This window comes from Lethenteron reissneri, chromosome 33 (assembly GCF_015708825.2).
Source record: "Lethenteron reissneri isolate LAM-NWPU_2019-01 chromosome 33, ASM1570882v1, whole genome shotgun sequence".
Taxonomy (NCBI): Eukaryota; Metazoa; Chordata; class Hyperoartia; order Petromyzontiformes; family Petromyzontidae; genus Lethenteron; species Lethenteron reissneri.
In genome coordinates, this window is record NC_083811.1 from 733,343 (window position 1) to 875,404 (window position 142,062).

Here is a 142,062-nt window from a genome sequence, read left to right on the forward strand (position 1 = left end):
GTGAAGCGAAATGTGCCTCAGTTTCCCCTCACTAATCATTGGAAAACGAGGGAAATTATGACTTTAGGTATTGTGTGCTCACATTTAAACGTCCATAATTTAATTTGCGGACCGTGTCCCAGGCTGCGCTAGCATTAAGAAATGTGACCTGCATGATGATGAATGAGAAATACGATTTTAATTCATTATAACAGTGCAATAACCTCTCATATACTCAATGTAATGGGAACGCAGCGTGATGCCCCCGAGTGTGGAGGGAGCGGTGGCGCAATGGTCAGCGCACTGCGCTACGAACCCGGCCACCCGAGTTCGATACCCGCCCATGACCAATAATAGTGGCGGTCCTGGACCTCCCCTAGGTCGATTCAGCCTCCAATGAGTACCTTGCTTCGGTGTGTAAACATCGCCACCAGGGAGACAAAGGCGGCCGGGCGTGGTGCTGGCACTTGCCCCAACACTCTGTGAAGGCTACACGGGGGTTCTTTGGCGTGGGGAGGGGGAGGGGCTTCCCCCGCATTGCCCCGCCCCCCTCCTACGCGTTCCCTATGGCAACAGCGCCCCCTGGCGCGCGCCCCGCGTTTTGGCGCGAACGGCTGACGTCACACCGCGCGGCGTGACGTCACCAGCCCGGACGCGCTTCGACTCTGTTCGGGCGCGTCCGCCGCGCTTCGGGCGCCGCGCCGATGAATGCCGAAGCGCCTCGCAAATTCTCGAGAGGGATTTTTTTTCGCGACGCGAATCGCAGAGAGGGTAGCCGCGTGCCACGCGAAGAAATAATCCGGCGGCGTGGGTAATTTTTTGCGGCCGTCAAGGGTTCGGCGAATCCAGCGCCCATGGACTCGGACGGAGATGGCGATGGCGGCGTCATGGCGGACGAGCACGCGCATGCGCACTCGACGCATTTCCCAGGTGGGAGGGTTGGAGGGAAAGGTGGGGGACGAGGGGGGAGGGAGACGAGGGGGGAGGGAGACGTGGGGGAGGGAGACGTGGGGGAGGGAGACGAGGGGGGAGGGAGACGTGGGGGAGGGAGACGAGGGGGAGGGAGACGTGGGGGAGGGAGACGAGGGGGGAGGGAGACGTGGGGGGAGGGAGACGAGGGGGAGGGAGACGAGGGGGGAGGGAGACGTGGGGGGAGGGAGACGTGGGGGAGGGAGACGAGGGGGGAGGGAGACGTGGGGGAGGGAGACGGGGGGAGGGAGACGAGGGGGGGGGAGACGGGGGGGTGGGAGACGTGGGGGGAGGGAGACGAGGGGGGAGGGAGACGGGGGGGAGGGAGACGGGGGGTGGGAGACGTGGGGGGAGGGAGACGAGGGGGGGGGGGGAGACGAGGGGGGAGGGAGACGGGGGGGAGGGAGACGAGGGGGAGGGAGACGGGGGGTGGGAGACGTGGGGGAGGGAGACGTGGGGGAGGGAGACGAGGGGGGAGGGAGACGAGGGGGGAGGGAGACGTGGGGGAGGGAGACGTGGGGGAGGGAGACGAGGGGGGAGGGAGACGTGGGGGAGGGAGACGAGGGGGGAGGGAGACGTGGGGGAGGGAGACGAGGGGGGAGGGAGACGGGGGGAGGGAGACGAGGGGGAGGGAGACGAGGGGGGAGGGAGACGTGGGGGGAGGGAGACGTGGGGGAGGGAGACGAGGGGGGAGGGAGACGTGGGGGGAGGGAGAGGGGGGAGACGAGGGGGAGGGAGACGGGGGGAGGGAGACGGGGGCGGGTGGGAGACGTGGGGGGAGGGAGACGAGGGGGGAGGGAGACGAGGGGGGAGGGAGACGAGGGGGAGGGAGACGAGGGCGGGAGGAGCGGGGGAGGGAAACGTGGGGGGAGGGAGACGAGGGGGGAGGGAGACGTGGGGGGAGGGAGACGAGGGGGAGGAGACGTGGGGGGAGGGAGACGTGGGGGGAGGGAAACGTGGGGGGAGGGAGACGAGGGGGGAGGGAGACGTGGGGGGAAGGAGACGATGGGGAGGGAGACGTGGGGGGGAGGGAGACGTGGGGGAGGGAGACGGGGGAGAGGGGGAAGGGGGTTCTGGGAGGACGGGGAGGGGCGTGGGTTCACAGTGAGTCACAAGTGCCATAAATGTAACTGCAGGGAGTTTTGAACGATGAGTTATCCCAGCTCAGAGCATTCTGACAAGTTCAGTAGTTTTCTTCTGTACCTATAATGTTTTTTCCTTGTAAGGGGCGGTCCATAAATGACGTCACACACCTAGGGGGGGGGGGGGAGGGGGGTCAGACATTTGGGACGATGTGTGACGAGAGGGGGGAGGGGGTTTGAGAAATGTGATGTCACATCAAAATGCGCAACTTTAAATAAATATAAACAATAGAATTGCTATTATTCTTGGTTCTTTCGGTAAAGTTACGTAGAAAGAACCAAGAATATGAATCCCTGCAGTCACGAAAGTATTAAATCGAAATATAATTGTTATAACAACACTAATTGTGATTAATTTGCATTATTAACTATTTTTGTTATTTAAATGTACTGAGGTCACCTTTTATTATGGAGAAGCAAAATACTTCTTCATGGAAGAATGGAGAAGCATACATTTTGTACGTTTTTTGAATGATTGTTAGACATTTTGATTTTAATGATACTACCAGGGCTTTTCATTCTGTGGAATGAATATATGATTGTTATCATTGTACTCTCCATTTTGCTTCGTTCTACTACAATGTTTCAAGTATTTGTTTTATAGTTATAATAGCTTTTAATATTTTATAATTAAAAGAGAATTTCAATATAATATTCTGAACATCTGCAGTTTTAGTTAGACGTTGAATATTTTCAAGTGAATTTTATGCTAAATTTCATCTTTCCAACGCCTTTTTAATAAATGTTTTCTTCTACAACATCAGAGTGCAGCGCCACATTAAATACGCACTACAATGACAATAGTTTAAAGTGATTTGAAGCATGTTTCATTTTCAAAATAGAAATATCGTTTGGGGGGGGGGCAGAGCTTTGACAAGGGGGGTCAAAAATCCGTCAAAATCGCGTGACGTCATTTTTGGACGGCCCCCAACGCAGCAGCATCACCAACTAATTTGATTTTAAATGATCATCATTGGCCCCTTTTACCTTTCCCAATGACATGAAGTTACCCGATTGGGCGCACCTCAACTGCGCGAGGTTATATAGACGGTGAAGACGTTGAAGAAGGATAAGTAAACGCCAATGATAAATCTATTCTTAGTTGCAAAGCGCAGTCGTCAGGCTTCCACAACCCTCATCACTGTACCCTGAAAGAGGCGGGGCTTAAATAATAATGGCGGGGCACAACATTAGGGGCGTGGCCTAAATCAGAAGAGGGCGTGGCCTGAAAAGGAAAGGTGCACAGATCCTTTTGAGGAAGAAACTGGCTGTAAGTGGCCTCAATTCCAGAAATCTATTTCCCTAGTAAAGTCCATTGAGCTAAGAATCTGATTTTCAAGGGTGACTTGGCCAGCAGACAACATAAAAGCATTCCACAATAACAGATTAAAACAACCCTTAATGATAACAGGTTCCAAAACTCTGGGACAGCTATATAATATAATTTTGATTCAGGAATGCGGGCCTATAGAGAAAGGGTGGGACTCTGTAAGCAGCAGGCAGCATACTTGCAATACTGCCAGACGTGGCCACAGGCCAACTAGTTTAACTGCAGTGATTTAAGCAGCACCGTTGACATGAGTGCAAACAGTTCAAAAGGTGAATTCGGATGATATAATGTGGGTTCTCCAGAGCCATAATAATGTCCCCCAGCTGGTGTTGAAAGAGGTTTTGAGAGATTTATCCTTGATGTTACAGTAATTGTACTTGTCCATTGCTGGATGATGGCCTCATGTTGAGCGTCGTGGGGGGTGTTTGACCACAAAGTACCTAAGCAATGCCGCTGGTCAGTATGGTTTGGTGAAGGCGGAGAGTATACAATGACAGCAATATGAATTATTTTGCTGCACTCTGCCATCACAACCTACTGTCATTTATCTGTTATGAAATTCCATTGAATTTTGACTTAAAACTTTCGTGACTGCAGTAATTAATATTCTTGGTTCTTTCGGTAAAGTCACGTAGATAGAAAATAAAAATAAAAAAGAATAACATTTATTAACAATACAATTTATAAATAGAAATAATAAAAGCTAAATAAATTATTATACATGTTTTTTTTAATTTTCTATCTACGTGACTTTATCGAAATAACCAAGAATATGAAATGCCACTGGTTGCTGAAGCTTCTATGCCTGAGAAATTACACCTTTGTACCGAGGTGGCCACGCTTAAAAGTGGGTCGAAATGGGATGCGAGGTGGGAGATACTGGGAAGATTGCTTTGGACTGTCGTCGTTGAGCGTTAAGGTGGGCTACATTTATGTCGTCAGCAGGTGGCATCCAAAACTACCACAAGACAGTTATGACAAGGCGGGTTGAAAACCTTATAGCATGGCCATTGTATTTTTACTTCAGACCATGTATTATTCAAAATAAAAAAAATGGGTTATGGCTATAATGGGTCCTAACTTGGCTATCACAGTTTGATTCATGATTGTGAATAATATCAGTGGCACGCGATATCTGAACCTGTCCTGAGTGTCCCCTTCACCAAACAGCTTTGACCAGCGTGATGAAGTACATAACACAAAACCCCGTGACCCACAGTGTGGGGAGGGCTTCACCCTGAAGTAGATTGACAAAGGGCGGATAGTTATGGCTTCTATGCGGGTGAGGGGTAGTTCCAACAAAGGTAACACAAACCTGAAAGCAGGTCAGTGCTGGTTCCCATTTATTATTATTACGTTGAAGGGTTGCTGTGATATCATTTTTTTGGCAATAAGTGATATGGAATTTAATGATATGATGATTATAGTGATATTGTGTTAATTTGGGTTTGTGTGCTTTGCTGTACTTTTTATACAAATAAAGATTACTTGAAAACATCTTCAACTGCAGTTCACTCAAGAAGAGCCTTCCATAGGTCTTCTGATCATTTCAACATTACAATCAATAATGCATATTCTGTCAGCTGCACAAAAGTTATTGAACAAATAAATGAGCTACAAAAATGATGACATTGTATATTTTCGATGCCATAAATTACCCCAAAAAATGTGAGCAAAGAACTAATTTAATTGATAATTTAATCATTCATATTCAACTTTAATTTTCGAGTTTGGTGTTAAAAAAATGTGACGTCAGGAAATTAAACATACCAGTCAACCCATACGGTTTAGCCATATTCTCGTACAGGAAAATTTCCAGGTCCATATGGCGTATAGCCGTTTCAATACAGGCAAAAAAACAATGCGTGTATTTGTTTCTCCCTTTGTAGGATGAACGTTGAGATTTATAAGGGCACAGGGTGACCAATAAGGTCTGAATTGGTCTGTAATAAGGTAGGCACTGATAAGGGGTTGACAGGTATGATCAAATATCTCATACAAATAAAACGACCAGAATTAATTGCAATGTAACGATATTTTGGATAATGGGCAGTGCAATTATCATGCTTCTTACAGTTCATCGCACGATACATCATGGCATTGCCACATTGCGGGAAGCTTACTAAGTTCCTACCTATATAACCTCTTGCCACGGCACTCTCTCGCCTACTTCAGCATTTTTCTTGCTGTGGTTGTTCCACCTGATGAAGATTGCTTGTGTTGCGATCGAAACGTCATGATTTATTTTATTTTATTTCTACCTACGTGACTTTACCGAAAGAAGCAAAGAGTATGGATTCCCGCAGTCACGAAAGCTTCAAATCAAGATTAAGCTTACTAAGTTGTCGCACTAACGAGCACTGCTTTCTCCCGCTTGCACAGAGGGCTCAGTGAGCGTGGCCAGTGTCGCGATGCCTTCGGACCACGTCTTCACTTCGGCCGTGTCGGCGGTGTCTGACCACATCCTGGTGGGTATTAAACTATTTACGTCAGCGCTGACCCACGCCCCACTTCGGCATCAATGACGCGTACATGTTCGACGCGTACATGTTTGGTCCCCGTTGTCAATAAATGGGATGTCCTACACAAACTATATTGTTGTTCATGAGGATAAAAGGACATTCAAGGTTCTGTCAAACACGCCACCACAGCGCTTGATAATTAATTTACCTCCGTTGACGAGCACCTTTCGGGAACAAAAGTGGGGTATTACCGTACCGTGGAATGAAACTCGGCACACGATTACGCAACCCGCGACGCAGCGCACGTTTGACCCTGGCGCTTGATAGGCGCAGCCTTGGTGAGCTGCGGTATACAACGATAGAACGCAGCAGGTCATGTCACAGACTTTAACTAAATTTAAGACGAGATTGTTAAAACTTATTTCATAACCTCAAGCATCAACACAAAGGGAATATAGTGTATTGTTTGACTTGCAGTGTTTATATTTGCTGAACAATGGTGAATAGTAATAGAAATACAGACACGTTGGGCACTTGCATACGATATGGAAATTGGTCTCCCAAATACAATACTTTTGACATGCAGTAGTTACATGCTTGTACTGTATATCATAATCATCATCATCCATAATTATATATCTGCTGCTGGATGATGGTCTCTCCAAGCCAGCACCGACCCTCATGGTTTCGCGATGCAACAATCCTTCTGGCTCCTGGTACGCGTGCTCATTTCATCACTCAGTCTCTGCGGGGGATGATTTCTCAGGCGCGCTCCACTTACTTTACGTAACAGTCAGTACGATGTCGCTACAATGCCTCTCTAATCCGTGTGTTCCCAAATTATTTTATTTAAGTGGCCGCCACTCTTTGCTTCTGCGTGTGGTTTTCACAAACGTTGTAATACGCAAAGACGGGAAGACTTAGAGGCAGAAGGAGTGACAAGGAAACAGAGTGAAATAGGACAAAAGGAGAGAGAGACATAGGGTGATGGAGAGAAGCAGACATATATACAGTGAGACACAAAGAGACAGAGAGAGACAGGGGAAGACAGAAGGGCAGAGGCACATTCACAGACATGGATACAGAGAGATAGACAGATGGAGACAGGGAGGCTGATGTTCATGATATGGAAAGAGACTTTCCAATTTCTGGAAAAAATACGTAAAAATACATACTGCTCGGCTTCCATTTTTGAGTGTTATGTGGTGCATCCTGTTTAAAAGACATTTTCAATGAATCAAGTGCTTCGTTTTCATAATCAGACATGGCTCTCGAATTATAGTCAAGAACGCTAACAATGTTCTATTTAAGAGAATGCAGCGAGGGGATAATGAAAAGTGATTACTTAATTGTTCTTGTGTCGCCACTGCATTAATGACCTTTTAGTTAATTGGAACACATACTTGACAAATGCATTGCTCTTTAAAATTTAAACAAGACTGATATGCAGAAAATGTAACTCTGCAATGCTCAGGTCGGGGCTCAGTGGGTCAGCAGGCAGGGTCAGCAGGTTAATCTGATGCTGTGGCCGCTGGTCACACGCAGCAGCAACGGCGCCGTAAACACTCACAAGTTACTCACTCTAACGCCGCGTGCGCAGCAGTTAATTCCAAGTTATTTCCGCTGTCACTTTCCCCCTGCGACCCTAATGGACGTTGGGTCTGGCTGTAAACGGCCGTGCACTGTGAGCGGCTTGTGGTGGGTGCCCTCAGGTGCTCGGACTAATGGGGGTAGAAACTGCAGCGCATGGACTTTCTGGCGACAATATGGAGGGTGCTTACACGTTTGACCTTTGTACAGGCTTTTAAGTGTGTTTGTGTGTGCTGGGTGTATAACGGAATGTAATTTAAAAATGGTAAGGGCCAACACACAGTCCCGTGCTATCGCGCTGGCCAGAATGCCCAGGACAGAATGAAGTGTTTGCCATTACTCACACTTTGCCTCACCACGACACGTACGTTACGCTAATTGACTTGCTGCAGCATGACTTACTGTCACCGCGAGTCAACAGTTGGTGTGCAACGTGGGGAGACTTGACTGACACTTTAGCTCGGGTTGTTAAACAAGAACCACTAACCGGTTTTAGTATTTGTTACCTGGTGCCAATAAGGTACCGATATCCGATCGCAGTGGAATTTGAGTCACAAACGCGCCGAGTGGCCTGCACGAACGTGCAAACGGCATCGCGGCCTTGGTCACTCCATGGTGCATTTGATCCGTTTCTCAGAAGGGCATCCACTAGGCAGGTTATGTGGTCTACTCTTCCACACATACTAGACATCTTGGAATAGGTGGGTGTACCCACACTTTGCCCCACCATACGCGACCTGCCAGTCGTAGACTAACTGTGGTGTACTTAGCTACATTGCTGGGTGGACAAATATTCAACTGACGCACCAGGAGGTGGAATGGAGTTATAAAAGGTTAATAGGTTGTGTTTGTTGATAAACGTTTATATATTTGCAGCAAACCAGCACTTTACTTGCTTCTTATGCGGGATCTCGGAAATACATTTTAAAAAATCAGTTAATTATAGCAGCTTGACCACTGATGACACCCAATACTTCAGGTCCGTGCTGTAATAAAATTTGGCCACCCACATAAACGACAAGATGTTATTGTGGTCCAGAAACTAACAAATACAAACCGAAACGATTCCTGTATTTACCACGAAGTTTGGTTAGGCCACTCCATGCAACACCAAGCAAGGGCCTCCACCCTGTTTGGTATTGAATCAACGAGTGGACGGGAGACAGGTTCCCCTCCTGTATTTGTCAGCATAGCCTTTAACCCCAAAACATTTCCTTGACGCTTGGCACATTACAGTACTCTGCTCATGGTCCACATCAGGAATGCATTTGTCACTGAATATTTTGTAGGTGGCTGGTAATAATACTGGGGTAGGCACATGCCTAGTAGTAGCCACAGCAATAAGCGAGAGGTATTCTGGATGTTCGAGGTGTGGAAATTAATCCCTGATCCAGATGTGCACGATAGGATTTATGTAACAGGCTTTTTGTGCCACTCCAAATCCGTGGTCTATTGCATGAAACTCACACCTCCATACTTGACCGTGGGCACAATACATTGGGGTTGGAGGTACTCGTTTGGTCTTCACACCCAGTTGCAACCTCCTTGCGTGAAGTACTGAAACCTGGACTCATCAGAGAAGAGTACAAGCTGATAGTATTGAAGGGTCTCGACAGACCGTGTCCTATGACCAAACATTTTAAAACCGTTAATTTATGTCATCAATAAATAATTCCCTGCTTGAGACACACTCCTTGTAGTCAAGTCAGTGGACATGACATTATAGCATTTATAGGCTCAAAGGCATTGCATGGGTGATGTTAACAAGTAACATTTCGAAGGTGCATGTGGACCTGCAGCGGAAGGCCCTCCAGATCGCTTTGTCGCAGCAGTGGCATTCTCCTGTGTGAACTTCGCGATGATTGTTGGCCACATAAGCACGAGAAATGCCACGATGTCTATCTGTGGTTAACTCGGGTCCACACTCGGAAAGTCCCGTGGCATGTTTTGAGATTAACAGTGAGAATATCACGAGCGCTGCCTTTTTTTCGGCGCGGTGATTGCGCCCGCTGGTTATCTGGCCATCCAGACGTGCGCGATGTGAGTGATAACACCTAAATATGAAAATTGCTGTCTGATACATTTATGTGGGTGGCCAAATTATTATGGCAGAGACCCGTATACATACACACGTGGAATATAAATACACAGCAACGTCCATTGTATTGTGAAGTGCACGGTTTGAAGGTCGGGGTTTGTAAAGGATGTTAATGTAATGGCAATGGTAGCTTATGAGTAAATAACCCTGAATTCGACGCATCTTCTTAGACCTCGAGAGCCAGGCAGGGTTTGGGCCTTGACGGTGTTTAGAATGGGCCACGGGTATAGATCTAAAACAGGTGTTGTTGTCTACCCGCCTTCGCAATTCCACATTAACCACCGTGATTATGGTCAAACAACGGCCACATCTTCCTTGCTCTGGCCATCCACATGGCCACCTACATCCCCTTGCTCGAATCCAGGATTTAAGACATCCACTTCTCTTCAGCCTATGCAGCACCGATTACAATGGTCCTCTTGTCTTATTACATAATTCATTTTCCCCATTGCCATGCTCCCTACCTAACTTTCCTCTTCATCTCAAAAATAATATCCCTCCTCTTCCACTCAATCTCATTTAGTGGCAGTATATGTCCGTATGCAGCTTCTTGAGATGCGGTCGCATTTAGATGCTGTATAAATTCAAAGTTCCATGCATTATGAGAGCACACCGTATCTCGGAAACCAATTGACTGATGCGAGCCATTCAACGTCTATCTGGCCTCTGGCGTGCCATCAGGCTGACGCGACATTACCATAACATATTCCACTTTAAGTGCACTTTAACAGAATCCATGTTGGTGGGGCCTAGCAGTGCCACGGAGAGGTTACTGCACGTCGATGTTGCGTATGCGTGTAATTAGTAAAGAGCCAGTTAAAATGTGTCACTCCTTTGCTGCTGGTAGAATGACGGTAGAAATTCAGTGCGGTTGGAATGCTTCTGAAGGCACCCACGCAATGCTCTATAACACGGCCTCCACTTGAATAACCACATATTGTATTTGTATAACGTGCACGTTGTATGTAGCTCATTTATATTGCATTGCAGACAAAATAATAAAAAATATGCATCACCCTTCGTTAAACCACACATTTTTAAGGCTTCTCCGTGCTGTGTCGGCCATAGGGGTTGTTTGACCATACTTCACCACGCTGGTTGGTGCGGGTTGGTGAAGGGGGCACCCAGAAAACCGGTTCAGATGTCACCACTGACGTTTGCCGTCGCCGGAAATCGCCGCTCCACTCCCCATTTTGTTTGATACAAATCCAAATATTTGTTTTGTCATTGTTCAGCAGGTGGTAGATTTACAGTGTCGCAGAACTTGCAGTCATGAGGCTCAGTGGATGGGGCTACGGGTGAATTAATCAGATCACCTTCAGGGTTCAATCAGCAGTCCCAACCAAAACTGCAGGGAGGACGTAGCGAATCTCCTCTGCAGAGAAGTAAGCAAACCTCAAAGTGTTGTGTGGGCAGTAACTGGATTCGTACGAATAAAAATCAACCTCATCACTTACGCCCACCCTTCAGGAACACTCCGCGCCTATAAAGAGACTTGAAGGCACGGTTCCGACTCTTAAAGTACAAAACAATTGGCGGGTCAGCTTTTATCTGTTCACTTCATCAATTGCCCGAGAGTATTTCATTTGATGTGGCCTTCATTGCTCCGCTTGTTAATTGTGTTCTTGAATTCGAATGCCCTCTCCATAACCGCAAGGCCACTGCCATTTGCAGTAGACCTTCAGCCATCGGTGGCATTTTAAAAACGCTGATGAATTTAAATATATCATCTGGAGTAAGTGAACGAATGTCCTCTTCGTCAGCCATTAGGCACTTTAAATGCAATTAGCTTCAGTGTAGTGATTAATTATTATTTTTACACGACTCGTGTGTGGGTTATTTATTTATTTACATAATTCTTAACTCGTTTTTGTTCTCTCTCCTGCACAGTCGTACCCGTGCAGAAATTGTCACTTTGTTCACATCCAAAGTCCCCACCGTCCTCCCCCCCCACCGGTAAAATCAATGCGGGAAATCTATCGCTACAATCATCGCATGCCACCACCCACCGAGCGCTCATCACGCCTCCCTCCCTCCGGTGGAGCACGAGCCCTCGGCACTGTCTCTGCGCTATCGCGGCGGTGCCAATCGCACGAGCAGTGGAGCCAATGGGTTAGTCGGTAAAACTAAAAAAAAAATTAGATGTGGGAATTCAAACCTGTCCGGATGAAACTTCGTGATGAAATTCGTGCCTTCCAACGATAGCCCCACGTGCTCACGGACGGCCGCACAGCGGATGTGTGGCGTGTCGGGGTGTGTGGCGTGTCGGGGTGTGTGGCGTGTCGGGGTGTGTGTGTATGTATGTATGTTGAACTTCTTTCGCACTGTACATAGCCAGCCATGCTAATCGGGGCAGCGCTGAGCTGGCTAAGATCTGGGAGTAAATCCAGGTTCCAGCCACCTGCGACGAAACCGGGGTTCCAAGTGCAGTGAGTTGATGGTCACGGACCAGTCACCAGTGACTAATGCACAGAACAAAACATCGTGCAAACTTTGGCTCTGCAATTTCATGGACCAAATACTAGCTCTTGAGAATTTAAAATATCTATTTGACTGCCATGCATTGAACATTCCTCTCGGTGGCCGAGTGCCTGGAAAAGTGCTTCCCCCGGCGGTAGCTCTGTGATATCTGCTTCCGTCGGCCGTTCTATGCCACTGGGGATTCCATAGCTCTGCGAGAGATCGTGACTTGACGCAGACCAGGATAAAATTGAGGGAAGAGGTTTGTAAAATGTTAAATATAACTAAATTAAATCAACAAATAATCTGTGCCCTGAGGAGGGCTGTGTTGATCTGTGCTTGCGGGTCTGGGTGCAGAACGGCCGCACCACCCTGCAGCTCGGAGACTCGCTGCCCCAGCAGAAGACGAGGCTGATAGTGGTGCACGCGGACGGCACCCTGGTGGAGACCACGAGCCTCAAGCCGCCCACCTCCGCCCTCGTCTCGGGTGGGTTCCCCGCCTCCAGCTCGCCACGGTGGCTAGGAGATGTTAACTACCTCGTCTGGTATGCAGGAGGTCGTCGGTTCGATTCCGACCCTGACACCTGTTTATTTGGGGTTTGCACGTCTCTCTCTCTCCCTGTGGTGGCGTGGATTTTTGTCCGGGTCCTCCACATTTATAAACATGCGTTTAGAGTATTCGGCTGCTATACATTTACACGTGATAAACCACTTTGTTGGGCTATCATTTGTGATAGCCAAGTCGCTTCTGAAAAAGAGCTACATAGGTCAGTGGACCTTACCTGGTAAAATAAACGATAGTTTACTTTAGTTTAACACCGCCGCGTCATCACACATCCTCCGCTGCCCACACAGTCTGAGCTCCTTTCCAAGCCACCCATTTTGTCGTCTTTCTACCCTTATTCGAGTCTAGGCTCGAGAAGGACCTGCACCATTCGTTTGTGTGTTATAATAATAACTATTTACCCCAAGAGAGCCACATTGAGTCTGAAGACTCTTTTTAAAGAAGGTCTTGCATTGTGATGTTTGGCCAACACAAGTTACACCATGATTGTGTGTTTTCACTATGGGAGGAAGCCGGGGAACCTGGAGGAACCCACGCAGACTAAAGAGAGAACGTATAAACTCCACACAGATCGACGCCCGGGTCGGGAGTTTAATTTATGCCGTTGTTGCTGTGACACACAAGTGTTATCACTGCACCATTGATGGAAAACAAATCATCTTAGTCGCTTAAATCCAGACCACAGACCGCAGAACGTAAACAGTCCCCGTCGGTCTGCGTCTCGCCAGGCTCCCAGCCCACCTCGGCCCCGCTGTCCCCCGAGCCCGAGAAGGATGGCACCAAGTACAGCTGGGACACGTCGGCCTACGAGAACGAGCTGCCCGTGCGCTGCCGTAACACCAGCGGCGTGCTTTACAAGAACCGCCTAGGCTCCGGTAACTATCGCCGTCATCACTTGCGATGCACGCCCGCGCCACAGCCCTTTCTGTCAATCCGCTGTTGCATGAGGATGACCTCCTTGTGCCGCGTGGGTCAAGGAGGTTATATTCTTAGGTTTTTTCGGTAAAGTCACGTGACTTTACCGAAAAAACCTAAGAATATGAATCCTTGCAGTCAGGAAAGCTTCAAATCTAGAATCAAGGAGGTTATTTTGACCGCACTTCGGCGTTGAACAAATGTTTGCGAGACTACCTTCGCAGCTGAGCGCATGGGTATATAACAAAAACGCGACGCATCCGTCAATAACGCCGCCCTATGTAAGAGGCGATATTCCGGTTAGTGGCCCTTGTTCGGAGCAGATGGATAGAGGGGCCAGAGAAATTGAGTGAATAATTATACACCATGGGGCTCTCATATAAATTAAGTTTCAAGAGTGTGAAGTCTTAAATCGCCACAAAGGATAATACAATTTGGTAAAGGTGTGGGGCGTAGATGCAGGAGCAAAGAAGTACAGTCTGACGCGACATTGTTACAACATCGCCACTGATCATCATCACCGTTAAAGCAGTCACCGTCCTCCTCCTGCTCTTGGTATCGATCTCACACCCTGTCCTGGCAGGCGGGCGAGGGAAATGCATCAAGCACGGCACCATGTGGTACACTCCCAGCGAGTTTGAGGCCATGTCTGGTCGCGCCAGCAGCAAGGACTGGAAGCGCAGCATCCGCTACGCCGGGCGTCCCCTACAATGCCTCATCCAGGTGGGTACGACTCGCTAGGCAAGGAGCCAGGCTGAGGCCTTCAGTTCCGTTCAGTTTTATTTGGACACAGGTAAGTAGCGTTCAGTAAAGAGGCTGCTTTGCAAAGGATATGTGTATAATACCTGAGGGGAGATTGTACCTCGTTAATAGCAAATAATAATACAGAACAATAATCATGAATAAACCGTGTTCAACATAAGGTTGGTGCTTCAACATTTGAAGGTATACAATCACGGGCAACGCTTTACAGAACATGTGGAACAATAAATAAATAAAATGCTGAGTTTGGCAGAGCATGGTAGACACACGTGCAAGTAAATGGGTATTTAAAATCAAGTATAAAATGCGAATAGGCCGGCGAGGGGAGCAATTTTGTCTGGAAACACGAAACGAGCTCGTTTCAATGAAAGGGAGCAGCAACAAAAAATGTTCTTTAACCCAAGAGTGATTTCACTCTTGGCACGTAGAGAAGCACGGGAGAGCAGCTTCTAAGGCAGCGCGAGGGTGGCTGGGGGTGAGACGCTCACGTTGGTAACTCACCGATTTTCTCTTGAGCACTGAGGATGACCGATGCCCAGCTGTCTCCGGATGTCGAGGGGAGATAAGTTGGTATTTACATACGAGTCGCAGTGGTGCGTTATTTCGGGGGCATCCAGTGGACAACGGAGAGCTGAGTGATACAAGGGGACCGGGCATTGAGGACCGTGTCCAAGGCTGATCTGTAGGTGACATCATGGTCGCACAAAATGGGGAGTGCGGTGGCCTTGACTGTGTCTCACGTTAGGGGAGGCGGGATGCAATGTTTGCTTCTTTGAGGAAGCCAATCTTATTTTTTTACACATTTTTGCGACTTATTCAATATGTGCTTGAAAATACATTTTAAAGTAAAAAATGACAACTATTTAAATTTGCTGCGAGTCTAGGGACATGATTTGCAATGGGGTGGAGATGGGTTTATATTTACTGGAAAACACCATCAATGTTGTTTTCTTACCGTGGAGTAGGAGCTTAGGGGCAGCTGGGTGATGTTGAACGCCATCGAAATCCTGCTGCAATTTGGAGTTGAGATCATCCAGAGATTTACTGGAGACAATGAGGGCCATTTCCTCCAGAAATAGGTTTATGTCCGAATGGGATAATGATTTGCCCAGGTTGTTTATATGAAGTGAGAACAAGATTAGACCTAGGACTGAGCCCCTGTGGATGTAGGAATATGCCATCTGCTGTGAAGTAGAGACACTCCAGGAATTGTCATCTTGTACTGTGAACGCTGAAATAGACAAGTGAACGAAACGTGAAAAGGGGTCTTGCTAGGGTTGCCACCTCTTAGGATCGTCTCATTTTGGAGGTAGCTGTCCTGAGAAATCTGGAAGTCTGCACTTGATGTGAAAAGGCACAGGTTGTGTCAGAATTTTGAAACCACACCTCTCAAGTTATTCCATTTACATGTAGTTATCGCCACTTATCTAGAATTGTGAGGTATTCTTCTTCCCATGATATGACCTGGTGTTTGGACTGGTGTCTGATTGTCTGTTTGGTTAGGGCTAGGGGTAAAGATAGTGTTTGGTTGGCTGATGTTGTTATGGTTAGCGTCATTGGGAAGGCTGACACTGGACAGCTGGAACATAGTTGTTTCCTGGCCTATAATTCCCGAAAATACCGCGGCACACCGGCAGCGAATCACTGTGTTTGAGGCTTTGAATTCGCGATTGAGACCAATTTTGCACCACCATGTACCATAACAAATGGGATAAATAATTTCAACACACTGCACGTATTAGCGATGAGGCAGGCACACCTGTGTCTGAGCACATGCGCTGGTATCTGGAGTCGCGTCACCGGTACAAATTATGACCAAGAGAGTGGGTGCAGTTAATCTTGTCCGGGGAAGGAAATTGCAACTGTTGCTTGCTCAGATATGGCTCGATGCACCGCTATCAGAAATTTAATAATAAAAGAAAACTCGCCTGCCTGAAAATAGGCTTGCGTTCGTCACCACTGCAGTCATTTTGCGGTGCGCCTGTTGCTGAACCGAGTTGGATCGAGTGGCGGGGAGATTGTGGCACTGCGCGGGTGCTTCACAAGGGCATGCACAGGGCAAGACCTGACACAGCTGGGCATCGAGGAAACGTCATGCTCCGGTGTCAACTGTGCTGCACAATAACTGTCTCTTAGACATTCAGTTGGCCTGCTACCTATCCACATAAAAATGGTGTTCCACAGCCCTTTGTCAACACACTGCTGGACGATGGTGTCCACACGCCGTGTCGATGGTGGGGACTGTTTGACCGAATTTCACTTTACTAGTTACTGCTGCCTGGTGAAGTGGGGCAGATCAACACTGGTTCTGATATCACTTGCCACTAATGCTAGCCGTGGGTTCATGGCTTACTGCACTAACCACTATGCCACCACTCCACCCACAAATCCAAATACCTGCCTACACGCTTGCTTGTGATCCAGAATACATACCAGCTCACATGGCTAATAATGATGATGATACCAGCCTCTATACCGCTTCCGCTTAAAATGTTAGCTTATGGCCTTTGCTGCATGGGTGCAAGAATTCTCCACACATCGTGGCCTCATAGCTCCGAAAAGTATTTGTGAGTATCCACTAGCAACCGTTTACATGAATTTGCCATTGGATTGCGAGATATTGAAACAGGATCAGCTGGCATTGGGCCGCTGCCCTCGATGCGCGTACGGCCGCTGATTTCTTGCACATAGCTGCAATGTCTGTTCCTTCGTCGCGCGTGGCTGGAACACGACGGGCGGTCGTGATGTGTGCGATGTCGTTATTTCGTGGGGTAGCGCTTGATGTGGTTTGCCTTGACATGCTTTGTCAGGGCTTTCAAGGCCAGTAAAACCATTATTCTTGGAGCAATTTAAAAATATTGCCAAAAAGACAGCGGCATATCGCGGAGTACGGCGTTTAGTGCTGGCTGTGCGATCACTGCCCATTAGCAAGCTTTGCAACTGCTCTGTGTGTGTTGGACCGGATTGGCCCTGACTCACAAATTGGACTAACCATGCTTAATTGTGAAGCTACCGATGGGCGTAGCCAATTATGAATGGCAATTACACGGAGCGATGATGGGGCCACCTGTGTTGATTTCAGCACTCTCACTCTGTTGCGATGATTGTGGGGTTATTGGCAGAGGAAGTGGCTTCACGTGTGCTCCTGCACACTGCTGCATGCATGCTAAGGTTTGTGTTACTTGAGGGATGTGGGCCATTTGAAGAATCGGTTGTTATTTTTCTTCTTGTTTTTACTGCCACGTGCATCGTTTTTCATTTGTACAGTCTCGTTTGTATTGTCTTGTTCGCCCCATGAGCATAAATGTGTAACGGGTTCCGGAGACACTTGTAGATGTAACTTCTTTATTACAATACAACACTCCAACAGTCCTGATACTCTGTTACAGCCTAGGTACACAGCCTAGCTACACAGCCTATATACTCTAGATACTCTACTCTGGCTACGCTCGCCCTCACAAGGTCGTAGAGTCGGGAGTTCCAGAGTCCCACCACTGGCTCTCACAGCAACCCAGGGTCTTCAGATGGCTGGTCGTGGGTCTTGGGTCTTGAGTTACAACTGGGCCCCGATCGTCCAGGGAGCTCCGCTTATATGCCCAGTCCCCAACGAGGGGTGGGGCCGTGTGCGCCCCCAGATATCCCACAGAGCACACACAGCCCTCCCCCCTTTGGTGGCGCCAAGGGGATTAAGCGCCTGGGAACTCAACGCCTGACGCCAAGGGGCTTAAGCGTCTGACCCGCCTGAGAACCCACGCCTGACGCCAAGGGGATTAAGCGTCTGGACTCGCCTGGGATCCCAGAGCCCCCAGCAGCCCCTCCCTTCTTATGTCACTACAAATGTAACATCCACACGTCATTTACACATGGTTTACATCCATTGCAAATGATCAACTCTTAGAATCTAGGTTCGATGCATGTGTAGTGACTGACTCAGAGACACTAAAAGTGGGAGGCACTCTGTTTATTAACGGCCTTAACAGTTCACACTTGGTAACTACAGTTCCCAGTCAGGACAGCTGGTAGACTGCCTGACTGGCGACGCCGAGATGGTGAAGACTCCAGCAACAACGCGACGGGGACCCCCCCACTCCACACGGCAGCCCCGAGGTCCCCTCCCGGGGACCCTCTTACACTGTCAGCGTGGCCTGGCTTCGTCCCGGCCACGGAAGGGGCACATCAAGTGGGTTCTCGGTGTGCCCCTTCCGTGACCTTTCCCCTACATCCCTCTCTGGTCTATCACGTGACCTGCTGTCAGTCAGGGCTGCTGTAGCTGCAGATCCTCTTCCCTGCCACCAACCAGTGCTATGCTGCTAAGTGACCGATTCTATGTCACTACACATGTATCATGAGAGTTATAATTCCTATTCATTGAAGGATTTGCGAATTTCCACGTGCCGAGTGAAGTGTCAGTTTCGTTGGTGACCTCTTACCGTCATCAAAAAGTTCAAGAGGTTCCGTGCTCACATCACTGCTGAGGCAATGGTGCTCATCTCCTGTTAACAGCCCTCAGCCTGTGATGGAAATTACACATTCCTATGCCGGGCATGGGGAGGGGGGGGGGGTATTCTCTCCAAAGGATATCGACCCTGCAAGGATGTGAACTCGCAACCTTCCCATTGCGAGCCTCTCGCTCTACTGCTGAACCACCCTTCCTGGGAAGTTGCTGTTGAAGAGGAGTCCGTTCTGTTGGTCCTCACTCCGCTTCCCAGTGGGTCCTTTACAACCTTGATGGCGTCTTATCCGAGCCGCCCATCGAGTGAATTTTCTCCTGATTGCCCGATCATCCAGGCAGCCTCCCGCATAGTTAATCGGTAGATCGCTCTGTCTCTTATTTCCCTCTTGGCCAACAATACATCAGGCTGCCTGCGATAACCACACCCTTGAGATGCAGATTAACCTAATTTGTGTGTAAAGAGCCATCCCGCTCGCGTGTAATACATTATGCTGCTGGGGAAACACGGCCGTGCACGTTGTGGTCGCTCATTTTAACACCGCGGTTGTGATGAATGCGGCTGTCTTTTCAGGATTTTTTTTGCTTTTATTTTCTCTTATCGAAGAACAGGCTTCTGCATTTCTTCCTTTAAACCAGTGTGTCAACTGTGCGAGTATTTATGCAGTGCGCTGTAGGCAGCCAATGATTCATGGGCTCGTCGATTAACACCGATTCTAACGCTCACTGATACACGTGTGGAATACTGTATTGTGCGTGCGAGAATCAAATATTTTATGATTTATAGAGATGTTATACAAATAATGCTGCATTTTGGCTTCTTGAGCGTACATTATTGTGCGAGATTATAACATTAACAATACAAAAAATACCTTAAAACAAGATAGAAATCAATCATGTCGTTGATTTGCAACCCGGACACTTGACAATGAATGGAACCCGTGGGGACTGGGACGGTGTAAAGAGAGTTCCATGCCGCAGGTTAAACTTTATTGTTTGCGATAGAGCGTCGGCAGTGGCGCACAAACACAAATAACAAGAACTCAACGCGTTCGTCTACAGCTCTGTGGCCGTGAAAGGCAAATGAGTAGAGTAGGACAAACTTGATTTGAAGCTTTCGTGACTGCAGGAATTACTCTTTGGTTCTTTCGGTAAAGTCACGTAGAAAGAAAATAAATGAAATAATGGAAGACGACGTTTCGATTGTAACACAAGCAATCGTCATCAGGTATAAATCAAACCTAGTAAACTTAGAAATACAATGCAATACAACACAGAGAGTTGGCTAACACAACAGTCAACACCCTACCTGGTTGATTACGTTCTTCCAAAGATTGCTAAATTTGAGAGAGAGACAAAACACAGACACGAAGACACACAGACAGACACACAAGCAGAGAGAGACACACACATAGACACACAGAGACACAACACCTCTATGTCGAGGCCTTAAATAGAGAGAGATTGGGCCAGAGAGAGAGGTGGGGGTAGGACAGGCGACGTTTTGGGCAACGTCCCTTCGTTGAGCAGGGCCTTTGCCCGAAGCGTCCCCCGTTGCATGTTTCCCCTTTGAGGGTCGTAGTGTCATCGACGATTGCGTTGCGCGTATGTTTTCCATTGCGTGCTGTGGGTAGTCGGATACTGTTCGTACCTCACGAATCCTCGGCTCGTTGCTGTTTTCCTGCCGGCACGGTTGAGGTTGAGGCGGCCTCCCACCCGCGGCTGTCCAGCCAGTTCCTGCGGCAATTGCAGGAGTCGTGTCCGCCAATCAAATCCGGCGCCTAGCTCACGGCGCGCCGGCGCCAGGGTCAAGCCGGAATTCCTCCGCCGCTGTAAAATCTTGCCGGACGGACCCCCCCTGCCGCTGCGGCCGTCGGTACCGCACGGGCAGCAAGCGTTGCCCCCCGCGCACGCCGCTCGTCGTTGTTGCTTCACGGGAGCGGCGGCGAGCGGGGTGACCGGGCACACACGAAGCTGCCCGCTTGGCCAGCGTACCAAGGAAGCAAAACAGTGAAAAGGCCAAACAGATTTTCATCCCTTTTATGAAATTATGGTTTAAGAAAGTGTTGGCGCTTGGGATTTTCCATTTGGGCCCGGTAATCCGATTGGTGCCAACATGCTTCGTTACCCCCAAAGCTGTTTTTGGAAATGTTGCTCTGATGAGATTGCCGGAATTTAGCTTTCGTGTTTAATTCCACACTACCACGAAAGCAGAGAGTGCTAAGCTCCACCACAGTAGCGTGCTGTCACGTGCAATCGGGTGCAATCGGGTGTGATGAGCAGGGTGGGCAAGGAGCCCACTCCAACCCCCATACCCCTGCCCCCAGACACTGCGGTCCAATCGGTGGCCAGGGCCATATTTACCAACACAAGGGATACTGTGTTGGTATTAGCGACGGCGTAGGGGCACGTGTGAGTCTGTGGCACGCTATCACGGTGGATTTGTTTGCCTTGTTCTCAACTTCGTGCCGTTTCTGATGCATTGAAGCAAGTCGGAGCTTTTCGGTGCCGTCCGTTAGTAGATGACTTTCGAGGTATGGCCGGTGAACTCCCATGACGTGCCTGCCCAATTGTGAAAATATATCAAAACCACATCTGTAGCAAGATGTGAAAGTGGGTTTTTAATGAACTAAAATATATTTGAAACTAGACGTTGGAAAAGAAATAATGTTCTTTTTAAACCGAGTTCTCAAACCAAAACTGTGAACCAGAATATTTGAAGTCTCTGTATTGTTACCACCTGGACGTATCGCGACACAGCGGAGACGTTTGGATTTTCTCGAGGAGAATGAGCGAGCTCCTGCCTAGCACAGGCTGACCAGGAGCTTCGATAGAAAGCCGTTTAAGCGCTGCGCTGCCCTCGGAAGGAAGGGGGGCCCCTTGGGATCTCGCCGCACGTCTCCGTAATTGACCCATCAGGAGAACGTGCCCGGTGCAGCCGTTTGCTCGTTTTTGACCAGCGCGTGTCCTTATAGATTTTGTGCTCAACCCGTTTTTGAAAAGATTAGCTTTTGAATATAGTGCACCTCCATTTTTATTTTCACCCGAAATGCATTCTTCACACTGTTGAAATGTTATTCTGTTTTTAAAAAAAGATTCTCCACCACAGTTTTGTCCCAATTGTGGAATGGATGCCATTCTCAAAGGCAACATCTATTAGAAACTCTGGCAGAGCAGTGCGGCCTTCGAGTTATAGAACAGCCCACAGAAGCAAATATCACAGAGCCACCGCTGAGATCCACATAGCAGGGGCAGCACTTTCCCACTCACCCTGCCGCTGAGAGCTGCTTGGATTCAAACCCAGGAGCTCAGCGGCACCGGCTCAGAGCTCTTGATTTCTGAGCCACACAGCCACCTCGTTGTGACGTTTTCAATTAATATGGCCGATTAAAATCGGTTCTAGCTAAATGATTGCATTTTGCAGTCACCCATAAACACATCCCAGTTGATGACATCATTTCCCAGGTTGACGTAGCCCTCAAAGGATTGGGACAGATTACTGCAGACGTGGCAAGATCGGAAATCGCTACAATCCTAAAAAACTCTAAGGCACCTATTAGCAACATCATTAAGTTTTGATTTAAAGCTTTCGTGACTGCAGGGATTCATACCGAAAGAACCAAGAAGATGAACATCATTAAGGATGAGCACTTTGAGCTTTCTCAATTAAAAAAGAGAGATGACATCGTCATCCTCTCAGCTAACAAGGGCAATGCTACAGTCATCATGGACAAAACCACGTACAATAACAAAATTCAGGACCTACTTAATGATGGTAGCTATACTAAAATTAAAAGAGATCCCACCAACAGCCTCGTTATGAAAACCAACAATATCATCACCGATTCGACATCTTTAATCGAACCAACCAAGCGGTTTTCATTAAAACCCTCTGCTGCTCGATCACCCAGATTGTATGGCTTACCAAAAATCCATAAAGAAGGTACACCACTCCGTCCTATCGTCTCCACCATTGAGTCACCCACCTACAAACTGGCCCGATTTCTGTCTGAGACCACCTCAGCTGTACTTAACTCAGCTCACTTGGTATCGTTAATTAAGGACATCTCACTATCTCCAGGTAATTTGCTCGTTAGTTTCGATGTAGTTTCTTTGTTTAGCAAAGTTCCTGTGCCTGACACCATTGCAATCATTGAAGATTTGGTCCAACAAAGACTGAATGCTGATGTACCGGCCCTGGTTAGACACTGCCTCACCAACACTTACTTCACCTGGAATGGAACTTTCTACAAACAAGTTTAAGGTACCCAATGGGTTCTCCCTAATCTCCGGTTGTAGTCAATGTTTTAATGGAAAATTTTGAGACAGATGCCATCCAGGCATCCACTCTACGTCCGTCCCTTTGGAAGAGGCACACCCAGCCATTTACCGAAAGACCCAAAGAATATGGCCATTTACTTGACATTTTCAGAGACGTCACAATACATCTGTGACGGTGTGCGGAGATGGAATGTTTTGTTTTTCGCCTTCCATAGCGCCAGATTTACAGTTGACGGGGACCCATCAAATATTTCGAGCTTACTGAAGCGTGCATCAAGTCCGGCGAATACAAAATCGTATAGAAAATGGACTGTTCATTCAAATCAAACAGTCTTGGAAAGGAGAGACACGGCCATTCTACAAAATGCAGGCTGGCTGCTTTTCGTTCCATGTAAAGCAGACAAAATGACAACAATTTTGTACGTGCATCATGCGACGAGGCTCGAGCATGCGCGCGTCTGCTGGCAGATATCCGCGCACGGGTGGCAGCTTAGCGTGGCGCACGCATGTGCGTACAGCACAGTGGGACGTTAAATCTCCAAAGCGAGCTCTCGCGGAACCCGGCGTCATAATTAATTTCGAGAAGCATTCAGAAAAACGATCCAAGCTTGGCAATGGAGCGTTGTTCACGACCGCAGCGCACGAGCGGAGCTGAGTGAGGGAAATCTCTCGACGCAGTCGGTGAGCGATCACAGTCAGCACCACGTGTTTGTTAGGATCGCTCGCTGCGAATGTTGTGAACGTGGCAGTGGCTGAGAGGTGACGCGGGTCAAAGCCTCCCGCGCGGAGACGGTATTCCGGAAACACGGCGACAGAAGAGATCTTGGTTTTCTGCTTGACAACATGGCTCTCGGCAGGAGAAAAAAAGCTTTTCCAAGCGGTGTGCGCGTGTACGTTCGTGTGTGGGGAGCGGAAGTGTAGTGGTTAGCATGCTGCGCTATGAACCTGCCGACCCGGGTTCGATTCCTGCTCTATTCCGGTCCTGGGCCTCCCCTAGATCGACTCAGCCTCAAATGAGTACCGGGTGTGGTGTGTAAACATCGTCAATAGGGTGACAAAAGTGGCCGGGCATGGTGTTGGCTACCCACCCCCTCGTGTGCTCGCTCACAGCACCTGCCCGAGAAGTCTGTTAAGGCTATACGGAGGATCTTTGTCTTTGTGGTGCACTGTCCAGTCCGTGGCATTGCCACTTGTGTTGGCCGTTCAGCCCTTTTCAACCGGGCGGCGGTGGTGGTGAGTATGCACGTGGCTGCCTGTCGTCCTGTGGGCGTGGAGGAGGTGTTATACACTGGCTAGCCAGCAGAACATAGTACAACAAAGTGTGGACTAATATCATCTGTCTCCACTGTAGAGTGTTGCCCCCTCACATTCGTGGGTGTTCTCAGGGTGCTCCGGTTTCCTCCCGGCTCTGTAATTAAACACTCACAAAAACGTTAAGACGTTTTCAGCCAACTGCAGAACAAGTTTGCAGAACAATTTTTGGCGCCGGCTCACCGCCTGGCAGCCTTCCAGCTTCTCTGTGCTTCCTCAGCGATTGTGAGATTGCAATTTGGATGAGGTACAGAAATATATAAAACTAATCACGTGATTATTTTTTTTGACAGTTGCCCCGAGGTCCAGAGACAATCCGCGCCTTCGTGGAAGCAATTCCGGTGTTTGATGATGGCGGCAATGTTTTGAGCTTGGGATGCCCTGAGAGTGCTTTATTCTTTCATTTCGTATTCTGTGCATGCGGTATTCGTGTCTGCTCTCGTGTCCCGCGACACTGCACCTCCCGGGCTGTTTCCGCGATGATTTTATCACCAGTCACAACGAGTGAACGTGGTTCACACCCGTCGGAAAAGTTAATTTTGGAGTGCTCATAGCTTTACACAAAATATAATAACTCGACAACAGGTTTCAGCCTTTTCGTCAATGCAATGCGGTGTTGGGGGTCGTTTTACCATGCTTCACCCACGCTTGTCACTGTGGGCTCTTGAAGATGGGATGGCCCATCACCGGTTCAGACACCGCTCGCTGCTGATTTTAGCCACCGGGAAAATTCGAACTCGCTTTGCCAGGCTCACAGCGCAGTGCACCAACCACCGCGCCACCGCTCTCCCATTTTTAACTAAAACTGCACTTTAAAATAACACTTTAAAGTGCAAATTATTTCAGCGCAGTACAGCGCATGCCTTCCATCAAAGCAGAGTCGCTTTTGTTCAGCCTGTGAGTGACCAAGCAACGATCGGCTAACCGCCCCTCTTTGATGTGGCCCTGTCATTGTTGTGCAGGATGGGCTGCTCACCCCTCACGCTGCCTCCTGCACTTGTGCCTCCTGCTGCGATGACATGTCCCTGGTGAGTGTGTGTGTGTGCGCGCGTGCATGTATGTGTGTGTGCGCGCGCGCGTGCGTCTGTGCATGTGTGTGTATTTGTATGTATGTATGTGTTTGCATCCCTGCGTGTATGCATGAATGTGTGTGTATGCATGCATGTGCGTGCGTGCGCGCGCGCGTGCGTGCGTGTGGTGCAAGTGCATTCCCCACTTTGTCTCACTTTGTCCCGTTTATCGGGCCATGGCGTGTGCGTGTCTGTCGACACTTATTCACACACTCAGCCAAGCCACCACACTGCATCCATTTTGCTTCTTGCTGGCTGCTACTGGTTTTATTCACCGTACAATTTTTATTGCCCCCCTCGCCCACGGCCCCTCGCCCCCGGTTTTACCATTGGTGTCGCGTCATAAAACACAAGCCATTTGGATTTCTCGCACAGCACTTCAACCCTCGAGAACAGCCCACAGAAGTGGATATCCCAGTGCTACCTCTGAGATCCAGAGAGTAGGGGCAATACCTTCTCACTTGCCCTGCCGCTGAGAGGAATGTTCGTTATATGACAGTCAAACCAGTAATTATTGAAGAGCTAGAATCTATCTTGATTAAGTGCAGAAGCAAATTTAATGTGATGAGATTTTTTTCGTGCAGTCATTGATGACGGTGCTGGAACTATCAATTCCATTACACTTGATATCCCGGTTTAAGCACAAGCAACGACCTGATTTGTAACACAGGATCTCAGCGGTGCCGGCCATGCTCTTTGTCCTTTAAGGCACTTGTTAAAAACGAACACGAGCCTGGCGCACCGGCTTATGGAAAAGAAAAGCACTTAAAGAGTTTCATTGTAATCCCAAAAACCCCTACGGCGCGGCATTGAGGGCTTATGCCGTGGCCCTCTCTCGCCCGGCGCCTCCTGATCCACGCTGCCTTCCTGCTGGTGGTCAGCGAGGCCGATGCCACTGCTGTCCACACCGCCACCGCCGCCGCGCGATTGGCTGTTTATTTCCACAAGGCCGGGCCGAGTGGGGGATGCCGGGGGATCCCGGTGAAACGGAGCGCATTGTCGTCGCACGGACATGATCGGATACAGTGAGGAAAAAAAGTATTTGATCCCCTGCTGATTTTGTACGTTTGCCCACTGACAAAGAAATGATCAGTCTATAATTTTAATGGTAGGTTTATTTGAATAGTGAGAGACAGAATAACAACAAAAAAATCCAGAAAAACGCATGTCAAAATGTTATAAGTTGATTTGCATTTTAATGAGGGAAATAAGTATTTGACCCCCTCTCAATCAGAAAGATTTCTGGCTCCCAGGTGTATTTTATACAGGTAACGAGCTGAGATTAGGAGCACACTCTTAAAGGGAGTGCTCCTAATCTCAGCTTGTTACCTGTATAAAAGACACCTGTTCACAGAAGCAATTAATCAATCAGATTCCAAACTCTCCACCATGGCCAAGCCCAAAGAGCTCTCCAAGGATGTCAGGGACAAGATTGTAGACCTACACAAGGCTGGAATGGGCTACAAGACCATCGCCAAGCAGCTTGGTGAGAAGGTGACAATATTTCGATTTAAAGCTTTCGTGACTGCAGGGATTCATCTTCTTGGTTCTTTCGGTAAAGTCACGTAGAAGGGAAATAATAAAATAATAAAAATAAAACATAATAAAATAAAATAATTCTCACGATGTTTCGGCTACAACGCAAGCAGCCGTCTTCAGGTGAAGAATGAGACACTACCAAACTAGGAGCTTATATATAAGCTGCGTTGGAGGTGGAAGAGCGCCTTAACAAAAAGAATGTGCATATGAAGAGGAATTTAGCATATTCATGGAAAATGCGTAGGCGTTGGGCGGGGGGGTTTCAAAGTCATATTATGCCCATGCATTATGCAGGATCAGCAGCACCAAGGGGGGGTGCAGGGATTAGCAGTAACAAAGGAAAGGAATGTTAATGATATGTAGCTGCAGTTACTCAACAACCACGTAGAAAACTAAAGTATAAACTACATAAAAAACTAAAGTATAAACTGCATAGCACCATCAGTATACTTACTATACTCTACAATAAGCTGAGTTACTAACAGCAAGTAATACATTACAATTCTACGTCGTAAAAATTCTATAATATGCTTCCATCTAAACTTTATTCTCTTACATCACAAGAGCATATACCGTACTATATACTGCCATAGATAAACCCAACATTAAATTATATACTGTATTGCTGTAAACCAACCTATACCTTATACATTTTAATATAATACTATGTATTATTCTACACACCCTAATGTGTATCGAAATGGTTTGCAGAGAAAGCCATCTGGCTATCATGAGAGATTCGTTCATGAGGCGATCCACATATATAAACACAGAGACAATTTTAACCGAGAAGATGGATTCTGGCTTAGCAATCATTGGAAGGACGTAATAAACCATTTCGATACACATTAGGGTGTGTAGAATAATACATAGTATTATATTAAAATGTATAAGGTATAGGTTGGTTTACAGCAATACAGTATATAATTTAATGTTGGGTTTATCTATGGCAGTATATAGTACGGTATATGCTCTTGTGATGTAAGAGAATAAAGTTTAGATGGAAGCATATTATAGCATTTTTACGACGTAGAATTGTAATGTATTACTTGCTGTTAGTAACTCAGCTTATTGTAGAGTATAGTAAGTATACTGATGGTGCTATGCAGTTTATACTTTAGTTTTTTATGTAGTTTATACTTTAGTTTTCTACGTGGTTGTTGAGTAACTGCAGCTACATATCATTAACATTCCTTTCCTTTGTTACTCCTAATCCCTGCACCCCCCCTTGGTGCTGCTGATCCTGCATAATGCATGGGCATAATATGACTTTGAAACCCCCCCGCCCAACGCCTACGCATTTTCCATGAATATGCTAAATTCCTCTTCATATGCACATTCTTTTTGTTAAGGCGCTCTTCCACCTCCAACGCAGCTTATATATAAGCTCCTAGTTTGGTAGTGTCTCATTCTTCACCTGAAGCCGGCTGCTTGCGTTGTAGCCGAAACATCGTGAGAATTATTTTATTTTATTATGTTTTATTTTTATTATTTTATTACTTCCCTTCTACGTGACTTTACCGAAAGAACCAAGAAGAAGGTGACAATAGTTGGTCCGATTATTCGCAAATGGGAGAAACACAAAAGAACTGTCAATCTCCCTCGGCCTGGGGCTCCATGCAAGATCTCACCTCGTGGAGTTCAATGATCATGAGAACGGTGAGGAATCAGCCCAGAACTACATGGGAGGATCTTGTCAATGATCTCAAGGCAGCTGGGACCATAGTCACCAAGGAAACAGTTGGTAACACATTACGCCGTGAAGGACTGAAATCCTGCAGCGCCCACAAGGTCCCCCTGCTCAAGAAAGCACATATACATGCCCATCTGAAGTTTGCCAATGAACATCTGAACGATTCAGAGGACAACTGGGTAAAAGTGTTGTGGTCAGATGAGACCAAAATGGAGCTCTTTGGCATCAACTCAACTCGCCGTGTTTGGAGGAGGAGGAATGCTGCCTATGACCTCAAGAACACCATCCCCACTGTCAAACATGGAGGTGGAAACATTATGCTTTGGGGGTGTTTTTCTGCTAAGGGGACAGGACAACTTCACCGCATCAAAGGGACGATGGATGGGGCCATGTACCGTCAAATCTTGGGTGAGAACGTCCTGCCCTCAGCCAGGGCATTGAAAATGGGTCGTGGATGGGTATTCCAGCATGACAATGACCCAAAACACACGGCCAAGGCAACAAAGGAGTGGCTCAAGAAGAAGCACATTAAGGTCCTGGAGTGGCCTAGCCAGTTTCCAGACCTTAATCCCATAGAAAATCTGTGGAGGGAGCTAAAGGTTCGGCCTCGAAACCTTAATGACATGGAGAAGATCTACAAAGAGGAGTGGGACAAAATCCCTCCTGAGATGTGTGCAAACCTGGTGGCCAACTACAAGAAACGTCTGAACTCTGTGATTGCCAACAAGGGTTTTGCCACCAAGTACTAAGTCATGTTTTGCAGAGGGGTCAAATACTTATTTCCCTCATTAAAATGCAAATCAATTTATAACATTTTTGACATGCGTTTTTCTGGATTTTTGTTGTTATTCTGTCTCTCACTGTTCAAATATACCTACCATTAAAATTATAGACTGATCATTTTTTTGTCAGTGGGCAAACGTACAAAATCAGCAGGGGATCAAATACTTTTTTTCCTCACTGTACATCTGAACTGGCCGTTTGCTTGTTTGTGATTTGGACATTGATTCATTGACATGTTTTACCATCGATGCGAGAAGTCTCTTTTCCAAGAGTGACTTGGGTCAACAAGTAACAAGAACCACGCTTATATTTCAGACCTGGGATGCAGAGCTAAGAGGCCCACAAATGGAGTTCGATTATTACTCCTTTGCATTGAACCAGCTGAATCAAATTCCCATCCTGCTCACGTTCACTCAAAGTAAAAATTAAATAGATTTTCTGCTCATGAAAGCACTGAGGCTGTATTCAACACCTGTTGAAATTACACATTTCTCTGGCGGTGGTGAGTCTATCCATCGAATGACCACTGTTGATTCTGAAAAACAAGGGTTACTCATATGTATTAATCCCGTGATACTCATTTTGTCAACCCTGCAAGGACGATGGGCTGAGTTTCCCCCCCCCCTCCCGCGACCAGGGTTTGAACTCACATCCTTCTGCTTGCGAGCCGCTCGCTCTCCCGCTTAGCCTCCTGGCCACTGCTCCTTGTTATCGCCACTCGCCAGCATTTGGCATCTTTCGGCTGCGATATGAATGGGCGTTGACATTTGAATTCCGAATGTCACATTCCATGCCTGGCGGTAGAAATAAATAAATATAAACCTACAACTAGTGGATGCACCATAAGGGCATGTACAAATTAATAACCGTGGGAACGTGATAGAAAGAATGAACGTTGATTTTACGAGTTGCGGTAATTAGCGTGGCAATGTGCACAGGGGTTCAATGTGAGCGTGTCTGTAGCGGCATTTAGTGTGCACCACGTCGGTGATTGGGGCACCTGAAGAGGAGCGCAATCAGGGGGTCTTTCATCGCCACGGGGGTCGTGGCCCCCACCGCATGCCGCGACGATCGCGTTTCGCTCGGTGGAATTTTGCGCCCTCGATTCGTGTGCGTTTTCCGACTGCGGTTTCTCTGCCCGCGTTCGGCGTTGCCGTGGGAACGCCGCATTGGCCGTTCGTAAACGTTCGCGGATTGCGCGGTTACCCCTCCACCAACGTAATCGCACGGACGTACGGACACACGCTGTAAACCCGACGGCGTTTACCTCTGCGCCAGTTTTCCGCGGTCGTGCCATAGAGCTCTTAGGTGCACTTTCGGGTTGCTCCGCGTGTCGCTCGCAACAATGTCTTCGGTTTCTGCAGAAGTTCGCTGCAGCGTGGCGAGAAATGTTGGACAACGACACGCGGTGCAACCTGAAAATGCAATCAATCGCTGGAGGGTATTTCAATGCGAAGGCTTCGTCAGCCATTGTTATTATTCACCATTGTTTTTTGAGTTAGCCATGCAACGATGATCCGACAAAATCAGTGTCGTGAAGGTCCTCACCCACCCGACACAGCCAAACAGATGAATTGCCACGTGGCATACAAGCGTTTCACGTGCCAGTCACCATTGATTCAGCTCACCTACCGGTAGGTTATAGGAGAATCCTCGCATCCAAATGTGCCAATTGGATGCGACGTGTCGTTTAAACATCGCGCGGCTTAACCCCGAAATCAATCGTGCGTGGTATTTCTCTTCTCACCCCAACCCTGGGCTCCCTCGGAGGTGCAGTCGGGCCCTGTGCGGCTCTTCGTGCCGTACAAGCGCCGAAAGAAGGACATGGAGCTCTCCCACCACAAAAAGGACGGCTCCAAGAACATCACCCTCTTCCCCGCCACCCCCACCTGTAGGGTCCCTCGGCGCCCCCCCCCCCCCCCCCCCCCAATCAACACTGCCGCTGCGTTTCCACTCTCGGTTTCTCGTTCATTTCCATCCCAGAAGGGATTTCCTGCTCAAATGAGCCCAGATCCCTTTTATGCCCATGAGCCGGTGCCGTAAAAATTCCACAACCCTATCCAGAGGACAACCAATGTCGACTTTCCCACAAAGTGACGTCTATTTTATCGAGTCCAGAGGGATGATGGGCCAAGTTGACCCCCCAACCAGGATTTGAACTCTCAATCTTGCGATTGTGAGCCACTCGCCGTGCCACTGAGCCACCTGTATTTAGTCACGGACGTTTCCGTTAATCGTCCTTGCAGGGACGTTTTTCCTAAATACTTTACTTGAATCGCGAGGCATGCCTAGGGATTGATTTGGTAATTATACGCGTGTGTTGCATTCTTTTACACAAATTAGTCTGTGCGCTAATCCTTTAATCATGAAAGGACCTTTGGATGTTCCAACAAACAGTGCTTACGCACGGTTAGACACAGTTCAGAATTGTTCTCGTGACTCTAATATGCACAAAGCAAACAAATCAAGGTAATAGTGCAGATCGTATAAGATTATTGCTGATGCCGTGGGTGTGTGTGTTTGCTTTAACATTTCCGTGGGGAGCCGTAGTGCAGCGGTTAGCGTGCTGTGCTACGATCTCAGTGACCGGAGGTAGATTCCCGCTCATGGACAGCATCGGTGACGAATATCTGAAATGGTCTTGGGCCTCCCCGAGGTCGACTCAACCTCAATTGAGTACCTGGGGCGATGTGTAGTAAACATCGCCACTAGGGCACAAAGGCGGCCGAGCGTGGTGCTGGCCACCCACCGCTAACAGCACTTGCCCCGACAGTTTGTTGAGCTATAGGGGGGATCTTTATCACTTTAGTTCTAGGTTTAAAAGACGGTCAGAGGGAAAACACGATGATTCATCGTCATATTTGTACCGTCAGAAATTGAACGTAACATTTAAAAGCGCGTACACTTTGTGAATATTTCCTGAATGTTAATATATTGAAAGGGGTTTCATGGGAAATGTTAATGATGCGCCTACCGACGACCGAGACACGCGAGGTAAGAAGGCGGGCTGCGTCAGTCGCTCCGTAATTCTCTCGTTACGCAATTAAGAGCCCTCAGCTCCCGGGTTTGGAATGTCGCACATCGAGTGCTGCCGATTTAACGAGGCCGCAAACTTTTTACTTTTATATCATGGTTGCTGAGCTGAGCACAGGTCCGAAGGCATGACACGTCAAGTGGCAAGCAACAAACGGCATGATTGAGAGTGCCACATAGATCAGAGTTGTTGTTGGGATTCCTTGCATCGAGCAAGGTTATAAGAACTAGGGGAAAAGCGACGATGGGAGGGAATCGAAAGGCATTCCAAAGTGGAGCGGTGTGAGGGTAGAATCAGAAAGGAAAGTTGTGACCTGCAGTGTGGTGGGTGAGCGAGTGGGTGAGTGTGTTGTTGTGACCTGTAGTGTGGTGGGTGAGCGAGTGGGTGAGTGTGTTGTTGTCATCTGCGGTGTGGTGGGTGAGCGAGTGGGTGAGTGTGTTGTTGTGACCTGCAGTGTGGTGGGTGAGTGAGTGGGTGAGTGTGTTGTTGTGACCTGTAGTGTGGTGGGTGAGCGAGTGGGTGAGTGTGTTGTTGTGACCTGCAGTGTGGTGGGTGAGCGAGTGGGTGAGTGTGTTGTTGTGACCTGTAGTGTGGTGGGTGAGCGAGTGGGTGAGTGTGTTGTTGTGACCTGCAGTGTGGTGGGTGAGCGAGTGGGTGAGTGTGTTGTTGTGACCTGCAGTGTGGTGGGTGAGCGAGTGGGTGAGTGTGTTGTTGTGACCTGTAGTGTGGTGGGTGAGCGAGTGGGTGAGTGTGTTGTTGTGACCTGCAGTGTGGTGGGTGAGTGAGTGGGTGAGTGTGTTGTTGTGACCTGTAGTGTGGTGGGTGAGCGAGTGGGTGAGTGTGTTGTTGTGACCTGCAGTGTGGTGGGTGAGCGAGTGGGTGAGTGTGTTGTTGTGACCTGCAGTGTGGTGGGTGAGCGAGTGGGTGAGTGTGTTGTTGTGACCTGTAGTGTGGTGGGTGAGCGAGTGGGTGAGTGTGTTGTTGTGACCTGCAGTGTGGTGGGTGAGTGAGTGGGTGAGTGTGTTGTTGTGACCTGTAGTGTGGTGGGTGAGCGAGTGGGTGAGTGTGTTGTTGTGACCTGCAGTGTGGTGGGTGAGTGAGTGGGTGAGTGTGTTGTTGTGACCTGTAGTGTGGTGGGTGAGCGAGTGGGTGAGTGTGTTGTTGTGACCTGCAGTGTGGTGGGTGAGCGAGTGGGTGAGTGTGTTGTTGTGACCTGCAGTGTGGTGGGTGAGTGAGTGGGTGAGTGTGTTGTTGTGACCTGTAGTGTGGTGGGTGAGCGAGTGGGTGAGTGTGTTGTTGTGACCTGCAGTGTGGTGGGTGAGTGAGTGGGTGAGTGTGTTGTTGTGACCTGTAGTGTGGTGGGTAGGCGAGTGGGTGAGTGTGTTGTTGTGACCTGCAGTGTGGTGGGTGAGCGAGTGGGTGAGTGTGTTGTTGTGACCTGTAGTGTGGTGGGTGAGTGAGTGGGTGAGTGTGTTGTTGTGACCTGTAGTGTGGTGGGTAGGCGAGTGGGTGAGTGTGTTGTTGTGACCTGCAGTGTGGTGGGTGAGCGAGTGGGTGAGTGTGTTGTTGTGACCTGTAGTGTGGTGGGTAGGCGAGTGGGTGAGTGTGTTGTTGTGACCTGTAGTGTGGTGGGTAGGCGAGTGGGTGAGTGTGTTGTTGTGACCTGCAGTGTGGTGGGTGAGCGAGTGGGTGAGTGTGTTGTTGTGACCTGTAGTGTGGTGGGTAGGCGAGTGGGTGAGTGTGTTGTTGTGACCTGTAGTGTGGTGGGTAGGCGAGTGGGTGAGTGTGTTGTTGTGACCTGTAGTGTGGTGGGTGAGCGAGTGGGTGAGTGTGTTGTTGTGACCTGCAGTGTGATGGGCAGGCTTCTCCAGCCCCTCCTGAGCCAGAGTGGCGGTGCGGTGATGCCACCACGAGACTGGAGGAAACAGACCGGTGAACCCGACCGCTCTCCCCAACCCCTGTGCGTGAACGTGTGCACGTGGTTCTGTGCGCGTGCCCAGACGGCGTGGCGTCGACGGGCGTGCTCGACGGCTCTCCCCCCGAGCTGCTGCCCTTCGAGCGCGCTGGCGGCGGCGTCGGGGATCACCTCGCCGCGGGCCCCGCGCTCCTCGCCGACCCCGCCGGCCCCGCCGCGGACGTGTACGGCACCTCGGCCGGTGAGCGTCGCGGGCGGCGTGCATCGTCGTCCTCATCGTTTGTTCTAAATATTGATAATAACGCTGATGACGATACCTGCGTTTATGTTGAACCTGCAAGGGTGCGAATCGTATCGGAGCCGAGGGGACCACCTAATGGCAGCTTGTCCTTTGTGTGGCACGAGGTGGCGGGGCACTGATCTGCAAAGTGGGTTGGATTCCGCCCCTAGGGGGCGATGGTTGTGATGCGTAATCCCAATTGATATCGCACGTCACGTGAGTGCGAAGCAAGTCCCGAAGAGCCAGCGGAGTCAAAGGAGCTGGATTGAGCAGAGTTCTGCAGGCAGGTAGCAACCGATAACATTCTGCACACTGGAGTGTACGATAAAGCAACACAAAGGACAACTCATGTTTAGGGACATCATTGTGTGCTTAGGATCCACTACATTCCATGCACGGTTTTAAAGCGTGAGTGATCGGACGTGCTCTTAACTGGCATTACACTTCCAGAGGGAATCGTATGGTCAGGGCAGTCGTGCGGGTAGCATCAGTGCGTGTCGTTGGGCGCGATGTCCGCGTGTTTTTCACACACAACGCGAAAACACTTGTTGGAGCGCCGCGCAGCACAACCACGGTGACCGACGCAACAGCACTCAGTTTATCCACCTGGCGTGATGATGGACCGAGACGACCCCCGACCTGTCGCCCTCCGCATATTTGTCGCGGTACCCTTCCATGAAGCAAGACACCTCTGTCTTGCTTCGTGCCCCATTGTTCCTCTACATTTAGCCAAGCAAGTATTTTGTTACTGTGCAGACAATTATAGTAATTGGCTCTTTCTCCGCGTCCAATTTGCTTACCAATTGATTCACCCCAAAGTCTGCCGTCGGCTTTGTGATCCCGAGGGTCGGTGTCTGCAGTGGGAGATTGCGCCGATCACTACCTGGATGTGGCTTCGGTGGAGGCTGCCTTGTTGTTTTTTTCCCTACGGATAAATTCACGGCATATCTTGGAGATCTGCGATATGTCCCTGTGGTTTACGTGAGCAGTGGGTGCCACAACCCTTACCGACTCACAGGGCATCGTCGGCCGTCGACAAATTTTCGCGGACCACCCTGCACCATTAGCATATTTGTATAACTTAAAACGACTCTAATCGCCGTGCGAAGTGTTCATTAAAAAGCCATAAAAATCAGTAGATTCAGTCAATAGCCAGCTGGGTTGATGAGTCGTGAATAAAATAACCACGGTAATGATGATGACGATTTGTGTTTAACGCAGCGCGATAGGGCCTCCTTTGCCAGTACCAAAATATGAGAATAGGTTTTCCCCTTTTTTCTGGCAACAAAACAGGTGTTAAGATGTTTAAACACCAAGCTGAAACCTTTTACAAGAAATCATGTCTGCATTAACCACAATACTTGTGTTTGCATTCTGACCACAAGTATTGTGGTTAATGCAGACATGATTCCTTCCTTGTAAAAGGTTTCAGTTTGGTGTTTAAACATCTTAACACCTGTTTTGTTTCCAGAAAAAATGGGAAAACCTATTCTCGTAGCGCGATAGGTGACTTACATCGCATCTCATTCAAAACATTTTAAAGGGCACCCACAGTGCCAGCTGTCCCTGTGTGAACAAGGCAATCGGGCATTAGTGTGGCAGTAGGGGGAGATGATTGCTCCTGTTTGCATCAACCCAATTGAGTCATTTGAGTGCAATCTAAATAGCTATGGAATTGGCAGTAAAAATTAGATGGTGTTTTTTGAGAAAAATTGTTCCCACGGCAATGTGGGCCTCAGCTGGGAACCGCTGGGCTGGAGTACCGAGGATGATATGTCAATAAAAGCCACTGTGCCCGACTGTTAACCATAATTTAAAGCTCTTTGACATAAATTACTTTTTATGACCTCGTAATACCTTTCTACGTTGCATTAATCATATAGAGATGCAGTAGAAGATATGCAGGCAGAGACCCTGCATAATGGGCTTACTTCACAGAGTACATATTATTATGAAAGCAGTGAACTCGACCGCATTGTACGCAGGAGGTGCCCTGCCCCCGGGCACCTTGGCGCTCATTCGGGGCCGACGAGCACCGTCGCCCCTGTAATCGTCGCGGTCATCGTCGGTGCGGTGATTAGACAGCGCCACGAGGCGAGACGCGACCTCGATGGCGAGGCGGTGCCTCCCGCGGCGGGGACGTCGCTCCAGCGGCAAGGCCCGTCGAGATTCACCCAGCGCGGAGGCCGATTGTACTGTGACGACGATCGTTGTGCGGCCACGTTGACGTGACGCTCGTGACGCCCGGCCCCGAAGTGGAACTCGAGCCTCTTGCTGACGGAGGCTGTCAGGGACGTGTGACGGCGTGAGCCCCGCGCCACGGCCCGCAGGGTGTTTTATTATTTTTCCGGCTGGGTAGCTAAGGCCTTGATGTTTGTCACGGAGCTCGCGCCATTTCCAGCCACGAGGTTGCTAATTGCCGATAGGCTTGGCGCAGCTGCCGACATCTCGCGTTCGATCACAGACACGGCAGGCGGTGTGCGTGGGATGTTCACCCCGTGGTTAGCGCGCTGCCATTAAAATGTAAAGGCGTGAAACTTGCTGACGCCACTGCTGGCGGAAGGGGCCTCCACGAGTGGAAGCTTTGTCGAGCCCCTCTTACAGATACTTGGGTCTACTCGATCACACTGGCCAGACGTCTTGGAATACCAAGGAGTGCCCACATTTTACCCCACCACACGTCACACGCCGATCGTAGGCTAACCGTGGCGTACCCATTGATGCCGCTGGGTGAAGAGAAGCTCAGAGGGGAACTGGAACCGTTGTTTCAAACCGGAGCGCCGGGAGGATGACGGACCGAACCGGCGAGCCCTGCATTGCACATTCGGTGTGCCGCTTAATATTGCGCCGTGGTAGCGGCGCCGCGCTCCGGTGCGCGCATGTCGCCCGAGCTCCGACGAGCGCGGCCTACAGGGGAAATTTTCGTGGGTGAAACGCCGGCAGGCCGTCAGATGCGCAGCATGGCGAGGGCACCTTTTGGCATTGGAATTTTTGTGTCGTGCTGAAGGCGACGGCGTCGAGGTCCGGGCAGACAGGACCAGAAGCGGAGACTCCGTCGCACCTGTCGCTAAAATGATTCGGCCGAGGAGAGGTCGGCACGGCGGCTCGTAAACTCGTGGTTCGCAACCCTGAGTCACGCGGATATATCAGGTGGTAAGATGTTCAGACACCAAATAGACACCTATCACAAGGCATCAAAGTCTGCATTTAACCACACATTCTTGTGGTAAAACTTGCAAACAAACGTGGTTTGATACTAATGTGTGTATCGTCCTTGAAACTGATTGGCCTTGTCTTACCTGTGTTAGATCAAAGAACGCCAAAAGGCAAACAGAGCAAACACAATGCAAATATCAGATCACGTGTGGTTAATGCAGACTTGATGCCTTGTGATATGTGTCTATTTGGTGTTTGAACATCTTAACACCTCCTGTATTCTTGCAGGAAAGGGTAAAGCCGATTCACTTTTTTTTTTATTGTCGTGTGTTGAGTTTGGAGAAACCGTTCGATGGTGTCTGGGCTCACCGGATGGATTCCGCGAAGTGTGTGCGGGGCAATGATTGGGTGATGCAATGGGAAGATAAAGCAGGAGGCACGCAGGCACCACACACGCAGGAAGGTTTGGAGTTAAAAAGATGCAATGGGTAAATAGTGAACCCTCGTCTCTCCTTGCGGGGAGATGAGCTTATGCGGGTTAGGGTTAGGGCAAACACGTCCGCAAGTAAACCGATTGCTTTAAGAAGCAATTAAAACAGCCTCACTGCACTGTACTCTTCACGTCCATTCCACAGAGGTACAAATTCGTACAGTGCATGTTTTCATAGCTTCATTTACATACCTTTTATAATTATCCGTGTTGGTTTTATTTGTGTCCTGGGCCACCCCTCTCCCCATTACCCGGGATAAATTGAGAGTTGATTTAACCCAGATTAGAAATCCACATTCATTTGCATTTCGTAATGAAGCGAGCTCGTTTGTTTGAGCCACGGTGTAACGGGTTAGCGGCAGAGTGTGAGGGCTACGGACTCGGTGTGATGTCTTTGCCGGTCTCCAGAGAGAAACTGTGTTGAGTAATGTTTTGATTCGACCTTCGCTTGACTTTGTGATTTCACATTTACTTCTACTCAATTTCATTCACACGGCACGCGTTTACAATTTTATTTTTCACGAAAAAAAATGATTCAATGACTGTGGCGACGGCATTCTGCGGCCGGCGGCAGCGGTGCTGGCTTCGTGTTCGTGGATTATTACCCTGCTAGGACGCCAATGCTCGTGGATTATTAACCTGCTTGGACGCCAATAACGCCGTCGCGAAGCTAGCGCGCGGCCGGACGGTCGTAATGAAATGTGTGAGCATGGCACGGGGGACGTCGCCTATTATTACCACAAACCGTTAAAGGTGAACGCAAATTGCGTTGTATCTCATACCGTTGATTTTTATACAGACATGTTGAAAACTACAAATTATGTTCGGACTGCATTCTTGACAGTGGTGCGCAAACACAAATTCCAAAAACTCAACAGATTCATCAATAATGCTGCCCTAAAAGAACATGGATATATATGTATATTTGAATAGATAAAAGGTGACTTTCAGGCAATGGCCCTTTCTAGGTTTAGGGTGACCCACCAACCCTGGCTGCTGCCTCCACAGTGCCAGACTACAGCCACGTGCAGCAGTTGCACAGCCACCGCGTGCGCAGTGGCAGGATTGCCAGCAAATCCGTGCCACCTCCCTCACCACTCGGACCGGTTTCTTGGCTGGCGAGAGACCTTTGTGGCAGCGATATTTTATGTTGTCACTCGGTACGAGGTGTGTGTTAGGTGGACTGTCCCCAACGCCACACCGTCGAGTCCCCACCAACCTCCCCGTAACGCAGCGTGGGTCTCACGGTCCTCGTGTTCCCATGATTCAAGGCCCCCGTGGGTGACCCCCGTAGGAAACTTGAAGAGAAATGTAATGGATTCTGCTGTGAAGGAGAGGAATGTTTCATTCTCTACTCATTCTGATTGATGTGTCAGCGTGTGGCCAGAGTTGTTGACATTTGTTTTCGCGTTACAAAATTTAAAAATAATGTCAAGAACCGAACTGAACGAGGTCACGAAATAAACAAGGTTAAAAAAAATAAAATATAATTCACTTCGTTTTGAGGTGTAGACGTTTTCTTTGGAATTCCCTGCATGCAATTTTCCTGGCTTGCCGATGAGGTGCTGGTTTTTAACTGCTGAGCACGTGGATTCCTGAAATTTAAACGGCCTCACAGCATATTTAATATCGGAAGCTGTGGCCTCACTATTGGAAAAAACGTATTCGCGAAGCACATCCGCCGTCCGCATCAGCAGGGCCGATGACCGGAGACGAGCCGCAACATTGCGAGGCTACGAGCCGACCGTGCCCCTGCAGCCTCGCGATCCGGTCGCGTGCACTCGGGGTCACCCACCGTTATTAGCTGGTTAAGATCTTACCCGTGAAGTTCAAACCAAATTCCAAACGCGACTGAAGGCTGCGGTGTTTGCCATCAAAATTCTTCTTTTGCCAAGGAGAGTGCGACGACTGGATAAGGTCTGCGTGTTCATAATTATAAAGGGCGTGGAACCGGCCATGGGAGATTATCAACCGCAGCGCAGCAATTGTCTCGCGAGGGACGTGCCGTGCGTTTCCCGCAGTCTAAATTACGGGCTACGAGGCCCCCTCTGTGCCATCGTGTGCCACGCAACGGGCTCGTCATGGACCGTGCCTCTGCGCTGGCGCGCTGGGGAGATGCGTGCTCTGGGAGGGAGCGGGAATGCCCCCCCGCCACAGGAGAGCCACGCCGGAGAGAGGGATTTAAATCGACCGGCGTAGAAACCTGGCAGAGGCGGCGCTGTCTTTACCAAGACTCACAGAACTGTCTTGATCCTGAAGGGAGAACAGCACAGCCATATGTTCCCTGCATGAGAATGGCACTGGTAATTAATTTAAACCACGGAAACATACTAATCAGTAATCACTGCCACCTTCATTTACAAAAGAGTCATGGAAGAGATTTGAAAAATCACGTGGTGGCTTTTAATTTGAAAGCGAAGTCTGCCTTGTTTAATATTCTGCACAAGCTAAAATTATCCTTGTGAGAGCATTTTGCTTTGCTCACGACTTGTCTGTCACGCTGGTTTCGGGCCGTTCCGTAGGGCACCCGCGGTCACGCTGTGCGTGGAGGTGGTCCCGAGCCGACAGCTCCGGGGGTGAAAGTGCACGGCGAGCGCCAATCGTCTCCAGCGGCCGCCACTTATTGGTCGTCGTGGCAGAACGTCGTGGCGCGACCGCGGCTCGGCGAGGATGCTCGCGGCTTGAGTGCCCGTGTGAAGGTTGCAGCGCCACCGAGCCAGAATTGTGTCGCTTCGGTGACACGGGACGTGCTGCTGCCGTTTCACAGTCAACTGGAATTATCTCGGCTCGTTGCAGCCTTAGTGCAGAAGCGTCACTTCGGTGCTCTGGCTCCCGAGCACCGTTGCAGCGAGCCAGCACGTGCATTTCACCGAGTGAGTCAAATAGAAAACAAGTAGTGCCTCCTTTATTGTTCAAATTCATGTTTTTATTATTGCTAAAATAATTAATATGGCTCTCAATTGACCGTCAGCTCCTGAACTCTTCAACTCAAACTGATCATCGGCGACACTCGCCAGCCACCTCTGAAGCGAATGGCGAGAGTGGCCCAGCTGCAGGCCATGGAGCTGCCAGCAGCTGCCAAACATTTAACGCTTTAAACGTTGACACGAGCTACGGACATCGGTACCGTTTCTCGCGAAGCAAAGTAATGAAGACGTGCCGCATCTCGCCAGCTAGAGGACGCCATCAACGTGTGGCGCAAGGCGCGGGATGGACATTGAGCACGCGCGTGGCTAACAGCACGCGGGAGCAACGGACGCCGGCAAACCGAACGGACGTGGCCACACTCCGTGGTGCGAACGCTCGCAGCGTCGCCTCGGCTTTCGTGGGCCCCCCCCCCCCCCCCAGGGGCGTCTCTATGGAGCCGCCCGGGGGCCGCGCTCGCTCGATCGTGCGGCGCGTCGGCGCTACGAGCCACGGTGTGTTTGGCAAAACCCGACAAAGCGACAGCCGAGGCAATTGCCTCGGCCCCGGTCACGGCCTGCTTGTTCGTGCCTGGTTAATGGTCTGTGAGGTCTTGGGTGAGAAAACTATATCGTCATTAATATATAAAAGATTACTTCTAAGTAACTGCACCAGAAAGGTTACAGCACGAATCTTGGTAATTGGATTTTGTGTGCGCTGGACAATTGGTTTTAAAAGGGCTTGAAAACATGAAATCAGTCGAAGAGCCAGTGCGTTGATAATTGGGACCCGAAATGTTCACGGTTTTGGAGCGAGTACACGCACGCGCACTTGCGTACACGCGCACACGTGTGCACGCGTATGATACGTACACGCATACGTGCATACACGGCGCGTGCCCGCAGAGAGATCTCCCCGCGGTTTTCCCTCTGTAAGCAGCTGGACATCTCTCCCCACCGGCTGCCCGCGCTTTGGAAATCGTCGTTCATCTCGGTTTGAGGCCGACGCAAGGTGTGCAGAGCGGGTGCGCTGCCTGTCGCGCGTTTGGGCTGTCATGTGGCTGGGTAAGAAGATGACGCGCGTTAATTAAGAGCCCGTGCCGTGACCGCACTTTTGCTGCGGCCTAATCCCCGTAGCATCCGTAGAGGTGGAGACGGGGATGGAGAGAGAGCGAGAGAGAGCGAGAGAGAGCGAGAAAGAGCGAGAAAATGGCTGAATTGATGGCTCTTGGGAAATTTCATTATGTGCTTGCACTGCCTGCGTTCGTGCACGGACGTCCAACTATGGGTTTGTCGTGTTACTTGTTAAAACGCGCCCTTCTTTCCCCATTACACAAAACAAGTCAAATCGCATTGCCTAATAATGTCCGCACCAGAATGTAAAGGTTGAAACATCTTGAACGAAGGAGTTTGAGTGTTTTATATTGTAAAAAAATCTTCACGGTCATCAATGCCGTGTTGACGATCGATCTTTAAAGCAGCTTTGATCACGGTGCATTGAATTTTTTTTAGTTATCGTGTTTTCAGTCTCAGTTAAAATCAACGCGAGACCAAACGGAGCCTCGGGCCAGCGTGATTGACAAACGTGTTGAGTTTAAGCTAGTTGTGCTTATACACCACCGCCAGCGTGCCGTCGCAGAACAATTATTTTAGAAAACAAAGGTCGTTGCCTTTCGCCGGCAATCGCCGTGGCTCCGCGCCAGCAGCGTGACCGAGCGTCCGAGTTCCCGGCGCTCGGCTTGGGAGAGACGGGAAGCCTTCCGTGACCTGTGACCCCTGGCCTGCACAATCTCAGCGCAGCCCTGGAGATTTGCGACGGCCCCCAGGGATCCATTTCTGGCTGAAACCCCGCCGTCGATGATTTATGTTTTGTGCACTTCGCACCGAAGAATTGCAGTGTAGAGAGAGAGAGTGGGGAAGGATGGAGGCAGAAGGGCTCTCGTGCCCATGCTTAGATTGCGCGTATATTTTTCACATCGCTCGCATACTTGTTCTGCCGTCTTGCTCATCGCTGCGATGTTAAAATCGGTGGCCAGGGCAGAGGACTCCGCACATGGAACATCGATCGGGTTTCCACGCCGCTTGCTCACAGCGGGCGATCTGTCCGCTGTTGGCAAGCGAAGCTGCACGTGTAGCGGTGAGCTCGTGCTGTTGGCAAGCGAAGCTGCACGTGTAGCGGTGAGCTCGTGCTGTTGGCAAGCGAAGCTGCACGTGTAGCGGTGAGCTCGTGCTGTTGGCAAGCGAAGCTGCACGTGTAGCGATGAGCTCGTGCTGTTGGCAAGCGAAGCTGCACGTGTAGCGGTGAGCTCGTGCTGTTGGCAAGCGAAGCTGCACGTGTAGCGGTGAGCTCGTGCTGTTGGCAAGCGAAGCTGCACGTGTAGCGGTGAGCTCGTGCTGTTGGCAAGCGAAGCTGCACGTGTAGCGGTGAGCTCGTGCTGTTGGCAAGCGAAGCTGCACGTGTAGCGGTGAGCTCGTGCTGTTGGCAAGCGAAGCTGCACGTGTAGCGGTGAGCTCGTGCTGTTGGCAAGCGAAGCTGCACGTGTAGCGGTGAGCTCGTGCTGTTGGCAAGCGAAGCTGCACGTGTAGCGGTGAGCTCGTGCTGTTGGCAAGCGAAGCTGCACGTGTAGCGGTGAGCTCGTGCTGTTGGCAAGCGAAGCTGCACGTGTAGCGGTGAGCTCGTGCTGTTGGCAAGCGAAGCTGCACGTGTAGCGGTGAGCTCGTGCTGTTGGCAAGCGAAGCTGCACGTGTAGCGGTGAGCTCGTGCTGTTGGCAAGCGAAGCTGCACGTGTAGCGGTGAGCTCGTGCTGTTGGCAAGCGAAGCTGCACGTGTAGCGGTGAGCTCGTGCTGTTGGCAAGCGAAGCTGCACGTGTAGCGGTGAGCTCGTGCTGTTGGCAAGCGAAGCTGCACGTGTAGCGGTGAGCTCGTGCTGTTGGCAAGCGAAGCTGCACGTGTAGCGGTGAGCTCGTGCTGTTGGCAAGCGAAGCTGCACGTGTAGCGGTGAGCTCGTGCTGTTGGCAAGCGAAGCTGCACGTGTAGCGGTGAGCTCGTGCTGTTGGCAAGCGAAGCTGCACGTGTAGCGGTGAGCTCGTGCTGTTGGCAAGCGAAGCTGCACGTGTAGCGGTGAGCTCGTGCTGTTGGCAAGCGAAGCTGCACGTGTAGCGGTGAGCTCGTGCTGTTGGCAAGCGAAGCTGCACGTGTAGCGGTGAGCTCGTGCTGTTGGCAAGCGAAGCTGCACGTGTAGCGGTGAGCTCGTGCTGTTGGCAAGCGAAGCTGCACGTGTAGCGGTGAGCTCGTGCTGTTGGCAAGCGAAGCTGCACGTGTAGCGGTGAGCTCGTGCTGTTGGCAAGCGAAGCTGCACGTGTAGCGGTGAGCTCGTGCTGTTGGCAAGCGAAGCTGCACGTGTAGCGGTGAGCTCGTGCTGTTGGCAAGCGAAGCTGCACGTGTAGCGGTGAGCTCGTGCTGTTGGCAAGCGAAGCTGCACGTGTAGCGGTGAGCTCGTGCTGTTGGCAAGCGAAGCTGCACGTGTAGCGGTGAGCTCGTGCTGTTGGCAAGCGAAGCTGCACGTGTAGCGGTGAGCTCGTGCTGTTGGCAAGCGAAGCTGCACGTGTAGCGGTGAGCTCGTGCTGTTGGCAAGCGAAGCTGCACGTGTAGCGGTGAGCTCGTGCTGTTGGCAAGCGAAGCTGCACGTGTAGCGGTGAGCTCGTGCTGTTGGCAAGCGAAGCTGCACGTGTAGCGGTGAGCTCGTGCTGTTGGCAAGCGAAGCTGCACGTGTAGCGGTGAGCTCGTGCTGTTGGCAAGCGAAGCTGCACGTGTAGCGGTGAGCTCGTGCTGTTGGCAAGCGAAGCTGCACGTGTAGCGGTGAGCTCGTGCTGTTGGCAAGCGAAGCTGCACGTGTAGCGGTGAGCTCGTGCTGTTGGCAAGCGAAGCTGCACGTGTAGCGGTGAGCTCGTGCTGTTGGCAAGCGAAGCTGCACGTGTAGCGGTGAGCTCGTGCTGTTGGCAAGCGAAGCTGCACGTGTAGCGGTGAGCTCGTGCTGTTGGCAAGCGAAGCTGCACGTGTAGCGGTGAGCTCGTGCTGTTGGCAAGCGAAGCTGCACGTGTAGCGGTGAGCTCGTGCTGTTGGCAAGCGAAGCTGCACGTGTAGCGGTGAGCTCGTGCTGTTGGCAAGCGAAGCTGCACGTGTAGCGGTGAGCTCGTGCTGTTGGCAAGCGAAGCTGCACGTGTAGCGGTGAGCTCGTGCTGTTGGCAAGCGAAGCTGCACGTGTAGCGGTGAGCTCGTGCTGTTGGCAAGCGAAGCTGCACGTGTAGCGGTGAGCTCGTGCTGTTGGCAAGCGAAGCTGCACGTGTAGCGGTGAGCTCGTGCTGTTGGCAAGCGAAGCTGCACGTGTAGCGGTGAGCTCGTGCTGTTGGCAAGCGAAGCTGCACGTGTAGCGGTGAGCTCGTGCTGTTGGCAAGCGAAGCTGCACGTGTAGCGGTGAGCTCGTGCTGTTGGCAAGCGAAGCTGCACGTGTAGCGGTGAGCTCGTGCTGTTGGCAAGCGAAGCTGCACGTGTAGCGGTGAGCTCGTGCTGTTGGCAAGCGAAGCTGCACGTGTAGCGGTGAGCTCGTGCTGTTGGCAAGCGAAGCTGCACGTGTAGCGGTGAGCTCGTGCTGTTGGCAAGCGAAGCTGCACGTGTAGCGGTGAGCTCGTGCTGTTGGCAAGCGAAGCTGCACGTGTAGCGGTGAGCTCGTGCTGTTGGCAAGCGAAGCTGCACGTGTAGCGGTGAGCTCGTGCTGTTGGCAAGCGAAGCTGCACGTGTAGCGGTGAGCTCGTGCTGTTGGCAAGCGAAGCTGCACGTGTAGCGGTGAGCTCGTGCTGTTGGCAAGCGAAGCTGCACGTGTAGCGGTGAGCTCGTGCTGTTGGCAAGCGAAGCTGCACGTGTAGCGGTGAGCTCGTGCTGTTGGCAAGCGAAGCTGCACGTGTAGCGGTGAGCTCGTGCTGTTGGCAAGCGAAGCTGCACGTGTAGCGGTGAGCTCGTGCTGTTGGCAAGCGAAGCTGCACGTGTAGCGGTGAGCTCGTGCTGTTGGCAAGCGAAGCTGCACGTGTAGCGGTGAGCTCGTGCTGTTGGCAAGCGAAGCTGCACGTGTAGCGGTGAGCTCGTGCTGTTGGCAAGCGAAGCTGCACGTGTAGCGGTGAGCTCGTGCTGTTGGCAAGCGAAGCTGCACGTGTAGCGGTGAGCTCGTGCTGTTGGCAAGCGAAGCTGCACGTGTAGCGGTGAGCTCGTGCTGTTGGCAAGCGAAGCTGCACGTGTAGCGGTGAGCTCGTGCTGTTGGCAAGCGAAGCTGCACGTGTAGCGGTGAGCTCGTGCTGTTGGCAAGCGAAGCTGCACGTGTAGCGGTGAGCTCGTGCTGTTGGCAAGCGAAGCTGCACGTGTAGCGGTGAGCTCGTGCTGTTGGCAAGCGAAGCTGCACGTGTAGCGGTGAGCTCGTGCTGTTGGCAAGCGAAGCTGCACGTGTAGCGGTGAGCTCGTGCTGTTGGCAAGCGAAGCTGCACGTGTAGCGGTGAGCTCGTGCTGTTGGCAAGCGAAGCTGCACGTGTAGCGGTGAGCTCGTGCTGTTGGCAAGCGAAGCTGCACGTGTAGCGGTGAGCTCGTGCTGTTGGCAAGCGAAGCTGCACGTGTAGCGGTGAGCTCGTGCTGTTGGCAAGCGAAGCTGCACGTGTAGCGGTGAGCTCGTGCTGTTGGCAAGCGAAGCTGCACGTGTAGCGGTGAGCTCGTGCTGTTGGCAAGCGAAGCTGCACGTGTAGCGGTGAGCTCGTGCTGTTGGCAAGCGAAGCTGCACGTGTAGCGGTGAGCTCGTGCTGTTGGCAAGCGAAGCTGCACGTGTAGCGGTGAGCTCGTGCTGTTGGCAAGCGAAGCTGCACGTGTAGCGGTGAGCTCGTGCTGTTGGCAAGCGAAGCTGCACGTGTAGCGGTGAGCTCGTGCTGTTGGCAAGCGAAGCTGCACGTGTAGCGGTGAGCTCGTGCTGTTGGCAAGCGAAGCTGCACGTGTAGCGGTGAGCTCGTGCTGTTGGCAAGCGAAGCTGCACGTGTAGCGGTGAGCTCGTGCTGTTGGCAAGCGAAGCTGCACGTGTAGCGGTGAGCTCGTGCTGTTGGCAAGCGAAGCTGCACGTGTAGCGGTGAGCTCGTGCTGTTGGCAAGCGAAGCTGCACGTGTAGCGGTGAGCTCGTGCTGTTGGCAAGCGAAGCTGCACGTGTAGCGGTGAGCTCGTGCTGTTGGCAAGCGAAGCTGCACGTGTAGCGGTGAGCTCGTGCTGTTGGCAAGCGAAGCTGCACGTGTAGCGGTGAGCTCGTGCTGTTGGCAAGCGAAGCTGCACGTGTAGCGGTGAGCTCGTGCTGTTGGCAAGCGAAGCTGCACGTGTAGCGGTGAGCTCGTGCTGTTGGCAAGCGAAGCTGCACGTGTAGCGGTGAGCTCGTGCTGTTGGCAAGCGAAGCTGCACGTGTAGCGGTGAGCTCGTGCTGTTGGCAAGCGAAGCTGCACGTGTAGCGGTGAGCTCGTGCTGTTGGCAAGCGAAGCTGCACGTGTAGCGGTGAGCTCGTGCTGTTGGCAAGCGAAGCTGCACGTGTAGCGGTGAGCTCGTGCTGTTGGCAAGCGAAGCTGCACGTGTAGCGGTGAGCTCGTGCTGTTGGCAAGCGAAGCTGCACGTGTAGCGGTGAGCTCGTGCTGTTGGCAAGCGAAGCTGCACGTGTAGCGGTGAGCTCGTGCTGTTGGCAAGCGAAGCTGCACGTGTAGCGGTGAGCTCGTGCTGTTGGCAAGCGAAGCTGCACGTGTAGCGGTGAGCTCGTGCTGTTGGCAAGCGAAGCTGCACGTGTAGCGGTGAGCTCGTGCTGTTGGCAAGCGAAGCTGCACGTGTAGCGGTGAGCTCGTGCTGTTGGCAAGCGAAGCTGCACGTGTAGCGGTGAGCTCGTGCTGTTGGCAAGCGAAGCTGCACGTGTAGCGGTGAGCTCGTGCTGTTGGCAAGCGAAGCTGCACGTGTAGCGGTGAGCTCGTGCTGTTGGCAAGCGAAGCTGCACGTGTAGCGGTGAGCTCGTGCTGTTGGCAAGCGAAGCTGCACGTGTAGCGGTGAGCTCGTGCTGTTGGCAAGCGAAGCTGCACGTGTAGCGGTGAGCTCGTGCTGTTGGCAAGCGAAGCTGCACGTGTAGCGGTGAGCTCGTGCTGTTGGCAAGCGAAGCTGCACGTGTAGCGGTGAGCTCGTGCTGTTGGCAAGCGAAGCTGCACGTGTAGCGGTGAGCTCGTGCTGTTGGCAAGCGAAGCTGCACGTGTAGCGGTGAGCTCGTGCCGCTGCCCTCAGCGAGAAAGTCGCCTCTTTGCGCTGCGTATGAGTTTGGCAAATGGGCGGCTCCCCTTGAATGTGCTTTTGGTCACCATCTTCATGCAATTGCCTTTCCCTGTCTCCACATCTCTGACCATAAGCCTGGCTCAGCTGATGAGAGCAGTAAGGTTGCTGGAGCAAATGCTGCTTCATGGTGTTGGTCTGGGAAGGCAATTGGCTGATGGACTAAGACATTATTTTATTATTATTATGTATATACGGAGGACGTAAAGTATGTCTGGTTTATATACCTGAAAGCTTTCGTGACTGCAGGAATTCATATTCTTTGGGTCTTTCGGTAAAGTCACGTAGATAGGTTCAAGGAAAATATTATTTTCTTTGAATATGGTTATATATGCTTTTACCCATGATGCTCCATGGCAATGGATAATGAGATTGGGTATAAGATAGGTTTATTTGAGTTGATCGACCGATCAACTCTCCAGGCCAGTGTTATCCGGCAGCAGCATCTGTTTTAGAAAGCAATCTCTGGACCAGGTGCAACCTTTACGGACCTCTCCAACAGACTTGTTAAATAAACACAGCGGTGTCATCCAAGGTTATTGGCAAGAGCATTCCATTTTAACTATGGGCTATGTATTGTAAAAAATATATATATGAGAAAAGCTAATTAAATATGAAAGGCTTTGATTAAATCTCACTTTTGTTTTGGCGACGATTATCCGTATGTCTCGCCTTTAGTAGGTGCAGTCATCCGAGGCCCGAGTAGTAAATTGAACATTTGCACATTAGAATAAAAACAACCGTTTCATTGCTGGCTGCGGCGGTGCAGCAACTCGCTTGGATTTTGGCGGTGCTGAAGGCTCAGAGTTATACGCCGCCGTGATATTATTGTTTGTATTTTGGTGGCGCTGACAGCTCGGGGTGATGTGCCACGGTGGATAATGCGGTACGCGCGTGCGCGCTAGTCCCACTGCTTTAATTACGACAAAGAATATAACTCTTCCTCCCGTCACCATGCGGTTGAACATGAACAGTCTCTACACTTGTCCGTGTTGTTCGTGCGAGAGAATTTTTATTCCGTTGGTTCCATACAACACTGCCATGCTTGAATGGTCAGCACACTGGATTTAAAATACAGAGATCCTCTGTTCTATCTCCCGGCGTGGCAGTTGAAACAAGTTTTATAAAATCTGCCCCTCCCACCCCCGCTGCCCTTGTCCACCCAGCAGTTCACGACAGTCGATCGGCAGGCCGCGTGTCGTTGGGTAAAGTGTGGCTACTCCCACGTCTTGCAACATCATGTCTGGCCATTGGACATCTTCATAGCTCATCGGATTCCTCCAATATAAATACATATTCTGAATAAATGAAAGATTCTTATTCAGTAGCCCAAATGCCCTGTGAAGGAACTCTCGTAGCTGCCTTCTGACAGCAGTAGCATGAGCGAGCCGTTTCAGGGTTGCCCCTGTGTCTCTGTGTCTGTGAATCTATCCTAGGGGCACAGTGGGAAACACAGCAGAGTTCATTTCCCGAGGACACCTATTGAAGTCAGACATGATTCAAAATTATAATGATGGTTATGATGTCCACTGAATATCAACTATGTATGAGAGATTAATTGGTAAATTGCAGATACACTGACTTCCACATGACTTTTGGGGCAGTGCGAAGCTGCATGGTCTATGGTTCGGTGTTCGTAGTTGCAGTCGCTCTCGTGCAATATTGAGGCACACCAAAGCAGATGGTTTGGCAAAGCTGAACTCGGTGATGAAAAGCAACGCAACAATGCGCGTAGAGAAGGAAACTCTCAATGGGTGCGTCCTGCCCGCTATGACGCACGGTTCAGCAACACGGTCATTAACAAACAGAGAAACAACTGACACGTGGACAAAGAGGCGTGCAGAGACGCATGATTGGAATTGCATCGAGTGATTGAAAGATGAGCACGTGGATTTGAGAACATAACGCAGGTTGATGTCATGCGAACGGTCCAGCAGAGCAAGTGGCATTGGGCAGGACGCGTCACGGCTCTAAGGGGCGATGGCCTGTGGTCAAGAGTCACGACGGAGCCGCAGCCGAGGAGTGGAACGCATTCGGGAGGGCGTCCACCGAGAGCGATGGAACGACAACGATGGCATCAGCTGGGTGTGAGGCTGCCGGGTGGATTTAAATAGCAGCGTGAACAGGTGGCGCTGCAGTCAAACAGCAGGGAGGCACGACTCCCACTGCGCCCCGCACGCACGCCACATGAGAACTCCACGCCGCGTACTCAACGTCCTCGGACTCATCTCGACTAGCGGCTCAAAGGCGCTGAAGGCGAGGCCATCTCCGGAGGGGGCAGCGGTGAAACGGAGACACCCGAAGACCGACTTCTTCGAAGATGGCCTTCAGCCAGCAGTGGATTGACGATGGCTTACGACGGAGAGGAGCACGCTGGCCGGCGCGGTGCCAGGAGCAGTGCGTGGCGTCGTCCTGCCGGCTCCTGGTCGAGCGTTTGCTGCGGTCGGCGGAGGCGGACTGCGGACATCAAACATCATCCGCACGTCGATTTGCTCGTCCGGGCGCCGTCGGTCGTACTCCATTACCGACCGCCCTTCGCGCTCAACACAATCGTGCATTGTGTTCCACGATAATTACGTTACGTAATTGCTCCCAAGCACACCTGTTATTTTTAGAGGGAGAACATTCCAAGCGCGTGTGGGTTGATTGAAAGCCTTTGATTGCAACGCGCACGTGCGAACGTGTGACGCTCGCACGTGTGAACACATTTACCAGCAAATAATTATACACGCTGCGTATGTGTCCGGCGTGGAGATAAACATGCGCTGAGACGCACGCTTGTCGCGCTGAGACGCACGCTTGGCGCGCTGAGACTATAATTATCGCTGCAGGTTTTAGGCGTCGAGCTCTGCTTCACTTCGGATGCAAGACACGACTGCCGTGCAGCAATTAAAATGAGCCCTACCGATGTCATTTTGTCATGGGGTTCGATGTTCACAGATCGCAAATTATAACCTGGGTGTTGAACTGCCTGCGTGCCACTTGCATTTGTCCGTCAAATGAACCGACGTTTTTTGCAATGGAATCGCGAACGGTTCGTGCAAAAATGCGTTAAATGAAGAAAAATTACAATACAGTATTGAGCAATTTTGAAGACATTTTATTTAGTAATGGCAATGTCACTATCGGTGGTCTCGTTTTATTTCTATACAGTCGTACATCAATTACGTCCACGTTAAGATATGAACGTTCTGTATACGCATGTGTTTGTGTTTCTTCTGGTCGCCGGGCGGTAGTGGATTGACTAGGGCATCGCGCTACGAACCCGGTGACCGAGTTCGATTCCCGCTCATGGCCAACATCAGTGACAATTATCTAAACCTGTCTTGGGCCTCCCCTAGGTGGAGTCGGTCTCAAATGAGTACTTGGTGTGGTGCGTAAACATCAGCATCGGGGAGATAAAGGCGGCCAGGCGTGGCGCTTGCCACCACCCCCTCGTGTGCCATGTTAGTTGTCATTAATGCTCGTTAAAAGCACTTGCCCCAGTAGTCTGTTAAGGCTATACGGGGGGAGGGGTCTTTGTCTTTGTACGTGCTTGGCCATGGTAAATTACAGTAGTTGATTGCGCATCCAGTGGAATGTTTTGAATACATCTACTCCTGTTTATAGAATACAATGCGGATTTATGTATTTATTGATTTATGCATCTAATTTGTGATTCTGTTTCTGGATTCTGTATTTGAGGGGTAGGAGACTTGCAGATTTGGAGAGGTGGGTGGTGTTTTAAAGTATGTATGTGATAACGCGTGCGTTGGCATGCGTACGGCGACCCCGGCAACCGGAGTTTGATTCCTGGCCAAGGCTGACATCAGTAGTGAATGACGTCGATACCGGTTCTGGGCACTGCCTTCACCAATTGGGACTGACCAGCGTGGTGAAGTATGGTCTAACGACCCCCACGACCAGCACAATCCAGCTGGCGATTGACAAAGTGACTGTAAATTAGTCACGAAAAATTTAGTCACTTGATCGTTCTATAAATAAGTGCTTGTGTTTAAATACTCGCACACTGCCAACTGTCACATGTAATCTGTCAGGATAGAAATCTGCAATTGAATTTCCCTCTTGGCTCTCAATCACAGTTCACGGCGTCATGAGGAAACGGTACAATGCGAATGATGAAATAGGTTCATCAGTAGATAAATATCTTGGGCGCACCTGACAGCGTGGAAATCCTGGGCAGATGTGTCCTCGCCACGCCATTGTATACGGAACTAATCACCGCACTTCATTAAAAAACTTGGAACGGATTTTGAGCTTTTGCCCGGACCGCTTTGTCGTGCCGCTGAACGCAGCGCCGCGTGCCGCCCGCTCTTGGCTACGTACGACTTCGAGTGTGCCAGGCTGGGGGGCACCTGGGGTCGTTCTGTTAACTGAATTAGTGACAATCACATTTGCCGACAAAGTGGGTTGTTGGTTTTTTGTTTATTGTTTTTTCATCGGTCAGCGATGACTGTGAGTGGATGATGAATCGTCCGGCGCGATGCCGAGTGCGACCACCCGGCAGGGACCACGGCGTGACCGACCGACTGACCGGAGCAAATGATTTGAATGAAGACGCAGGTGGCAGCGATCAATTGGCAACGTTACTGGGGACGTCATCGGAGCAAAAGTCACAGCCCTTCAATCGCCTGCGCACGCCGCTGCTGGCGGAAGGAGGCTCTGGAGTGCCCCTGTAGGGAGGGCAGGGGGGGTATTTGGTCTACTCTTCCACACAGACCAGACGTGTTAGAGGAGGTGGGTGTGCCTACACTTTACCCCACCACACTGAACCCATTTACATGGCTGGGTGGACAGAGGCAGTGGGTGGGGATTTAAGAAGCTTGCTCCGTTGTTTTAAGACTCCAGGACAATTCCACCTTTTCTCATTGACCGGTCAATGACCGAGTGAGCAAGCAATGCTGGGTAGCTCACGTGCCGGTGGCTGCGATGTTGACTCAGTGCGGATTGCGCTGAGCGGGAGAATGCCGCTGGCGCCGGTCTGCGGGCCCTGCTGCCCGGGATCAGCTTCAGAGATTCACGGAATCTGTGGCAGCGATTTGTGATGTATGTGAATAAAACTGTACACAAATAAGTTGAGTTTTGACCTACACAGCTCCTAACTTGTAAAATGGTTAACGCTAGACGCTTTGTTAGGGCGTTGTGTCTTGTTCCTTGCGGAAACTATGAATGAAATAATTCATTGAAGAAAATCTATTATTATTATAATGCTCACGTTACTGACACGCAATTATGCCTAAACACCGATAATTTTTGACTGTGTGTGTACCCGATCTGATCAGATCTGTTCAGTACGTGGATTGGAGACTACCTAGGAAAACCAGGTGTTGTAGGCTAGGGCTGTGAGGTGTTTAGTGAATATTCGTACGGCATTGGATTCTTGAAACCATCTGTGCGTTGGTTTTCTCCAGATTCTCCGGTTTTATTCCACACAAAGTCAAACAGCCATTAGCCAAAAAGAGATTGTGGAATTCCCTATCTCGGTCCACGAGGGAATCAGTGTCTGTTACACTTTTTAAACCGCTTTCTCCATAACTTAAGATTTTACGTTAATATCTTTGAGGCCTTGTAGGAATTGTCCTATAGAAAACCGAGCTTATTATTATTGTTATCCCACTGCAGGACCCTCCGGAAAGAGAGTTTTGACACTTTACCACAGCCCTTTGTGTGTTAATAACGAGCATTATCAACATTATTATGAAATGCAAATGTTGCCATTGTAGGTGCTCTCCATGCGTATCACTGCAAGGACAAAGTAAATAAGTGGGTAATGAAATCGTCACCCAGAATCGTAACAATCGAATCGTTGAGGGGGTGAATCGTGAAGTCCCCATCGTCGACCGTTTTATTTTCCCCGTGGAATCGTCGTTCCGGTTCCCTTGTGTTGCCGCTTCAGCGGGAGATGCGGCCGTCAGAAGCCGCTCGCTCGTCGCAGGTGCAACGGGCGGCTGAGTAGCGGCACAGCGTTCTTCACCTCTTGGGGCCAACTCCCGCTGAAGCTTCCTCCCCGTTGCTCCACACCTGCTTGAGGCCGGCGGTCGTTCGTTCGTTCGCTCCCATTCACAGTGTATTCACGCTTCGCTTCTGATTATGAATGGGGAGTGAACGACTGCGATTATTTTCCACGCGCTGACGGATGGGCGCGCGTCACAGTCGCGTGTTCCACAATAGGACGGGGCGTCCTTGCGGGACATTGCCGCCGTCTCACTTTGCGAGCCGCTCACCGTGCCGTGCGTCTCAGCAGGCGTGCTTAAGCGGGACTTTCTTGAGTTTGGCCGCCGCTCTCGCCGGGTCCTGAGACGCCCGTTAGAGACGATTGACGTCGTTCAGTGAAGACTCGCGCGGGCCTGCGTTGGCGAGACCCCACGGGCGCTTGTGCCACAAGTGATGCATCGTTTATGCGCTACCCTGGGTTTATCGTTATTAATATCAATCGTCTTGAATTGCGGGCTCGCGCTTTCCTGCTCCGCATCGTTTCCACGTTGTGCGTGCGTTGTGTTTGTTTACGCGTTTTTGGCCACTGCCTTGCGTTACGCCGAGCGATTGCGAGAGACCTTGACGGCAGGCGACCATGGCTGCGCTTGCACCGCCCCCCTCGTCCCCCTTGACCCCCGCGTCGCTCTCTTCCCACGCTTCGCTCGTGTCCTACGCCGACCACGCAGCCCGCGCGGACGCGAAACAATGTCGGCAGCATTCATGCGTTCTGTGCGTGTGTGCGCGTGTATTTATAACGGATAGGAATTCCTTTGTGTTCTAACGATTATTTTGCTACTTTGGTAATTGCCCTCCCATTAAAACCATTAACTCGAAGCTCCGCTTGTGTCTTCGGGGTGGGCAAATGATTTTACCGGAGCTGGAGACGTTTGCCCCGGCTCTCCCGAGTTGAGTGGCATCTGCCGAGACGTTCCAGGACTTGGGCGATCGGCATCACCGCGTGTAGCCGCAGCTCTGCCGACTGCTGCTGCCCAACTTGAGAATGGCTGCGAAGGCAAACGTGGCCGTTCGGTTCCCACGTTGCTTTGGTTATAAAATCGCAATGTGAGTCGCAAGGGGTCTAGCGGTCTGTTAATTTATCGATCACAACCGCATAGCACACGTATTGAATCGTATGTAGAATTGATAATTTTCAAATCCTATACTCTGTAGAGTAGGTAATGTACAAATGTAGTGACATCACGGGATGTCACTGTGTAATGCCGGCCCTAGAGGGTCACGGCGTGCGGTGTGGCGACACCGCAGACACCACGTGTACCACGTGTATGTGGGTGCAGTACCGGCCCTAGAAGGGCTTGGTGAGCGCTGATCGACAGCGCTGGATGGCACCACGCTCGGCGTGCAGTGCTGGCCCCTACAGGACAGGGTGTGGGCGTGCCGGCCATGGAAATGGGGTTACTAGGGGCAGTGGTGTCACGAGGGGGGTGCGGGGGGTGCGGGCCGCACCGGGTGACACCATCAGAGGGGGTGACACCAAAATGACTGTCTATACAGTTTCTGTGCAGTGTTTCAGCATACATTTATAATTTTTTATTTAAAAAAATTTCCCTGTAGTTAGTTATAACAACAACAAAATAAAATGTTGTTGTTATAACTAAGCCCAGCTTACATGTACAATATACCTACAAGGCTAAAACTCTATGCTAATTGACTTTTTGAACCTAATGCGCTCCGGTCAGCGCTGTCATTATTACCCAACTACAGTGACGCTTTGAGTCACGTGGGTTCATCTGCACGCGCTACGAGCACGCGCTGTTGTGCTCGTCGCTGCTCGTGTTTTTATAGTCGCTGAATTTGTCAATTTTTCTGGTGTTTTAGCTACAATATCGTGGTGATTAGTATTTGTGAACCTATATCAATAACTATTTTGAGAGTGAAGTAGTAAATTAAGGAAATATTATAATTTAAAGGTGTCATTTAAATGTTGCTAGTTTACGTCACTACTATTGCCATTCCATTCAGTGATATACGGATGGAGGCAACGCAGTCGCGCTTGGCGTGGATTGTCACTGCTGTTCTAATGCTGTTCGTCGTCCCTGTCGTCGTCGCAGCGCTGTCTCCTCTCCCTCCGCTGAACGTGACGTCACCGCACGCCGGGAAGCCCGTGTCTCCGACGCCGCAGCTGCTGGGCCTCGAGTGTCCGCACTCCGAGCTCACGTCTCACGTGGAGCACCACCAGCAGCAGCAGCAGCAGCAGCAGGATGAGCAGCAGCAGGAGGAGGAGGATCACCTGGATCAGCAGCAGCAGCAGCAGCAGAACCAGCACCTGTTGCAGCAGCAGCAGAGGCAGTGGCAGTACCTGGAGGAGATGGTCAGCTCGCTCATCAGCACAGCGCAGCAGCTCAAGGCCGCCTTGGAGCAGGCGAAACAGGAGGCCGCGATGGCCCAGGCGAGGCTGCAGGCTGAAGCGGAGAGGGCTGAGGTAAGTGTGGAGGGCGGCAGAGAGGAGGGCAACGGGCGAGAGGGCAGTAGCATGAGCACCGACTGTGCTCTCATCAGCTTGGTGTCACGAGACAAAGCATCCATTTGGATGTCTCGCAGAGCATTATTGACCTTCGTTTTAGAGAAAAGCCCACGATAGTGCATATCACAGAGCGACCTCTTGAGATCCCTTGGAGTGAGCTATGGTGCAGTTGGCGCAGAAGGAGGCAGCGATTTGCTCCCTGCTCTGCAACTGAGAGCAACCTTCGCCCCTTTACAATAAAAGTGAAATTGTAGTTTTCATAGCCAAAATTTATCCAAATTAATTGCAGAACAAAATTGAATGTTTTTATTTATTTGTGCAGTCATGGCTGACCGGGCTGAGACCATCACAGTGTACAGTGTTTGTTTTGTGACCGTAATAACTATATTGTGTGCACATGTGTGCGCTTGCTTTTGCACGTACGTGCGTGCTTTTGCACGTACGTGCGTGCGTTTGCGGACGTGTATGTGCGTGCGTGCGTGTGCCCTCGCAGCAGGTGCTGAACCCGTACCACGCGCGCCTTGAGTCTCAACTCCATTTCCAACGCGTGGAGCTGGGCGATGGGAAAACCGAACTCATCATCAAGGTATCGACAGCGCCATATCGGACAATCACACCCCTGACGCATCCGAAGATTGCAAAGCGTTGCAGCAGAGCAGCGATCACGCTTCGTCGCCATCATCATCAGCCACGATCGATCCACTGTTGGACAAATCCCTCCCCAAGCTGAAGCCGTTTCTCATGGCCCTGCAGTGTAGCCGCTCCGTCTCGCTGCTGCTCGTGAGCCGATCTCGTGGCTCGTTCTTTCCCTCTCAACGTCCCCCCCCGGGCGCGCCCCCTCCCCTTGGCTGCCACTCCGTCGCTAGTCTCGTCCACCGGCCCCTCGCCACCCCCTCTCACGACGTGCCCTGCCCAAGCCCCCCGCTCCCTTTTAACGACGGTCAAAACGTCGTCCAACTTTGACGTGAGTGACGGATTGCGGCGGGAAGGGCGCTCTCGGCGCGCGGCTCTGCCGGGTCTCTCCGCTCGTTGGCGAAGTAAAACGTGCCCTCTCCTCCCCCCTCCGCCAGCAAATGTGCGTAAACTGCGGGCGCGAGGCCATGAACGAGTGCACGGGATGCCACAAGGTACACTACTGTTCCACCTTCTGCCAGCGTAAGGTCAGTGCCCGCATGAGCACCCTCTGTGTGACGGGCGAGGCGCGATTTTGTGCAAGCGGTGCTCACGCCGGGGTTCTAAACGCCCGGAGGGAAGACGCCGCCCTGACAATCAATCGGCTCTTTAATAGCCAATCCACACACCCCGGCTGCGTGTGTCCTGGGCTCTCCCGCACGAGCAAAATGTTTCCACTTCATGCTCCGTTATTATTTGGACGACAGGACAGAGACACAGAGGACCGGGTTACAACCGTCCTGCAATTTGAGCGACGCATCCGAGCGTAATCGTGGCGTTCCCCAGCTGTGATCTAGAGAGCGAGAGAGAGAGGGACACGGAGGAGGAGAAGAAGAGCATCAGGTAGAAGAAATGCGATGCAGGGAGGGGGGGGTGAGGATGCCAAGTGCGGAGTGAATTGGCGCCAAGATTTTCCTGTACTCCATTCGTGACCCCTGCAGCACAACCCCTAGGTGTTGTTCAAGGTTGGGAGCTCGTGAGCAGCGTGAAGTTTTGTTTATGGCAAATATTCATGAAAGTGACTTTGAGGAGAGCTGCCACAGCACGCGAGTCGAGCGTAGCAGGACACGCACCGGGTCAACAAGCGGCAGCATCCGCCCTCTGGCACCAACCCCTTGTGGGGGGGGGGGGGGGGGGGGTCCCTCCTGGCAAAACCCCCCAAAGCGAGCACCCTTCCTAGGGGTCCCGCCTGGCAAAGCTCTCCCTCGGGAGACGTGGCCGGAGTTTGACCGCTTTTTATTTTTATATATTTTGAATTGGGAAGACGGAACCAGGATGTGGGGCATCGCTGCGACCTGCACGAGCGAATGGACCCACAGGAGAGACTCGTCGTGGTCGGGAGAGGCAGGCAGAGGCAAGGGAGAGACACACCAGAGTAGACAAAGAGATTCAGAATGAAGACCGCTGTAGATGTAGACGTGATATCGCTGCACAGTTGCGGTGGAGCTGCCAGTAAATATTTTACAAATCCAAAGATGCTTTGAAGTCGTGTGGGATAGTTCGGGACGCAGAGCCTCGGTGTGCGTAGCTACAAGATGAACACCATTTGTGTCTTTTGGTCACGTCTTCATTTAAACCTCTCGTCAGAAACAATCGGTGCTCGTGTTCCCTCTGCCCCACGGGGGGAGGCACCCCCCGATGCTCGCTGCGCAAAGAGCCGCACATTTTGAACAAGAACAGCGAAATTGCCCAACCCGACTAAATTTCAGGCAAGGTGATGACCCCTTTCTGCCAATCACAGCCACCACCGTCACGGGGCGATCGTCAGGGCACTGGCCGGTTTCACCACCACCACCACCACCACCTCCACCACCACCTCCAGCACCACCTCTACCTCCAGCACCACCACCACCACCACCTCCACCCCGGTGATTGTGTTCCATGGTGTGTGCTGCGCCCCCCCTCTCATCCCACCGCCCCCACCGCCCCCACCACCCCCACCACCCCCACCACCCCGCAAAGCCTCCCCTTAGAGTCCCACCCATCACCCCACATCCCAACCCCGACCCCCAACCTCTCCCTCAAACCCCCGCAACCTTCCCCGCTTGCAATCCCCCCACCAGTTTTCCTAAATCCCTCTCCCTCCGCCCTGTCCCTCCCCCGCCTGCCTCGCCCCCTCCGCCTCCTCGCCCACCTCGTCGCCCACCTCTGGTCGCGGCCGTCGCGGCCGTCGCGACGCGTGCAGGACTGGAAGGAGCACCAGCACGTGTGCGGCCACCCGCTGGGGGCGGCGCCGGTGGCGACAGGCGCCGACGTCGCCGTCGGGGACACGGAGGGCGACCACCGGGACAAGGTGTGAGGCGCGGCGCCGTCTCCGCCCGCGCTGCTCGTCGCTCGTCCCCTCCAGCGCCGCCGAGACGGCACCGCTCGCCCCTGGCTCACCCACACAGCTCACCCACACAGCTCACCCACACAGCTCACCCACACAGCTCACTCACAGAGCTCACTCACACAGCTCACTCACATGGCTCACTCACACGGCTCACTCACACGGCTCACTCACACGGCTCACTCACACAGCTCACTCACACGGCTCACTCACACAGCTCACTCACACGGCTCACCCACACGGCTCACTCACACAGCTCACTCACACATCTCACCCACACGGCTCACTCACACGGCTCACTCACACAGCTCACTCACACGGCTCACTCACACGGCTCACCCACACAGCTCACTCACACGGCTCACCCACACGGCTCACTCACACAGCTCACTCACACATCTCACCCACACGGCTCACTCACACGGCTCACTCACACAGCTCACCCACATGGCTCACCCACACGGCTCACTCACACAGCTCACTCACACAGCTCACCCACACGGCTCACTCACACGGCTCACTCACAGAGCTCACTCACACAGCTCACCCACACATCTCACCCACACGGCTCACTCACACGGCTCACTCACACGGCTCACCTACACGGCTCACTCACATGGCTCACTCACACGGCTCACCCACACGGCTCACTCACAGAGCTCACTCACACAGCTCACCCACACGGCTCACTCACACGGCTCACTCACACGGCTCACTCACACGGCTCACTCACACGGCTCACCCACACGGCTCACTCACATGGCTCACTCACACGGCTCACCCACACGGCTCACCCACACGGCTCACTCACTCGGCTCACTCACACGGCTCACTCACACGGCTCACTCACACGGCTCACTCACACGGCTCACCCACACGGCTCACTCACACGGCTCACCCACACGGCTCACCCACACGGCTCACCCACACGGCTCACTCACAGGGCTCACTCACACGGCTCACTCACATGGCTCACTTACACGGCTCACTCACACGGCTCACTTACACGGCTCACTCACACGGCTCACTCACACGGCTCACTCACATGGCTCACTTACACGGCTCACTCACACGGCTCACCCACACGGCTCACTCACACGGCTCACTCACACGGCTCACTCACACGGCTCACTTACACGGCTCACTCACACGGCTCACTCACACGGCTCACTCACACGGCTCACTCACACGGCTCACTCACACGGCTCACTCACACGGCTCACCCACACGGCTCACTCACACGGCTCACTCACACGGCTCACTCACACGGCTCACCCACACGGCTCACCCACACGGCTCACCCACACGGCTCACTCACACGGCTCACCCACACGGCTCACCCACACGGCTCACCCACACGGCTCACTCACACGGCTCACCCACACGGCTCGCTCACTCGGCTCGCTCACACGGCTCGCTCACACGGCTCGCCCACACGGCTCACCCACACGGCTCACTCACACGGCTCACTCACACGGCTCACTCACACGGCTCACTCACACGGCTCACTCACACGGCTCACCCACACGGCTCACCCACACGGCTCACCCACACGGCTCACTCACACGGCTCACTCACACGGCTCACCCACACGGCTCACCCACACGGCTCACTCACACGGCTCACTCACACGGCTCACCCACACGGCTCACTCACACGGCTCACCCACACGGCTCACCCACACGGCTCACTCACACGGCTCACTCACACGGCTCACTCACACGGCTCACCCACACGGCTCACTCACACGGCTCACTCACACGGCTCACCCACACGGCTCACTCACACGGCTCACTCACACGGCTCACTCACACGGCTCACACACACGGCTCACTCACACGGCTCACCCACACGGCTCACTCACACGGCTCACTCACACGGCTCACTCACATGGCTCACTCACACGGCTCACTCACACGGCTCACTCACACGGCTCACTCACACAGCTCACTCACACAGCTCACTCACACGGCTCACTCACAGAACTCTACCTTCCAGCTCAACCACGGCACCGCTCAAGCATTGCCACGCCGCTTGGTATCGCGGTCACAGCTGACGTGCGCACCCGCTGTGCGTACCGAACGCGCTCAAAACGGTTATTAAGCAGCTGTGAACCGCCCCATCGCAGGGCGCTCCTCAAAACAAAACGTCTCAAGACACTCGGAGGCGTTTCTCACATACGAAGACTCTAACTTATTATCGTTGTTATTATTAACATAATTAGCATGGTGTGTGTGATTTCCCCTTACGCACATCTAATTGAGGTGAAGCGTTCGTTGAGCGAATCGGCGTCCCCCGTGGCGCGGAGCCGCGGGCTCGCCGCCGCGCGTTTGACGAAGGCGCGCTCGTGGGCTCGCGAGTGATCTCGAGAATATATTTGTTTCATTTTGGCGAGCGTTACACCACGACGCGGAGCACTTGTTCATTCGTACGCAGCCCGCCTCAGCTGGAAGCGCAGAAACGGTCACGGACGCGTTCGTGGACGGTGATGGATGTGTCCCTGGACGGTTCACTCTGCACCTTTTGCCACACGCCATTTCCACGCCAACGGGAAGTGGCGTCCCTGCCACAACCACCTCGGGATTGCCTCTTTGGAGGCGAGGGTTGGTGGTGGCGAGGGTCGGTGGTGGCGAGTGTCGGTGGTGGCGAGTGTCGGTGGTGGCGAGGGTCGGTTAATATGAAGCTTCCCGAAATCCTGCGAGGCGCCCACGGGATGGCGACACAGTACGCAAGTTCACGAACCCATCTGTGCGGACCTCTGAGTGATCGTTCCAGGCAGGTGACTCTCACAAGCGAAGGCTGTCGTGGTCTCGTGCGTTCTCCCCTGGTTCAACAACATTAGTGTCTACTTCTCACGTGCATGGGGCTCTCTCCGGGTATGCGACTTGTCTCCCACTCGCAAGAGGACAGCAGCAGCAGCAGCTATAAATGAAATTGGTAGAACAACCCAGCATCTCGAACCCTCCTGAAAACGAGCCTCGAGTTTCGGCGAGGCTTTCCCGTGTAGGTCGACTATTATTAAATCACCTTTCTTCATACGCAGTCACTCAAAGTCCCTACTGAGTGCACACTCCCGTGGCTGATTTGTTGTTAATTGAGTAATTGCTACAATTTCTCTGTGTTCAGGATTTCACGTCCCCCCCTCTCCCCAGGGGGCGGGGTGCGGGTCTCTACGTTTCATTCACGTCACGTTTGCCGCACCGCCCGCTAGCGCTGGGCACGCGGTGGTCACAGCGGGGGGGGGGGGCGTGATGATCTCTCCCGAGTGGGACGGCCTTTCCGAAACGCAGTGGCTGCCAACCTGCGCTGTGTGCCCCCCCCCCCCCCCCGGGGCTGCCGAACGCGTGTTGTATTGTTTGTTAAAGAGAGCAAAGCGTGCTTTAAAGTGACTGTCGAGGCCCATCGCGGTTTCACGATTTTATTTTCTAACCTCCAGCATCAATGTGTGGATACAAGAGAGAAACCGTGCATTGACATTGTCACTATTGTGCTATAAAAATGAGATTCCATATTTTATTATTATTACTATTATTGAGCTTGTTCACCCAGGGACGCCGCAGACTCTTTTATTTGGGAAAGTCCTCGAAATGTTTCCGCAAGAGGGGGAGGGAGGGGCGATGTTGCCTCTGCTGCTGCTGCTGCTATGTGATCCCAATTGAGTGAATTTGGAGGTGATTTTTCAGCATTGGGATGACTTTTTGGCCAGTAACCAGTTTCATTCAATGTTGTTTTTTTGCCATGGGAAGAAACCGAAGAAGCCAGAGGAAACCCGTGCACAACACAGTGGAAGAACGATCAGACTCCACACAGAGAGGCGCCCGGGTCAGGCATCGAACCTAGGCCCACGTGGCTTCGGCAGGTACCCTGGTCGCTCTTGACAAAGAGACTTGAAGTCCCAATAATGGTTTGTCATGTACACGTGCACAGCCCTCTGTCAATCCACTGCTGGATGAGGGCCTTCCCACTACGTGGGTATTGTTTGCACCTCACAGTGCTGGTCAGTGCGGCTTGGTGAATAGGGGGGAGATTGAACGTGGGAGCATAGATGCACAGTCGAACAATGATTTTTGCAGTGCTGCCGTCCGCTGCCCACGATGAAGCCCCGTAGCAGCCTATAACACCTGGTGAGCGTGGTGGTCGCCCACACAGACCCTGTCAATACAGGCCCTCAAACCTGCCTAGTCGGTTATCGCCTGATTCAATAAAGATAGCTCAGTGACGACACAACTACTCCAACTTTAGCCTTCTTGAGTTCCGCCTTCCTTCGAGCCGCCAAACATCTCTGCGAAGCGCGGAGATGTTCGGGACGTCACGGGTGGCTGATACCCCGCGCTCCCACACACTTCCCACGCACCTCGCACACACAGCGCCTGATGGATGTGCCGGTGGCCGCTCACTGCTGAGAGCCCCATGGGGAGTGGACGCGTTTACCCGTCTGTCCTGACCTCAGACCCCCCCCCCCCCCCCCCGCTACGTCCGCACGGGTTTCCTCCAGCCCACTCGTATCTCCTACTAAAACAACAACAGCAGCAGCAGCTCGTTAAAACGTAACGGATGGAACTGACGCGGCGGAGGTGCTCTGACGCTGCTGACGTCTGTGACTCATTGCCACCACTTTGAGGTTTGCGGCCGTGCGGTCCGGCTCCCCGACGTGCAGCTCGGCTCCCGGCACGCGGAGCGAAACGTCGGATGATGCGCAGTGCGGCCCGAGGTCGCACCGGGGAGCGCTGCATCTGATGCAGGAATAAACTTGCACCGAAGGTTAAGAGCGGGAGTGTTCACGCGACGGGACCTTGTCGGGATATCCCATGCATTGTTTTGCGTTTCTGTACCGCTCACAGTTCCCGTGCTTGAAGGATTGATGATGATCCAAGCACAATAGCTGCGTCCAAATCACCTTCCAATGCCCCTGCTCTCATCAGCTCTCAGCTGCTTAGTCGACTCGAGCCTGCTCCGTGTTGGGCGAGGTGACCATTCAGGCGTTGCAGGCGCGCGGGGCTGCGAGGCGGCTCGGAGGAGGTGGCAGTCTCGAGTGTCTCCCCTCGTCCACAGTGCGGTTCGAGGTTTTCTCCGGGTTTTCTGGTTTCATCCCACGTGGAGCCAAACTCCTCATTCACGGTATCTGCCAAACATCCCGACGCATGAACACCCTCCTGACGGGGAGTCTTGAGGCTCAGCCAGGCTCTTGTTTAGTAAATAATTGGCATCACGGGGTACTCCGTCTCCTTTGCCAGGTGTCTGCTAAATGTACCCAGAAGTTTGATTTACCATTGTGCGAATCGACTGTCCGAACCACGCTACGCCTCGTCGTCTTTGGGCAACGTTGGTTTGCACATGGATGCAAATCAGTTGTCTTCATGCGCGAATAAATTATGGAGGGCTGGTTTTCCGCGCGATAAAAAGCAACGGCGTGACCTATAAGTTTCAATGAATACGTTTAGTGGAATTTAACAGCCGATCCAATGCGATGTTTCAGCGCGAAATGTGCAGTGACAATGTGCAATTTGCTCTTGCCCCTTTACAGTCTCGGGAGCCTCAGGGCCAGCGGTTTGCAAAATCTCTCTTGCGAGAAGTCAAAGCCGGGTGTCAGCGCCGCGCTCTTAACTCGGGCCTCGACCCCACACATGTGCCCGGAGAGATCATAGCGGTGATGGTGGTGGTGGGAGGGATGGTGGTGGTGGTGATGGTTACAATGGTGATGATGGTGGTGGGAGTGATGGTGACAATGGTGGTGGGAGTGATGGTAGCAATGGTGATGACGATGTTGGCGACCACGCTTCCACTCGTTACACGTGCGGAGGCGGGATGAGATCTCCCCGATTGCTGCCCCCTGCCACCTCTCCCACCTGCCACCTCTCCCACCTGCCTGGCGGTGTTCCACTCGCAGCAGCAACAGCCTCCTCCTCCCCCGTCCAATGCAGCCAGGGCGGCTGCTGGGCGGTCGAGCGAGCGGCTCGCAACCGGAAGAGTTTGAATCCCGGGCGGGGAGAGTTACACAGCCCGCAGTACACCTCGAGGGTTGATACAATAGATGTCGCTTCGTGGGGACGTCAACAGCGGTTGTCCTACGGAGATACTAGCCCCCGCCATATGAACGTGGAATTCCCAGTACCGGCTCAGGGCTGTGAACAGGAATGAGCACCGCCTGAATGCTCATTTGCGCAGCAAAATAGCTTCGACGAGGGCCTCCCCACGTCGTTCTAGTCGTGGGGGTCACTTGACCACACTTCACGCTCTGGACCATCGCGTGGGTCAAGGCGGGCGTTTGCCAACCTACAACGAGACAATAATGGAGTGTGCTGACTGTCTCTCCGCGGCAGCCGGCACGAATCAGTTTCATGCAAGCGCCATCCAGGCTCAAGCCCTGCCCGGCTGCCAAGCTCTGACGTTGGGACCGGGCGCGCTGTTCCGAGAATGCCTTGTCCCGTTGACGGGAATCCCACGAGTGGTAAAGACGCGGGCCCCTCGGCACAGACTCACGGCCTCCAGAATCACATGTCAAGATGACGTCCGGCTCATTTGTTCCCTCTCGTTCGTTCTCACTTTGTCCCTTCAGTTAGCATGGGAATAACTTGCTTCAGTTGTAAATATGCCGTTTACAAATGCCATGAATAATTGATACCGGAGCGCAATTTGCGGAACTGTGCGCCGCGAGCGTATGAATCGATTTTAATCAATAATTATTTGACGCACGCCGACTTACATTCAAATGCAAATTGTGGTTGTGGTAGAAACGCCCTGAGACTGTGAGCAGCACAGGGGGGAGATAAGAATGTGGGATGGGGGGATGTGGGGTTAGGGGGGTGTGGGGGTTTGGGGGGGGTGCCGTCGTTAATGAGGTAGTGCGGCTGCTCTGGCCGCATTAATGAGTGGAGTCTGAGCGAGCCGCTTCTGAAAGGCGCTCCCAGGTGCGCAAACACGGCGCCCGATAGACGGGAGGCCGCGCCAGCGAGGGTGGCCCATGGCAGCCCTCGTGGTGGGTGGGGAGTGGCGGTACACGGGGGTTGTCGTCGCGAGCAGAGCGACGGTGGTGGCGTGATTATCATCCCAGCTCCCTCAAATGCGTGGCGTACTAATGACTAATACTAATAATAGGTGCTCACGACTGCACGCGTGCAGTCGTGAGCGTGCGGGGTTTGGAGTGTGTGTGCGTGTGTGCACACGTGTGTGTGTGTTGTGGAAGGGAAATCCCCTCAGTTCGAATCGTATCACGGGGCAAGGTGGTGGCTGTCGTGCCTCATATATCGGAGGAAGTCACCGCTCCCTGCGAGTGGCTGGCCGATGTTTCCATGTTTTGAGGAAGCGTGAAGGACGATTCGGAGCCTGAAACCGGGTAAAACGAAGGCAGAGAGATGACCTCCCAAGCGAACTGCCGAGGGAGAGTGGCGTCTGTGTGCACACTGCACTATTTGACATCATTACAACTGTCTGGTCAATAGGACGGGTTCCGCAGGATTGGAAGTATGCCCTGGTTGTCCCCATTTTTAAAAAGAGGGACCGCACTGGTTGCAACAACTATGGGGGCATCTCCTCCTCGGTGTGCCTGGAAAAGTCCTGGCGAGAATGATTTCACATCGCCGCCTTGGCAGACATGATGAGAAGCTTTCGGAGCCCCAATGTGGTTTCAGACCGGGGCGGTCCTGTACGGACGACACGTGATCTGTCTACTACAACAGGACCTACATCTTCTCTGCTTTATTGACCTAGTCAAGGCCTATGGTACCATCAACAGGCAATGGCTCAGCGTTATTATTCGTGCTTTCGTAGTCCCTGACCCTTTGCTCACAATCATTAAGGACGTGCATGATGGTGGGTAGGCCCAGGTAAAGCTGTGTGGGCGGGAGTCAGAGCTACTGCCTGTTCGCCTTGGGGTGCGACAGGGATGTCCTTTGTCCCCCATTCTAGTTAACAATCTTCGGCCACGTCGTTTTAGAAGCTTTCCGCGGATGTACCGGTGGATTTCCCATCTGGTATAGATACATGGGGGCTCTCATCAATGCCTGGGTGCGATTAATGGGTGGCTTCACATTGATCAACTATGTTATGTATGCAAATGATCTGGTAGTTGCTGCCCACTCTGAGAATGAGTTGGAGATGCTACTGCTGAACCTGGAGCATGTCACTAAGAGATAGGGCCTTACCAATCAGCCCGACAAAGCGCAGCAAGTTGGCACAGTGGGAGCAAAGGTGGTGCATCTGCTAGTCATCTCAGCCAGTCAATCCATGGCACCTGGGTCTCTTCACGATCTCCTGTCAGCCTTCACGTGACCTCAAGGTGCACCTTAGCTTAGCACAAGCGTCGTGCTCACGTCGCCGCCACTCCGTGTAGAACGGCAGTGGTTCTTCGTGTGTTCATACACGTGTCGTCATCACCATCGTGCGAGCGGTGGCGCAATGGTTAGCATGTTGTGCAACGAACCCGGCGACCTAGGTTCGATTCCCGCTCGCAGAAAACATCGGTGACGAATATCTGAACCCGTGCCGACCCTTTCCTAGGTGACACAACCTTAAATGGGCACTTGGTGTGTAAATATCGCAACAAGGGAGACAAAGGCGGCCGAGTGTGCGTGGTACTGGCCACTCACCTCGTTGTGTGCCGTGCCGGCATTCAGAGGTGCTATGAAGTCAAAACAGTATGCATGACTACACAGAGAAAATCCGTGTTTGAAGCGGTGTGTGTATGTGTGTGCCGTATCTGTGTCCGGTGGCATTGTTTGTGTTTATATGCGTTCTTCTGTGTGGTACGCGTGTTTATGTTCGGAATTTGGTTGTGGTCGCTATTAAGCTCAGAGCCTTGGGCTAGAGACTCGGAAGAGACTCGGACGAGTCTGTAGCTGAGTGCGCGTTACACGCGACGCTGCAGTGTCTGATTCCATCCGGGCACGGCGGCAGGGTTCAGGGCAAGACTCGGGATGTGCGGCACAGTCAGCCAGGGGCCAGCGCTCGTGTTTATCTGAGCCGCTTTGATCCTTAATGTTGAAGTGCTCTGGAAATGAAGCGCCCCTCACGGGCGCAATGCTAAGCGAGCGGTCTGCCAGCATCAAGCCACGGCTGCAATTCAGAATCCAGTAGTAATGTATTCATCGTGAATTTATTATTGTTATTATGATTACGCTTGTTTACCCAGTAAAGCCTCGGTGAGTCTCGTGACCCTTTTAACGGAGGGTCTTGCCAAAGTGTCTGCACGAGGATGTGATGCTACCTACACTATATTCAAACTGAGGTTTTTTTCCTGCAAATTTCGCCAACTTGGACCCTGACACCGGCACTCACTCGTCAACTCTTGCGAATTATGTTGCGGGATCTTTAACGTCCTCCGGGAAGCAGAAGGCTCGTATAATGTTTTATAGTTAATCCACTCGCAGTATTAACCAGGGCGGCTGCTGGAATCGAACCGTGAACCGCTGCAACACGCTGCTGTGCAGCCGACCTCGGATCTCGTCGGATGTCTGAAACTGAAGCAGATTTGAGCCTGGTTAGTTCTTGGATGGGCGACCACCGGAGCTCGCAAGGGGGTGAGATGTGGACAGGGGAGGGTGTCGTTGAGTGGTGCCCCATCGGGTGCAGGAGATGTATCCGGTACCAAAGCTTAGCAGGAGACCAAATACACATTCATAGAATTGGACAAACATCCCAAATGCAGGACCCGCCAGATATATCATTATTGAAACTCATTGAGGCTTTCCTGAGTAAAATAATTGGCAATTTGTGTGTGAATAATAATGCCACTAAAAACATTTATACTTTTACAGCCATGTCTCTATCCGCTGCTGGATGAAGGCCTCCACACGCTGTCAGTCGTGGGGGTTTGTTAGACCATACTTCACCGCTCTAGGTCGTGCATTGTGCTCCGTTTGATTTTGCGCGGTTATCTCGGTTGTGTTGTCTCTTGAAATTAATGAGTCGTCGTGAGCGTGGACCGATATGTTTGTTGGTTTTAAGTGCGTGAATGATTTTTTCCCCCATGGCAAAAAATAACCCCCTGCGCCCCCATGCCGCGTCTAATAAACCCGTGACGGTAACGATCACGCCGCGCGTCAGGCTCCTGGCGGTGTCGCCACCGCCGGTGTTGGGTTCGCTGCGAACAATGTGCCTTCTCGAGCCGCCGCTGGTGTTTGGAGTGGAAGGTGCCCACCTCGCCCTTCGCGCTCGTGCCAAGTCGCTCCCTCACACCTCGTGCGCCCAGCGGGGTTGGCCTCATCCGTGCGGGGCCCTGGCCGTGTTGTCTCCTCGTCCGAGCGGTGGATTCTCTACGGCTTCTCGAATTTCCCCACCCAAACGAAACCGGACTCCCTCGATGCAATTGGTCAAATATCCATCCCAATGCAGGTCCCTCGCGAGACTTGTCCTGAGTCAGACACTGCCTCCTTCCTCCTCGCTCCCCGTGGAGCACGTGCGTGACGACTGCAATAAGCCCACGCCGCCCCGGGTCGTCTGTCATTGGTCTTGAACGGTGCCGTCGCCAGGTGGACTTCGGCCTGCCACGTGGCCTCTTCCCTCGTGGTGTCCAGGGCAGCTTTCGCTGGGTAAGTAAAGCGAATAATTCTTGATAGCTGGAGGAATCCGATGGGCTATGAAGCTCGTGTTTCGCCTAAAACCGCGACGCGAGCGCCGACACGACCACTGCCGCCTGGGCCGCTGGCTGCTCTGGTGAAGAAGAAGAGGATGAGGAGGAGGAGGGGGACTTTCTCTGAGGAGCGGAAACGCCGTTCGGCTGCCGCTGCTTGGTTCAACACAGCTGCCGGACCCCGCCACTCACCCAGCCACAAGAGGCCGTGACATTAATTGCAGTGTTACACATTTAAAAAAAAATTGGTTATTCGTTGGAATCGTGAGCCTGGATCGCTACATCTCATTGATTCGCTAGTTGAGAGCCCTTACCTCCCCACTCACGCACAGAACGCGGGGTTGTAGTGGCAAACTGCATCCAACTCACTTTCCGAATTGTTTCCCGTTCAATTCGGCACAGAGTCTCATCTCTTCACAGTCCCCAGTGCCAGCGGTGTAAATCCGACGTTCCTTTGTTGAGGGCGAGTCGAACAGACAGCCGCTGTTGCCTTCCTCGCCAAGTGGCACGCGTTTGGTCCACGCCAGAGGGGCTGGAGGGGGTGACGGGGATTGTCACTTACACGGTGGAGATTGAGGGCCGCGTCTGAGTTAACGAGCTGCGGTGTGTGGGTGGTGACTCACGGGCGAGTCAGCCGAGCCGGCGTGTCTGACATCTCCTGCTCGATATTCACCCCTGGCAGACAATGTGCCAGCAACGTCCCTCCCACGACATACAACCCGATATTTAAGATCTCGGAGATAGAATTTCTCCAAATCAAGTGCGGAACCAAATTTAATGGAGTGGGGGGTGTTTTTGTTGTTGGCAGTCGTCTGTGACCAGGGCTGAGAAGCCGGTTTCATCACAGGTGGCTGAAATATGGATTTGAACTCAGGCTCTTAGCAGTGCCCGGCTCAGCGCTCTGAGCCACCTCGCCCTGTGGGTGACTTTTGGATGTTTGTTTTTGTTGCAGTAAGAGTTATTTTTCTTATATTCACGGCGGGAGCAGAGAGAGAGAAATGCACAAACATCGGACACTCTTAATCCCATTGGACGCGCGCCAAATCCACCATGCCACCGGCGTCGCCATGGCGACCTCTGTAGCCGCGATGTATCGCGAGCCACTTTTATCTCCCCTCGCCCCCCCCCAGTCCCCCCTCCCCCCTCCCCCAGTCCCACCCCTCTCAACGTCTCCCCCCTCTCAACGTCTCCCACCCCCCCAGTCTCCCCCCCTCTCAACGTCTCCCACCTCCCCCAGTCTCCCCCCTCTCAACGTCTCCCCCCCCCCCAGTCTCCCTCCTCTCAACGTCTCCCACCTCCCCCAGTCTCCCCCCTCTCAACGTCTCCCACCTCCCCCAGTCTCCCCCCTCCCAACGCCACCCCCCCCCCCAGTCTCCCTCCTCTCAACGTCTCCCACCTCCCCCAGTCTCCTCCATCTCAACGTCTCCCACCTCCCCCAGTCTCCTCCATCTCAACGTCTCCCACCTCCCCCAGTCTCCCCCCTCTCAACGTCTCCCACCTCCCCCAGTCTCCTCCATCTCAACGTCTCCCACCTCCCCAGTCTCCCCCCTCTCAACGTCTCCCACCTCCCCCAGTCTCCCCCCTCTCAACGTCTCCCACCTCCCCCAGTCTCCCCCCTCTCAACGTCTCCCACCCCCCCAGTCTCCCTCCTCTCAACGTCTCCCACCTCCCCCAGTCCCCTCCCTCTCAACGTCTCCCACCTCCCCCAGTCCCCTCCCTCTCATCGTCTCCCACCTCTCCGTGCCCCCCCTCGTCTCCCGCTCAATTCGATCACTCATTCATTGCATAATTTGATTAATCAATTTCCGGTCGAAGCGCGGCTCCTTCTCGTCCTGCACTGTCAGACGTTCCGTGCTGCCCCCTCGCGCGCGACCCCGTCCCACTCCGTGCACTGAGATATATTTATTTATTTCGCTTTGCGTCGCGCCAAGGGGAGGAGCGCACGCGCGTCCTCGCCGTCGTTGGAGGGGGGGCTGCAGTTTCCACTGCTCACTCCTCCGTGAGCGTGAGAGAGCGCGAGAGAGAATCACAGCGAGAGAGCGTGAGTGTGAGGGAGAGAGCGAGAGAGAGAGTGTGTGAGGTAGAGAGAGAATCACAGAGAGAGAGAGTGTGAGGTAGAGAGAGTGTGAGAGAGACTCACAGAGAGAGAGTGTGAGGTAGAGAGAGAGTGTGAGTTAGAGAGAGAGTATTTGTGGATATGTGCTAGCTGTGTGCGCTGCGCACATAAACCGCGGAGTCTGCATCGAGGGGATCTCTGCCGATTCATCCCTCGCCCTCTGCCCGGACTCGTGCGCCCCTCGGCCCCCCGCTGCCGCGGCGCGCGGAGAGGCGCGCGGAGAGACGCGGCCGCCACGCGGACCCCCGACTCGAACCCTCGTGCGGTCGCTGCGCGGCCACGCGCCGTGATTTACATTCATTCACAACACCGCCGCTGCTGCTGCTGTTGTTGGTGGTGGTGGTAGTGGTTGCGCACGTTTGTGGGACGTGGGTGCAACGCGTCTCGAAAACCCCCGCGTGCAGGAGACACTGGAGGACAGAACGGATCCATCTGTCCCTCCAGTCCACCACCACCAACACCACCACCACCAGCACCACTACCACCAGCACCACCAGCACCACCACCACCAGCACCACCACCAGCACCACCACCTCCACCACCATCGCGCGTGGTAGCGCAACACGCGCGGGTCTTGGCGCGCCTCGTGAGGGTTCCGTCGAAGCGAGGAGACCTCAAGAGGAACTAAAAACAACGTCGCTGCTCACTGCCCGCTCCTCCTCCTCGTACTCGGCGCCTCGCGCCCCGTCTCCACCCCGGGCTGCTGTCGCGCTGCGGAGACTCCGAGCCGGAGCGGAGCGCCTCGCGCGTGGGACCCGCGGGAGCCGCTCCGCGTTGCGCGCCTTTCCTGAGGGAGGGAGGCGCCCCCCATAGACCCCCCCCTGTCCCCCGCCTCCTCGGCACGACGCCACGAGCTTCATCCAGCCCGGGGCGTCTCCACCTCACCAGCCTCTCGGCGTCTCCACCTCACCAGCCTCTCGGCGTCTCCACCTCACCAGTCACCAGCCTCTTGGCGTCTCCAGGAGTCTGGTTCGGTGCCGGGATCCGCGTCCCCGCGGGGCTCCATGCCGGGGACCGACCCCGAGCGCGGTTGTCGACCTGGGGTGTGAAATAAGTTCAAAGTCCACACGTAGCAGTAGTCGTGTTGTTGTTGTTACCATCAACCCTAACAACAACCATCACCTACATCATCTCCATCGTCGATATCACTACCAGCAGCAGCAGCACCACAACTACCATCAGCACCACCACAACTACCAGCAGCAGCACCACAACTACCAGCAGCACCACCACAACTACCAGCAGCAGCACCACAACTACCAGCAGCACCACCACAACTACCAGCAGCAGCACCACCACAACTACCACCAGCGGCAGGGCGTCTCCAATGCCACGCTGCACGCGCCATGAGCGGCCCCGGCGCGGCCTCTGAGCTCCCTGCGCTGAGTCTCGCGGCGAACGGAACGCGGCCCGCGGCGCCATGGAACCTCTCGGCGCCGGGGTCGTGGCCGGGGGCCGGGTTCGGGCCCGAGCTGGGGTCGGGGCTGGCCTCGGCCGAGGAGGAGGGGGACACGGGTCGTGCTGCGGCGATCCCCCTGGAGCACAATTACGCGGCGCTGACGCTGGGGGTGGCGCTCATCGCGGTCATCATCCTGGGCAACGTCCTCGTGTGCCTGAGCGTGTTCACGGAGAAGGCGCTCAAGACGGCCACCAACTACTTCATCGTGAGCCTCGCCGTGGCAGACCTCCTGCTCGCCGTACTCGTGCTGCCGCTCTACGTCTACGCAGAGGTGCGTCCCAATGTGGTGCTGCCGTGGTGGTGGTGGTGATGAGAGACGGATGTCGCTTTGTGACAGTGTAGGTGATGGAAGAGATGGTGGTGCTGGTGGGTGGTGATGATGACAGTTTGGATGACATTACGTGATATCGGAAGTGATGGAGGTGAGCAGTGGTGATGGAGCTGGCAGAGATAGATGACGCTTGGTGCGAATGGTGGTCGTGGTGGTGATGGAGGTGGTGGTAGTGGTGGTGGTGTGGGGAGCGGTAGTGTAGCGGTTAGCGCTACGCTGCGCTACGAACCTGGCAACCCGAGTTCGATTCCCGCTCACGGCCAACACCAGTGACGATTATCTGAACCGGTCCCGGACCTCCCCGAGGTCGACTCAACCTCAAATGAGTTCCCGGTGCAATGTGTAAACATCGCCACTGGGAGGACAAAGGCGACCGGGCGTGGTGTTGGCCACCCCCCCCCCCCCCTCGTGTGCCGTGCCGGCTTTCATGGGTGCTCGCTAACAGGACTTGCCCCTACAGTCTGTTAAGGCTATACGGGGGATCTTTTTTTTGTAGTGGTGGTGATGGAGGTGGTGGATGTAATCGTGGACAGTTGGTCGTCCTGGTGATGTTGAGTTGAGAGGCGCCTAATAAGTGTAAATTATGATAATTATTATTAAGTGGTGGTTCGGGTTGATTATTAATGTGACGGGGGATGGGTTAGGACGGTTGCGGTGGTTACGGTGGAGGTTCGTGATGATGGCGATGGTATTAGGTGGTGGTAGTAATGTATGTACGTTTCACTTCTTTCGCACCGTACGGAGTCAACCCTTCCAATAGGCGGTACGGGGAAGAGCAACAAACTGATGTTCGTGATGACGACGTTGTGGTGGTTAGGGCTGATGGCGATGGTTGGTGGTCGTGGTAATTGTGGTTGGTGATGAATAGATGATTGTGACGACGACGACTACGATGGTGGTAGTTGGTGGAAGTGGTGGTGGCGATGATGGTAATAAGGACAACGACGCTGATGATGGTACTGTGTAGCCGGTAGACGTGACGTGGACGGCGGTGACGTACATGATGATGACGCCGATGTCTCTACGCACCTCGCGCGCTACGGAACACGTTGCGGCCTCTAACACCGCCTCAACTGCATCTCCACCACAATCCCTAGAGATGTCCCCTGGCATCTGCACCACAACGAGATTACAATCCCTAGAGATGTCCCCTGGCACCTCCACCACAATGCATCACAACATTGGGCAGATTCCGTGCACCGGTGGACAATTTGGGGCAGCCCACAGTGCGCTTGCTGCTGGCACCAATCATCATTATCACCACAGGCGAAAGCATTTTCTGAAGCCACCTCTACTTGAACCTTTGGGTATCTGTGCAGGTCTGTTGGCCTCTGTGTAAGTATGCGAGTCTCCGTATGAGTCTGTATCTCAAATCACCAGATATTTTCACCGTGAAGCGACGCGTGAAGCCATTTATAGTTGAGTCTGTGGCTCTCTATGTAGGTCCATCGGTCGCTATGCGAGCCTGTGAGTCTCCACGTGAGTCTACATCGCAAACCGCGGAGCGCGTAGCAGCACCGCTGCCCACTTCCAGCAGCCGCTGGCGACACAGATACCCATCACGAGGCCACTCCTGGAGCCCTCTCCCCGCTCGCCCGCCCGCCCCCCGCCGCACCACCAGCGGCACCTGGACGAGAGGGCGCGCGTGGGGCTTCGTGACCGCTGTCCGCACTGCCCGGGTCGCTGCTCTTAATTGAAAGGCGCCGCGGCGCGAGGAGCGGCTTCTCTGATTGATGGCCAAGCCGTGATCCGTGAGGCGCGGGGCCACTGGCAAGGCCGCGCTGCGCGCTCGGTGGAGCCAAGTAATGTGGGATGAGGTGACATCTTAATTGATAATGATGATGAGGGTGATTGATAGTCCCCCATAATCATTATCATCGGAGCGTTGAGGCTTAATTACCTGGGTGTGACGCCATGCCCATGGAGTCTGACATCACCTCCCCTCCCCGCCCGTTCGCCACTGTTACCCCCCCCCCCCCGTTCTCTGCAGTTTCTGGGGGGCACGTGGACCCTGAGCACGGCTCTGTGCGACGCGCTCATGACGATGGACGTGATGCTGTGCACTGCCTCCATCTTCAACTTGTGCGCGATAAGTGTGGACAGGTGCGGTTCATCTCCATCGCGGTCATCATCGACAGTAGCAGCATCGTCACCAGCAGCAGCAGTAGCATCATCATCAGCAGCATCAGCAACAGCAGCAGTAGCAGCAGCATCAGCAGTAGCATCATCATCAGCAACAGCAGTAGCATCATCAGCAGCAGCATCATCAGCAGCAGCAGTAGCATCATCATAAGCATCAGTAGCAGCAGTAGCATCGTCACCAGCAGCATTATAAGCATCGTCATCATCAACAGCAGAATCATCATCAGGAGTTGCTGTCGGAGGATGATCATCAGTAGCATCAGCAGCAGCAGCGGTATTTGTCAAGGTTTGGCCACGCACTGCTGCGGCGTCAGTGTCTCTGCTTCTGCGGCAGGAGGGACGGGTGAGAGGCGGATGTGGCCGAAGCTCAGTGCCTCCTCAAACAACCCGGGGCCATGGCCACTCACCACACTCACCCCACACAATCACCACACTTACCACACACACTCACCACACACATTCACCCCACACACAGCCCACTCGCCACACTCACCCCACACACTCACCCCACACACAGCCTACTCACCACGCTCACGACTCTCACCCCACACACTCACCCCACACACTCACTACACTCACCCCACACACTCACCACACTCACCACACACACTCACCACACTCACCCCACACACTCACCACACACGCCACACTCACCCCACACACTCACCCCACACACTCACTACACTCACCACACTCACCCCACACACTCACCCCACACACTCACCCCACACACTCACCCCACACACTCACCACACTCACCACACACTCTCACCACACTCACCCCACACACTCACCCAACACACTCACCCCACACACTCACTACACACACCACACTCACCCCACACACTCACCACACGCACAGCCCACTCACCACACTCACCCCACACTCACCCCACACACTCACCCCACACACTCACCACACACACCACACTCACCACACTTACCACACTCACTCACTCACCACACACACAGCCCACTCACCACGCTCACGACTCTCACCCAACTCAACCCACTCCGCGTCTCAGGGCGGGGTGTGCATCACGTGAGAGTTGCCTCTCGTCTTGGAAGAGCGCACAACGCGCTCGGTGCTGCAATTGTAATTGGCTGCTGCGTCGGGTGGAGGAGGGTGTACGACGCAACATTTACACCTCCGCGATTTGTGTTCAAGCAAAGCCTCTCCCGGCCTCGCGTGGGTGCGGGGTGGTGGGTGGTGGTGGTGGTGAGGTGGTGGTGGTGAGGTGGTGGTGGTGAGGTGGTGGTGGTGGTGAGGTGGTGGTGGTGAGGTGGTGGTGGTGGTGAGGTGGTGGTGGTGGTGGTGAGGTGGTGGTGGTGAGGTGGTGGTGGTGAGGTGGTGGTGGTGAGGTGGTGGTGGTGAGGTGGTGGTGGTGGGGTGGTGGTGGTGGCAGTGAGGTGATGGTAGTGGTGAGGTGGTGGTGGTGGTTGTCCACAGGTATATCGCCGTGGTGGTGCCCTTCCAGTACAACCGCAGCCGCTTCGGCTGCCGCCAGCTGGTGCTCATTGGCGCCACGTGGGTGCTGTCGCTCGGCGTCGCCAGCCCCGTCATCTTCGGCCTCAACGACGTGGAGCGCCGCGACCCGGCCGTGTGCCGCCTGGAGAGCAGCAGCTTCGTGCTCTACTCGTCCGTGTGCTCCTTCTTCGTGCCCTGCCCCATCATGCTGGCGCTCTACTACTGGATCCTGCGCGGACTCCGGCGGTGGCGCCGCTCTCGAAGGAGCCGGAGCCGGGCCGACGGTTCGGGCCGCGGCCCCCGCGAAGCGCGCAAGGCCGGGGCCGGGGCTGCGGCGGCACCGGCGGCACCGGCGGGGGGGGAGGCGCTGGGGAATGGTCGAGGGAGGGCGCCCCCCCTGCAAGGGGACGCTGGGGGTAGATTCGAGCAGCAGCAGCAGCAGCAGAAGGCGGGATACCTCCCCGGCCCTGCCGCTGTCGCCTTCCTCCCTCGGGGGGCCCCGACGCCGAGCCCCCCGGCAGGAGGAGGAGGAGGAGATGGGGTCTCGTGCGCGGCGGCGGGGCCCCCGAGTGTCGACATCCCCCGAGCGGACGATGAAGAGGAGGAGGAGGAGGAGCACCCGGAGGGACACAGCGGGGGTCCCTGCGGGGGGGGTCTGCCCCCCGCACAGGGACCCCGGCCGAGAAGGGGTCGGGGCGGGGAGCGGCCGTGCCGGGGCGGGCGGAGAATGAGCGGCAGGGAGCAGAAGGCGATGCGGGTGCTGCCCATTGTAGTAGGTGAGTGGAGTGGTAGGTGAGTGGAGTGGTAGGTGAGTGGCGTGGTATGTGAGTGGCGTGGTAGGTGAGTGGCGTGGTAGGTGAGTGGAGTGGTATGTGAGTGGCGTGGTAGGTGAGTGGCGTGGTAGGTGAGTGGAGTGGTAGGTGAGTGGCGTGGTATGTGAGTGGCGTGGTAGGTGAGTAGCGTGGTAGGTGAGTGGAGTGGTATGTGAGTGGCGTGGTAGGTGAGTGGCGTGGTAGGTGAGTGGAGTGGTAGGTGAGTGGCGTGGTAGGTGAGTGGCGTGGTAGGTGAGTGGCGTGGTAGGTGAGTGGAGTGGTAGGTGAGTGGAGTGGTAGGTGAGTGGCGTGGTAGGTGAGTAGCGTGGTAGGTGAGTGGAGTGGTAGGCGAGTGGAGTGGTAGGTGAGTGGAGTGGTAGGTGAGTGGCGTGGTAGGTGAGTGGAGTGGTAGGTGAGTGGAGTGGTAGGTGAGTGGAGTGGTAGGTGAGTGGAGTGGTAGGTGAGTAGCGTGGTAGGTGAGTGGAGTGGTAGGTGAGTGGAGTGGTAGGTGAGTGGAGTGGTAGGTGAGTGGAGTGGTATGTGAGTGGCGTGGTAGGTGAGTGGAGTGGTAGGTGAGTGGAGTGGTAGGTGAGTGGCGTGGTAGGTGAGTGGCGTGGTAGGTGAGTGGAGTGGTAGGTGAGTGGCGTGGTAGGTGAGTGGAGTGGTAGGTGAGTGGAGCGGTAGGTGAGTGGCATGGTAGGTGAGTGGAGCGGTAGGTGAGTGGAGAGGTAGGTGAGTGGCGTGGTAGGTGAGTGGAGTGGTAGGTGAGTGGAGTGGTAGGTGAGTGGCGTGGTAGGTGAATGGAGTGGTAGGTGAGTGGCGTGGTAGGTGAGTGGAGTGGTAGGTGAGTGGAGTGGTAGGTGAGTGGCGTGGTAGGTGAGTGGAGTGGTAGGTGAGTGGCGTGGTAGGTGAGTGGAGTGGAGTGGTAGGTGAGTGGAGTGGTAGGTGAGTGGCGTGGTAGGTGAGTGGAGTGGTAGGTGAGTGGAGTGGTAGGTGAGTGGAGTGGTAGGTGAGTGGAGTGGAGTGGTAGGTGAGTGGAGTGGTAGGTGAGTGGAGTGGTAGGTGAGTGGAGTGGAGTGGTAGGTGAGTGGAGTGGTAGGTGAGTGGCGTGGTAGGTGAGTGGAGTGGTAGGTGAGTGGCGTGGTAGGTGAGTGGAGTGGTAGGTGAGTGGCGTGGTAGGTGAGTGGAGTGGTAGGTGAGTGGCGTGGTAGGTGAGTGGCGTGGTAGGTGAGTGGAGTGGTAGGTTAGTGGAGGGGCTCATAATGGCCATGTCGGAGATACAAAGACGGCACTGTGGAGTCCCTGTGGGTTCTACTTCGGATTTTGATTGAACCCGGTTGACCAGGGTAGCGAGGTTGATGGTCTCAGCCAGTTAACGATCGCACACAAAACATTCCCCAAATTACTTTTCACTTAACTCGGCTTCGACGTGTCGGGGAGCGGTTCATGTTGTTGCTGTTGAGGTTTCAACAGAGACGCTCCCCTCTCAGCAGGGATTGTGAACAGTCGCAGCGCCCACCCAGAGTTTACGAGCAGCAATCGCAGGGCTCTCAAAAGTAGTTCTGCCATATCAACTTTCCGAGGCCGTTCTCGAACGCGGGGCGAGGCTACGCTGCTCTCTGGGTGAGCTCCCAATGTACGCGTCTCTGTCTCCCCACCGTACGGTGAACTTCTTTCGCACCGTACGGCGCGATCCGTGCTAATCGGTGGTACGGGGGAAGGACAACAAACTCCGTAGCTCATGTCACGCCACGCGCCACCTGTCAGCCAGGACCTATATCATCTGTCACCTGCAGCCTAACCAACCCGTCAGCTGTCGCCTGACACATGACAGCTGCCGCCCGTCATTGCTGTCAAGCCGATACCATCGCACCTTTGGCGTGCCACGTGTGTGCTGCCACCTGTCACGCGTCTCGCACCTCACCTGTAACTTGCCACGTGTCACCCGCCGCCCAGCAACTTTTGTTTGAGCTGGGGAGGTGTCAGGGCGCACGGTGCGTGCGTGGTGGGGGCAGGGCAGGGGTGAGGAGGCGCGGTGGTGGTGGAGGAGGGATGAGAGGAAGGGAGGGAAGCGATCGGTATAAAGGGAAATTATTCCTTTTGATATCTAAAGGGGAGCGATGCCGATATTGAGCGGGGCGGGGGGGGGGGGAAACCACTCGGCTTTGATGTCGCCATGGACCGGGGGGTCGGGTCGCCGCGTCGGGAACCGTCGACGCCTCGAGATTTGCAATCCCCGCCCCCCCCCCACTGCGTCGTTAATTACGAGCCTCACGCTCCAGCGAGGGGACGGGGTGCTGATGGTGGTCGCGGGATTTAAAACCTCGCTGTGACTGCGCCTCGCGCGGCGCCACTCGGGGAACGCGCGCCGCGGCCCTCGTAGCCTGAGTAACGCCTGTGCCGTGACACACGTGTACCTGGGCACGCGTGTACCTGAGAACATGTGTGTACCTGGGCAGGCGTGTACCTGAGAACACGTGTACCTGAGAACACGTGTACCTAGACACTCGTGTACCTAGACACGCGTGTACCTGGGCACGCGTGTACCTAAGAACGCGTGTACCTGAGAACACGTGTACCTAGACACGCGTGTACCTGGGCACGCGTGTACCTGGGCACGCGTGTACCTCGGCACGCGTGTACCTGCACACACACCTTGTCATGGGCATGCCTGGAAGAGCATGGCTGGGGTGCAGGAAGGGCACGGCTCTCGATCGATCGATCGATGCGCAACGCGCAGCAGCCGTGACTCGCGTGGGCCTCCCGCGCGGCGCGCAGGGAACTCGATCGGTGACCAAAGAAGAACACGGCGCTCCGTGTTCCGTTTACATTTTACTTCTCCCAGTATTTCATGCCAATGGCTTGTGCTGCCGTGGCACGAGATGCAATGTCCCGCCCAGAGCCCTCCGAGAGCCGTGCCGTCACCGCGTTCTCTGTGCTAGGGAACGAATTGCCCGAGGAAGCAGATTTCGCAGAACTACCGCTGCGAGATGTCTTCAACTCGTGATCTTAATTTGTTTTAAACATTCCACACATCAGGGGGTGCAGACGTTCCCACGCACGCTACCGCGGAGACGAGTTCACCGCGCGGCAGTCAACCCGACGTTTTCATTCTCAGAGAGGTGTTGCTGCACATGTCGCGGCGAACAGGGCTGCTACTCTCAGCTGCTGCTTTGAGCGAGTGAGTTGGCGGGCGAGTGAGTAGGTGGGGGGAGTTAATGAGCGAGCGAGCGAGTGGGTGAGTGAGTTAGCGAGTGCATGGTCAAGTGAGTTGTTGAGTTAAGTGAACGGCCGAGCGAGTGTGGGTGGTTTGGTGACTATATTGATGGGTGAATGGGCAAGTGAGTGAGTGACAGAGCGAGCAGTTTATTGAATTGTCGAGTAGCTTGAAGCAAATGAATGGCCGAGCAAACGAGTGATCGCGTGGGTGGGTGAGTCGCTGAGTGAAAGACTGACGCGGGTGGGCGATCGAGTGAGTTAGGGCACTGCGCGGGTGAGCCTCGTCTCCTCCTGCCCCCCCCCTCCCCAGGAGTGTTCCTCGCCTGCTGGACGCCCTTCTTCGTGGTGCACGTGACGCACGCGCTCTGCGCAGAGTGCGGCGTCAGCGCGGCGCTCGTGAGCGTCGTCACGTGGCTCGGCTACGTGAACAGCGCCGTGAACCCCATCATCTACACGGCCTTCAACGCCGAGTTCCGCGGCGTCTTCCGCAAGGTGCTCTGCTGCCGCTCCGCCTCGTAGGGAGCCACGCGCCTCCACTCAGGGGGGGAGCCACGCGCCTCCACTCAGGGGGGGAGCCACGCGCCTCCACTCAGGGGGGGAGCCACGCGCCTCCACTCAGGGGCCCGGGGACCCGCGGAAGAATGCCACGTGGGGACCCCCCCCCCCCCCCGACGGCGTCACCATCCGCCGGCCCCTTGTGGGGATTTTCTCTCGTGTGAGGTCCAGCGGCTCCCCCACTGGGCGGCTCTGGGTGTGTGCACAAACAACCACCCCACAAAGACAAAGATCCCCCGTATAGCCTTAACAGACTGGAGGGGCAAGTGCTGTTAACGGGCACCCTTGAAGGCCGGAACGGCACACGAGGGGGTAAGTGGCCAGTACCACGCCCGACCGCCTTTGTCTCCCCAGTGACAATGTTTACACACTTCACCAGGTACTCATTTGATGCTTAATTCGATCTCGGGGAGGTCCAGAACCGGTTCAGATAATCGCCACTGGTATTGGCCGTGAGCGGGAATGGAACTCGGGTCGCCGGGTTTGTAGCGCAGCGTAGCGCTACCACCTACACTACCGCTCCCCACTCACCCATCCACACACCCACACACGGACACACATCCATCCACACACCCACACACGGACACAACACCGCTTTCTCACCGTCACTCCAAGCACCTCGTCATCCTCTCCACTCGTCTTTTGAATCTTCTCCCAACGTTGCTGCGCTGATTTATATCGAAATCCGCTTCTGCTCTGATCCTGAATCAAGTGGCAGTCAGCGAGTGACTGATTTGCATAATTTACTATTTATTGTTGTCGTCGTTATTAACTTACAATCCATTGATATCGAGTCGGGGGCTATATGCTATGTAGAGAAACTCGACCGCGGAGAAAACCCGGATAGCGAAGCAAAGAAACTCCGGCGTGGAACGGAGAAACTTTGGCGTGGAATATTAAAAAAACTTCGGAATGGAGTCGAGAAAACGTGGGATGGACATAGAACTCTGGCACGGAGCCGATATATTCCAGCGACTGCCAACTGTAAACCCTGACATGGGGCCATTAAACTCTGGCAACCGGAGACCAGAAACTCCGGAATGGAGCAGACAAACACCGTCGTGGAGCCGAGAAGCTCTGGCATCAGGAGCTCCGCGGGAGTGGAGCTTCGGTAATGTGGAGTCTCGGCTCCCACGGCCTCACCTCCCTTCACAAAGAGGAAGACTCCGCCCCCCCCCCCCCCAGCGACCCCTCTACCCCGCCAAGGCTGGATCAACCCCACAGTTCACACACGTGGCCGGGGACGGTAACCCCCTTCACTGGATCCCCTTTGGCCCCGGTGTGTGGAGGTGTCCCCGGGGGCCCCCTGGGGTCCGTGTGCGCTGCGGCTTTCGTGGTTTTGTCCTGTGCGGTGAGTGTCGAGAGAATAAAATTCACGGTGATTGGCTACCGCACAGAGCACCGCCGTTTTATTACAAACAACGGTGGTGGTGGTGACGATGTTGGTGGTGTTTCTAATTATATATCGGCGGTAATTGTGGCGTTGATGGTCGTGATAGTGATGAAGACGTTGGTGGTGGTTGATTAGTATTGGTGCTCGTGGCGATGACGATCCTGCTGGTGGTATGATGATGGTGTGATGACAAGACAGACTCCAACACACATTGAGCACGCGTCTTGCTGCTGCTGTCGCTGCTGTTGTTGTTGCTGCTGTTGCTGCTGCCGCTGCTGTTGTTGTTGCTGCTGCTCGGAACATTCAATCGCTGCCGCTCTCTCCGTGGGCTTCGAGCTTCCTCGGGAGCCACGACCCCGCGTCCATTCTCGGGGAATCAAAAACAAAAGCGCGCCGTGCACCTCGCGCGAGAGCGGCTGTCGTTCACGAAGACAGCCGCACTCTCCCATCATGCACTTGTCGAATTGGACACGTGGGCGGACACGTGGTCACACCGTCCACCTGGTCGCGGATTTATCGGTTCACGTGTTCACCCGCTTACCTGGTGCCGTTTGTACACCCTGGCATCTCTGTTCGCTTGATCACCTGGGCCCTCGATCTGTTTACCTTCGCACCTGTTGACGCGATCAGCCGCTCGTGTGGTTCACCTTTGCACATACGGCACAGACTTGGACACCCGTTCATTCGTTGTTCACCTCTTCATTTGTTCACTTTGAGAGCTGTCCACCCGTTTACCTGTTCATGTGTTTGAGTTGACACTTTTTCATCTCCCCACCGGTCCCTCGTGTTCACGGGACATCTTCTCACCTGGACACCCCCCCCACCTCGCCCCCCCTCACCTCGCCCCCCCCCACGTCGCCCCCCCCCCTCACTTCGCCCCCCCCAACTCCCGCCGCGCAGTCTCCCGCGGCTGCCTGAAACAAAAACAACGCGGAGCCGCCCTCTCAACAGCGCCCCCCCCCCACCACTGCCGCCCCCCCCACACCACTGCCGCCCCCCCCCACACCACTGCCGCCCCCCCCACACCACTGCCCCCCCCACACCACTGCTCCCCCCACACCACTGCCCCCCCCCCACACCACTGCCCCCCCCCCCACACCACTGCCGCCACCACCCCCCGCCACCCTCAACTCCATCGCAGCTCCTGCCTCGGCACGGACACTCCCGCGAGCGACTGAGCTCGTGATGAGTTCCAGTGATGAACTCCAATGAAGAGCATCACCACCAACCAGCATCACCACCAACCACCACCACCACCACCACCACCACCACCACCACCACCACCAACCACCACCACCACCACCACCACCACCACCACCAACCAGCACCACCACCAACTAGCACCACCAACCACCACCACCACCAACCAGCACCACCAACCACCACCACCACCAACCACCACCACCAACCAGCACCACCACCAACCACCACCACCACCACCACCACCACCACCACCACCACCACCAACCAGCACCAACTAGCACCACCACCACCAACCAGCACCACTAACCAGCACCACCACCACCACCAACCAGCACCAACTAGCACCACCACCACCAACCAGCACCACTAACCAGCAGCACCACCACCACCACCATCAACCAGCACCACCAACCAGCACCACCACCACCAACCAGCAACACCACCACCAACCACCACCACCAACCAGCACCACCACCACCAACCACCACCATCAACCAGCACCACCACCACCAACCAGCACCACCAACTAGCACCACCAACCACCACCAACCAGCACCACCACCACCAACCAGCACCACCAACTAGCACCACCACCACTAACAACCAGCACAATCACCACCACCCAGCACCACCACCAACCACCACCCAGCACCACCAACACCACGATGCCTCCTGGCTCTGGCCGAGTCTGCTCCAGGCGGCCGTCAGCGAGCGAGTTGCCACTCGTGGGTCGATGGGCACCGAGAGACGATGGCAGGGGGTGGTGGCATTACCCTCGAGATCACGCGTCCGTCTCTCTCGACTGGGACTCGGCACGCCTCGCAGGCTGAGCACGCTCTGAGCCTGGCCTCGCGTGCTCTGGACGGGCGAGCGGGAGGCGCAGGTGGAGGTGTTCAGGTGAAGGTGTTCAGGCGTGGGGTGGACGCAGGGGACGCAGCCAGCATCCACCACTGTTGTTGTCCACCACTCCCCGCTCCCTCCCCCAGCATTCACCAACCGGTACTGACAGCGGTGGTCAAGGATGGTCAAAGCGCCTTCACGCCCAGGCCCTCATTCAGCAGTGACTGGACACTCACCTGAACTGTGACTGTACTCACACCTGAACTGTCACTGTACTCACCTGAACTGTGACTGGACCCACGCCTGAGTTGTTGTTGGTCGGGCGGAATCGAAACTCAAAACAGAGCCCTTGGAGGGGCTCTCCGCCGCTTCCCCTTTCTCGCCTCGACCCGAGAGACCGAAACCTGAGACCCGCGGGGCGGGGCCTGCACGTGGTGGAGGAGAAACCACGGCACTTTAAACCCTCGCTGATGACACCACCACCACTCACCACCAATCACCGCCACCACCCTGGTCGCCCCCACCTTCACTCGCCTCTCATCCCCACTGCGACCCTGCCCGGTGGCGACACCCGAGGCTGCCTGGCACGGGACACGCGGAGCGTGGGCGGCCCCGGGGTGGATATTTCGAGCATTCTGGGGCATTCACGGGGAAATTCTGCAGCTCACGGGACTCCTCGCACTCCGACCGGGGACTCAACGCCCAGATCCGGGCAGCTCCGCTCTTGCGTCAACAACAGAATCGATCGCAGACAACAAATCCTCCCGTCTGTGAATAGAACAAGAGCCTCCAGTGTAAACTATATGCTGATTCTGAGCCTTCAGCAGACCGCTCGCGAGTGACGCCTCCGAAGGCCGGCACGGCACGCGATGGGGGTTGGTGACCACAACCGCATTTGTCTCCCCCCCCCCCATTATGATGTTTTACACATCGCACGAGGTACTCATTTAAGGCTGAGTCAACCTAGGGGATGCCCAGGGCCCGGTTTCAATTATTTTTGCCGGGTTTGTCGCGTAGTGTGCTAACCACTGCACCACCGCTCCCCGCCAAGACGCATACAGGGAGGTGTTTAATGTCCGCAATAAACACCATCAACTGGAGTTCTTCTTCTCTATTTCTTATGAATATGATTTTAATTCAGTAAGCGTGAAACTCAATAACTAAGTCAGGACAAGACAAACAGAACACCACTCGCTATGTGAATACCTTGTCTGTGTCGCACTCCACTCACTCCCACCCCACTCCCACCCCACTCACACTCCACTCACTCACACTCCACTCACTCCCACCCTACTCTCACCCCACTCACATCCCACTCCACTCACACTCCACTCACTCCCATTTCACTCACTCCTACCTCACTCACACTCCACTCTCACCCCACTCACTCCCACCCCACTCACTCCTACCTCACTCACACTCCACTCTCACCCCACTCACTCCTACCTCACTCACACTCCACTCACTCCCCACTCACTTTCACCCCACTCACTCCTACCTCACTCACACTCCACTCTCACCCCACTCACTCCCACCCCACTCACTCCTACCTCACTCACACTCCACTCTCACCCCACTCCCACCCCAATGGCACTCCACTCATTCTAACTCCACTCACTCTCACCCACTCACCCTCACCCCACTCACTCCCACCACACTCTCACTCAGTCCACTCACTCCCACCACACTCTCACTCAGTCCACTCACTCTCACCAAACCCTCACCCCACCCGCACTCCACTGACTCTGATCCCACTCTACTCGTACACTCCTCTCACCACCCCTCCTCATCGCTCTCTGCGCCCTGAGCTGACCTCATGCAACTCCCCCACCCGCCCGTCTGCATCACCGCATCACTTACGGTCATGCTGTTATCGGCACGTCTCCGTGTGTTCATGGCAGGTAAAGATATCCTGCAGGTGTTCGCTGGCCTCGCGGGATTGGCCGTGAAGGAGGAGGAGGATCTTTCGAAGACAGCTTAAAAGCTTCCCGGCACGCGTGTGAGAGTCACCACCACCACCATCACCACCACCATCACCACCACTACCATCACCACCACCATCATCACCACCACTACCATCATCACCACCACCACGAGCTCGGCTCGTTGTAACTGGTCGCAATTCCTCACTGAACGTCTCGGCTCGCCACAGATCCTCCAAGAACGACAGGTGAGCGACGTTCATAGATAACACATTCGCCATGCTCAAAACAACTCCACTATCCTATAGTTTTTTTTTTTATCAGACCAGGTAAGGCCTCACTGAGCTGTGTAGCTCTTTTTCAGAAGCGACCTGGCCACAAATGATAGCTCAACGAACTGGCTCATCATCATCGTCATCACGCGGACGGTTTGAGCAGCCAAATAATCTGCAGCTGCTCCAAACCCGGGGCTCAGCGCAGCCGAGGGAGTCGCGTGCGGCTCTTTACGCGACTGCTTTGGCCGCTCTTGGAATGTTGAGGTTTCTTTAAAATGACCAAATTCGATGTCTCTTCCTGCGATTGATTTTTATTGTGACGGGGGGGAAAGCCGGAGAGGAATTCACGCGACCACGGGGAGAGAGAGAGAGAGACGCAAACTCCAAATATACAGCAGCAGCAGCAGGCATCGTCAGGGTCGGGATCGAACCCACGGGCTCCTGCATGCCCTGCGAGGTAGTCAACATCGCATAGCCACCGCGGCGCCGTGCCTCTGGGCGGAAATTCCCCGTGGCGAACGGCGCGGGGGGGTCGAGGCGTGTGGCGGGGGGCTTGAGGAGTGTGGCGGGGGGGAGCACGGAGTCGGCCGGGTGGCGTGAGAGAGGAGATGATGCGCGCTCTCGTGATTCACCGACATCTTTAATGTAGCGAGCAAACTGATCGCTTCCATCAAGAGCATACCCGATATTCATCTCTCGCACGTGACGACACGCGTGTCACGTGACAGTGCACGCGCCTGCGATGTGCGCGGAGCCGCCCACGTGTCGCGTTGACGAATGAGAAGCTGCGTGGGCGGTGACGTCATTTCTCGCTACGTCCGCGTTTCCGGGTGGAGGTTTCTGCTCAGGCGTGGAGAGTGATCCACCTCGCGCGTGATCCACCCCGCGTGATCCACCCCGCGTGATCCATCTCGTGTGATCCACCACCTCGCGTGATCCACCCGGTGTGATCCACCACCTCGCCCGTGATCCAGCATCTCGCGTGTGATCCACCCCGTGAGTGCCAACTGATCCACCCCGCGTGTTTAACCCCGTATCAGCTGATCGACCCCTTGAGTACCAGATGATCCACCCACGTGGACCAGCTGATCCACCCCACGTGATCCACCCCGTGGCTTGTGACATCGTCGTATCTGCAGTTTGGGGGGCTGTGGCGGTCGAGTTGGAGCTGTGGGCGCCAGGCTCGACTCGAGACCTGGGCGACTTCACATCGGACAGCGTCAGAGACACGGGACGCGCACGGACTGCTGTTAGCGAGCGCCTATTAAGGCTGGAGCGGCTTTGTCTCCCCAGTGTTGATGGATACAAACTCGCACACCGAATCTGGCACGGTACTCAGGGCCGTGTTGGACATCGCCACTGATGGCAGCCGTGGCCTGCAACGGCTCCGTGGCCGCAGGGTCCACGCCAAGGACCGTGAGATGTGATGGCAGCGGCGACTTGGGGAGGCCCTCATCCAACAGTGGACTGATCATGGCTCGTGATGATCGATATCGTGGGCCATGCCTGTGATGTCAGAGGCGACGTGATGAGTGACGTGGCGGCTGAAGAAGGCGACGTCACAGGTGATGTTTAATGCCCTGGGTTGGTGGTTGGTGTCTCAAGCAATGCGGGCAGCCACCGGCCTCCTGGGTGTTTGGTGATACCTGGGACGGCTGATCTCCTGCGCGATTGTCAACATCACACTTGATATCTGGGGGTCACGGTTCATGTCCTGTGCGATGTGCAACACCACGCGTGATATTCTGGGTGAGGTTGCATCTCCTGGGTGATGGTTGACATCGTCTGGGTGATGGTTGACATCGTCTGGGTGATGGTTGACATCTCCTGGGTGATGGTTGACATCGTCTGGGTGATGGTTGCCATCGTTTGGGTGATGGTTGACATCGTCTGGGTGATGGTTGACATCGTCTGGGTGATGGTTGACATCGTCTGGGTGATGGTTGACATCTCCTGTGTGATGGTTGACATCGTCTGTGTGATGGTTGACATCGTCTGGGTGATGGTTGACATCGTCTGGGTGATGGTTGACATCGTCCGTGATCATCTCCTGGGTGACGGCCGACCATCGCGCGCGACATCCCGTGGCGCCGGTCCACCTCCTCGTCCGTGCACGGTCACCGCCCTCGGTAATTGTCCGTGTCCCGCACCCCCGCACCCTAGGCCATGCCCGGCAAGTGCCACACGCTCCTGCGGGACTGGCTGGGCAACCTGGCCGACGCGGGGCTCTACGGCGTCGCGTGGGAGGACGACTCCCGCTCCGCCGTGCGCATCCCCTGGGACAGCGCCAAGAAGCGTCTCTCTCGGGACACCGACTCCATCTTCCGGGTGAGCTGCCCCCACTCCCACCCCGTCCACCCCCCGGCTGCTGCTGCTGCCCACGCCGAGCCCCCCACTCGGGAGTGGGCACCAGGCGCCACGGGGACGTGGGCGCCCGGCCTGGGAGCGGGGCAGGGATCGACATTCTAGATTTGAAGTTTTCGTGACTGCAAGGATTCATACTCTTAGGTTTTTTCGGTAAAGTCACGTAGGTAAATACAGTAAATTTAGCTGTGACGGTCCCACCTGATGACGGAGACGTGTGTTGCCTTCAAAACGTCGTGATTTATAATTTTATTTTAATAATTAGCTCTATTATTTAATTATTTACTTTTATTTTTTACCTACAGTGACTTTACCGAAAAAACCTAAGAGTAGGGATCGACATCTCACCAACGGCCACATTCCGGGTGATTTGCCAGTGAGTCCCACACGTGGCGTTTGACCAGATTTCACATTGGTTAGTGCTGGTTGATAGAACAATGGGCTTTTCTACACTGCCCTCTGCTGACAATGACTGCGGCATAGCGACCTGTTGGGAGGTGGTGTGTGCGAGTGACGGCGTGTAAGAACATGAGAGTGCGTGCTGTGTGGCACTGAGATCTATTTGTGCCAGTGAGCCGCGGAGTGCGAGCGAGCCATGCAGTGTTGGTGAGCGTGCTGTGTTGGTGAGTGGTGTTGGTGAGCGGTGTTGGTGAGCCGTGCGGTGTTGGTGAGCGTGCGGTGTTGGTGAGCGTGCGGTGTTGGTGAGCGTGCAGTATTGGTGAGCGGTGTTGGTGAGCGTGCGGTGTTGGTGAGCGTGCGGTGTTGGTGAGCGTGCGGTGTTGGTGAGCGTGCGGTGTTGGTGAGCGTGCGGTGTTGGTGAGCGTGCGGTGTTGGCGGAGCGTGCGGTGTTGGCGAAGCGTGCGGTGTTGGCGAAGCGTGCGGTGTTGGCGGAGCGTGCGGTGTTGGTGAGCCGTGCGGTGTTGATGAGCGTGCGGTATTGGTGAGCCATGCGGTGTTGGTGAGCGTGCGGTGTTGGTGAGCGTGCGGTATTGGTGAGCCATGCGGTGTTGGTGAGCGTGCGGTGTTGGTGAGCGTGCGGTGTTGGTGAGCCGTGCTGTTGGTGAGTGGTGTTGGTGAGCGTGCGGTATTGGTGAGCCATGCGGTGTTGGTGAGCGTGCGGTATTGGTGAGCCGTGCGGTGTTGGTGAGCCGTGCGGTGTTGGTGAGCCGTGCGGTGTTGGTGAGCCGTGCGGTGTTGGTGAGCGTGCGGGCGAGCGAGGCGCTGACGTGGTGCTCGCGCTCCTTCCGCTGGGCGCAGGCCTACGCGACCATGAAGGGCCGCGTGGACTCGTCGAAGCCGTCCGACTGGCGCCAGTCGCTGCGCTGCGCGCTCGAGAAGATGCTGGAGTGCGAGACGGACGGTGCCAAGCTCAGCCCGCCCGAGCTGTTCCGCGTCTACCGCCTGTTTCCCCGCACGACGGGCTGCTCGCACAACCGTGAGTCGGTGCTGGCCTCTCGTTAACCGGCGCTGAATACGCTACTGACCCCCCCCAACCCCACCACCCACCACCACCCCTGACCTCTCCCACTCTCCCCTATGTCGTCGAAGATTAAAAAAAAATTGGGTTTGGCCACCAAATGGTCTGGACAGATTTTGTTGTTGCCCTCCAGCACCTTGTGCTGAAGGGTCTAAAGGCCACAATGTCTCTCCGACTCGCCAGCAAGTTGAAAAACAATTCTCACGGCCTACAGGTCAAGCTCATCAGTCGTTGCACACACGCACGTCATCCTGGACTGCGGAACGCATAGTTGCGACTGATAGATGTGCCCTTCCATCATGCCTTGCATGCTGCCTGTATAACGCAGACAGCAGGCTGCTGGAGTCGACTGGCAAGAGTTTACTTGTGGCAATCTTATTTTAGACAGCGGCAGCACAAAAGAGACAACTGTATATCAGTTTCGTCTTTGTTCGGGATCTTGGGGGTAGTTTAGCCATCATTGCCTTATGCCTAGGGGGGGCTTCGTCTGGACAGGCCCTCTTCCTGGTCACTGAGAACACGGATGGAATTGCCACCACCTCTCTTTAACGCTTCCTCCGCTTTTTGTCTCGCTGTTGCAGAGAGAACAGCAGAGGTCTCTCAAGTGCCGGAGTTCCGGGCAAGTGAGATGGTGAGTAAGAATGTTGAGTGAGATGGTGAGATGATGGTGCGTGAGATGGTGCGCGAGATGGTGAGTGAGATGGTGAGATGGTGAGTGAGATGGTGAGATGGTGAGATGGTGAGATGGTGAGTGAGATGATGGTGCGTGAGATGGTGCGCGAGATGGTGAGATGGTGAGATGGTGAGTGAGATGGTGAGATGGTGAGTGAGATGGTGAGATGGTGAGTGAGATGATGGTGCGTGAGATGGTGCGCGAGATGGTGAGATGGTGAGTGAGATGATGGTGAGTGAGATGATGGTGAGTGAGATGATGGTGAGATGGCGAGTGAGATGGTGGTGAGTGAGATGATGGTGAGTGAGATGATGGTGAGATGGTGCGCGAGATGGTGAGATGGTGAGTGAGATGATGGTGAGATGGCCAGGGAGAGTGGTGGTGGGCAGGGTAGCGTGAATGTAAATGATTGGTCCTCTTGCCCAGTGGTCGTTAACAACCTCGTTACCACCTCGTTCTAGAGGCGGCAGCAGCTGCAGAAAGCTACCGAACAAGGTTTGGGAGTTGCAGCAATTGTTTATTTGTTTTCACCAAAGGAAAAAAAATTCAGTTTTTTTTTCCTTCGTGCATTGCTCCAAAATGCCAACACAGTATTCATAACGCGGTTTTGTTTCATGAGCTCTGCAGTCCTCTATATACTAAGATGTATTGAGCCAAATAATTAGTGTTCGTACGCGTTTATCGGTGGGATTCTTGGTAAGAGGTGCAGTTGACAATGCAACACTTCCTCATGATGGGGGCCTACGACAATGTTTGAAAGTAATCGCTTTAATTGTCAATGTGTTTGCGGTCATGTGACTTGCTGACCCTCGACGAGTGAGGAGTGGTTAATAAGTAAATGAGGACGCGTGGATATTGTAGTCCCTGGTGAAGCGTGGTTGATACGCAAAAGGGCTCGTGGAGCCTAACCTGTTCTCCTCCCACAGTCACATCTCCAAAACTCGTTTGGCGAGATGAATATTGAGCCTCACGGTGCCACTCTGCTGGCGCGCGGCGTGGGAGAAGACCCCGTGCTGTGCCCGCCCCTGGAGACGACGGGTACCCAGGAAGAGGTGGCCTATCATCTGGACCTACGCATCGCCCTTCCTCACCAACACCACCACCACCCGGCGCCGGGCGAGTTCTACCAAGGCGGGGCCGTCCAGCCCTGCATGCACGACTCCAACGTGTCCATGGAGAGCGTGGGATCCTTCCAGGGGGCGGCAGTGGCACCAGCGGTGATGGAGGAGTTGGGTAAGTAGCTGCGTGCACATCTGCGCGTGCCATGTGCGCGTGCCATGTGCGCATGCCTCTGCCCGCACATAGATGCAGACGCACGTACCGTGCGAGGTGTACGCGTGCATAGTACGAGGCACACCGTGTACGCGCACGAGGTGTACCGTGTGAAGTGTACGCGAGCACGGGATGCGCACAGGTGCGCACACGCAGACGCGCCTCTGTGCATGCGTCTGCTCGTACCTGGCCTCACGACTGCGCATGCTCGGACTCAAACACAAATCCGCGCGTTACGAGGGAGATGATTCAAATATTGCAAATCGGCGGTCCGCATATGCCTGGTGAACACTACTGCAGCAGTCCATGTAAATCATTTCCACCGCCGCGCCCGGTTGTAAATCTGCGTTTCTCCCACGGGGTGGGGGTTCCATTTTGCCCGCCAGTGCACCAGCTCAAGGTGAGCATCAGCTACTTCGGCCACGTCGTGCTGATGACGGAGGTGGCCGCCGCCGCCGGGGTGCCGGTGGGCTGCCTCGTCTGCAACGAGGAGTGGGAGCCCAGTGAGGTGGCCAGGTACAGCCTGCCCGGCATGCCGGAGCCTCGCGTCCTGCGCCTGCCCGCGCCACCCCCGCAGCTGGAGGAGATCAAAAGGCAGGAGGTTGCGGAGAGAATCTCCATCATGGGCAACGGGCTGCTGCTGGAGGTGAGTGCTTGGGCAAGTGGGATGTCGGCCACGAGCCCAACCCCAAAGCCTCGCCGCACTGGGCCTGACAATACCAGCCAATTGCACGGGCCCCACGACTCAGCCAGTCACACTAACCACACTATACCTGCCCATAATTTAGCCAGCCATACACTTACACTAACTAAACACTATCACAATCCCTTCAACATAATAACTCGCCAACCAGCCCCGAGCACAAGCCATACCTGACACACACCCCCAGCTGTGTTGGTTTGCGCAGCCTCCATTTCAATTTTCATTTGCTTTACACTTTTCGTGCCGACTGGGCACGTGATGGTTAACGCTAATTGTCGACCGCCGTCACCCTGGGGCTAACGGGAGGGAGCGCAGGAACCTGCCCTCCGACCCTCGTGACCGTGCGTTCTGCCCGCCGCAGGCCACGCCGAAGGGGGTGGAGGCCACGCGCCTCTGCCGCTGCCGCGTCTTCTACTCGGGGCCCGGGCAGCACGCGAGCGAGAGGGCCAACGCCCTGACGCGCGCCGACAAGAGGACGCGCGCTCGCACGCTGCTCTACGACTTTGCGGACTTCCTGCAGAGTACGTGAGCGCCGCGGCCGCCACGACGCGCTCGCCATCAATGGAGCTTTGTCGTTCTACGGTCGTCCCTTTGGATGTCCCTGTCCGCCGAGCTCTCCCCGCTCGGGACGCCCATCGGGTGGAGGAGGAGGCTCCATCAGGGGGGGTTGGGGCGGGGGTGGTGGCGGAGATGCAGGAGAGTTGAACCGCAGGTGGGGAGCAGTTTGCCTCGGGGGGGCCTCAAAGGAGCGCGCAGTTTTATTAATTCTTAATGGATTCTGACGGACGCGACCACTATTTGACCGGTTCTGCCTGAACTCCACCTGTAAACAATTCTTCAGAACGTGACGGATTAACGCTGCAAGGAGCATTTGCCGCTTGTTGCAGCGGTTCACGGTTCAAATGCAGTGGCCGCACTAGTTCTAACTGCGGGGTCGATAACCGAAGTAATACCATGCAAGCCGTCTGCTTCACGGTGGCCGTCAAAGTTCCCAGGACGTCATTTGCAAGAGTAGGCCATTGTGTGCCGGACATCAGGATCTACATTTGCAAAACTTCGAAAATGACACCGCAAGCTACTTGATTGGGATCAGACAGCAATCGTCGTCTCCCACTGGCACTGATGCCCCCTGGTGTCTCGCGTTCCCAGCTGGTGACACAATTTACATCTTCAGTGTCTTTCTACTCTAAACGAATGTTGGACAGCGCTCGGATCCAATTGGGAGGCTCCGAGCCGTTGGTGGCAATTGCTAATTTTTGTGGCAGGAATCCGTCTCGCAGGTCATTAGAAATTTAACACCACCGCCGCCTTCGTAAGAATTACCTGCGACCCATCACCAGGTACGCGCCGAATCTCATCACGAGAGTGGACGGTGCTCGGAGGGGCGACCGCTATGCGCTGGTCGGTATGGGGCTGCTGTGGAATTTGGAGTTGGACTGCAAATGTACGCCGTGAGAAGCAGAAATAATGATCACGCGGGGGACTATGCAGCGAGTGCCCGGGTCACCATCAAACACGTTGTGATGGCGTCGTCGTCGCGAAGCTGCCTAGGCAATGGTGCACAAGCGCACACAACAGGACCCCAGCACAATCGTCAACGCGGTGGCCTTTGGAAGGAAAGCTATGAATAAGAGTTATTGCCCGAAATGCCACCTACAAGCAATTTTATATATTTTTTCACTTTGGCAACGATATTATTGACGAATGAGGTTTGTGTGTTAATGGCCGCGCTGGCGACCGTCGATTGACCGATGTTCTGTGCCGCGTGCATCACAGAGATGAGCGCCTGGTATGACGGTGGCGCCGACGCGCGGCGGCAGCCGCCCCCCGACTGCGACGTCGTGCTGTGCCTCGGCAGCAAGTGGCCCAACGGGAAGGCCGCGCACAACAAGGCCATCACCGTGCAGGTGAGCGCTCCCTAGCATGCCCTGATCTATCCATGTCCCCAAGCAGGGCCCTTGTTCCCCGCGAGCTCGCGATGCCACGGCCCGTTCCTCGCGCCATCCTCCGGTTGCCACTCCCGTCGTTAGTCTCGACCGCCGGCCATCGTCCCGTCCAGCAACGACGTGTTCCTCCCTATCTCTCACCTGCACGCGTTCTCAAACCAGCACGCGGCGTTCTCAAACCAGCACGGGTTAGACGGTGGCACGCGCGATGCGCAAACTCGACGCGTGCACCCCGACCCCTCTCGCGCCGCGTGCAGGTGACGCACGTCCACTCCGAGATGCTTCTGGCGACTGCAACTGGCAGGGAAGACCCGGAGCTCTCGGTCCCCAACTCCGCCGACAACTTCCTCTCCATGATGCGGCAGCTCCGCCGGTCGGACTGCGTCGAGTCACAGTGACGCGGGCGGCTGGTGGCCGGCCTCACCGGACGGGGCCCGGTGCTCCCAATACCTTGATGTAAATGTGGGAATCGACTTTTGTTTTAACGGAAAAATATGTCGCGTGAAGGATGATGTACATTAATAGCAAGGTCTGGCATGTTAATAGCAATACGTTCATTTTTAATGTTGACAAACACAAAAGTGCACATTCTCTCTTGTGAATTAAAATCAACAATGTTTATCGTGACGTTTGCGATGAAGTGAATTATTATTTTCCACGCACGTCACGGTTCGTTCAAATTTAATGCCACAAGTCCGAGAAACGTCCATCGAGGAGATGGAGCGATGCAATCGGCTCGTGCGTGGGTGGATTATTAGATGCATGATTGTGAGAGATGGTGACAGCCTGTGGGGGGGGGGGGGGCATTCATCCATCAGTGGATCGATCACGGCCGATGACGACGCGGTGAGCGTTTACGACCACCGCAGCAGACCCTGGGGGTGCGCCGGGAGCCCCGGCCGAGGGGGCTGCCGCTATCGTTACCCTGTTGGACGCCGGGCTCTCGCGCTACGCTTGGTTTCCCACTCGCAGTCTGCCACGCCGAGCCAGAACCAAAGCGATACGCTCGGCCTCGGCAGACATTTCAATCTCTCTCTCTCTCGGGGCCGGGAGGGGACAATGACCGCGTCCACGCCTCGGGTTCTGCCGGAGAGAAAGAACCCGGCCGGCACCTCCTGCGCTGGGCCGGCTCGGCACGGCGCGGCTGTACCGGTGGAAAAAGTTATTTGAGAGCAGATCCATCGCCGATGACCACCGGGGTCCATCTCTGACAGGAAAAACATCATGGGACCTCCTTTGCCAGTAACAAAATATGATAATAGGTTTTTCCCCTTTTTCTGGCAAACAAAACAGGTGTTAAGATGTTAAAACACCAAACTGAAACCTGACGCCAAAAGGCGTTACACGCCCTTTGGCGTCCTCTGGTCTAACACCGTTTGAGATGAGGCTAAAAAGAAAGCTGCCTCTGGTGTGGACCAATCAGTTTCAAGGACAATCCATATATTATCAGAGTGTTATTTGTTTGCATTCTGACAACAAGCATTGTGCAGACACGATTCCTTGTAAAAAGTTTCAGTTTGGTGTTTTAACATCTTAACACCTGTTTTGTTGCCAGAAAAAATGGGAAAACTCTATTATCAGGAAAAACACACGGACGTCACTGGGCGAGCCTTGTTTTGGTTCTTGTTATCGACACAAACACAGTCTTGCAATTCAATTACCCCCCCCCCCCCAACTAAAAACATCGCTTAAACCAGAAACAAGCTCCTGCTGCAGCCACCGACTACGGTAGAACCGTTCCGCGTCGCGCTCTGCCAGCGTCACACCTCGAGTCGCCAACGATGCCGCAGAGAGCGCGCCGTGAGGACGCTTAACTAGCCTGCGCCTGCGCGCGCCAGTCCGTGTGTGCGTGGGCTTGTGCGTGGGCATGAAGACGAGGCCAGGGGGGGGCGGGGGAACAACGGTCGATGAAGGATGAGCCACGGGAGATGAAGGATCCTTTCGTCATTCAGAGAAGTCTCTCTCACCTGCAGCCCCGCGGTGGAGGTACGGGGGTGGGCGAGTGTGTGGGCGGCCGTGCAAGCGAGTGGGTGGGCGAGCAGGGCGCTGGCTCTCGTTGGGATTCATTAGTTCCAGGTCCGTTGGGAACGCGCGACGAGGTGATTCGAAGAGAAGCCAAGTGATTTCTCCGCCGAACGTCGTGATGGCGGGGTGCCGTACCGGAGGACGGCCGGCACGTGCGCATGTGTAGTAGCCGCAAGCTTGACCGAATCGAGTCCGAGTCTGTACATGGGAAGACGAGGCCACGAGGCCCCCGGCCCCCCCCGCCCCCCGCTTGGCTCACGTCGCGAACTTCAGGTAAAACCCTGAAAAAATAAAAAAAGTTACAACCCGTCTTGGTCGGGGGACACGGCCGCTCTCCTCTTGGAACAAGGACGTGCCGGTGGGCGCGCTTACCCCAGCTGCACGGCAAGATAAATACACTCCCACCCAGTCCTGCAGCAAGATGGTGATAAAATAAATACAATGATGATAATAATATTAAGAATACAACTACAAAAAACCTTGTAACAATCGCACGGCTAAACACACACTTGGTCATGCGTTGGGCGCTAAATGTGACGAACGGTGCCGCTCTTCACCAAACCTCCACGCTGCTCGTACGCTTTGATCGGGGTGGGCAGGAGGCCGCGGCGGATGCTTCCTGTGGCGGTCCCCGCCGTCGCCGCTGCCGCGTCCCGCAGCCCCCCCACCCCACTCCGCGGGGAAGCCCCCCCCCCCCTACATTCACGCCGTGCAGCTCCCGCAACGCTCGGCAGCACTCGCTTTGGCACTTGGTTTTTCCCAAAATAGTCGCACGTCCAAAAACTGGGTCTCGACGGGACGAGCGCAGGGTTTGGCGACGTGCACGGCCACTCGCACTTCTCGAGACGATCGTCAACTGCGGCCGCGAGATGGTTTCCCGCCGGGGTTCGTTGGGTCATGTCGCTCGGCGGCTGACAGCCGCTAGGGGCCCGGTTCGGCAGGATCCAGCCTGGCGCGCTTGGATTTCGGTTCGCCGCATTCGGCGTCGCTGTCCCCGCCCCCGTCGCCGCCCGCGGACGTCGAGACGTCCTCGGCGGCCTCCGCCGTCTCCACCTCCACTTCGGCGTCCTCAACCACGTCGGCTCCGGCGCCGGCGTCCGCATCCAGCGCGCCGCCCACGTCCGCGCTGCCGGCGCCCACGTCGGCGCACGCGTCCGCCGTGCCGCTCGTCCCGGCGTCTTCGCTCGTCCCGGCGCTCGGGTCCCCGCACGCCTCTGCCGTGTCCACGGTCGCGAGCCCGTCCGGGCACACGCCGGCAGCGTCCGCCACCTCCGCTGCTGCGGCGTCCACGCCGGCGTCCTCGGCCAAGTCTGCGCCGCACGTGCCGTGCGTCTCGCTCGGCCCTGGGAACAGCTCCCCAAGCCGGTCCGTGACGTGAGCCTCCAGCGCGCGGTGCTGTGGGTAAGCGAGGACATCGTTATTAGCCACGAGCAATCCACTGCCGGATGAAGGCCCGTCTCCAAGCTGTGACCATCTCGCGCGGTCAGAAGTTAATTTCATCGCTCCATCTCTTCGCGGTGGTCGTCATCTGGGGCGAGTTTCATCCTCCCGCCATCATGTAACCTCCGCAAGCCCATTAACTTTTCTTGACAACCTGCGTAGGTTCTCTAATCCACGTGTTCCATTTCTTTCTGTCTGTGCAATCCCATGCAAGCGCGTCTCCATGCGCCTATGCGCACTTTTACGTTTCCCAAAGTCTTTAACCTATAAATGTTTTCAAATGCACGTGTTCCTCTTTCTGTTTCTGAACGTGTCCGTTACACAGTCTTAAGTTAACGACCACGATTTAAAGCAGCGGCAGTCGCACGGGGAGACCGACGCCATTGGGCGCTGTTCCCTGTGGACGCGACAGACAGTTGGGCCAAGTGCTGTTAGCAAGCACCTACAAAGGCAGGCACGACACACCCGACCACCTTTGTCTCCCGAGTGGCGATGTTTATACACTGCACCAGGTACTCGCTTGAGGCTGGGTCTACCTCGGGGAGGCCCAGGACCGGTCACGACCTCTTGAGCCTCCCGGCCACCTCCCACCGGCGAACGTTTTGGTGCCAAGGCAACGATCCCACGACTCTCAAAGCCAGATTAGCTGCTGTGTCACGGCCTGTGACCCGTGGCCTCAAATCACTACCCGCCCCCCCCCCCCTTTGACAGTGGAGCTCACTCGCTGGCATAAAAGAGACTGACGCTGAGAGAACACAAAAGCAGAGGCGCCACCCCCTGGGTGAATGAGCCGCTGCTCTTCAGAGACGCGGTCTCGCCGACGCGTCTGCCGTGTCAGCGGAAACTATCAGGGGCTCGGCGCTCTTTGTATGGCGAAGGCAACGACGTGGAGTCGATGGCGCGTTTCCTAGGACCGAGACGCTCTCCACATAACCCCGCAGAAATCTCCCTCCAGCAGTCCATGCTGTCGTCTCCCTGCCAAAGGATCAAGGGACCTTCCTTTTTCTCTCTGCCTATGATGACTCACTGCCTGTCTTTCTCTGTAAAATAAATGTGTCTCTCCAGCATTTTGAGTTGCGCTCACATTCAGGCACTATTAAAATGAGCATTGCATTGTATTGTGAGCACCAGCAAACACCAGCACCGGCAGATGTTGAGAGGCTGGGTTGGGGACATCGTGAGTAAACGAGCTACGTTGGCCTGGATGTGCACGGCACTGGTTACCCAGCGGCACTGGTTAACTAGCGGCACTCGTTACCCAGCGGCACTGGTTACCCAGCGGCACTGGTTAACTAGCGGCACTCGTTACCCAGCGGCACCGGTTACCCAGCGGCACCGGTTAACCAGCGGCACCGGTTACCCAGCGGCACCGGTTACCCAGCGGCACCGGTTACCCAGCGGCATTGGTTACCCAGCGGCACTGGTTAACTAGTGGCACTCGTTACCCAGCGGCACCGGTTACCCAGCGGCACCGGTTAACCAGCGGCACCGGTTACCCAACGGCACTGGTTACCGAGCGATGGTGGCTGAGATCAGGGTATCCCTCGGTTAACGAGCGGTACGGTCTACGCGCGAGTCAACGAGCGCAGCGCGCCAGCGTGGCCGTGAGGCGCCGCGGAGCAGGAGGGGGCCGGGCGCACGTGAGGCTCGCGAGGCGGCGCGAGCGAGGCGAACACTCACGTCCCGGTGTGAGCGCAGGCCCGAGCGCAGCGCCGACACAAACTCCTCGGGGCTGCCGTACGGCTCCGCGGAGTCGGGCTGGAGTCGCAGCCTCACCGCGTCCAGCCAGCCCGGCAACGGAGCGTCGCCACCGTCGCCACCGCCGCCTCCGTCGCTATCAGCTTCTGTGCCATTCATTTGCTTTTCAGCTTCCTGCGGGGGGGGGGGGCATTATCAGTGTGTTATCGTGGTATTTTCTTAATTTGAAAACATATTATTCATTCATTAACATGCTTTGGAGAATGTACGAAATGATGTACTGCTGGATGAAGGTGACGAGGGTTGTTTAACCCATACTTAACCAAGCTGCGCGGTGCAGATTGCGGGGAAGGGGGAGGGGAGCTGCTGGGAAAGATGGATAAATGATCAAAGCGGCCCGATTGTGGCAATTCACAGCGACAGGAGCACCTCCCGGTATGGGTTCCTCACGCTGGATTTTCTTCCTGTTTAAAATGTACCACCCCCTGTCCGTCTACTGCTGGGAGAAGGCTGCCCTGTCAGTCCTGGGGCTGGTTTGACCATACGTCACGACCATGGGTCGCTCTCACGTCGTGTCTGAAAGGGCTTATTTAATCTCCTGGTCAAATAAAGGAGACTCGCAGACTAAGTGACCACGGGTTGGTGAAAGCGAGCGCAGGACCAGTTCACTGATGTTAGTTAGCCGTGGCCAGGAATCGAACTCGGGTCACTAATTTCAAAGGGGAGTGCCGCGAACCTATGTACCACTGCTCCAGCCCACGCTGCAGCAGTTGTGTTGTCTATCTAGAAGCACCCAGTGGTTTACGTGACTCTTTCTGGTGGCTACATCGGTGGACTGAACAGCTGTGACGCTGGCGTGGGCCCTGTGGTGGGCGACGCTGGCGAGCCGGCCGGGTTGCCTGGTGAGGGTCGTTAGCAATCGGTCTCCGCGGGTGAACTCACCGAGACGCCGGTGCGCGGAGCGCTGGGCTCGCTGGTGATGCGGCACAGCACTGACAGCAGCAGCACCTCGCAGCGCTACGCACCACGCGGAGGGGTGATTAGCACCTCACACACGCACAGACACACACACTGCGCACAGACAAAGATCCCCCGTACAGCCTTAACAGACTGTTGGGGCAAGTGCTGTCAGCGAGCACCTATGAAGGCCAGAACGGCACATGAGATGGTGGGTGGCCAGCACCACGCTCGACCACCTTTATTTCCCTAGTGCAGCGACATTTCACTCCACTATTGTTATATTATTACTCTGCTTGTTTATCCAGGAAAGCCTCACCGACTCTCAAGGCTATTTTCAGGTGAGTCCTGCCACGTTTTCGCAGTAGGGGGGGCGATGTTGCTGCTGTGTGTGATTGAGTAATTTGCAGAGTAATCTCTCAGCATACTCTTTGGTTCTTTTGGTAAAGTCACGTATCATCATCATCAGGTGATGATTGCTTGTGTTGCAATCGAAACGTCGTGATTTAATTTATTTTATACCTACATCACTTTACCGAAAGAACCAAAGAGTATGGATCCCTGCAGTCACGAAAACTTCACATCTAGATTAATCTCTCAGCGTTGCGATGTTTTCTCCGATACCAGTCGCACAGTGTTGTTGTTTTTAGCGATGGGAGTAGAGTGGAGAACCCGGAGCAAACCCATGCAAAACAGGGGGAGAGAGAACATTTAAGACTCCACGCACAGAGAGGCACCCGAGTCGGGAATCAAACCCAGGCCCCTTCTTGCTGAGGCGCGAGAGTCGCCGCTAGTTGGGGTACCGCTGTGGCGAGATGTTAACTACCTCGCCTGGTAGACAGGAGGTCATGGGTTCATGGGTTTGACCCTGACCCGGATTCCTGTATATTTGAAGTTTGCATGTTCTCCCCGTGGTCACGTGGATTTATGTCCGGCTCCTCCGGTTTTTCCCCCCACATTTAGAATTAACGTGTGTATTTGGCTGCTATAAATTTACACACAGTACGCCACTTTATTAAGCTACCATTTGTGGCCAGATCGCTTCTGAAAAAGAGCTACCTGGTAAAGTAAAAAAAGTTGAACAATAGTTAAAAAAATAGTTGTGGGGCTCGTTTGAGAAGGTGAGGAAGTTAGAGGGCGGCTCGGCCACTCACCCTCCGCTCGCCGGCTGTCACACCATCCCGCGCCGTCTCCGCCGCATCTTCCTCGCAGTCCGGGCCGCGGCACAGGCCACAGCGCCAGTCCCCGCTGGACACGGGGACAACATCGGACGTCATGGTGCGCGAATCGCCAACGATCCTCCGCTTCCGGCCGTGTGTATTTTTTTTGTTACCCTCACAATGCTGCTTCAGCTGGGAACAGTGTTTGTTGATTTAGCAGAAAAACAGCTGAAATGCACAAACACATCTGGGCTGCAGAGTGCCAACGGACAGAAACACTTACTAACCACACTCACGGGCTGCAGCGGGCTGCCGACACGAAAAAATATCACGCATATTTCAACAGCAGATGTCTGCACATTGTGTCCAAGCGTGTGTGCGGGTGTCGGTGTGAGATTACGTGCATGTTGAAAACTAATTTCTTCAGAACTGCTTCTTGTGTTTAGTTTTTTGCCTTCCCCCGTACCACCGATTAGCACGTTTGGCTACATGTGAGCGTGCGACTGTGCCTGCCACTTCCATGCCGTACCCAGGATGCTCGGAGAGGACGGGCACGTGACAGGTCAGGTGATACCGCCCCCCGCACTCCGCGCAGGCCAGTACGGGGGCGTCCGCACCGCACACGGCGCAGTTGCCCTCGGCGCCCTCGGCGCCCTCGGCACCCTCGGCACCCTCGGCCATCTGCTCCGGCGCCGGCTCCTGCGCCGCATCGTCCCCCCCGCCGCCGCCGCTGGCGGCGCCGTCGCTCCCCGCACCCTCGTCTCCTCTCCGCAACGCCGAACTGCTGTCCGCGCCGCTGGCACCCCGGCCGGTGCCCTCGGCGCCGCGGTGTCCGGGCAGGCCGGTCGTGGAGTCGGGCTGGCTGTGTCGGCGAGGGGAGTGGCCGTGCCCAGCGCCGCAGTGCGGCGTGGAGCTCGCCGCGTAGTCGGCGCCGTCGAGCCGCTCCTCCTTGACGCGCACGGCATGGATGGGCAGCGACTCGCAGCTCGGGTTGGACAACGGCGGGGTGAGGATGCTGTCGGGGCTGCTCAGCTGTGCACGCACACACCGCGCGCACGGGGACGCATTTCAGATGTGTACGTAAATACAACCTGCGCAGCTATTTTAAATAAGCCAAACAGGTTTTTATTTCAATAAAAGCAATATTTACTTATGTCCTCTCTCTTATAACCGCCAGACGACGTACAATGGTCCAATAAAAAAAAGGAAGGAAAATGTATTTTGAGAGATTCCTGAGCAGCAGCACCTCATGAGCAGGGCTTAACGTCTCACTGTACGAATTTCCGGGTTGCTGCTCGACTGGAGCAGGTCGTGGTCACGCGACCTGTCACACGACCTACGTGCCCGAAATATCTTTCCAGGTCAGCGAGCCGGACGGAGCTGAGATGACTCCGTGCTAGTGAGAGACATGCCGACCGTTTCCCTTGACACTGCCCCGGGTTCACGCGTATTCGCTCAACAGCCACCTGCACAGCGAGCGGATCGCAAGCGCAGGCTTGCGAGGTCACATCCTGGCTGGGGGTCGTCTCGGCCCATGGTTGGGGTTCGACAAAATGATTATCACTTCGTGGGGGAAGTCAACTGCAGTTGTCCTAAGGATAGAATCACCCCCTTCATAGTAGCGTGGAATTTCCGCTACTTGCGGCTCAGGGCTATAAACAGGGAATGAGCACCAACACCGCAATGCTCATTCTGAGCAGAAAATCGCACCGACGTTTCTGAGATGTGGGTAACGTCGCCCAATTATCCCAGGACAGCCCCACCTAGTCTCCAGGCACTGTACAGAAACAGTGGGAATATTTATTTGAAAGCGTCAATCACATGCAAGATCCAAAGACTTAAATAGAGACTAATATTTACGAGTAACAGATCCACCATTCACATTGATCCAAAATGTATTGCATGAAGAACCCTCATCCAACACGAGGATTCATAAAGAGGGAGCTGCATAGTGGATCGCCACTTGACATTCAGCCCAGAGGTCGCCGCCACGATTCGATCTCCCGGAGCGGCCGTTGGGAAAAATGCTCCAAAGCTTGATTCCCAATTCACCCCCCCCGCCCGCCTGTCCACCCAGCAAGCATGAGGGAGTTTACCGCAGCAGTTAGCCTTTGAACGGCATGTCCGATTAGCACGGTTATCATGGTTGGCTACGTACGGTGCGAAAGACGTTCAACACACATACATAGATGTCCACCACATGTGCACACTTATACTATAGGCAGAACAAGGCAATCGGTAGGGCTCGAGGCTGGACTTGAACGGAAGCGAGGAAATCGACGGCACGTGTTGGGCGGCCTTCGCCACACACACTGTACGCACCGCCGCCACTCTCCCCGGCGAGCACCGCCGGCATGGACGAGGCAGCGTGGCACCACCCCCACCGCCCCCTGTCCTCATTAACGGTGCCGTTGGCCACGACCGTGCAAAGGCGTCCTCTATTTACACCGCCCCCTCCCCACAACCGTTAGTCCCGTGCGTGCACGAGCGAGCGTTTAAATCCTGGGGGACGGAAGCCGCGAGCCAAGCGAGACCGCTGCCTCCGAGGGGGCTCCCCGTCATTCGTCGTCGGCGCCGGCGGCCGCGGTTTCCGCACGATCCGCGTTCTCACCACGCAACAGGCGCTCCCGGCGGCGCCGCCCCCGCCGAGCGCCGCCTCCTGCTTCACGCTCACGCTGTTGGCGGACGCGGGGGGCGCAGCGGTCGCGGGGGTCGCCGATGCCAACGCGTGGTGGTGGTGGTGGTGGTGGTGCTGCTGCTGCTGCCCCCCGCACGCCGAGCCCCTCTCGGCGAGCGCCGTGCCGGGCTCGTGCTTGATTCGCTCGAGGCGCACGTATGGGACTTTGGGGGACGCGGAGCTGTGGGGTGCAGGCACGCGCACATACACACGCGCACGCACACACACATGCACGCACACACACACGCGCACAATGCCCACACGGGACGGCCGCGACGTCAACGATGCACCGGTTCGTACGTCAGTTCAAATAAATTGTCATGTACGTGCGCTTGTAAAAATCGTCAACAGCAGCCATGATCAATCCACTGCTGGATGAAGGCCTCTCCAAGCTACCACCCCTATCAGGATCTTGCGATGCAAGAGGCACTGACGATTTATGCGAATTAAAGGATCAGAGAGGTGGTGAAGCAGTGGTCAGTGCACTACGGTGTGAACCAAGTGACCTCAGATTTCTGGCCATGGCTAACATCAATGGTGAAAAATATCTGAACCGATCCCAGATAACTCCACCCCTTCACCAACCCACACTTGGTTTTTCATCACCATTTCAGAGTAGTATCTTCTTCAGCCAAAATGCTACATTAGCATGTAATAATACTAATAATTTATAGCCCTACATCAATCCACTGATGGATAAAGGTCTCTCCACGCCACGTGGGCCATGGGGGTTGTTTTGACCATACTTCACCCTGCTGATCCATGCGGGTCGGTGAAGGGGTGAAGGGTACCCACGAACCGGTTCAGATTTCGCCCGCCACTGGCGTTAGCCGCGGCCAGGGTTCAAACTCGGGTCACCGGCGGGTTTGAAGCACGGCGCGCCGACCCAGCGCGTGCCACCACTTCACCGCACACACAACGCAATTTAAAATCAACTCATCCGTCACAGCAAGTCTAACACCGCCCCCCCCCCCCCCCCCCCAATTTAAATGAATGGTGCCGCTCGACCGCGGGGGCGAATGAAAAGGGATGAGCGTCTCCGGCCCCGACCTGGGCGAGCGTGGTGGTGGTGGTGGTGGGAGGAAGAGCCCCCCCACTGATTGATGAACCCCATGTGCCGTTTGCGGCGGGGGTGGGAGACTCTCTACACCACCACCCAGCAGACGGTTCTCATCGGCAATACACACACACACAGCCCCTTTGCTAACCGAGTTCGACTCCCAGCCACGGCTGATATTGGTGACGAGTGACGCCATTAATCAGTCCTGGGGCTTCTCCAACCCGCACTGACCGGCGTGAAGTATGGTCAAACAATCCCACCGACAAGACACGACGCGGGGAGGCCTTAATCCAGCAGCAGATTGACAAACAGATCCACGTGATTATTATTATTATCCCTATTATCATTATAAATCCCCATTGATTGTATTGCAGAACCTGTAAAGGTGCAAAATGGGGTGCTCCACTCTTGAAGAATCACTCGTGGGTGACAAGCCTGAGCAATTGCACGCGAAGGCAATCGCTCAGACGCAAAATCTCGACGGATCGTTTATTACTCTCGGAGAAGAGGATGGAGGGGGGGGGCGGGGCAGGCGTGGGATAGCAGGGCGGGGGCAGCGTGGGGCAGTCACCTGCCGTGGCTGCCAGTGCTGGAGGCACTGGAAGGCCTGATGGGCGTCTGGCTCGCCACCGTCACTGGGAGGGCGGTAGAGGGGGGGGGGGGGGGCGAACACACGCACACGCACACGGCAGCAGAAGGGTTATTCCTGCAGCGGCTCATTATGCGTTTAGTTTGCTGTCCTTCCCCCCGCACCGTCGCCTAGCATGGTTGGCTACGTTCGTTGCGAAAGAACTTCAACATGCATGCATACAACATGCGCTGGTGTGGTGGTTACGGTGGGTGTGTGTATGCGTGTGACGAGGGTGGTGCTGGCCACCCACCCCTCGTGTGCCAGCCTTTATAGGTGCTCGTTAACAGCACTTGCCCCAACAGTTTGTTCAGGCTATACGGGGGATCTTTGTGCTGGACAAGCAAGCGAAGGTGCGCCGCTTGATGCGTTACGTCAAGTCGTGCGCGTGAGAACCGAGTCGTTTATTCACAGCTCACCGAGTGGGCACACAGTGGTTGGCGTACGGCGCTGCAAACGCGGCGAGATGAGTTCGATTCTCACCCATAGCTAACATCAGTGGGCAAGTGCTATTTGAACCGGTGCTTGGGCCTCGCCAAGGTCGACTCAGCCTTATATGAATGCCTGCTGCAGCATGTAAAAATCAACATTGGGGAAACAAAGGTGGCCGGGCATGGAGCTGGCCACATTACCTCCTTGTGCACCACGCTGACCTTCATATGTTCTCTCATAACACTTGCCCCAACAGTCTACGGTAACCATGTGGGTATTATTTGTCTTTTGTATGTGCGCGTGCACATGTGTTTGTGCGTGCGCCTGTAAGTGCACGATATTGCGTGCGTGCATCTTCACGCCAGTGGGTGGCACAGCGGGGAGCGCAGGCGGTGCATCTGCTAATCATCTCAGCCAGTTAACCCATAACACCTGGGTGTGTACCCGTGATATCCTGCCAGCGAGACCTTCCGCACTTCACGTGACAGCCTCAAAATGCATTGAGCCTTGCACAAGTCCTGCTGTTATGTCACCCCGCCATTTAGCAGTGAGTGGCGGCTGTTGATGTTGCTGTTGCTGCTACTGCTGCTGTGGTTGTTGCTGCTGCTGCAGCGGTGCACGCCACGTACCGGGCGAGTGCATGGCAGACCCCGGGGAGATGGAGAATGTGGGGGAGGTGAGGCGGGGCGCGGGGCTGGGCACACCGTCCGCTAGGGCCCCGTTGGCGTGAACCGCCGCCAGCTTCAGCACTGATGACACGTCCTCAAACTGCACGAGACGCGGGAGCGGCACGCATGCACGCAGGCACGCGAACACATGCGCGCGCACAAACACGCACACACAGATGCACGCAAGCACACACGCACACCGCCGTCACGCGCTCGCTAACGCACCCGACCGGACTGCTGTCCCTGCACGTGATACTCAGTCGTACAGAAATGATAAAAATAATTCCTATAAAATTGCTTTGATTTGTTTTGTCAATTATAATATAACCGAGCTGTGGGTATCAATTTCCATTCGGGAAAACTTTGCAGCGAGCAGTGGACCACCGCGTTGCCAGCCAATGGCCCTGGAGGCTGACGTTTTACAACCCACTGTGAGGCCACTTCAACAGTCCTTTTCTTCCACACCAGGTGGTGGTGCTGTTGTACGTGTGGGCTCCAACAGCTTCATAATGCCGCGGTATAACGCAGCACAGCGCTGCACCGGTCCTCGCATATATAGCAGAAGAACTCCGTTTTTGTGTCTCTGTCAGTAAGCCAAACAGCCGACGGGCATTCCAGATCAACACTGTCCAGCAGCGTCTGTTTGGGCACCAGGGCTGCGCAGTGAGGATTTCGTGGGTGAACAAGTTTGGCTAAAACTAAAAAGGAGACCAAAAATTCTGCACAGGTTTCCACTTCATGGGTTTCATCAGCAGTGCCATTTATGTACACGTGGAGGCAGAGAACAGAGTTCTGCTTGTATATGCTGTTACCCAAATGAATTTTGTGAAACAGAAATCCCGGGAGGCAAAAACCGATATTTTTTGTTTCGCAGCAACACGTCGGACGACCAATTCAACGCGCGCCCCGTCGCTGCACCGCGAGCCGATTGCCGCGGTGAAACTGAAGCACCGCCGGCACGCATCGATCTCGGCGGCCCGGGCGGTGGCGGAGCGGTCGGCTCGCACCGTCGATCGCGCGAGCAGGGCCTCGTGCGGCATGGCAGCACGAGGCCCTGATTAGCGTCTCCTCCGCTCGCCCGATTAACATCCGCACGCGGCTGCTCCCCAGCTGCCGGCATGAGGAACCCGCGGGTGAAGACAAATGGTGCGTGGGGGGCGCGTTTTTTACGCGACTGCCAGGTGCCACCGCCGAGCGGGGCAGTCCTGTTTAGTAAACAAACGGAGCACCTCAAACCAATAATGTTTGGAGGCGGCAAAGCATTACGTCGGTTACGATTTGTTTACAATTTATTTTACGTTCATGAAAGATACTAAGAGATCGCTGTGTGACATGCAACGGCCATCAACACGTGTCGGGAAGGTGAGGGCAGAGGAGAGTCAACTCCCTCCTTTACCCCGCGACCCCCTCCCCCTCCTCTGGGTGCCTGCATTGAGGCGAGCGAGGTTGGCGCGGCACCGCCGCAGCAGCAGCCTGGCTCTACGAGGCCTCGTCAAACGGAGACACGGAGGCCCGGCACCAGATCGTATTTAGAGCCCATATAATCTAGAGGGCCGGATCACCATACTCTTTATCATTAAAATTCCACCCCCCCCCCGCGGTAGTTTAACTCCACAGCCAGATTGAATCACTCTTCTCGAGTCCGGTACCACCGATACAGACATAAGGCAATTAGAACAAGGTTGCAAGAATCCTTGACCAGATACCCTAACCCTGGATAGTATTCTTACCCCCAAATGGGAGTAATTTTTCCACGAGGGCATGGGGAGTCGTTCTGTCATCGAAGATTTACCCCAGGGTTGAAGCAATGAGCAAGCACTCACCCCAGGGTAAGAATTATACGGCAGTGAAAGTAACGACGTCAGAGCGGCCTTGCGCAGGCTTGGGGGTGAGAACCCACCTGTATCTGGGGTATGTGTGGCAAGGAGGGCAAGTTCTCAGGGTTGGTCACAGACGGGATGTGGTCGTAAGCCACCAGGGGGGCTGGCTTGGGGTGCGCGGGGTGCGCGGGGGGCGGGGGGGGCGGGTGGAGGCTCACCACGGGGAAGGGGCCCCCGAGGGGGACACTGCTGCCGGGGTGCTGCAGGGCAAGAGGAAGGAGGGGGGGGGGGGAAGGGAGGGGGCACAGGGAGGAGGAGGATTACATTCGGACATCGTCGCCCACAGGTAAAGCGCACGGCGGATCGAATGCGGCGGCTGCCGTTGCTCTACTAGGCAAGTCGCAGAGACGCACCGAATCATCGATCACGCGCAATGATTTGCGCGTCTAGTGATCGGTAACATACAACTTATGCGAATGATACGCTGATGTTGCAATGACGATGCGATAGCGAACCAGTATATACAATGGAGACAAGGAATGACAAACATTAGGAAAACACAACATGATTTTGTACAGCGCTCTTCGCGCGCTGAGACTGCTGTGCGTAGCATGACCAAAACGACACCAACGAGTCGGTAAAACTGGCACGAGGCAGAAAATCGATTTGCGGGTCAAATTTGCAAAATCATGCCGTGACAATGGATGGAATTCTCTGCGGGAGTGCATCGTTACATCGTCATTACGTCATCATCACGTCGTGCGCCGTGCCACAACGCGACACTGTCACAGCAAATCAACTCCAGCATCTTCCAGAATCAGCCGATTGCGATGCATAGCCTCGCTCTACTCACCTTAATGCGCACTCAGTGAACGACACGATAACACGTGCAGCCCCTTGTGAGCACACTGCCTGGATGAAGTCTTCCCGACACTGTGTTAGCCACCGGTTGTTTGACCATACTTCACTACGCTGATCAGTTTGCGTTCGTGAATGGGGGGGGGGGGGGGGCAGTGGGGGGGGATGTCCACCACTCGCCACTGATGTCAGTCGTAGGGAAGTGCACAAATCACTGTGCCACTGCTCCTCATATGAATATGAAATGAAATATAACGGTATTTTAAGTGGACTGGACGTCTCGGCCACTCCAATGCTCCAAGTCACTTCTACCGTTGTACGCGTGCACACGCATAGCCCCTTCGTCAATCCATTGCTGGATGAGAGCCTCCCCAAGCCATGTGGGTAGCGAGGATCGGTGCGGGTCACATGATGGGGGGTGCCAACTCCTGCCCACCAGGTAGCCCCGCAACCACCTGTAACAACCTGCCATGCAAGGCGGTCCGCCCAGCCAAGCACTTTCCAAGCTCAACACTATATTGCCAAGATTAAAGACACTTAGAATTTCACAAGTGCAAGCAGGAAGTTTTAATGTCCATTAGGGCAACTCGCCCTTGAATTAAGATGAGCCGTGCATTCTTGTAGGTTTATCTTGTACAACAAATGACTAAACTTACAGATCCACTTATACGTTACGATGTTTGTCAAGCCTTCGTTCCAAGGCAGACGATGATGTTTCACGCGGAGACCTTACTCGCTTCCGAGCATCGTCAACGCAGAGGGCAAATGCGGGAAAAATAAAAATGAAACGTTACGGCCTTAATGGGCACGGCAAGCAAACCGGTAAGCAGCAGTTAGGTGCGGTGTGTGGGTTTATGGGCGCGAGTACGTGTGCGAGCGCTGGTGCATGGGCGTACGTTTCGCCTCGCCCAACGAAGCGAGACTAAAGTATGCTCACACCGCTCCCTTCCCCCCGCACCCGCCCATTCCCCGCCGTGAGCCCAACGTGGCCCCCGGCGGTGCCCGGGCCGTTTAAAATGCTGCCAAGCCTAACGGGACAAACCGGCGTGCACTCTCCGCACCCCACTACGCACACGGTCAACCCGGTGGGGACCGAGCGTGCGCCGTGCGGGCCCCCGGGCCGAGGAATAAAAGCGCTGAGCAGAGCGCGACGTAACCTTGAGGGTGTGGCTGCGCTAGCGGGTTGACCCCGCTCCCCCCCCCCCCACGCGAGCGGTCGCGGGTCGAGTACAGCGTGGGGCCCGGCAACGATCCGGCCACGTGAGCGAGAGGTCAGGCGGCCGGGACACAGAATGTCTTTAAATTTGTGAGAAGTGCTGTGTCCATTATTCTAAATGTATATTTTATTCATGTCAGATTTCTACATTGAGGTTTTGCTTGGAATTAATTAAATGTCTGCCAAATCACCATTGTATTTCACAAGCCTTTGTGGAACACGCTGGGGTTGAACCATAAAATATTTACTTCACAACTCAGAAGTTCACGTATTCTTTCAGAGAAAATAACAATCGGCAGCATTTACAAATTAAACGCAACCATATCAGCATCGACACTGCCGACCGTGACCAACCAGAACCGGCCAAGCTTGGTGAAGCGAGACAGCCCCCTAGACGCGCCGGCAGCGGTGGACTGTAAAGAGGCAGCAGCTGTATTTGTACACGACATAGCAGACGCGCGCCACACACGAGGGTCGCTGCGTAACAACACAAGGCTGTCGTGGCACTCCCCGGGCCCTCCCCTCACGGCGACACCGAGGTGACACCGAGGTGACACCGAGGTGACCCCGTGGTGACCCCGTGGTGACCCCACGCCCCGTCCTTATAGGAGCTCCTCCCATGTCCCTGTGAACCGCCTCCCACTTTCACCGTCTCCCCCTCCCCCGCTCGCGCTCCGTGACCTCACCACCCTGGGGGCTCTCCTCGCGTTCCGAGTGGCCGACCACAAGCTCGTGCGAGTTCTCTCACCGAGGGCTCCGATGAGAAGAAGGAACATTTCAACTGTTTTACTTTTACGCCAAAATTTTGCATCTCCCGCTGAACTTGTGGCTACGAATCCCAGACTCAAGCTCGATCTCACAATTTTCTTCACTCGCCACCCCCCCCCCCCAGATTTGCCTGTCAACCCGTCTCTGCTCATCTCCATCCATTCTCTCATTCACTGCCGCGCTCCCGTTCTGTAGAAGGCTCGCTGCAGCACTATGAAGCAGGCAACCCGAGTTCGATTCGCGGCCACGGCCAACCTCAGTTGCGCGAGTGATATCTGAACGGCTCCGCGGCGCCCCTCTTCCCCAACCTACACTGACCGGTGTGATGAATGTTCAAACAAACCCCCACGACCAACACGGTATTCAGAAGGCCTTCTCATCCAGCAGTGGAGGTCGACAAAGGCTTGTAATTATTGATCATCATCATCATCATCTTCAGCCATGGTCAATCCACTGTTGGATGAAGGCCTCCGCAATCTACAGATATTGCTCGCAATCCTACAATATGAAAACATTAATACACCGAGCACCTGCACAAGAGCTAATTTAATTGTGATCATTGTCATTTTATTTCTACTTCATTTCTAATTACTGTCCCATCTCCCCTTCCCACTGCCGGCAGTTCCTAGCTCTAGCGATCCAAGTCCCCGTGCTACCCTCCTCCTCACCTGTCGGAGCGAGTGTGCCGGGTTTTGCGGGGGCCCCTGTGGTGCCCGCTGCTGCTGCTGCTGCTGTGGCTGCTGCTGTTGTGGTCCCGGAGGCTGCTGCTGCTGCTGCTGCCCCCCGATGCGGACGCTGCCGGCGCCTTGAGCGACGGCGCGAGCTTGCGTGGCCGACAAGTGCTGCGTGGCTCGGTGGAAGGACTGCACGCTGATGAGCCGTGGTGGCTGCACACATGACCGAGAACACACAACACGCAAATGTACATGGCAGGCGTCGACGTACATAGACGGACAATGAAATTTCGACAAACATAGGTTCCAAATGTGCGCTTTTATACACTTTTTGGGGTTATTGAAATGTATCGCGATCGTGCCGTCTGCGTCAAAGAATCCACTTGGATCTCGCAGAACAGTGGCGACCCGTCACGTCACAAAACGGTCCACGGAAGCGGATATCAGAGACGCCATCACAAGAAGTGGTCTACACAGCAGAGGGCAGCGCACTTTCCCTTCCGCAAAACGGTACGTTTAATTCTCCGAGCTGTCCGAGTTCGATTCAAGCTGCTGAAACTGGCTCTGCACTCTGCCCTCCGAGCCGCTCGGGCATCTCGCACCGTCCCACCCCTCGTAGCGCCCGCGCACCTGCCCGCCGTTGGTCGGAGAGAGAGTGGCGAAGGCCGGCTGCCCGGTAGCAAGGGCGGTAGCGGCCGCCACGGACGCAGACGAAGAAACTCTGCGGTGGGGTTGCAATGGCTGAGGCCTGGCCACCAGACGAAGCTGCTGCTGCTGTTGCTGCTGCTGTTGCTGCTGCTGCTGTTGCTGCTGTTGCTGCTGTTGTTGCTGCTGCTGTTGCTGCTGCTGTTGGTGTTGTTGCTGCAGCTGATGCTGCTGTTGCTGTTGATGCTGATGCTGTTGCTGCTGCTGCTGGTGCTGCTGTTGCTGCTGATGCTGCTTGATGGCCCGCTGCTGCAGGTGCTGCAGACGGAGCTGAGCCAAGTTGATCTGCCCGGAGCCCGGCGGGCCCAGTGGCGGGGGCTGCAGGGGTCCTCCCCCTGACGCCTGCTGACGCATCGGGACCCCCGGCCCCGCGAGCGAGGCCGGGAGAGGGGGGCCCGGCGCGGAGGGGGAGGCCGGCATGTGTGGCACGGTGCCGGGGGGCGGCCGGCCTGCCTGCGCAAGCGCGATGTTGGGTAGAAACGCGTGCACCGCTCCGGGAGGAGGGTTCTCAACCACCAGGGTGCCTGCACGCAGCCGCCGCACACGTCGACGCAAGGACGGGAGGAATCGTTCGCGCAGGGTTTTTCCATTAGATTTTTCCAGTGGGTCCCATCACAACATGTACACGTGCTGGCAGGCCACGTGACGTCCGTGTCACGTACACAGCCGTTAGAATGTTACGTGGCGTCGTGACGGTCATGACGACTGCACGCGTGACTGCTAACCTCTACATACGGGCGATCTCTCCAAGATCGCCCGTATGTACCTTGTCTATCTCAGATGTATCACTCGTCTACAGCTCTCTCATCTCTGTATCTCCATCATCTCAATAACCCGTATCTCTTTACAATCTCAGCGAGCCCTCTATATTGGTGCGCCATGACTCGGTGGGCCACTCCGAAGGCCATCCCGAGCCAGATGTGGCCCGAGGACCGCCAGCAACTGTTGCTGGCAAGTTGCCCTGACATTTATCTTTGCCAAAAAGTGTAATTTCCTCAATCTGGACACATTTTATTACAGCTGCCATAGTGGGCAAAAGGGTTGGCAACTTCCAATCACATCACAGACAGTGGTCACATGACTACTCTGAGCCACCCAGCTATCCCATGTTAATAAATCAAAGGAATTAAAACTGCCACCCATCTAAAAAAAAAAAAAATCACACGCAAATACTGGTTGGGGGTTGGCTCAGCCCATCATCCCTCCCCTCTCAGTTGTCAAATGGGGGGAGTCAACAGCGGCTGTCTCGTGGAAAGACTCCGCCACCTGCCACAGGAATGTGGAATTTCCGTCACCGTCTCAGGGCTGCAAAGGCGAAACTAGCACCGCCTCAGTACTCGTTTGAGCGGCACATCGCTGTGACTTGCCGCACAGCGGCACGGATCCGTTCCCCGAGATTTGTTCACCCGCTGGGCGCTGGCGACGTACCGAGGTTGAGGACGTTCTTGGCCCAGAAGGAGGAATCGCAGTGGAACTTGACGCCGCTGCTGGCCACAGGCGCCGGGTCGCAGCGCGCCCTTAGGATGGCACGCAGCTGGTACGTCACCTGCCGACGACATGAGCGCCATCAGAAACCGCGAGCGTGGCGATGCGCACGCGGAACGTCCGGACGAGAGGACGCGAGTGGAAGAGACAAGCGAGCGGCGGGGGTGCACACGCACGCACGCCGATCACAAACTCATCAAAGATGATGAGCGACTCGACACAAATCCACATCAATTATTCATTAATTTCATGTCGTGCCTAGGATGCTGGCCAACTGCCCAGTGACACGGAGAGATGAAATGGCACAGTGTGCCTTTCTCTCATTGCACGCAATGTAACCTACAATGAAGGTGAAGTGATGGTTAGCGCACTGTAAGTTCAACACAGTAAACCTGAGATCGATTCCCAGTCACAGCTAACATGTGAACCGGTTCCTGGGCATTCCTCCTTCGCCAACCCGCACTGACCAGCGGGATGTATGGTCAATCAACGTCCCCCCCAGGTACCCCAGGTAGCCTTCATCCAACAGCAGATTGATAAAGGGGTGTAATTTATTATTATTAATTGAACATTCAAATCGGCTGGTGCGCAGGTGCCAGGGGGGATCATTGCATGGCAGGGTTGTGAGGAGAGGGCGATGCTTGGCGATGGCTTCAATCGGCAGCGGATTGATGATGGCCATGACGACGATGATGATGACAACGATGATAAGATATTGCACGACAAGGAAGGCGTGCAGCGAGAATTGTGTGTGGTAGATGCGGGTGGCCGTCTTTCTGCGCTCGGGTAATTTAGCACCCTGACTGTTTACTTTGGGTGACATAAATTGCGTGGCAGAGCGGTGAGATTCTCTTATCGATTTCTTATTTTCCCGATCACATGCGGTTTCATTGCTTTAATGAGACGAGATTTACTCCCCCCTCCTGCGGGATTTCCCACCAGCTCTATTTCATGACTCAAAAAGCAGTTACGACAAATTTATCACAAAATATCACATTAAGCTGTAACAATCAATTTGCTTTTTTTTACCTTGCCACTAAAACTTTCAGCTCGAGTAATTGCAGATGGAATGAAAAAAATAGCAATTTAAATTGAGTAAATTAACAAGCTATTACTTCGTGTCTATTTTTTATTGCATAAGCATAATGCAATTTCTCAAACAGCCCTTCAATTACTGGTTCACACACTCATACATTAGAGGCTGTTGGTGAAAAGTTCTATTAGATGACGACGAATGAAGGAGTGGTGTGGCCACCTTTGTCTCCCCAGTGCCGATATTTACACATTACAGCAATAACTCATTTAAGGCTGAGTCGACCAAGTAACGTGCAGGACCGGTTCAAATAATCACAAACTGATGTTGACTATGGCTGTGAATTGACTTTGGGCTGCTGGGTTTGTAACATAGTGCACGGACCATTATACCACCACTCCCAAACCACACAACACACACACACGAAACACGCACGCATGCCCCATTCACCGGCCTCACAAAACCGAACCACATCCGTGCGCGTGAATCCCACTTGACGCCACTTTGCCATTTAAAGAGCAGCGACTCCAAGCCTCCTGCGGCTGTTGTTTTTTTCTTGCTTTGTTTGCCTCCCCGCGCCCCCTCCCCGGCAGACATGTTCTGCGAGCGAGCAGGCGGGCGTGTGCGGAAGCGCCCGGCTAGGCCCCACTTTCGAAATGAGGCACGTTTGCTTTTCTTCTCTGGGCACATTGGCGCCCGTTTCGATGTTTTTCAAACATGGGTTTTTTTTCGAGAGGCGCCCTTACTCTGCAAACCATCCAAGATTAGCGTAAGGATGCTGCACAACCCTGTCTTAAAGGCCACGACCTCGGCTCTCAATGTGACTAATCCCAGCCTCGCAATTTGGACGAGCCCTGCCCACAACACCGTGCCCCGTGCGTAAAAACCCTCACCACCGGACAACTTTTGCCGTAGTTTTGGCAACGTTTCGCCAACTCTAGTCCTTGCTACTCACTACGCACTACTTTTGCCAACTCTTCCCGCTCCAGCCTTCCCATGCCTCCCCCATCACCCAGCTGAGCCTCATCGTCACCCCTCACCAAGCTCTCACGTGTATCAACCGTGCTTATCGGAGGTGTGGGGGGAGTTGCTGCCTGCCCGAGGGTTGCCACCTGTCCTGGTTTTCCCAGGATTGTCCTTTTTGCCGAGGCAAATAATAACACACTCCTCTGGACAATGCAATTGCATGTAGTTGTCCCCTATTCTACTACGATGAGATGCTTAGTCCCGTGCAAACCGAACCAAGTGTAAATCTGCTAGACGCGTCGTGAAAACAATTGATGAGAGCGAGAGACGAAATCAACTCCGGCGCGGAGACCGAGAAGAGGGAGGAGAAGCAAAGAGAGATCATGGAAGAGGCGGCGACTGGGCCAGGAGCAGCTGGGGAGCAGAGGGGGCGGAACCGAGAACAACAACAAAAACGATTGCATATTATGTCCCTCACAAGTGGCAACCCGAGGCCGTGCACTCTCCCAGCCTGTGACCCCGGGGCCCACTCACCAGCCGCTTGCTGTAGAGCAGGGCGGTGCTGTTGCCGCTGGCGACGGCGAAGCGCGCAAAGCTGAGGACGTGCTCCACGTGCCGCGCCAGCTCGCCAATCTCGTCCCGCTGGCGGCCCAGCTTGGCCTGCCGCTCACGTGTCACCGACTAGGGGGGGGAGTGGGGAGGGGTGGGGAGGTGGGAGGCAGGGAGGGGGGGTCATCACCAGAATAATAATGGAGACAAAGTGACAAAGCGGTTTCCTGCGCAATCAGCACGGGATTGTGTTCATCTGTTGGCAGCCCAGAGCAATTTGTGACAGTTCCATATTCCTTATTGCAGGGGTGAGTATTGCCATAGGAACATTATCAGCTGTCAAATATTACTTTTAGAGTTATTTGACATTCCACTGCTGGATGAAGGCATCCCCACGCTGTGTTCGTCATGAGGGATGCTTGAGCGTACTTTGCCACGCTGGTCAGTGTGGGTTGGTAAATAGTGGGACGCGTTCGGATATCAATCGGCACCGATGTTAGCCGTCTCCGGTAATCGGACTCAGGTATCGGGGTTCACAGCACAGCATGCAAACCAATACATGACCCACAAATGTATGTTGAACTTCTTTCGCAAACGTGCTAATCGGTTGGCTAATATGAATCTTTAGGGTTAGTTAAGATAACAGGAAGTCCATGAAATAGCGAGAGAACCATCCTCACCCCAGGCGATCTTCCCAAATCACACATCAGATCCAGCCCAAGATTTGCAATGCACTCAGTGGTTCCCACTTAGGCACAATCGCCACAACTACGACAATAAACCCTGATATATAGGGAACAAAGTGCATAAATTTTGCACCTGGTATAATTTTGTGAAAAAAGTTTTTACACAGTTGCTGAGCACAGACATAAAACTCAAGCGGCCAGCAACAATCAGTAGCACCTGTGCAAACAGCAGTTTTAACAAAACAAAGATGGGGCAGGCATTGGCACCTCCCGCTGGAGGGAAGCCAATCCTCTGGCAGTAGCTGGGCCCAGCTGTGGTCACGAGACAAGCCGTCTGACCCTGACCGCGACAGGCACTCACTTCACACACCAAGGTCCTTGTTGCCGATTAGCTCCGGGGTTCATGGGTCAATCTGCTCGTGACGTGAATCGAAAAACAATTCAACAAACAATCCCTTTTCTTAGCGTACATTATTCATCTCAGCCGTGATCAATCCACTGCTGGATGGAGGCCTACCCAATTTGTCACGACCTCTCACGGTCCCGCGATGTAATAATCCCCCTCGTGCCTGCATAAGAGACGATTTCAGCACTCCATCATTTATTGCTTCTCCATATTTTGTAACGCGCAGCTCCAATGGGGAGAGTTCAAGAGAGGGCTTGCGGGCGATGGCGCCAGGGGTGGGGGACCGAAGCGATGTCGTAAACGCAATGAAACGACGGAAACAACCAAGCCACCGGCCTCCCCCCCAATGCCGTGAAAAAACAAAACATCGCCAATAATTTATTCACTCGGGATCGCGGCGGGACCAGGAATGCAAACCAACGTTCCGGAAATCCATAACCCAATCGATGCTCCGCGCTTGTCCAACGCGCTCCCCCCAATGTCCCCGCATGGGCGACCCTGAGATTTGTTTACCCGAGCAATTAAATGATTAAAATGATGGCGATGACGCGAGGATCGACCGCCCAGGGTAGCTGCACACCACCAATGAGGTTAGCAACAACATTCTGTGGCGATGAGGAAGTGAGGTTCAGGGGCGGTGTTGCCAACTCAGCGATTTCGTCGCGAAGTCAAACAACTTTTCGGGTTTCCCTGGCGGACTTTCTGGGACACGGACACGGTGCAGATTGAGGAACAATTTCTGCTTTGTGTTTTAAGGGTCCTATATCGTTTTGTCATGTGTAGAACTTGGCAAAATGCCAAATTACATTTTTGACAAATTGAAAAGGTTAATCTTGTGGCAACTAGCGACTCCTTGAGGTCCGCTTGACGACCTTCCACTTGAAGGAGGTGGCAACACTGCACAGGGGAGAGTGTGGATGCACGATGTGGCAATGGGGAAGCCGGACGGGCAGACGGACGCAATCACCTCAAGCTGCTGCAGCAGCGACTTGCCCCTCTTGTTTATTTCGTTGACGAGCGTGAAGACGGCCACCCGGATGTCGTGCTCCACCTTCTTGTGGGCCTCCACGACCTCGTTCAGTCTGACACGGAGCACACGGGCAAACACGGGCAAACACGACATTCAGTTGTCTCGTAGGGCGGCAGGCCGGTGGAAAGGTAGCAACACTCGTGCCTCTGGCAGCAAGAAGCACCTGGGTTGGTTGTCTGTGTCGAGTTTCTATGTTCACTCCAGGTCTGTATGGGGTTTCTCCTGGTTCCCTAGTTTCCTCCCATACTCACTTAGGTTATATGTAGCAATGTTGCCCCCTACTGCGAAAAACATGTGTCAGGACCCTCCTCAAATAGTATCTTCAGACTCAGTGAGGAAATATAATGAAGTAAATGAAAATTCATGGGTGGGTTAATGTGAACCCCTGAAGCCCACCGGGCCCCAAGGCTGCTGGGCGAGATCAACAGTTAACTCCCAATAATCCGTGGGTAGGTTATTAACGGTGTTTGCAAATTAATAATACATTTAGGAGCGAGCTGGTTTAATTATTCGTCACTCCTAACTCGTCGAGGGTCAGTGACTCCGTCTACATGTGACCAGAAACGGATCCGCAAGGAAACTGATTCGTAAAAAATATGAAAATAACAGACGAGACATTCTGAAAGAACTACCAGAGCCTGACCAAGGCTTTCTTGAATTAATTAATAAAGACAATTCGTAACATGGGGAGACATGGCACAGTGGTTGGCGCACTGCGCGATGGACACAGTGATAAGAGTTTGATTCCCAACCGCTGTTAATATCACCCGGTGGGCAAAGAGGGGCGAACACTCAAGCAAGCGCACGCACCAGCAGCTTGAAAGAGTATTTTGACCCCAAAGAAATTGGACCCCGGATTCCAAATACTGGATATTATTTGAACCCCGGGGTCCAAATTCTGGTTCAGTAATGACTCCTTCACTGGAAAATTACCCCCCCACCCAGCCCACCCCCTCCCTGCCCCCTGTGGTGAGAGAGCACTCTGTGGGTTAGGGTCAACGGCTCTATCCAGGTTCCGTGCAATTTCGTTCAGAAATGGCTTGTGGCTGTATTTGGACGAATGCCCAAATAACCCAATTCGGCTGGTGGTAGGGGGGGGGGTTAAACTACCACCACACGGGGGGGGGGGGGGGGTGGGGGTCAAATACTAGAGAGAATTTGACCCCAGTGGGATGAGCGCATCGTCTCACGCCGGCGCATCACCGCCGCTCGTGCCTCTCACCTGTTCTGCACCTGCATGGCGGCAAAATGCACGTAGTTCTTCTTCTCCTGCAGCTTGGCCGTAAGAGTCTCGATAATCACCACCTGCTGCTGCGAAGCCTCCTCCACAAATTGGTACCTGCATGCGTCAAAAACGAGGCTGCCCATCGTCCTGGTGGTGCGGCCGACATTCCGCCACACACCGCTCCCCGCGCGCCATTCCCACCTCAACGGGTGCTCGCTAACAGTAACTCCCCCTCCAGCAGTCTATTCTATAGAGCCAGGGTGGGGAACCTCTTCCTCAGGACCAGAGAGGACCTTTGACGGGGACCACAGTTTAACCATGCCTCAAAGTGTCTTCTGTCAATGCAAAAGGCCCGGAATGTTTTTGCTAGGCCAGGCACATCCCCCTCTAGTACCCGATTAGTGCAGTTAAGATGCTGACCGTGTGGATATCATTTGCGAGCCATTTCCAAGTGGTAGCCCGTAAAAATGGCCCCCGGGGCCGAGGGCTCCCCGCTTCTGTTGTCTACACGCGGGATCTTTTGCCTGCTGTGTATTTTATTGGTGCCAGACCGCAGGCCTCCCAGGAGGATGAATCTACGTGCAGGAGGGTAAAGAGGAAGATTACGAATCGGCGCATTAAGATTAGGAGCGGGAGGATTATCGGGAGCGGGATGAAGATAAGGTGTGACGACGATCCGGAGGTGCAGGAGGATTATGATCAGCAGCAGCAGCATCAGCAGGAGGAAATCTCTTGTGCCGAACCTGTGCTCCTTGTGTCCCAGCAGCTGACAGTCCCGGCAGGTGAGGCGGTCGCAGGTCTCGCAGAAGAGCTTCAGCGGCTCCCGGCGATGGACGGGGCAGTAGACGGGCCGCAGCGTGGCCATGCCCGCCGCATCTGCAGGCCAGCCGGGCAGGGAGACACACGCCCGTCAGTCAACGCGCGGGCGGGGCTTCTACCCTCCCACCCTGTCGCCCGCCCATTCCCCCCCACCTCTAGCCCGTGCAACCGGTGCTATTTAGACCGCAGTTGGCTCAGGAGGCACGCAGGATTAACACGGAGGGCATAAGACGAGTTGGCAGGTAAGCCTGCTTCTGCACGGCGTCACTACTTGTGCTGATCTGCTGGCCGGGACGTTGATCCTTGCTCTGCGCTTACTCATCGAAAACAATATATACAAAACAGGCCATTCAACGTTTTCCCAGTTGTATCTTCTTCATCATAACCATCATCAGCCATGATTAATCCACTGCTGGATGAAGAACTCCACCTCTCACCGTCTTGGTACCTGCACATGAGCTCATTGCGTCACTTTCCTTTCACGTGATACGGGAATACACATACAAGCAACACTCACGGCCAGTTCAAATGCACCGCTAAAAAGATTGCACACAACCAAATTTTGACAATATTTTGATTGAAACGTATTCTAATCTTCAAAATATTTTCTCATCTATGAGTGGTATGCAGTTGGTTTTCCTAAGCTCTGCGGGCACAAGTTTATACTTTTCGATTTAAAGCTTTCGTGACTGCAGGGATTCATCTTCTTGGTTCTTTCGGTAAAGTCAAGTAGAAGGGAAATAATAAAATCATATAAATAAAACATAATAAAATAAAATTCTCACGACGTTTCGGCCACAACACAAGCAGCCGTCCTCAGGTGAAGAACAGGGCTGTCGGAAAGACAGCGTCCGAAAAAGTTTATACTTGCACGATGGTGACGTGATTCATGAACAGGATGAATAATAACAATCCATTGAATAGCGAGGTGGGTGATAGAGCAATTCACATCTTGTCTCGTGATAAAAATACACGCAAGCGGGTATTGGATATTGATGCAAATTAGAGTACGCACAGATTTTGTACCAAATGGTTCGAGCGTCGTGGGTCACGGATCACAGATTTGTGTTGTCGTGGAATCCTGGACACTCACCGTCCTGAGCGTCGTCCTTGCGCCGGATGGCGTGGTCCTTGGTGAACTTGACGCGCTGGTGAGCCTCGATGCACGTGCGGCACAGCCACTCGAGGCACTCCACGCAGAACCCCTCGGCGTCCGCACCGTCGTCGCAGCTCGTGCACGGCTGCCCCGTAAATGGCCAAGAGCGGGTCGGAGGTCAGGGGTCAGGGAAGAGCACGGCGTGGCGAAGGACAGGATAAGAAATTGCACGACATCGATATCAACTTATTCACACGAGCGCCTCTGCCATCTATCACGCAGTCAATACATCGATTCCTTTGCTTCGTGGGTGCAGAACGCTTGAATAGCACAAGTATTGAGCCAAGCAAACCAGCGTGACCACACCAGGAAGAGGTTGAATTGAGTTCCGTGACCATCACAGAGAAGGTCGAACAACCCCCATGACCTTCACCCAGCAGGGGCTTACAAAAGGGCAGTACATTTTTTAATTTTATTTTACATTCTGTAAAAGGCTGAGATGATTCAACGTGCTTACCTAGGAAAGCCTCATGACTTTTCAGGAGGGTCCTGTTAAGTTTTTGCAGTCAGGGGCCATGAATGTTATGAATATTCTAATTGAGTAATGACATTGTGAACTTGAGAACACAGATCCAATTGCGGGCCCACAGGCTTGGTGCCTGCCTACGAGATGAAAGTCACTTTGTCGGCACTCTCGAGTCTGCGTTGTTCTTCACTTTGTGGAGCGGCGGCGCAGTGCTCGGTGGAGAGCACCTGCGGACGTAAACCTGACGGGCGGTCCAAAAAATGTACTCACAAAGATGTGAATGTAAGTTTCATTGATTTGGAGGACTGCTGCGTCTTGAAGAATGAAGCTTTAAGTGTGATTCAAAGCCTGCTTTTCATAGCACGGTCTCCAAAACCTGACAGCCTTTGTGCGCGTGTGCCCACGGCGGCGACCGCGATGGCACGCGGAGACAGACTCTCACTTCAAAGGCAATCAGAGGAGGGTTGCTCTACGCGGCGCAAAGAAGAGATGGCTCCCTTTGTCCAGAGTTGGACCGCGTTCGATCGGAGGTTTTCAATTGTGTGAGCGACAATCGATCGGCCCGCCCACCTGCCCGCCCGCCCGCGGCGGCACGGCGCACGCCCGGCGACTTTCACTCACGCGGGGATCAAGAGCCACCTCGGGCGGCGGTTTCTAAAAGACAATGAGCCAATCAGCGAGGGCAACAAACCTTCTACTCTGCACCCAGGTCACTCACGTGACGTGGGTTTCGGAACATTTTCCCCAGCAACTGGAGCGCCCCCGATCGGCCCCTGCTCACCCCCACTGTGGTACATTCAGTCGCTTTGGTAACCAATTCATTTTAAGCTAAATAGTGATTTGGTATGTAATGCCTCACCGTCGCTGCCAGGTTATTTGATGAACTGTCACGATTCAAGGTCGTGATTTAATTAATGAATCAACTCGTTTTCTTGCCTGTTTGTTGACGCCATGAGCATCATGCGTGTCCCGTAGGTTCTGAATTCTACATTTCATCTAGATTGCTCTGCCTTCTTTGTTTCTATTAGCCAAGCGTTATTTCACGAGGTGCCCCTGCGCATGTTTTAGTGGCCTGTCGAGAGACATGCCTGGCAGAGACGCAGAGATGCATTTGAACGAGGTGAACGAGAAATGACCGACAGAAGCAGATGAGAGAGTTGAGCGAGATGTAACAACAACAACGGAGATATGAGGGGCATAAACACAAGGAAGGGGTAGATTATTGGTCACACGTGTAAACATGACGCCATGTGATATCATAACATGTCACACGTGACATGACGCTGCCAAGCAGTCACACGTGACATGACGCTGCCAAGCCGTACAAACTCCACACACTCATTCACACTCTGCAGAACAGGGGGAGAACATACAAACTCCACACACTCATTCACACTCTGCAGAACAGGGGGAAAACATATACAACTCCACACACTCATTCACACTCTGCAGAACAGGGGGAGAACATACAAACTCCACACACTCATTCACACTCTGCAGAACAGGGGGAGAACATACAAACTCCACACACTCATTCACACTCTGCAGAACAGGGGGAGAACATACAAACTCCACACACTCATTCACACTCTGCAGAACAGGGGGAGAACATACCAACTCCACACACTCATTCACACTCTGCAGAACAGGGGGAGAACATATACAACTCCAAGCAGAAAGGAGTCCGAGTCGGGAATCGAACCCCGGCGCTTCTTCTGTGGGGTACGAGTGTTACTACTGTGCCACTCTGCGGCTCACGCACAGAAATATCCCAAAGAGGCACTTGGAATAATGGGAAGGCTCGTGCTTCATGTCCATGTCAATATATTTGTTCATCTCACTTTCATTGCCGCTCGTCTCTCTGTCTTTGTCTGGGCGAGTCATGATGCTCGGTGGGCCACTCCAACAGGACGTGGCCCGTGGGCCTCCAGTTGAAGAGCCCTCGGCTCACAGAACACATCGTGCTCATTCCGCGCAAAGCCAGCTGCTCAGAGAAGTCAAATTCATTACAATATGAATGCCGGCAAAGTGAGCAGCCCACCCCCCGCCCCCCTTGTTACCTGTGAGCTGTTCTCTGTGCCCGCCACTCCCCCCTCTGAGCCGTCTGTCACAAAGTAGTTGTCCACGATGTCCTTGGGCTGGCATCCTTGGTGGCAGATTGGGCAGCGCACGATGGCTGTGCACGCACGCAAAAGAGTCCACACACACCACACGCATCGATTGTCAAGACGGCATGCGGCGCGCGAACAAACCGCCGTGTCGACTCCCGCAGTTCCGATACACCTGCTTCACCCATCTAGAAATCCAATCATTTGTACATTTGGTGTTCGTGCCATTCTCACAGCGCGCGGTTATCACCAAGGAAGCCGCTGTTCTACAAGCCTGCAGGAGTTAACGCGGTAGGGGCCGATTGTTTCCATGTCGTTTTACGCGACTTTCACATTTTTCACAAATTTGTAGCATGACGCCAGCACGTGTGGCCTACCCTTTTCTGAAAAATCATCACCGGATTTTTGACGGCCAGTGCGAAGCAGACGGACCGCACTGTTCACGGCTAATATACCTGCAGTATTAATTAATAATACTCATAATAAGTATTAACCAGGGCGGCCGCTGGGCCATAAACACGAACTGCACAACCTCTGCGAACGAGCGGGAAAACACAGGACCGCTCCGCCAAGTCACCGCTCCACCGCAGCATCTCCGACAAAGTCAGACGCACACCGTCGCCGAGGCCCGCACGAGCGTACGAACTCGCCGCGCACCATGCAATGGGCCCACCCGAAAACGCGGTGCCCACCGCTCAGACTCCCCACTTCCTGGCCGCCAAGCGACACCATGTAGATGTTGGTCGACTGCGATCAAACGTGACCGGGAGGGGGTTTCGAACGCCCACGGGGTTAATGCTGAAAGCAACAGACCCTGCGCTGTTCAGAGAAATGGAGGGGCACCCCCCCCCCCACCACCACACTGGCTGGGATGAAGCATATTGCAAGTCAGCAGCAGGTGATGTGCACCTGCACGCAGAAGCGGCAGCATTGCGAGCGGACGCGTCGTTCACTTCCAACTGCGTTTGCACGCTCCGTCAAATGAAGGCGCTTGCAAATGCGCACAGAAAAAAAAAGCATGGCGCAGATAAACCCTGCGCACTCTGGCAACCGGGATGTTCCATCTCAAGGGATTTTCCAAGTAAACGTTTTAATAAAATAAAAATATGATCCTTTTGACGGCAGTAAAGATCTAAACATTGAACTTCACCAGAAAGATAAAATACTAATACAAAAAAATGCAACAAAATAAAACCGGAATAGGTTACGTAGCAGACTGCCATTGCGTGGTTTGAACCAATATCTACCCTAAATCACTTTGGCCACGAACATTTGTTAATATGTACACGCGACCGTCGAACTTGACGTGAACCGACTATGACCCACGTCGTGATGGAGGGGTAGAGGGGGTCCTCTGTTTCCCCCTGCCGTGGCCTGCCTGCCAATTCCACTGGTGGCAATCACGCGTCGTCATTTGACTCGCCACCTCTCGCTGATAAAGGGCACTGTCAGATTCACAAAACTCGTTTGATTCAGCATCCTTAGCAGCAGCATTAACAGTATCAACATTGTCATCATTGTCACGTAGAAGGGAAATAATAAAATAATACAAATATAAAACAATACAAATTCTCACGACGTTTCGACTGCAACACAAGCAATCATCATCAGGTGTGAAATTTCAAATGTTCTTGCTGTGGATTTCACACCTGATGATGCTTGTGTTTCAGTCGAAACGTCATTATTTCCCTTCTACGTGACTTTACTGAAAGAACCAAGAATATGAATCCCTGCAGTCACGAAAGCTTTGAATCAAAATTCTCATAATTGTAATTTTTGTCAACATTTGTGGCGTTATATTCATCAGCTACAGCGATAATCGTAAAATCGTTACTAGATCAGTGCTCATGGGAAGCAGCATGAAGGCGAGATACCAAGTGGTGGAACGAGCTTCATTACAACTTGACAAAAATAAAAGAATGAAAAATACAGGGGTGATCTATTTATAGATACCCCACACATCTTAAGACACTTATTACATATTTAACTCTCTGCTCTGTAAGATGCAAAGCCACCGCTCGAAAACGATTCAATCGGCTGTGGAGAAGAGAATAAGAGGGGCATTATAAATGAGTGAGGCACCAATACATTTTTCACCCTGGAATTGAAGACATTAACCGCTCAAAACATACGCTACAGATACTGCAACGCACTCGAGGAGCTGTAACAAGAGAACACAATCTCCAAATGTAAGTGATTTTAAAATACGGCAAACAATTGCTGCCCGTTATTCAAAGTGGCAACGAGGTTATGTCTATGACATCACAGTGATATGAATGTGCCACTGTGTATGTGTCATTAACATGTGCAAAGTAATTCATAACGTGACCGGCAAGTGTCGGGGGTTATTATCAAAGCAATGCGCCACCACTGAGAAGAGCGAGCCCGAGGACTGACACAGCTGTGGCACAAATTGGAGAAATCGCCTCAATAACAGCGCAATATTTCACGCGATGTAAATTTTATCATGAGGCTTTAGACACGTGACTAAGATGTAACTTCCTCTCCTATGTTTGTATGCAGTATATTTGTTTATTGTTGTCGTATCCTAAGATTGTATCAGCAGTGACATAACAGGGTGCATGGAGTTGACTTATGTCACTCAGAGCCTCACTATTCACACTTCTGTCTACCAGAGACCCGAAACGCAGCTTTCTGCTCAGAGTCAGCTTGAAACCGCGATATTTAAAAACGAATTACAAGATGGTTCTGTCACTGTGGAAGCTGTGTCTGCAATTTATGGCTATTTTAAGCCAGCCGGTCTTGAAGCGGCAAGAAGATATTGTGACCGGATCCCCTCCTACCAACAACCATGGTTTCATCACGGTGAAAGAGCTGCACAGCTCATCGACTTTCTCCTGGATAAATAAAGATTATTATTGATTCTGACGATTCCATCGGGCAGCCCAACCACAGTCGTGACGGCGTACATGGCCCCGCTTTGCCCAATCCGCACGTCGCCCCATCCTGGCACGACAAATGGAGTGCGGCGACGGCGTCGCACCACCCTCGCGTGCCGATGAGAGTGCACACCTGGGCAGTCGAGCCAGTGGTGACGGCCTGGCAGAAGATGGCCGCAATCAAGTTCTCACTGTCGAAAGGCACCTCCTTCAAAGACCTCTGCTCGCTAATCTCCGTCATATGCAGTCTGTGGTTAAGGATACTTGAGAAGGCAAGTAAGTGCCCTGTCAATGCACTGACATGCCAGGATCTGAACCTTCAGAAAAACGCAGCGTTATCAGGTGAAAGAGCATGAACCGTGATAATAGGTACAGGTGCAGCTCTGCAATTTTTCTGTTCATGCCATTGCTGATGGAAGCACCCTCCCCGAGAGGGAGCTCAATGGAGTCCCTCTAGATGGTATTTTGGCCTACTCTTCTACACTGACCAGATGTCTTGGAAGAGCTCTGAGTACCCACACTTTACGCCAGCACACATGGTCTTCCGATTGACAGTGGTGAACCCATTTACACTATCGGGTGGACAGAGGCGACACTCGCCATCTCAAACGCCGTGCCGGCAGTTAGATTGCAACAACTTCACCGTACCTACTGGTAAACCACGACAGCATCCCACAAATGACATTAATTTTTTCACGTAGATTTTTTTTTTGCATAAATTAGTGAGGTAGGTTACTTGAAGTTGACATGTTTAGGCATGGAGAGAGTGTCAGAGAAAAGCGATGCAGCGGAAAAATACTGCAAAGAGAAAATCAGCGGAGGCCAGGAAAAATCCGCAGCATTGCCGGACGAGGTGCAGCCAAGGGGAGACAAAAACTCTAAAACTGTTTTATACTAAATGGTTTTTATTTTACCAGGTAAGGCTTACTCAGCTAAAAAGCTCTTTTTCAGAAGCGAGAATGGCCACAAAGTAAAGCTCAATTTAGTGGATTATCATGTGGAAATGTATTGCAGCCAAATACTCTAAATGAATGATCCGAAATGTGGATGGAAAAATTGGATAAAATCAACGCGACTACGGGGAGAATGTGCAAACTCCAAATATATAGCCATCAGCGTCGGCATCGAATCCACGACCTCCTGTGTGCCAAGCGAGGTAATTAACATCTCGCCGCTGCGGCGTCGTGAAGGGACTGGGATACCACCCACACACCAGCACGGAACCACGGGGCAAAGCCACCAGGCACGGGTCACCGACGTCCGTCTCTGGACCGGTAAGCACAGCCCAGGGCCTTCGTTTCTCACTCAGTATTTTTTTTTCATTTAAATGTTTCATGTGAATTGATGTCACAAGCGTTTGTGCATCTTTATTAAAGGCAGTTTATGTTAAGGGCAAGAAAGTTGACACCTAGCACTGACCTTTAGACTATTCACGCACATTTGTTTTGCGCACCACCACACACGCCACCGCAGTACGACGAGAACAAAATGAGGCGAGGTGCATATGGCGTGCCAACATCATTCTCCGGAGCGGTGTCCCGCAATATTCCGGCTGAATTTAATCCAATTCTAACCATATCGTAGTCGGATGCACAGTCTCACCCCAAACAGAGACTTCCACAAATTCAAACCGCCGAGGCTGCACCCTTGACTGGAGCCCCTACCCCCCGTGCTGCTGTCTGGTGCCGCTACCCAGGGTGAAACCTCCTCCACACAAGCGACCCCGGCAAGCGACAGCGGACAATGGACAGCGACCTCCACTTCCAACTGACCGCTGCCCGGCATGCCCTGGTCGCTGCCATTCCATCAGCAGTGGCGTGAGCAAGAGATTGCAGGGGCTGCACCTATTTCGATACATTTAAATCGTTGCGTTTTGTTGTCGTGTCGGAAAGCCAGAATAAAGCGGAGGACCTCCCTTAATGCGCTGGCTCTCTCGCTTGTTATTGTTCCTAACTAACGACAACACATGTAACGACTCGCTCCACTGACAGACGTTAACATATCCGCATCACTGTCGGTGGTGATCGACCATGAATCGTGGTCTTTAAAAAAACTGAAAATAGATAAAGCAGGCAACATGTCTCCTTCATATCTGTCTCTCCACTTAAAACATATTTAAGTATTATTTTCACAACCCATTTGCCACATAGCCTTCTGAGACTGCATAATTTCAGCAGCATTGATTCAGCACAACAAACACTTTGGACCGGTTCGACACTCAGTGTGCCATCATCAGAGTCAGACTAGTTTGAATCGATGCTGGTGAACTTCCAGATGTTATAGCCGAGGACCCACTCTTCAAGATATGGGTCAGAGTTAGGATACACAATTATATAATACAAAACACAAAATAATCCTTGGCATCAAGGATTAGATCACATTATCAATGTACATTTTCCTAACATCGGTTCTTGCAAAAGTCCAACACTGATCCTCAACCCTCACGTTCAACTGGTGGCCTCGGGGCCAAAACGCTCTTGGAGCGGCCCTGTGACCTACGACCCCCAAGACACAGAAATAACAGATTAGAAGCAAGACAACTAAATAAACAACAGATAAAGATGTGACAGCAATAGACAAGAATAATTTATCCAGTTTCCTTCCCATTCATGTGCAAAACACTGTCTTCCAGCAGACGGGAAGAGATTTCTCATTAGCTAGGCAAGTGGTGGAAGAGGAGGGGGTTGATGGCTGATTGGCTAACAATGCAAGGAGTAACAAAGGGCCAAGTGCCATTGCTGCTATTCCGGAACAACTCTTGACGGTGGTTCCCCTGTAATCTATGTAAAATCGCAAAATAAAAAAAAAGTAACTTGGCAGAAGGAGAACTGGTGGCACGGTGGTGAGCGCACTGCCCTCTGCACCCCGCAGCCTGAGGTCCACTACCAACCACGCTCACATCAGCGGAGTGCGATATCTGAATCAGAGGTGAGAGCACCACTTCACCAACCGGCACTGACCGAGCGTGGTGAAGTACGGTCAAAGAACCCCCATGATTGACGTGTGGCAAAGCCTTCATCCCAGCGCTGGCTTAACACAGCGCTGCAAATTAATTTTAATTTCGCTTTTGCGGCACCTTCAGTTTTTTTTGCCAATGACGTTTATTCGCCCAAATTAGCGCCTTGCCGGTTGAGAAAGTGCCCCTCCTGGATTAGCGTCGCTGCAATCGGGGATGGTGATGGGCGCAGGTGTAGCGCACAGGCGGCACGCACTGGAGATGGGCACCATTACCGCGCTCTCACCTCCACTGGGAATGCTCACACAATTTTATAGGTCACATTTTAATTTGAATTAAGCGGGCGGCTATCAAAATACGCGAGGTGCTTGGCAGCTCCTGGGATGTCACGTGCGCCGGCAGGAGCAACGTTTAGGTAGATTCTGCGTCGCGTACGCTCTGTACGCATGTCCTCGGTGTGTTTTCATCTTTAATATTTTTTACTTACAGCCCTTTGTCAATCCACTGCTAGATCAAGGCCTGCCCGTGCTTTTAGGTTGTGGAGGTTGCTAGAATATACTTCACCAAGTTAGTTAGTGCGGGTTGGTGAAGATTAGGGACCAGCTCAGACATCACTCACCAATGATGTTAGCCAGCTCTGGTACAAGTAGCGATTGTATGACGGCAACAAACGTGAATAAAAAAAACCCAATAATCTCAATCGGACACGACTGAAATCTTTATCATCACTTGTGAACGCCTTCATGACTTCCTCAATAAGCTCAAAAGTCCAAAGACAATGTGTGCTGGATTTCAGCACCTCTTGATGTGTAGGTGCTAAAAGATAACTCACTTTCATTTGAGAATGATCACATCTTTAACACCGGTCAGTCACTCACTCACTGGCTTAAAATTAACTCTCCATATGAGACGAGCTATACTTTCTGAAGCAGAAACGAGGCAATATTTACGTTACATTGGGTGGCAGGGTGGTGGCACAGTGGTAACACTTGTGCTTCACAGCAATAAGAGCCTGAGTTTGATGTTCGATTCGGGTTCCTACCTGTGTATGTTTTCCCCCTGTTCTGCATGGGTTTCCTCCGGGTTTTCCGGTTTCCTCCCATAAGCTAAAAATATATACAATGTAAAGAGGTGCTGGCCAAACATCCCAATGCTAAAAAAATACCTGCAAATTACTCAATTGGGATCACACGTGGATAAATCTCACCCCAATGCGAAAACTTTGCAGGGCCCCCCTGAAAACGGGTGGGAGGGAGCAGTGACTTTTGTGAAAGCGGCCGCTGTCAGAGTCAACACATCTGGTACGTGTATTCGGGTTGGTTGGTGACATGTAAAAGCTTTGATGTAAAATGTAATTTTCTCTATAATTTTTCCCTCATATTTTTTTTATATGGTATACATATTTTTTTTATATGGTATACATATTTTTTGTATATGGTATACATATTATATATATACATATTAATAAAAAAATATCTCTGGATAATGCAGTATATTTATATTTTGTATTGATTGGTATGCCTGTCCCAAGGCCCAATGTTCAATGACCTGAGTTCCCATCTCAGTGAAGCAGACAATAGGCCATGGAGAAGAGATCAATACATGAGCAGGCCAAGCATTGCGGCAAACCCACAGGAAACCCTACAAAAACAGAGAACACCGCGCGTTCTAACATCAGCGCTGGATCAATCTCATCAACGCGAGACGTTAACCCGGGATGCTAGGTCCACCTCGTCAAATACACGTGTGGATTAATTGAACAATCTTTGTAGAATAAAAAAAATCGTAATTATGCCAGACCGAAGGCTTTGCACAAATTTAATACAATTTAGATTACTACGAGAAAAAAACCATCGCATCTATTAATCCCCAACATAATCCGAATAACAAAAGCAAAACGTTCGGCTGTCTTCTCTTAAGCCGCGGTTGAAACTGGAACCATTTAACCATTTCAAAGGGGCTCGGCAAATGTTCCACGGCTTTAAACTCGCACTGCATTTTTTTATTTCCCAGCTCTTGTCTTGCGCCGCAAAAGGCTTCCCTCAAACGCACTACACCCCCAGCCAACTCGTGCGCCCCCCCACCCCGAGCGGCCCATACCACGTGCTCACAGCCCTGGGACACAAACCATGTAAAAAGCCATTGCCTGCGGCAGTCAAATTGGAACCCTGAATTATAAAAAAAAACAGCCATGAAAATCCCAAGGCGGCTGGTGAAAGGGGCTGGAACCTGCGCTGGCCGGACAGTTCCTGTACTGCTGCTGGTGTGTTCGCCAAGTCGTCACCCTGTCACCCCCCCCAGGGCACACATCACATGTGTCCAAGGCTATCAATTAGTAACTGAGAACTGGCCAGTGTTGCTCAACACTCCAGAACTGCAGAAAAGCAATTGTTCGAATCACAGATTCACAACCTCAATGCCTTTTTTTCCCAGAAAGTATTTTTAAGAGCAAATATTTGTCTGCACTATCCCCTCCACACCCAAGCCAATGCCGTTAATCCATGAATACATTTCTGATGGGGGTGCGATGGGTAACGTCTCAGATTACAACGGGTGCTTTAATCTTGATAGCTAAAGCAGTAATCAGTAATGGATGTTGTTGTTTTGTGGTCAGTAATTTGGTTGAGCTTTAACTTTAAACATTTACAAGACCTTATCATGATGATATCTCAACGATTCTGGGTCACCGCCTCCCAAAACCCCCACCTCCTCCCCCCTTCACTTTTACATCAAGTTCTGCTTTTACGCCTATAGCGGCCCACAACAACGCATAATGAGTTTGCAAACAATCTTTGAGTTTGCGTGGAAGCAGGGCCTCGTGTTCAGATGGCGTGCTTTTGCCATTAACATCCGGCAACCCGGCAGCATGTGTTTAACGCGCGTGACTGCTGATGAGACCCAGAAGGTCGAGGCCTGTCCAGATTTCGTATTTAAACAAATGCCGTTTGATAATGTTTGTCTGGTGAGCCAATACGGTGTTGGACTACACAAGTTATATTGATATGCAGAGATACAGGTAAGAGTTCTGCTTGTATTTGGTTGAGCTGTAACTTTAAACATTTATCTCAACAGTTCTGAGTAATCCCTCCCTCCATCTGCTTCACCACCCGACAACGCTAACCAGTGCGGTGAAGTATGATCAAGCAACATCCTCTGACTGATAGCTCAGAGGCCTTCATCCAGCAGTGGCTTGACAAAAGGCAGCACATCACATTCAATAATGTAGATTCGTTATAATTGCATCCCATTTGCAGGCATATAAAAAACATAAAATATCAGAAGAATAAAAAAAGATGAAATTAATAGTTCACTTAAGTTCCGACAGAGTATTTATAATCTGTGACGGATGTGCCACGCCGAGGCGTGAGACAGGCGACGGTGGCGCTGTCACACGGAACCGTGCGGTGCCACGTGCCGTGCCACGTGCGTGGCCGTGCAGAGCGGCTGCATCTGACGTGACGGCACTGTACGTACTGTGCCACTGTGCCCTGACTTGTGACCGACGCCGAGCGTGTCACATGAGTAAGCGTCAGTGGTGTAAACATCGTCATCAGCTGCAGGAGCCATGGGTCAATTCGCTGCTGGATTAATGCCCATCCGAGCCGTGGCCTCTTGAGTATTTTTCTGTAGGGTACGTTTAGGAGTGAGATTTGCCGACGGCGTGACGATCTTCTTGGCCGCATGGCTGATGTCGATGAGCAGCAACAACGATAATTCTACATCGAAGCGGTTGAGCCAGATAACTGCGCCAGGAGTAGCGGAGAGTATCGCTGTGAGGCATAGCAATAAACACGCTCTGCAAAATTAACCAAGAAAACATCAACAATTTTACTTTGTAGAAAAACATGGTAAAAAAAATACATCACTTAGTGTATATATATATATTTAAACCAGATGAGAGCACATTGAGACTCTTTCTCATAGACCCATCCCTTATGCCGATCACAAGTCAGCATCCAAAACAACAAGAGCCGTTTTTTGTCGAATTCGTAAAAAAAAAAAAATCTATATTTCAAGAGCGGCCAAGTATGTGAAGACGGAGACGGTGGTGCTTGCAAAAGAACGTCGCGAAGCAGTCCTTAAAAGAGCCGCAGGTTGCGACCCCTGAGGACTATCACCTCTGGCAGTTCACCTGTAGTGATTGAAGCAAGCCTGACTGCTGATGGGACACCAAATGTCAAAACCAATTCTTTTTGTAATATATTGAATCAATGCTGCTGAAATTATGCACGCATAGAAAGCCGTAAGTCCGTTGGATTGTTGAAAAAAATAATTGATCTGAAGAATAACAATGATTTGCTTTATACAGCATCATTGCTTATGAAAATTCCATCTCACAGTCGCTGAGTAACCACAGCCAAGTCAGACAGCAGCCAGGCAGTGAGCAGGCGCTACCAACAATTGCCCAAGCGCTGCAGTCCTCTATAAATTAAGATATTTTCAGCCAAGTAACGATAGTTAATACACGTGGGAGAAAACCCCTACATGCGAGGGGGAAACACTAGACCACACAGGAGGGATAGACGAAATATTAGTCTGCACTTAGCCATTCCGCCTTCTCCTGGCGAACCAGAAGTGCAGCTTCACAACATGTGGTGATAACCACCAACCCTCACATAAACAGTGCTGGATTACAGGCCACGCGCAGAAAGCCACCACCGCAGCTGATTTGTGTGGCGAGACAGATATATATGACAATGTATTGTCTGCTTATCTCTATTTGCAAGGGAGACCTGGGTAAAAACGGAGCAAAGTAAACCATAATACAAGGTCAACAACCTTGTAATCAGTTGTGCCATGGAACTGATTGTGCAAATACAACTCTTACACATATTTATAGTGCCACTAAATAAAACAAACTCAAGCCATTTGGCCATGATAACGAGGTGATAAAGAGTCCTATCTGCATTTAGTCAAATATGCCCATCAGAAAAGAATGCATGCCTTTTGCATGCATGTAACATGTAAATAAAGCATGCATATTGGAACCTACTTGTTGCAAAAACACTGGCAAGGAAAATGAATACAATACTGGTTGAAAAAACCATATAACTTGGCCTAACCAGAAAAATCCCCACATTGCTCCGAGTAGTTTGAGCTGCACATAGTGCAGGTTTTGCAGAGGAGTGTGGTCAGTGGGGTATGCCGCTACATTTCTGGCTTTACACGTAAAACCATGAGCGAGTGTTTGTGTCTGTGTGTCACCAGGAGATTGAGTGGCTGAGTGATTGTGAGCCCGTGAGCGAGCCTGCTGGCATTCCACCGTGTGTCGGTGTGTGTGTGAGATTGAGTGCTTGAGTGATTGCAGGCATGAGTGTGGCTGCCTGCTCGCTCCAGGGGTGATTGAGTGTGCGCCTGTGTGCCTTGGTGTGAGTCATTTGACTGTCTGTGGTCCTGATGCGTAATGCGGGCACGTGATTGGTTCCCCTAGCGCCGCCCGGAAGGGCTGATGGGATTAGCTTGGCACGTCCGCTCAGGGCGGGCTCCAACCAGATCCAACCGCTCACGACTGGCTCAAACCGGTTACAACCACCCACCGGGGGGGAGGGGGGTGTGGGGGATTGGGGGGAGGGGCAGAAGTGGGGGTTGCAATGGGCGGGGGGGAACGTCAGAATATCCTTCCCATCTGCTCTCAACCACCACGGGGGGGGGGGCCCTCTGGCAATTGGCAGTGAAGTTCTGAACAGATGGGGGGGGGGGGGGGGAGAGCAATGTGCAGCACAGCCCGGCTAGAAACCCCAGCGGGGCGGATTGGTGTGGGGACCCGCACGCGTGTGTGCGAGAGCACATGGGCAGCACACAGGTGGCACGCACAGAGGGCCCACGCACGCGACTTGGTCCCCCAACTACTGCGCCAAACCCCGACTCACTAATTATATGGCTGGGTGCTGGGTAAATGCGGCTAATTAAACGTGTGTTAAAAGGTCACACGGCCAATGTGATGGCAACATTCAGGCAAGTGGAGTACGCATGACAAATGAACTAATTACAACCCCAAAGGGAAATTACCATTTGTCTTACAATGTATTAAAGTAAAAGTTTTAATTGTACAATTAGGGTATGGCGACGGGAGGCTAATGTAAGATACGCAGGATGTTTGTTAATTTTTTTGGTGTAATTGCAATTGCTAGACCACAGCTACCAAGCGCAATGAGGGGGGAATGGTTGTGTACTTCAGTGAGAAGCCGGCCACCTGAGTTCTAGTCCCAGCCAAGGCTAACACCAGTGGCCAGCGAGATCTACATCGGTTCGAGACCGCTCTCTTCACAAACCCGCACTGACCGCCACGGTGAAGTGTGGTCACGCGACTCCATGGCAGAAATGTTTGGGGAGGCCTACATCAAGTAGCCTTTACATTATGATGTATTAATCTTACATTGTGTGGTGATACTGTGTTAGCAGAGGTACACAAGCACAAATAACAACAGACTCAGTCCATAGAGGAAGTCTCCTCTCTGGCCTTTGTTTTTTCTGTGAAGGGCCCATTTCCCAAAACGTCGCCTATTACACACGTCTCATTTTAAGGCCACGGTGCTATCGATGGATTCTTCACTTTGGATTGCGCATACATCCACAAGGCGTTATGTAACACCGGGGCTGATGGGTGTTGCTAGTGGAGTCGCACCGATGACGATGCAGCTCGGCGACCTGCCGCGGAGTTGCGATCACAAAGGGCAACGAGACACCGAGCGCCACCACCACCACCACCGCGCGTCCCCCGGGGGGTTACGTTTCACAAGTCGCCACCCTTGTGCAACCCACGGCGGCCGCCAGGGCCGTGCATAGGGAGGGTGCGGGGCCTGGGGTAAATCGCACCGTGTAGGCAACCCCCCCCACACCGACACCTTCAATCTAGTCCAGAAGTATTACATCTGACGCCGTGATATCGAAGCCCCGTGACACCCCCCCCCCCCAAGCGCGGGGCCCAGGGCGGTCGCCCCGATTCGCCCTACCAGTAGGGACGGCTCTGTCAGCAGCGGCAGCGTCCACAACTGCTGACACCACCAATGCTGCACGAAAGTAATGGGGGGAAAGCTCCACCGCATTGCAACGCCAAAAATTCTACAAACGGAGATGGCCGCGTTGTAACACCGGCAAAGTATCTATTAAGGCTGGCACGTAAATATTCCGGATGTCAAAAAACCCACAACCAAAACGTTGTGGGCAGCAGAGGGCAGTGTCATAAAACAGTGTTGCACTGTACATTCAAGCTCCCACGTCTCTGCTCTCCGCAATCATCAACCCGAATGAGCACACATCGTGCAGCCCTTTCGGATGAGGGCCTCCCCATGCCGTGCCGATCAGAGGGGGGGGTGGTATATGAACAAACTTCACCACGCTGATCAACGCGAGTTGGCGAAGCTGGGGAGAGCACAGACATGGAAGCATAGACGTACGGTACAACAACGGATTTTGCTGCCTGTGCCCAACTGTCACCTCGCAGCGGCCTGTAACACCTCTTTGATGCACGGCGGCCACCCATCCGAGCACTAACGAGGCTCAAACCTGCTTATCTTACGAAATCTGATATTTCTACATTCCAGGTGATTTATTCATACAGAATGCAACAATATACGTGTTACCCGTTATGTGTTTTGACATTTCTAGTATTTACTTGCCAATGGTAATAATGAAAGTTCTGTTGTTTCAATGCAGAATTCCCCGACTGTAAACAGCTGCTGCAATTAATAACTTGGGGGAAGGCGTGTCCACACGAATCAGAATCAGCACGTGCGTGCATGTTGGCTTGAGTCACCCCGTGGCGTGATACGCCAGCGCAGAGGTCAGTGACAAAGCGGACCTGGTCAGGGGTCACTGGACCCATGGTGCACAGGGGTCACTGGACCCATGGTGCGCAGGGTGAGGAGGTGAGAAGGTCACGGGGCAAAGAGCACGATGGGTCTAAGCTCCTTAGGGACCGTGAGGTCCCAGGGTTCAGAGGTCTCAGCCACTGTTCAACAACCAGGCAAAGCTGTTAAAAACGAGCAGTGGGGTGTTTTTAACACACGTCACATCGTCATTTTAAAATAGTGTTAACTTAGAGAGTTTTAGCAAATCCACTACAGGATGAAAGTTTCTCCACACCATGTTGGCCACAGGGTTTATTTGACCATACTTCGCCAAGTTCGTCAGCGCGGGGGCTGGTGACGGCAGTGAGCATAGAAGTACAGCTAAATAGATTTTCTGTGCTTTCCACTGCTGCACACCACGTAGCCCCATGCCAATCTCGAAGACAACCTGTTGGTGCATGGTTGGTCTCCCATCCAAAACTATTCAAGCTTAACCCTGCTTAGCTGGAGCTTTGACGAGACAGAGTTCATTTTGGGTGACTTCGTCACCTCCCGAGTAAATCCTTAACAATGATTAAATACATTGGTCATTTAAATAGTTTCAGTACTGTATACAGGCAGAGCTGTGGCGCAGTGGGTAGCGCGTTGCGCTATGAAACCGGCAAACAGATTTTGATTCCTGGCCACGGCTAACATCAGTGGGCGAGTGATTTCAGATGTCACAAGCGGTCCTGCTTCACCAATCCACACTGACCAGCGTGGTGATGTATGGTCAAAGAAACCCCAGGATCAACATGACATGGGGGGGGGGGGCATCATCCACTGGTGTATTGAGAAAGGCTGGAATTTATTATAATTATTTATTGTATATAAGTTTTGCAAATGGAAATTTTACTTTTTTCCCAGGACCCAGTAGTGCTGGGGTCAAGCCATGGGGGTAGACTGAGTGGCACTGT

The 142,062-nt window shown here is 53.4% G+C and overlaps 4 protein-coding genes across 16 annotated transcripts in view; 3 read left to right on the forward strand and 1 right to left on the reverse strand.

The window, feature by feature from the left end:
- Positions 1-638: 638 nt before the first annotated feature.
- Positions 639-60,813, forward strand: LOC133350154 (deformed epidermal autoregulatory factor 1 homolog). 7 transcript variants are annotated; one of them, XM_061564179.1, is made up of 12 exons: positions 639-909; positions 5,803-5,888; positions 12,388-12,517; positions 13,324-13,470; positions 14,094-14,233; positions 25,277-25,342; positions 31,170-31,290; positions 34,434-34,589; positions 56,595-56,965; positions 57,501-57,593; positions 58,078-58,134; positions 59,865-60,813. In XM_061564179.1, exons 1-12 carry the CDS (start codon positions 834-836, stop codon positions 59,976-59,978), a joined length of 1,557 nt encoding a protein of 518 aa, XP_061420163.1. In that variant the 5' UTR covers positions 639-833; the 3' UTR covers positions 59,979-60,813. The 7 variants fall into 7 exon arrangements, with proteins under 7 accessions (XP_061420163.1, XP_061420161.1, XP_061420160.1 ...); XM_061564177.1 differs by having other exon boundaries at positions 57,504-57,593; positions 58,078-58,167; XM_061564176.1 differs by having other exon boundaries at positions 58,078-58,167; positions 59,865-60,812.
- An 11,779-nt stretch (positions 60,814-72,592) lies between these two features.
- On the forward strand, positions 72,593-84,063 carry LOC133350156 (D(4) dopamine receptor-like). 2 transcript variants are annotated; one of them, XM_061564183.1, is made up of 4 exons: positions 72,593-74,421; positions 76,472-76,584; positions 78,074-78,867; positions 82,433-84,063. In XM_061564183.1, the coding sequence occupies exons 1-4, from the start codon at positions 74,038-74,040 to the stop codon at positions 82,639-82,641; spliced, it is 1,500 nt and encodes a 499-aa protein (XP_061420167.1). In that variant the 5' UTR covers positions 72,593-74,037; the 3' UTR covers positions 82,642-84,063. The 2 variants fall into 2 exon arrangements, with proteins under 2 accessions (XP_061420167.1, XP_061420168.1); XM_061564184.1 differs by having other exon boundaries at positions 76,472-76,563.
- A 4,010-nt stretch (positions 84,064-88,073) lies between these two features.
- LOC133350158 (interferon regulatory factor 5-like) lies at positions 88,074-97,372 on the forward strand. 4 transcript variants are annotated; one of them, XM_061564191.1, is made up of 10 exons: positions 89,112-89,306; positions 89,604-89,875; positions 90,474-90,638; positions 91,932-92,109; positions 92,733-92,782; positions 93,751-94,057; positions 94,483-94,742; positions 95,161-95,320; positions 96,576-96,706; positions 97,003-97,372. In XM_061564191.1, exons 3-10 carry the CDS (start codon positions 90,477-90,479, stop codon positions 97,141-97,143), a joined length of 1,389 nt encoding a protein of 462 aa, XP_061420175.1. In that variant the 5' UTR covers positions 89,112-89,306; positions 89,604-89,875; positions 90,474-90,476; the 3' UTR covers positions 97,144-97,372. The 4 variants fall into 4 exon arrangements, with proteins under 4 accessions (XP_061420176.1, XP_061420175.1, XP_061420173.1 ...); XM_061564192.1 differs by lacking the exons at positions 89,112-89,306; positions 89,604-89,875 and adding an exon at positions 88,074-88,112; XM_061564189.1 differs by having other exon boundaries at positions 89,112-89,875.
- Positions 97,168-142,062, reverse strand: part of LOC133350157 (E3 ubiquitin-protein ligase TRIM33-like) — a 48,109-nt gene continuing 3,214 nt past the window's right edge. Inside the window, exons 2-19 of one of the 3 annotated variants that reach the window (XM_061564187.1) lie at positions 127,413-127,528; positions 124,824-124,971; positions 123,655-123,787; positions 122,909-123,025; positions 121,624-121,738; positions 119,550-119,696; positions 116,960-117,077; positions 115,457-116,055; positions 114,821-115,039; positions 111,529-111,570; positions 109,452-109,590; positions 108,334-108,397; positions 106,637-106,883; positions 104,555-105,057; positions 104,020-104,113; positions 102,851-102,925; positions 101,891-102,082; positions 97,168-100,165 (exon numbers count right to left, since the gene is read on the reverse strand). In XM_061564187.1, coding sequence (XP_061420171.1) covers positions 99,692-100,165; positions 101,891-102,082; positions 102,851-102,925; positions 104,020-104,113; positions 104,555-105,057; positions 106,637-106,883; positions 108,334-108,397; positions 109,452-109,590; positions 111,529-111,570; positions 114,821-115,039; positions 115,457-116,055; positions 116,960-117,077; positions 119,550-119,696; positions 121,624-121,738; positions 122,909-123,025; positions 123,655-123,787; positions 124,824-124,971; positions 127,413-127,528 — 3,542 coding nt within the window. In that variant the 3' untranslated portion in view covers positions 97,168-99,691. Of the gene's footprint in view, positions 100,166-101,890; positions 102,083-102,850; positions 102,926-104,019; positions 104,114-104,554; positions 105,058-106,636; positions 106,884-108,333; positions 108,398-109,451; positions 109,591-111,390; positions 111,571-114,820; positions 115,040-115,456; positions 116,056-116,959; positions 117,078-119,549; positions 119,697-121,623; positions 121,739-122,908; positions 123,026-123,654; positions 123,788-124,823; positions 124,972-127,412; positions 127,529-142,062 lie in introns of all 3 variants that reach the window. The other 2 variants (XM_061564186.1, XM_061564188.1) reach the window with 2 other exon arrangements.

What these genes read in the sequence shown, in the direction of transcription:
- LOC133350156 (XM_061564183.1), top strand. Translation starts at nt 74,038, where the DNA reads ATGAGCGGCCCCGGCGCGGCCTCTGAGCTCCCTGCGCTGAGTCTCGCG. An exon ending in CGCTCTACGTCTACGCAGAG is followed by an intron (nt 74,422 to 76,471) that starts GTGCGTCCCAAT and finishes CGTTCTCTGCAG; the next exon opens with TTTCTGGGGGGCACGTGGAC. An exon ending in GGTGCTGCCCATTGTAGTAG is followed by an intron (nt 78,868 to 82,432) that starts GTGAGTGGAGTG and finishes CCCCCTCCCCAG; the next exon opens with GAGTGTTCCTCGCCTGCTGG.
- LOC133350154 (XM_061564176.1), top strand. Translation starts at nt 834, where the DNA reads ATGGACTCGGACGGAGATGGCGATGGCGGCGTCATGGCGGACGAGCAC. An exon ending in CGTGTACGGCACCTCGGCCG is followed by an intron (nt 34,590 to 56,594) that starts GTGAGCGTCGCG and finishes TCGTCGTCGCAG; the next exon opens with CGCTGTCTCCTCTCCCTCCG. An exon ending in AAACCGAACTCATCATCAAG is followed by an intron (nt 57,594 to 58,077) that starts GTATCGACAGCG and finishes CCCCTCCGCCAG; the next exon opens with CAAATGTGCGTAAACTGCGG.
- LOC133350158 (XM_061564192.1), top strand. Translation starts at nt 90,477, where the DNA reads ATGCCCGGCAAGTGCCACACGCTCCTGCGGGACTGGCTGGGCAACCTG. An exon ending in AGCGGTGATGGAGGAGTTGG is followed by an intron (nt 94,058 to 94,482) that starts GTAAGTAGCTGC and finishes TTTGCCCGCCAG; the next exon opens with TGCACCAGCTCAAGGTGAGC. An exon ending in CTTTGCGGACTTCCTGCAGA is followed by an intron (nt 95,321 to 96,575) that starts GTACGTGAGCGC and finishes CGTGCATCACAG; the next exon opens with AGATGAGCGCCTGGTATGAC.